The sequence below is a fragment of the Scyliorhinus torazame genome, chromosome 9 (genome assembly GCF_047496885.1).
Source record: "Scyliorhinus torazame isolate Kashiwa2021f chromosome 9, sScyTor2.1, whole genome shotgun sequence".
NCBI classification, from domain to species: domain Eukaryota; kingdom Metazoa; phylum Chordata; class Chondrichthyes; order Carcharhiniformes; family Scyliorhinidae; genus Scyliorhinus; species Scyliorhinus torazame.
Window position 1 is genome coordinate 243,860,363 of NC_092715.1, and position 144,179 is coordinate 244,004,541.

The 144,179-nt window shown below is 48.6% G+C and overlaps 1 long non-coding RNA gene across 3 annotated transcripts; it reads right to left on the minus strand.

Moving 5' to 3' along the window:
• Nucleotides 1-29,009: 29,009 nt before the first annotated feature.
• Nucleotides 29,010-119,259, minus strand: LOC140429777 (uncharacterized). 3 transcript variants are annotated; one of them, XR_011949192.1, is made up of 3 exons: nucleotides 118,985-119,259; nucleotides 38,712-38,917; nucleotides 29,010-36,101 (listed from the first exon to the last, which is right to left on the minus strand). It is a non-coding gene; the product is annotated as an uncharacterized lncRNA (long non-coding RNA). The 3 variants fall into 3 exon arrangements; XR_011949190.1 differs by having other exon boundaries at nucleotides 29,010-36,149; XR_011949191.1 differs by having other exon boundaries at nucleotides 29,010-36,149; nucleotides 118,892-119,259.
• Nucleotides 119,260-144,179: the final 24,920 nt, after the last annotated feature.

The window sequence follows — 144,179 nt, forward strand, 5'->3', positions numbered from 1 at the left end:
ATGTGGGACTGATGGCGGATGAGGGAGTGTGTGCAAGAGTGCGGGGGTGTATTGAGAGATACCTGGAGGTCAATGACGACGGCGAGGTCCCTGTGGGAGTGGTCTGGGAAGCACTAAAAGCGGTGGTCAGAGGAGAGCTGATTTCTATTGGGGCCTACAAAAGGAAAACAGAGGCCAAGGAAAGGGATAGACTACTGGGGGAGATTTTAAGGGTGGACAGGGAATTTGCAGAGACCCCGGAGGAGGAGCTGTACAGGGAGAGGAGACGACTCCAGACCGAGTTTGACCTTCTGACCACCAGAAAGGCGGAGGTACTGTGGAGGAAGGCACAGGGGAGGAGGTATGAATATGGGGAAAAGGCTAGTCGCCTGTTGGCGCACCAACTGCGAAAGAGGGCAGCAGCGAGGGAGATAGGAGGAATTAGGGATGAAAGGGGAGACACTGAGCGAAGGGCAGGAAAGATAAACGAGGTGTTTAAGACCTTTTATGAGGAACTGTATAGGTCTCAGCCCCCAGAGGGAGAGGAGGGGATGCGGCAGTTCCTGGACCAATTGAGGTTCCCGAAAGTGGAGGAGCAGGAGGTGGAAGGCCTGGGGGCACCGATTGAGGTGGATGACGTTATTAAGGGACTGGGAAGCATGCAAGCAGGGAAGGCCCCGGGGCCGGACGGGTTCCCGGTGGAATACTACAGAAAATATGTGGACTTGTTGGCCCCGTTGTTGGCGAGGACGTTCAATGAGGCCAGGGAAGGGGGGACTCTACCCCCGACGATGTCGGAGGCGACGATATCGCTAATTTTGAAGAGGGACAAAGATCCGTTGCAGTGCGGGTCCTATCGACCTATTTCATGATTGAACGTGGACGCCAAATTGCTGGCAAAGATGCTGGCATTGAGGATAGAGGACTGTGTCCCAGGGGTGATGCGTGAAGACCAGACTGGGTTTGTAAAAGGGAGACAACTGAATGTTAACGTGCGACGACTATTAGGGGTGATAATGATGCCCTCAGTGGAGGGGGAGGCAGAGATAGTGGCGGCAATGGATGCAGAGAAGGCATTTGATAGGGTGGAGTGGGAGTATTTATGGGAAGTGTTAAGGAGGTTTGGGTTTGGGAACGGGTTTATTTGCTGGGTTAGGCTACTTTATGGGGCACCAACGGCAAGCGTAGTTACAGGTCGACATAGATCGGAGTATTTCCGATTATATAGGGGAACAAGACAGGGATGCCCGCTGTCTCCGTTGTTGTTTGCGTTGGCAATTGAACCTCTGGCCATGGCGTTGAGAGACTCCAGGAAATGGAGAGGGGTGACTAGAGGGGGAGAAGAACACCGAGTCTCGTTATACGCGGATGACCTATTGTTATACGTGTCGGACCCAGCTGCCCGGATGATAGAGGTTATGCGAATTCTGAGGAGGTTCGGGGAATTTTCGGGGTATAGGTTAAACATGGGGAAGAGTGAATTATATGTGATACATCCAGGGGACCAGAGTAGAGAGATTGAAGGCTTACCGCTGAGGAAAGTGGAAAGAAACTTCCGATACCTGGGGATTCAGATCGCTAGGAGCTGGGGAACCTTGCACAGACTTAATCTGACACGGCTGGTAGAACAAATGGAGGAGGACTTCAAGAGGTGGGACATGCAGTCTTTATCGCTGGCGGGCAGGGTGCAAGCAATTAAGATGATGGTCCTCCCGAGGTTCTTATTTGTATTCCAATGTCTCCCTATTTTAATCACCAGGACCTTTTTTAATAAAATAGACAGGAGCATTACGAGCTTTGTGTGGGCAGGGAAAGTTCCGAGAGTAAGGAGAGGGTTCCTTCAGCGCAGTAGGGACAGAGGAGGACTGGCACTACCGAACTTGGGAGATTATTATTGGGCCGCCAATGTGGCAATGATACGTAGATGGATGATGGAGGGTAAGGGAGCGGCGTGGAAAAGGCTGGAGAGAAGGCCCTGTAAAGGGACGAGTCTAGAGGCGCTGGTGACGGCACCGCTACCGCTCTCACCTAAAAGGTACACCACGAACCCGGTGGTGGCGGCAACACTGAACATGTGGGGACAGTGGAGGCAACAGAGAGGGGTGCGGGGAGCCCTGGTGGGATCCCCTATCAGGAACAACCATAGGTTCGCCCCAGGAAGAATGGATGGAGGATTTCAGAGTTGGTACCAGTTGGGAATTAGGAAGGTGGGAGATTTATTCATAGATGGGACTTTTGCGAGTTTGGGAGCATTGGAGGAAAAGTATAAGTTACCCCGGGGGAATTTCTTGAGATATATGCAGGTGAGGGCGTTTACTAGACAACAGGTGAGGGAATTTCCGCGGCTCCCGACACAGGGGATACAGGACAGGGTGCTTTCAGGGGTGTGGGTCGGAGAGGGCAAGGTGTCAGAGATTTACAGAGAGATGAGGGAAGAGGGGGAGGAGTCGGTGGGCGAACTAAAAGGAAAGTGGGAAGAAGAATTAGGGGAGGAGATAGAGGAAGGTATGTGGGCTGATGCCCTAAGCAGGGTAAACTCCTCTTCCTCATGCGCCAGGCTTAGCCTGATTCAATTTAAGGTGCTACATAGAGCACACATAACGGGGGCAAGATTGAGCAGGTTTTTTGGAGTGGAGAACAGATGTGGGAGGTGTGGCGGGAGCCCGGCAAACCACGCACATATGTTTTGGGCGTGCCCGGCACTGGAAGGATACTGGAAGGGAGTGACGGGAGTGATCTCGCAGGTGGTGAATGCCCGGGTCAAACCTAGCTGGGGGGTTAGCTATATTTGGAGTTGCGGAAGAGCCGGGAGTGCAGGAGGCGAAAGAGGCCGATGTCGTGGCCTTTGCGTCCCTCGTAGCCCGGCGCAGGATCCTACTCATGTGGAAGGAGGCGAAACCCCCCGGACTGGAGGCCTGGGTAAACGATATGGCGGGGTTTATTAAACTGGAGCAGATAAAGTTTGCCCTGAGAGGATCGGCTCAAGGGTTCACCAGGCGGTGGCAGCCATTTCTCGACTACCTAGGGGAACGTTAGAGGGAAGTCAGATGACCAGCAGCAGCAACCCAGGGGGAGGTGGGGGGGAGGGGGGGGAGGAGGTTTAGTTGAATATAGGTCAATTGAGAATGAGGTTTTGTTACTTGTGTATTATTATTATTATTGTTAAAAAGTTAAAATTTCTGTTTTGTTATTGTTATCGTTTCGTTTGTTTTGTAAGCGGGAAAAATGTTGCTCCGGGAAAAAAAATTTCAATAAAATATATTTTTTTAAAAAATAGTATCAGATGTGTGGCCTCCCACAGCAGCTGGCGAAATGGCTGCGAGCTGGAGGCCACGCATATTTATACCCCGCCTCCTGGACGGAACTAGCATGCAGGGGCCACAGGTGAACCTGTAGTGCAGGTTCTACCGTACAACCTCTAATATCAGAGCACAGTGGTTTACCACAGTCACTGAAAGAGGTTATCTGGTCCTAATCATTTGTGTGATCTTGCTGTGCACAAATTGGATGCTGCATTTCCACCTGTACGGTGGCTACAAAAGTAATCCAATGACTTTAATGTGCTTTGCTATGCTCTCGAACTACATTAATGCAAGTTCTTTGATCATCTGACAAGCTAATCAGATTGATAATCTGGGAGGCACTAGAAGATGTCACACCTGAAATGGTCAGCTTTCTTACCTGGGAGGGGAGGGACTTAAGAATCAACAGCACTATTACCTGTCCCTCTATTTAAGTCCTGAAGCCACAGAACGCCTAGCTTTCAGATAGCGAAATCATCATTTGGAAGAAAAGTTACGAAACAAATAACTCTAAGCGGTAACGTTAGTGGGCCTATAAAGGCCTTTGATCAAATTGAAGGAATCATAGAATTTACAGTGCAGAAGGAAGCCATTCGGCCCATCGAGTCTGCTCTAGCCCCTTGGACTTATGCCCATGCCTCCACCCTTTCCCCGTAAACCCAGTAACCCGACCTAACCTTTTGGACACGAAGGGGCAATTTAGCGTGGCCAATCCACCTAACCTGCAAATCTTTGAACCGTGGGAGGAAATCGGAGCTCCCGGAGGAAACCCACGCAGACACGGGGAGAAAGTGCAAACTCCACACAGACAATCACTCGAGGTTGGAATTGAACCCACGTCCCTGGAGCTGTGAGGCAGCAGTTCTAACCACTATGCCGCCCCTCCCTCCTTACTACCTGGCTGCATTCCTTTCACAGAGGTGGCCTTGTAGGATTCCTTTGGCAATTATACTACTGCTGGAAGGTCAGTTACAATTCAGGAGTGATGGTTTGCATTGTACTTTAGTGTAAGATAAGTGCCTCTGCCTTAAATGTGCATTTACATAAAATAAAATAGACCTGGCTGGTGATTAGGTTTTCATTTTGAACCTAAATTGCTAGCACGGTGTAATACTTGAACCGTGACTGACTCAAAATTTTATGCAGATAGGTGATAGCACTTCTTTCCTAAGCTAGTCGAGGAACGTGACAATACTGTAAATTTAAGAACCAGTGAGGTACAGAACATGTTGTCACCCGAGTCATTTGATATTCCGTCTCTTTTAACTTGACTGAAATACAGAATAATATTAAGCTGAAATCCAGTACGGTGCTCAAGAGGAAGTGTTGGTCCTGACAACACAGCATTTCATTCCTGCATACCCTCCAGCAATTCTGTGCGTCTTATTTTCTGTTTCTAAATAGAAAGGTAGGACGCAAGCACATTTTCATGACAGATGTACCCTTTTACAGTTGAACCTCTCCCTCTGCTTACATTTCCCCGTGTTATTTCAACATGTGGCTGAAAGATCTTGGTGGCACAGAATACGAGGACAGGGGTCACCTTCGCTGGCGTTGTGGGGAAATAGGCAGTGTGAATCTGACACTGCAAATCCTTCTCAGAGGCCACGCAGCAGCATTTGCCCTCATTAAATCGATAGCTCCAGAAACAATGGGCGCCTCACAGTCAATAAATCAAATGCGGTGCCTTTATTTCCTGAGGCTTATTTCAAGCTTACTTGCAGCGAGTAATGGATGTCATCCATTTTGAAAAGCAAAGCCTCAGCCATCTTATAGCTGTGCCTCATAACTCCTCCAGTGCAGAATAATGGAGAAGTACAGCTGAAAGCAGTGGCTTTACAGATTTATTTTGATGCAGGTAAAATATCCACTAACATGTCTCAAAATATCTAATTTGTATGTGGATGCAAAAGGCATTGAATAAGGAAAATATGAATAAGGAGACTAACACTCAAAGGCCATTGGATGGAGTCTCTATTTCTGAGACTAAGTGTTGACGTCACGCAGGATTTGTCGACTTTCATGACAGCAAACCCGGTGCTGTATCTAGACCAGTTCAGCGACTGTGGCAGGGCAAGCACCAGCGCCATATGGAACACAATCAATTCCAATGAAAAACGGTGCGGGATTCGCCGGGTCCATGATTGACACTCGGGAGGCTGATAAGCTGCAGCCGCACATACACATTACAATCCCCACAGACACCACCCCAGCCAACAAGATGGCACTCGGCCCATCGGAGGCAGAGCAGCGCGGAGAATACCGGAGAATGACTGGTCAGGCCCGCGAATGATATGCAAATGGTGCTTACTGTATGACCGCCTTTACGCCACTGTCGAGGTGACGCAGAAATGCGATTTGACGTCAAATCGGCAGCTGACAGGATTTTGGCGTCGGAAACTATTTTCCGCCCAATTGCATTCCACGATTTTGCCGTCGGCCAACGAAGAATCCCACCGCTTAGATTTCAGCATAAGATATAAAAGGCTTTGACTTGGAATTTAAACTGTGAAAGCATTTCTAAAGATTCAGAGCTGGTGAAGCAATTACTTTTCCCATATCAGGATGAGAACATTTCAAAAGATTTGTTGATTGAAAGGTAGCCTGATAATTTGGTAATTTGTAAATGCTGAGTATTAACCACTTGTCAAACTTGAGAATCAAAATGCCCCGTTGTAAGGGAACCTATGGGAGGGTGGGTGGGGGGGGGGGGGGGGGGGGTGCAGCGGAGGACTAAAGCCATGAAGGATGTGAACATTAGTCTGTGCATTGGGGAGGGAGGGAAGGCATCATATTTCACACACATTGATTGGGTTGGAGAGGAAGTGGTCACAGCAAAACAAGGACAATGTTATCGAGCAGCGAGGTTTGAAGGGATCCTGAATATGTTGTTTAAACTAAGCCGTCAGCGTCAAAGGAAGGCAATCCTCAGTTTGCCTGTGAGACGTCCTCTGATAGTAGAATAGCCTTAAGCGTTGCTGCTGAGTGGTAAACAGGTTACTGCTTTAGCTGTTAACTAGCGACAAGAACAATTGATCGATAATTTCAAGCAGCATTACTGATGCACTAAGCGTCAAGAACCACAAACACATGTGAGACTTTAACCAAGGCTTTAATACACTACATAGGAAGCTTACCCGACACAGACGACCCCAGGCAAAATGGGTCAGGTCTCAGAAGCTGGGTCTTATACCTAACTCCCGTGGGAGTGGCCAAGGCGGAGCTCTCCGTGGCCAGGTCAGGTTACATACAGGTGACCGAACCTCTACAGAGCTACAGTACAATACACAGTACAATACACAGGATTACAGGGCCACGTTGCACGCAACTATTATATAACTATGTACAATGCTAGGGAAGTACAGTGGTGTATCACCACATTCACCCCTTGTTTAGAAGGAAGTCCGGGGTGAAAATATGGAGTAGCAAACACAGTGAACAAACAGGGAGTAACGAACAGAGTCCATCAGGAGGTTCCGTGTCGTCAGAGGTCAAGACGAACTATGGGTTTGGTCGATCTCTTTGAACGTCGGAGCTGCGGCGCTGAGGTAGTGTCCGGCGGTATCCGTGCGGTCGGTGGTGCTGGGTCGCGAGGCGGCATGACATCCCCCACCGCTTCGGCTGGCTCGAGGCGAAACTGCGGGATGACAGCGGCTGGCACGGAGTAGTAACAGGCCGAGGGATCGACGGGAGCAGAGAGGGAGCGGGGTGGAGGTTGCGGGGCGGGGGCGGAAGGGGCCCCAGAGGGGGCCAGGTCCTTGATGGAGATGGTCTCCTCACGCCCGTCAGGGTACGCTATGTATGCGTACTGTGGGTTGGCATGGAGGAGACGGACTCTCTCCACCAGGGGCTCCGCCTTAGAGGGCCGCACGTGCTTGCGGAGCAGGACGTCTCCCAGGGACAGGAGCCAGGACGGAAGCGATGTCACGGATGCCGATCTCCTGGAGAAGAGAAACATCCGCTCATGAGGGGTAGCATTCGTTGCAGTACACAAAAGAGACCGGATGGAGTGGAGTGCGGCCGGGAGGGCCTCCTGCCAACGGGAGACTGGTAGGCCTTTGGACTTGAGGGCTAGCAGCACAGCCTTCCAAACTGTCGCGGTCTCCCTCTCCACCTGTCCGTTCCCCTGGGGGTTGTAACTGGTCGTCCTGCTCAAGGCAACGCCCCTGGCGAGCAGGTACCGACGCAGCTCCTCACTCATGAAGGAGGAGCCCCGGTCACTGTGAATGTAATTGGGATAACCGAACAGCATGAAGAGGTCGTGCAACGCTTTGATGACGGTGGCGGAGGTCGTGTCGGGGCAGGGAATGGCGAAGGGGAACCGCGAGTACTCGTCGATGACATTGAGGAAGTACGTGTTGTGGTTGTGGGTGGGCAGGGGCCCTTTGAAGTCAATGCTGAGACGTTCAAAGGGGCGGGTGGCCTTGATTAGGTGCGCCTTGTCTGGCTTGTAGAATTGCGGCTTGCACTCCGCACAGACTTGGCAGTCCCTAGTCATGGCCTTGACCTCCTCGACTGAGAAGGGCAGGTTGTGGCCCTTGGTGTAGTGGTAGAACCGCCTGACGCCCGGGTGACAGAGGTCATTATGTAGTGCCCGCAGTCGGTCATCCTGTGCGTTGGCACAAGTACTACGGGACAGGGCATCAGGAGGATCATTGAGCTTACCTGGCCGGTATAAGATACTATAATTGTAGGTGGAGAGTTCGATCCTCCACCGTAATATCTTATCATTTTTGATTTTACCTCGTTGTTTGTTGTCGAACATGAACGCAACTGATCGTTGGTCAGTAACGAGGGTAAATGGTTTTCCGGCCAGGTAGTGCCTCCAGTGCCGGATGGCTTCCACTATGGCCTGTGCCTCCTTCTCAACAGAGGAGTGGCTGATCTCGGGGCCTTGGAGTGTGCGGGAAAAGAAGGCGATGGGCCTGCCCACCTGGTTGAGGGTGGCACCCAGGGCAAAGTCGGAGGCATCGCTCTCGACTTGGAATGGTGCAGACTCGTCTACCGCATGCATGGCGGCTTTGGCGATAGCGGTTTTTAGGAGGTGGAAGGCCTGGCAGGCCTCGGGCAGGAGGGGGAATGAGGGGGAACGGAGGAGGGGTCGGGCCTTGTCAGCGTACTCGGGCACCCACTGGGCATAGTAGGCAAAGAACCCGAGGCATCGCCTCAGTTCTTTGGGGCAGGTGGGAATGGGGAGTTCGAGAAGGGGGCACAGATGGTCGGGATCGGGGCCGAGGACACCGTTCTCCACCACGTAGCCGAGTATGGCGAGGCGGGTGGTGCCGAAAACACATTTTGCCTCGTTGTACGTCAGATTGAAGTGTTTGGCAGTTTGGAGGAATTTAGTGAGGTTGATGTCATGGTCCTGCTGGTTGTCGCCGCAGATGGTGACGTTGTCCAGATACGGGAAGGTAGCCCGCAGTCTGTTCTGGTCCACCATTCGGTCCATCTCCCGTTGGAAGACCGAGACTCCAATGGTGACGCCAAAGGGTACCCTAAGAAAGTGGTAGAGGCGGCCGTCCGCCTCGAAGGCCGTGAAGTTACGGTCCTCCGGGCGGATAGGGAGCTGGTGGTAGGCGGATTTCAAGTCTATGGTGGAGAACACCCGGTATTGTGCAATCCGGTTGACCATGTCAGATATGCGGGGGAGGGGATACGCATCAAGCAGCGTGTACCGGTTGATGGTCTGACTGTCGTCAATGACCATGCGGTGTTTCTCGCTAGACTTGAGTACCACCACTTGGGCTCGCCAAGAAAAAGCAGCGCTGAACCTTGAGGAACACCAATGTCTACCATTGATGTTGCCAGAAGAAAATATAAATAGCTGTACAAACAGCGGTTGATACTAATTAGCCATTGGGGGTCCTGATATAGGCAGGCTTACCTCTTAGGCTAAAATTTCTGCACTGTTGGCCGATATAAACCGTTTGCAATATTCATACCTGCCCAGCATTGGTAAAGCTGTAACCGTGACTTTTGAGCAACTCTTTTGCTTTGTCCATTGGAGATATGCAGAGATGACACATCTGTTTCTAAGGGCAGGATTTTCCGTCCCGTCAACTGCAAGCATCGCCGCGGGCAGAACGCTGAATGTACTCCACATTTTCCTGTTCCACCCACGATGGTGCCCGTCATGGGTGGTGCAGCAAATTCCCGGCCCATGTCTAATGAAGAGCATTATTTACCTTATTTTAAATGTCTGCACTCTCATGCCCACAGCACCTTATTTGTAGAATGGGCACAGCTATGGGGAGAAGGCAAGGAAGTACCACTGGCTAAATGCTCCTTCAGAGAACTGTGGCAGACAGATTGGGCCAAATGGCCTCATTCTGTGCTGTAACGATTCTGTGATTCAGTTTAGTCCCTGTGTTGCTCTTTTTAATGAGTGGAATACTATCCCACCAGCGTCACCAATAATGTTGCCAATCGGCACCGGAGACGCCAATAATGTTGCCATGTCTGGTGTATCTACTTTAGTCAGATATTCGTCTGACCGTTATTAATGAGGATATTGCTTTCAAAGTTGCCAGGTATCAAATGATACCACCACAAGGTTCAACCGGATAGCGATCAACAACCAGTCAGTTAGTTCAAGTTCAATAATAGTTTATTTACACACATGATTAACTCACACATGCAACATAAAAACACTACAAGCTAAATTGTATCTAACACTACAACAACCTGTACTTAACTTCAGGCACCCGGCTTCGGCAGAGGAACAAGGCCTTTGTTCGGATCTGGAGTGGCTGGGTCCGGAGACGTAACTTAGTTTCTGCTGGGCTCATCCGTCTGGTAGCGATCGTTGATCTTGAACTTGCTTCTGGTCGTGATGCTGCAGTTGTCTTTAGGTATAGGCCGGGCCGAAGAGTGCCGGTGTGCCAGGGCCAAAAGAGAGCGAGCACATGGCAGTGTCTCTCATGGCTGATCTTTTGTGGACTCAGCTCCACTTTCCGGCCCGAACACCATAACCCTTAATCCCTTTATTCTTCAAAAAACGATCTTTATCTTAAAAACATTTAATGAAGGAGCCTCTACTGCTTCACTGGGCAAGGAATTCCATAGATTCACAACCCTTTGGGTGAAGAAGTTCCTCCTAAACTCAATCCTAAATCTACTTCCCCTTATTTTGAGGCTATGCCCCCTAGTTCTGCTTTCACCCGCCAGTGGAAACAACCTGCCCGCATCTATCCTATCTATTCCCTTCATAATCTTATATGTTTCTATATGATCCCCCCTCATCCTTCTAAAATTCCAATGAGTACAGTCCCAGTCTACTCAACCTCTCCTCGTAATCCAACCCCTTCAGCTCTGGGATTAACCTAGTGAATCTCCTCTGCACACCCTCCAGTGCCAGTACGTCCTCTCTCAAGTAAGGAGACCAAAACAGAACACAATACTCCAGGTGTGGCCTCACTAACACCTTATACAATTGCAGCAGAACCTCCCTAGTCTTAAACTCCATCCCTCTAGCAATGAAGGAAAAAATTCCATTTGCCTTCTTAATCACCTGTTGCACCTGAAAACCAACTTTTTGTGACTCATGCACTAGCACACCCAGGTCTCTCTGCACAGCAGCATGTTTTAATATTTTATCATTTAAATAATAATCCCTTTTGCTGTTATTCCTACCAAAATGGATAACCTCACATTTGTCAACATTGTATTCCATCTGCCAGACCGTAGCCCATTCACTTAGCCTATCCAAATCCCTTTGCAGACTTCCAGTATCCTCTGCACTTTTTGCTTTACCTCCGCATCAGCCGCTGTATGATCCTGCTTTTGCTAGGGCGTCTGCTTTTACGTTACCGGGTGGGGATGAACCAAATTAAAAAATGAAAATGAAAATCGCTTATTGTCACAAGTAGGCTTCAAATTAAGTTACTGTGAAAAGCCCCTAGTCGCCACATTCCGGCACCTGTTCGGGGAGGCTGGTACGGGAATTGAACCGTGCTGTTGGCCTGCCTTGGTCTGCTTTCAAAGCCAGCAATTTAGCCCTGTGCTAAACAGCCCCGATGATGATGGCTTCTGACTTTTATTATGCCATATGTGCGGTCTTTAGCTGTTTCAAGAATGTGCTTCAGTAATGGCGCTGAGGGTAGGGGTTTACCGTCGGCAGATATAAATCCTCTAGATTCCCACAGGGGCAGGAATTCTGTCAAAATGTTACAGACATATAAACTGTCCGAATATATATCTGCGGGGGTCAGGAAAGAATCTGGGTGCTGCACTAATTGCTGCTAATTCGGCTGCCTGCGATCCAAATGGCCTGGTAATTTTAGCGATATCTCCTCTAATACGCGTCTTCCACATATATACCACGTTCTGTAATCCTTTTTCCATTATCAATGGTGGAGGAGCCACCTACATAAATTTTTAAAGAGTTATCCGCGGTCGGGGGATTCTGTGCTTTACTACCTACATGTGGTTGTAGCGATTTTGGAATAAGTGCCTGGCTGCAATGAGCTGGCACTCGTGGGGTTCCTTCATACTGCAAATTATCTGCTAAAAATGTGTGTGTCTTTGTCCTTTTTACTGTGATGTTCCTTCCTTGTAAGAGTAGGGTCCAGCGCGCTGCTCTAATCTGGCTAACTGAACCATCTTTTAACCTACCATCTAATAGTAGCTGTGTTGGGGTGTACTCGGTTAAAATCGTTACGGGGTTGAGGCCTGTAATGTATGCGAAGTACTGAATAGCCCAAAAAACTGCGAGCAAGTGCCTTTAGGAGGCTGAAAATCCTTGCTCCACTGGGTCCAAAACTCGTGAGGCATAGGCTATGGGTCCTAAACGATCATGCCTTTCTTGGAGTAGTACGACTGATAGGGTTCGGTCGGTGGTCACTACTTCTATGGCGTATGGGGAGTGTGGGTCTGGTACCTGCAACGCGGGAGCTGTACCTAGGGCGTGTTTTAATGCACCAATGGCATCCGTATGCTGTGGATGCCATTCCCAAGGGGCGTCCTTTTTTAGGAGCTCTGAAAGTGCCTTGGTGGCGAAACCATCTATATGGTTCCTACAGTAACCAACCAGTCCTAAAAATGACCGGAGTGCAGTGACATTATGGGGCAAGGGCAATTTAACAATCGAATCAATCCATTTTTACTCTATCTCTCTTTTTCCGTGTGTGATGACTGTGCCTAAATAAAAGACCATGGGCGGGATTCTCTGACCCCGCCGGCTGCCGAATTCTCCGGCACCGGAGATTTGGCGGGGGCGGAAATCGCGCCACGCTGGTCGGCAGCCGCTGGCAGCGCCCTCCCCAGCGATTCTCCGGCCCACGATGGGCTGAGTGGCCGCCCATTCTTTGCCGGTCCTGCCGGCGTAAATTGGAGTAGATTGGTGGGACCTGGCGGCGCGGGCAGCCTCGGGGTCCTCTGGGGGGCGCGGGGGGATCTGGCCCCGGGAGGTGCCCCCACGGTGGCCTGGTCCGCGATCGGTGCCCACCGATCCGCGGGTGGGCCTGCGCCGTGGGGGCACTCTATTCCTCCACGTCGGCTGCTATTCCTCTGCGATGGCCGACGCGGAGATGAACCCCCCCTCCTGCACATGCGATGGGATGACGCCAGCACACGATGGCGTTCCGCACATGCGCCAACTCGCGCCGGTTGGCAGAGATCCTTTGCTGCCGGTTGGCATGGCGCCAAGCCCCTTCCCCGCCAGCCGGCATGGCGCCAACCACTCTGGGACCGGCCTCTGAAGGTGCACCCTGGGGCGGCCCGACTCCGGGGTGGTTCAGGCCACTCCTTCCCACCGGAGTTGCCCGCCCCGCCGATTCCTGCAGAATCCCGCCCCTTTTCTTTTAGGATTTGGGCCTTTTTTGGGTTAACTTTACATCCAAGTGAGTGTAGGAGACCTAATAATTCGGAAAGAAGGAAAATGTGCTCGTCCTTGGTATCAGTTTGTAGGAGCAAGTTGTCCACATACTGAATGAGGCATTCGGGTCGGGAAAATTTGGATAATCCATTTGCCAATTGTCAGTGGAAAATGGAGGGTGAGTTGTGGAAACCTTGCGGAAGGCATGTCCACGTATATTGCCGTCCTTGGAACGTGAAGGCGAATTTGTATTGGCAATTCCTATCTAATGGAATGGACCAGAAGCCATTGCTAATGTCCAGTACCGTAAAATATCTTGACTGTAGTCCCTGCACAGCATTGTCTCAGGACTCGTGGTAATCGTGGGGTCTGCTAATGGAGTTAATTTATTGAGTTCTCTGTAATCGATGGTCTGTCTCCATGAACCGTCTGGTTTCCTTACGGGCCAAATTGGGGCATTGTTTGTTGAGGCTGGGGGCCGAATTACACTTTGGTCTAGCAAACTTTGAATTACTTTTGCAATTTCTCCCTCGGCTTGCTGTGGGAAGCCGTATTGTTTCTGGGGCTTGGGACCGGGAATGGTGACTATGCCTGGAATTTTTCCACAATCATGCTTGTGCTGGGCGAAGGATGCTTTGCGTTTTCCTAGGACCTCTCTTACCGTCCTATCTGTACTAATGGCTTCCGGATCAAACCAATAGTCACCGACTGAGCAGATTCTATGTTCGTAGTCCCCTACTGTGAGCGTGGCGGGGGCTCTCGCTGTTCTAGCCATTTTCCAAACACACTTATTCACGGGGTCAAAGGAAAGGTTGTGTGAACTCATGAAGTCGATCCATAAAATGTGTTCAGCTGTTCGGGGCAAATGTACTAAAACAACAGGGTGCTTGGTATTAACGTTTCCGATTTAAATATCTACGGGGGCCATAATATATCCCTGCTCGATATGTCCTGTGAATCCGCTCAGAGTGATAGTGTCTGTAGTGGGCCATTTATCTCACTGAAACATTGTGGAGGAGTTTAAAGTGGTGCGGGACCCTCCTGTGTCCCAAATGAACTCTACGGGGTGTCCCCGGACTGTGCCTGTGATAACTGGTCTACCTGACTTGTCCCAGAGTGTGTCGCAGACCCAAGTTGGGGAGTCCAAACACCGTCAATCTGTGCTATTTATGGCAGAATTGCCCAGGCGAGTGCTAACACTGTGGATAGGCCTGGCATTGTTCCTATGTGGGGCGTTCGCTTGCTGATTCTGTTGCAGGTTCGGGGGGGCATTGCATTCGCGGGCGTAATGTCCCTTTTTGTCCACAATTATAGCATCCCTATGCTCTGTGGTGCTGTCCATCATGTCTGCCTTCGTTTACCCATGCGGGGTCCTGATGTGTCCTTACTGGATTCATATTTGCGTCTGCCTTCTCCTGGGCCTGCGCCGTGGGGGCACTCTATTCCTCCACGTCGGCTGCTATTCCTCTGCGATGGCCGACGCGGAGATGAACCCCCCCTCCTGCGCATGCGATGGGATGACGCCAGCACACGATGGCGTTCCGCACATGCACCAACTCGCGCCGGTTGGCAGAGATCCTTTGCCGCCGGTTGGCATGGCGCCAAGCCCCTTCCCCGCCAGCCGGCGTGGCGCAAACTTTTTATGTAGGGATTGTTCCCAAGCTCTAGAAAGTCTCTTCAGAATCCACACTTCATTATGTGTGTCGTCTGAGGGGTCATAATTCGCACAGGCTTTTTGACCTGCATCTGTGACGTGGGAGACTAAAATACGGGTCCATTTGGTTGTGTTTTCGACATTTACGTGTGCGCGGACTAAATCTCCAAATACTGCTTTAAAGTGTATCGAAAGACGTCCTGCAAATGCAGTCGGATGCTCTCCCTTCTTTTGTCTGCAACGATTTAGACCTTCTGTGGGATCTCCTCTGTTATAACCAATTGCATTGAAAATAGCTGCCTTCATAGAACATAGAACATTACAGCGCAGTACAGGCCCTTCGACCCTCGATGTTGCGCCGACCTGTGAAATCACCCTAAAGCCCATCTACACTATTCCCTTATCGTCCATGTGGTGTTGGGTGCTCTGGTGCACAGATGAGCCAACACAGTTGTATGTGGTACAACTCTATTTTATTTTAACTCTTGTATACAGTTTGTTCTGGATACTCTGCACGTGCTGTCTCCCTGAGTGTGTCGTGTAGCAGGTCTGTCCTGGTCCTCGTCTCCAGCTAATACTGACCACCAGGTGTCGTGTTTGTGCTTTTATATCTTTCTGTGATTGGTTGTGGTGTTGTGTGTTCTGATTTGTCTGTTGGTGTGTCTATCATGATGTGTGTGTTTGAATATCATGACATCCTCCCTTTTTACAAAGATATGTGCCTACGTGGTTATAAGTATAATCGTGTCGTGAGTGCATCTAAGAGTGTGTGTGTGTGTTGTGTACAGCGTGTGTATATGACGTAACTATTTACATGGGGCGATGTCGGGTGCGTCACACTAACAAGGTAGTACCATAACAAAACATGAATGCGAGAAAAAAACCAACTTGAACAGTGGTCCGGTCAGACGATATCTGGAACGATAAACAACAACAGGTTATAATACAGAAGTGTTTGACCTTTTTGAACGTATGAACAGCGTTATAAGTCCAGTCTAATGGGTGACCGCCTCAAGAATAGGCTGGTCCTCAAGCCAGTTCAGCTGTGGAGATTTGGGGTCACACTGGTTCACCTTGGACTGTTGGAGGTGATGCTGTTGCCGAAGTCTCTACTTTTCCATTTGTTGTACTTCGTGCAGTGCTTGGTTTTTCATTCGTGCAAATATAACATTCAACATCTTTGTTAGTGTTGCCTTGGCTGTGGTTTGGTTCTGGTGGCGATGGAAGGGGCATGATCCATGGCATCTCCACGAAGTCATCCTTGGGAACCAGTGGAGGATCCGGCGTGTGCGTACGGTTCAGTTGCGAGCGTGGAAGGCGGCGCAAAGCTCGCTGATTGCGCCTACGCACCAATCCATCTGCCCTGCATGCCAGGAACAAGGTGGAGTCTTTTTTCTTTTTATGTTTGTGGTGGACGGCATCTTGTAGCCGATGGGTCGTTGCCATCGAAGAAGCACCATCACTAATATCATGCAAGGCGATGACTGTGCCAGATGTGGAAGCTGGCCGAGACCGTGCACGCTGGTTCCGGCCACCTGCTGTGCCGGAAGGGCGACTCCGCAGAGAAACGTCGAAGCATGTCGCCTTGGAGAGAGAATTGTTGCTCGCGTCAACGTCTGCCGATGGCGCGAATTGGTGTGTCTGTCTTGGACCGCCGATGCTGGTCGCCACTGCCGACCCAGTGGGACTGCCACGTGATCCATTCCCTGTCGCCGTGGCATCCGCCGTCACCCTGAGCGTGCCATCACCGAGGCCGCGACACCGCCCGTCCGGAGCAAGGTCTGGCGTGCGCGAATCAGAGTCGGCGCTTGGCTGCTCCCCAGCTGGAGTCCGGTCTGCCTTCCGTCGATGCTCCCCGTCCGGAGTCCCAACAGGTTCACTGGAGGCAGCCGAGATTCCCTGAAGCTGCACTTCTGGAGTCGGAACATGCAGGAATGCACCGACCAGTGGAGAGGCTCGAGCCATCGAGGGTGGAAGCGGTGCGCCGCCACCGCAGTCGTCAGTGGTCCCACCGTGATCGTCGAGTGCCTCGGTACGCACTAGGCGAGGTCTGTCACCTTGCATCTTTTGCATGGGAAGTGGGATGCTGTCGTCACTCGTCTCACATCCCGTGGATAGATCCTCATTAGCAGCTTGCTGTTCACTAGGGTTGGGTAAATTGTCAGAGTTTTCATCTGGTGGTGCACACCATGTCGGTGGACTGTCATTGTCTTGCCGTTGTCCTTCATTTGGGCTTTTCTTCTTTGGAATTTTAAATCTTCCCCCAGACATTGCAGAACCTTGTTTATTACCCCCAAATTCTCCCATATGTATGGTCTTGAATATAGGATCCAATGTTTCTATCGACATTGTCCTATTTTCCAAAGAACATTCCGTTTCACTTTTCTTCTCAGGTACCTCATATGTATCTTTGTCTAATGTACATGCCTTCATGGTCTCTGGGTCTGATTTTGCTGGGACTGGCATGGTCACAGTCTCTCTTTTACTGTTCTCAATTGCCCACATTATACTCCCCATACATAACTGCTTAATCACTGGGGTTAGTGTGGTACAATGGATAATCGGGTCGACCTTATCTGCATCTTCACCATTAGTGGAAAGCACACTTGGTTCACTTGAAACTGCTGCGGGTTTTAAATTCGTTATCTGGCTACTCGATGTCGGTGTCCTCAGGATTCTTGCTCCAATGTTCTGCTCATTTATCAGTGGAGTGTGTATAGGTTCAATGCAATTAATGTTCCCCTCAAGGTTTGAAGAGTCATTACTGACTAACTGCTGGTCTCTGAAGTTAGGACTTTGCGGCGTTGTGTTGAATGGAGACATTTGTCCCTGCTGTAGATATAATTCAGGTTGTGTTATTACCATTACCTGAGGATCAATGTCTTGTCCATTTTTTCGATCCGTACTAAAACACTAGCAATTCTCAGTCTGCTCCTTGCAAGTTAAACATTCAATTAATTTCTTTAGCAAATCCTCAGCATCCTTCTGTGACCGTGCAGCATTATTAATCTCTGTTCGGCTATAATGATCCTGAAGGTCAGCGCATAAACCTTTTTTCTTCGGGCTTGGAAGAGGCGATTCCTTTGGCTTGTCTTCAGTTGGGCTGGAACAGTCTTCAGCGCTGTGCCCTTCATTGTAGCATGAGAGACCGTCATGGTCATGCTGCTGTGTAGTGGAGCATGGTAGGCTGTTATAGCCTTCTTGCTGTTCACGTGAGCATGGCAGACTTGCATCGTCTGCCGCTGGTTGGTCAGGAGAGGTTGCTAGACCTTCATGGTCTTGTTCCTGCAAGGACCGCACATTGGAGTCTTGCGTTGCTTCTATCGTGGAGGCTGTCCACGAGCTCTCTGTGGAGGCTTGTGACACTGGAGTCACTTCTTGTTCGTGCAAGGACTGCGCTCTGGAGTCTTGCGTTGCTTCTATCGTGGAGGCTGTCCACGAGCTCTCTGTGGAGGCTTGTGACACTGGAGTCACTTCTTGTTCGTGCAAGGACTGTGCTCTGGAGTCTTGCGTTTCTGCAATTGTGGAGTCTGTCCACGAGCTCTGTGTGGAGGCTTGTGACTCTGGAGTCACTTCTGGTTCATGCGAGGACTGCGCTCTGGAGTCTTGCATGTCTTCTTTCATAGAGTCGGGAACGTTGAGCGGGACGTGGACCACGCTCTGTGTGGCAGCAGGGCGCTCTCCGTGTGCTTGCACCGCTCCCTGTCTGTAAATGTCAGGCTGCAGCATCATCCGGTACTGATAAGTTGGGACGTCATATCTGCTGGGTTGAAGATCCTCAAATCCGAAAAATGAATCCGCATCTGCGTCGGATTCAATGTGGGGGCCGCCAATGTGCAACACGAAAGGTTCGTCCGAGTCATAGTCGTATAGGACCACGGAGCTATCATTGGGCTCGCGAGGTCCGGAAACACTGTAAAGATCGTCATCGAAGTATTCGAGGTCGGAATCATCGGCTTGTGCGTAGGTAACTGCTTGTCAGAGGGTTCTTCGGAGGTCAAATTCATCTCCTGGGTCAATTTGCGGCAATGTGCTGTCATTCCAGGTGAGGGAAGGTTGTTTTACAGCTTTAACAGATTTTTGTTTTTTTGATTTGGGATGTTTCCCTTTTAAATTGGATTTGGGACGTTTCCCCTTTAAATTGGTGCGGTCTGGGGCCTCTGACATCCTGACGCTCGGTATGTAGCACGTAGGAAGCGACTGCGCATGCTCAGATCGCTGTTCCTTTACCGATGGCCGTTTTCTTGACTGCGCATGCGCAGCATCTCGCGCATGCGCAAACAAAACTTCCGGTTCTGCGCACTGCTCGCGCAACTGTGCTAGCGGGATACCTTTAGCAAGATGGCCGCCGACCTCGACCCAGCCCTCTCTCAGGCCCGGGATTTCGGCCTCTGGGAATTCGGGCTCCAGGATCCCGGCCACGAGGTGAGTACTGCAGCTTTTCTTACCTTTACTTGCCGATTGGAGTGCGTTTTCTTCACTGTACTTGGAGAATTTGTCCAGGACTGCCTGGTAATCGTACCTTTGCTGCCTCCTGAAGAACCTGAACCTTGTGAATATTTCTCTTGCCCTTGCACCGGCGATGGTGAGGAGAAATTCAATTTTTTCGCTATCATCCAGGTCTTGGAGTTCAGCTGCCACCAGGAACAATTCGAACACTTGCCGGAATCGCCGCCAGTTTTCGCGGAGATCGCCGTGGCACTGGAGCGGCTGCGGAACCGGGAGCTCTATCATTTTGCCTGGGCACTGCTGGTTGTCTGTGTACACTGAGGTATGCCGGCAGGTATCGATCCACTCCTGTACCATGTGGTGTTGGGTGCTCTGGTGCACAGATGAGCCAACACAGTTGTATGTGGTACAACTCTATTTTATTTTAACTCTTGTATACAGTTCGTTCTGGATACTCTGCACGTGCTGTCTCCCTGAGTGTGTCGTGTAGCAGGTCTGTCCTTGTCCTTGTCTCCAGCTAATACTGACCACCAGGTGTCGTGTTTGTGCTTTTATATCTTTCTGTGATTGGTTGTGGTGTTGTGTGTTCTGATTTGTCTGTTGGTGTGTCTATCATGATGTGTGTGTTTGAATATCATGACAGTCCATATGTCTATTCAATTACCATTTGAATGCCCTTAGTGTTGGCGAGTCCACTACTGTTGCAGGCAGAGCATTCCTCGCCTTTACTACTCTCCGAGTAGAGAACCTACGTCTGACATCTGTCCTATATCTATCTCCCCTCAATTTAAAGCTATGTCCCCTCATGCTAGACATCACCATCCGTGGAAAAAGGCTCTCACTGTCCACCCTATCCAATCCTCTGATCATCTTTTATGCCTCAATTAAGTCACCTCTCAACCTTCTTCTCTCTAACGAAAACAGCCTCAAGTCCCTCAGCCTTCTCTCATAAGATCTTCCCTCCATACCAGGCAACATTCTGGTAAATCTCCTCTGCACCCTTTCCAATGCTTCCACATCCTTCCTATAATGCGGCGACCAGAATTGCACGCAATACTCCAAATGCGGCCGCACCAGAGTTTTGTACAGCTGCACCATGACCTCATGGCTCCGAAACTCAATCCCTCTACCAATAAAAGCTAACACGCCGTACGCCTTCTTAACAACCCTCTCAACCTGGGTGGCAACTTTCAGGGATCTATGCTCATGGACACCGAGATCCCTCTGATCATCCACACTACCAAGAATCTTACCATTAACCCAGTACTCTGTCTTCCTGTTATTCCTTCCAAAATGAATCACCTCACACTTTTCTGCATTAAACTCCATTTGCCACCTCTCAGCCCAGCTCTGCAGCTTATCTATGTCCCTCTGTAACTTGGAATATCCTTCTGCACTGTCCACAACTCCACCGACTTTAGTGTCATCTGCAAATTTACTCACCCATCCTTCTATGCCCTCCTCCAGGTCATTTATAAAAATGACAAACAGCAGTGGCCCCAAAACAGACCCTTGTGGTACACCACTAGTAACTGGACTCCAGTCTGAACATTTCCCATCCACCACCACGCTTTGTCTTCTTCCAGCTAGCCAATTTCTGATCCAAACTGCTAAATCATCCTGAATCCCATGTCCTGGAGGCTTCCTCCTCCTACATTCTGTGGATCGGGTAATGCTGAACTAACGGATGGGTCAAGGCTCATCACTATAAGCTTCACTTCCTCCGGTTCGTCCAGACCGTACATAACTGTCTGTTGTCTTACTCGCTCAAAGAAATGGTGTGGGTCTGCTGTGGGTTGGAATGGTTCAAATTTGGCGCAGGCATCTCTCAATTGTGTGATGGTTAGTGGGGTGGTGTACACAAAATCGGGCTCATCGTCAATTGGTGACTTGCGCTGCGTGGTGACTGGATTCATGGGGTTGTGTGCTGCCTGTGCAGTCGGTGATGCGGGTGCTTTCCTTTTCGGGGCCTGGGGGGCTCCATTCTGATTCTCAGTGTCTTCTACATATCTGTAGGCAGTTTCATGGAGTTCCTGCCAATCGGGGCCATTTTCCTGGTCTAAATTTGGTCCAAAGGTGTCTCTGAAACCATTTTGCACTGAAAGCAGTGACTGTAACCTTGAAATTTGCTGCCTGCATTTGGCGTGGTCGACTGAACTCTGCCTTTGTTCCGTGGTGGAACCGTGGAGTGCCCGTAAAGCTGCCTTCAAATCTGCGCATCGCTTCTTTAACTGTTCTACTTGTTGTTCCGTCTCTTCTCTTACCAAGACTGCGCGTTGTGTATCTTGATAGGCCTTATCGTATTGTGTCTGAAAGCTGCTTCGGTGAACTGAACAAGATTGGTGTGCCCGTTTGACATCAGCCATCTCCTTGTCTTTTGCTGCTAGCTGCTCTCGGAGTTGCTCATTAACGTTCTTACATTCACTAACATTTCACTCACTCTTCGCCTCTTTCTCTTTTTAAAAAAAAATATATATTTTATTGAAATTTTTTTTCCCTGGGCAACATTTTTCCCGCTTACAAAACAAGCGAAACGATAACACTAACAAAACAGAATTTTAAAAAACGTTTTAACAATAATAATAATAATAATAATATACAAGTAACAAAACCTCGTACTCTATTGACCTATACTCAACTAAGCCTCCTCCCCCCCTCCCCCCCCTCCCCCCTGGGTTGCTGCTGTCTTCCCTCTAACGTCTTCCCTCTAACGTTCTGTCTTCCCTCTAACGTTCCCCTAGGTAGTCGAGAAATGGCTGCCACCGCCTGGTGAACCCTTGAGCCGATCCTTTCAGGGCAAACTTTATCTGCTCCAGTTTAATAAACCCCGCCATATCGTTTACCCAGGCCTCCAGTCCGGGGGGTTTCGCCTCCTTCCACATGAGTAGGATCCTGCGCCGGGCTACGAGGGACGCAAAGGCCACGACATCGGCCTCTTTCGCCTCCTGCACTCCCGGCTCTTCCGCAACTCCAAATAGAGCTAACCCCCAGCCTGGTTTGACCCGGGCCTTCCCCACCTGCGAAATCACTCCCGTCACTCCCTTCCAATACCCTTCCAGTGCCGGGCACGCCCAAAACATATGTGCGTGGTTTGCCGGGCTCCCGCCACACCTCCCACATTTGTCCTCCACTCCAAGGAACCTGCTCAATCTTGCCCCCGTTATGTGTGCTCTATGTAGCACCTTAAATTGAATCAGGCTAAGCCTGGCGCATGAGGAAGAGGAATTTACCCTGCTTAGGGTATCAGCCCACATACCCTCCTCTATCTCCTCCCCTAATTCTTCTTCCCACTTTCTTTTTAGTTCGCCCACCGACTCCTCCCCCTCTTCCCTCATCTCTCTGTAAATCTCTGACACCTTGCCCTCTCCGACCCACACCCCTGAAAGCACCCTGTCCTGTATCCCCTGTGTCGGGAGCAACGGAAATTCCCTCACCTGTTGTCTAGTAAACGCCCTCACCTGCATATATCTCAAGAAATTCCCCCGGGGTAATTTATACTTTTCCTCCAGTGCTCCCAAGCTCGCAAAAGTCCCATCTATGAATAAATCTCCCACTTTCCTAATTCCCAACTGGTACCAGCTCTGAAATCCTCCATCCATTCTTCCTGGGGCGAACCTATGGTTGTTCCTGATAGGGGACGCCACCAGGGCTCCCCGCACCCCTCTCTGTCGCCTCCACTGTCCCCATATGTTCAGTGTTGCCGCCACCGCCGGGTTCGTGGTGTACTTTTTCAGTGAGAACGGTAGCGGCGCCGTCACCAGCGCCTCTAGACTCGTCCCTTTACAGGACCTTCTCTCCAGCCTTTTCCACGCCACTCCCTCACCCTCCATCATCCATCTACGTATCATTGCCACATTGGCGGGCCAATAATAATCTCCCAGATTCGGTAGTGCCAGTCCTCCTCTGTCCCTACTGCGCTAAAGGAACCCCCTCCTTACTCTCGGAACTTTCCCTGCCCACACAAAGCTCGTAATGCTCCTATCTATTTTATTAAAAAAGGTCCTGGTGATTAAAATAGGGAGACATTGAAATACAAATAAGAACCTCGGGAGGACCATCATCTTAATTGCTTGCACCCTGCCCGCCAGCGATAAAGGCTGCATGTCCCACCTCTTAAAGTCCTCCTCCATTTGTTCTACCAGCCGTGTCAGATTAAGTCTATGCAAGGCTCCCCAGCTCCTAGCGATCTGAATCCCCAAGTATCGGAAGTTTCTTTACACTTTCCTTAGCGGTAAGCCTTCTATCTCTCTACTCTGGTCCCCTGGATGTATCACATATAATTCACTCTTCCCCATGTTTAACCTATACCCCGAGAATTCCCCGAACCTCCTCAAGATTCGCATAACCTCTATCATCCCCCCCGCTGGGTCCGACACGTATAGCAATAGGTCATCCGCGTATAACGAGACTCGGTGTTCTTCTCCCCCTCTAGTCACCCCTCTCCATTTCCTGGAGTCTCTCAGCGCCATGGCCAGAGGTTCAATTGCCAGCGCAAACAACAATGGAGACAGCGGGCATCCCTGTCTTGTTCCCCTATATAATCGGAAATACTCCGATCTATGTCGACCTGTAACTACGCTTGCCGTTGGTGCCCCATAAAGTAGTCTAACCCAGCGAATAAATCCGTTTCCAAACACAAACCTCCTTAACACTTCCCATAAATACTCCCACTCCACCCTATCAAATGCTTTCTCTGCGTCCATTGCCGCCACTATCTCTGCCTCCCCCTCCACTGAGGGCATCATTATCACCCCTAATAGCCGTCACACATTAACATTCAATTGTCTCCCTTTTACGAACCCTGTCTGGTCTTCGTGCACCACCCCTGGGACACAGTCCTCTATCCTCGATGCCAGCACCTTTGCTAGTAGTTTGGCGTCCACGTTCAATAGTGAAATAGGTCTATAGGACCCACACTGCATCGGATCTTTGTCCCTCTTCAAAATTAGCGATATCGTCGCCTCCAACATTGTCGGGGGTACTGTCCCCCCTTCCCTGGCCTCATTGAACGTCCTCGCCAACAACGGGGCCAACAAGTCCACATATTTTCTGTAGAATTCCACCGGGAATCCGTCCGGCCCTGGGGCCTTCCCTGCTTGCATGCTTCCCAGTCCCTTAATAACCTCGTCCACCTCAATCGGCGCCCCCAGGCCTGCCACCGCCTGCTCCTCCACTTTCGGGAACCTCAACTGGTCCAGGAACTGCCGCATCCCCTCCTCTCCCTCTGGGGGCTAGACCTATACAGTTCTTCATAAAAGGTCTTAAACACCTTATTTATCTTTCCTGCCCTTCGCACAGTGTCTCCCCTTTCATCCCTAATTCCTCCTATCTCCCTCGCTGCTGCCCTCTTTCGCAGTTGGTGCGCCAACAGGCGACTAGCCTTTTCCCCATATTCATACCTCCTCCCCTGTGCCTTCCTCCACAGTACCTCCGCCTTTCTGGTGGTCAGAAGGTCAAACTCGGTCTGGAGTTGTCTCCTCTCCCTGTACAGCTCCTCCTCCCGGGTCTCTGCAAATTCCCTGTCCACCCTTAAAATCTCCCCCAGTAATCTATCCCTTTCCTTGGCCTCTGTTTTCCTTTTGTGGGCCCCAATAGAAATCAGCTCTCCTCTGACCACCGCTTTTAGTGCTTCCCAGACCACTCCCACAGGGACCTCGCCGTCGTCATTGACCTCCAGGTATCTCTCAATACACCCCCTCACTCTTGCACACACTCCCTCATCCGCCATCAGTCCCACATCTAATCGCCAGAGTGTTCTCTGCTCCCTGTCCTCTCCTACTTCCAGGTCCACCCAATGTGGGGCATGATCCGAAACCGCTATGGCTGAGTATTCAGCTTCTTCCACCCTAGAGATCAACGACCTTCCTAAAACAAAAAAATCTATCCGGGAGTACACTTTATGGACGTGGGAGAAGAAGGAATACTCCCTAGCCCTGGGTCTAAGAAATCGCCATGGATCCACTCCCCCCATTTGGTCCATAAACCCCTTAAGTACGTTGGCCGCTGCCGGCCTTCTGCCAGTCCTTGAGCTGGATCTATCTAGCCCCGGGTCCAGCACCGTATTGAAGTCCCCTCCTAAAATCAAATTTCCTGCCTCCAGGTCCGGAATACGCCCCAGCATCCGTCTCATGAACCCCGCATCGTCCCAATTTGGGGCATTCACATTAACCAACACGACCTCCATTCCCTCCAGCCTACCACTCACCATTACATATCTACCTCCACTATCTGCTACGATGTTCTTTGCTTCAAATGCTACCCGTTTCCCCACCAAAATGGCCACCCCTCTGTTCTTTGCGTCCAGTCCTGAGTGGAACACCTGTCCCACCCATCCTTTCCTTAGCCTAACTTGGTCCGCCACCTTTAGGTGCGTCTCTTGGAGCATAACCACGTCTGCCCTTAGTCCTTTCAAATGCGCGAGCGCTCGGGCCCTTTTTATCGGTCCATTCAGGCCTCTCACGTTCCACGTGATCAGCCTCACTGGGGGGCTACCTGCCCCCCTCCCGTGTCGACTAGCCATTACCTTCTCTAGGCCAGTCCCATATCCCGCCTCCGCGCTCCCGCTCGCTCCCCCAGTGTCGCATTCCGCCCCCGACCACCCTCTCTTTAGCCATTTCCTTTTGGATTTCCGCAGCAGCAACCCAGTTGTCCCCCCCCCCCCCCCCTCGCTAGATCCCTATCTAGCTTGATTGCTCCCCCCATATCACTTCCGTAAGTCAGCTGACTTCAACTGACCCCGGCTACTCTTGCTCGCTCCTCGACCCCCCCGGTGTGAGGGAACTCCCATCCGCCTTGCGCCTGTTTTCCCGCCTTATTCTTTCTGGCGCGGGAACATCCCTTTACCTGACCCTCCTCTTATGGCGCAGCTCCCTTTCCCCTCCTCCTCTCCTTCCCCATTCTCCGACTATGTCCCGCCTCTCCCCCCTCACCGGCGCCCACATTTCCCCAGTGTTCCCCCCCCTTCCCTGTTTACTTCTCGATTAACTTTCACCATCCCATTTACAAAAACAATAATAACAAAAATAACAGTTCCCTGCAGCATCAGTCCCTCAGTTCCGGTCCAGTTTCTCTTCATTGATGAAGGACCATGCTTCCTCCGCCGTCTCGAAATAATAGTGTCTCTCCTGATGCGTGACCCATAGTCTTGCCGGCTGCAGCATCCCAAACTTCACCTTCCTTTTGTGCAAAATCTCTTTGGCTCGGTTAAAGCTCGCCCTCCTTCTCGCCACCTCCGCACTCCTTACCACCGCATTCTCCCATCTGCTACTCCGCACCTTTTTAGCCCATCTCAGGACCTCTTCTCTGTCCTTAAGGCGGTAGAATCACACGATTATCGCCCTCGGTGGTTCTCCCGCTTTTGGTCTTCTTGCCGGGATCCGATTTGCCCACTCCACCTCCATGGGGCCCGCAGGGGCCTCAGCACCCATCAGTGAGCTCAGCATCTTACTTGCGTACGCTCCACAGTCCACTCCTTCCACACCCTCCGGGAGACCTAGTATCCTAAGGTTCTTCCTTCGTGCTCCATTTTCAAGGGCCTCAATCCTGTCAGCACACTTTTTATGAAGTGCCTCGTGCGTCTGAGTCTTGACCGCTAGGCCCAGGACCTCGTCCTCAATACCTGACACCTTCTGCTCCACCACGCGAAGTTCCGTCTCCTGGGTCTTTAAAGTCTCCTTAAGCCCCTCAATTGCCTGTAACAACGGGGTCATTACCTCCTTCTTCAGCAGGTCCACGCACCGTCTCACCACCTCGTCCTGCTCAGGCCCCCATGTCACCTGTGGTTTCTCCGCCGCCATTTTCTTCCACTCCCTCTGACCTTCTGGTTGCAGATTCTTCGGGCTGCAGCCGCCGCCGCCGGTTTTTCCCTCCGTCGTTTGGGGGGGGGACTCACTTCCCTCGCGCCTCGCACCGGGTTTTTCGGCCGTCCAAGTCCCCATTGGGGCTCTTAAAAGAGCCCGAAGTTCCGTCGGAGCTGGAGCCGCCGAAACGTGCGGCTAGCTCATCCCTGCCGCAATCGGAAGTCACTCTTCGCCTCTTTCTCTACAAGTTGCCTGCGGAATGTCCTCACGACCTCCTCTGTGCCTCGCAATTGTGCCAGACGTGACACGATTGGCATCGGCTTACAAACTTTTCCTAAACTCTTCTTGTGTATCTCGGTTAGGTTGTCCCATCAAGTTTGTCCTATACTACCAGGACCTGACTCTTCATTCGAACAAAACTCAGACCAAAGGGGCCATCCTTTCCCCTTTAAGTATTTCCTTAGTTCCTCTTCTCATATGGGGCACTGCTCTGCTCTACTGGTCGCTGCGACCTCGGGTTTCTGCGGGTTCATAAGGCTTTCAACCGCTCAGGACACGCCCAGCCAGCCTTTGCTGCCATTTCTACGAGTATCTCTTTTCTGTATCTTAAATTTGGGACGGGGGGAATAGGGCGGTGATGCAAACAGCGGGTATGGCCGAAGCTATTTTCTGGTTCACAAAACACACGATAGTTTTTACGCAACAAAATCTAACGGGTTTACCTTATATCCCTGTTAGTACGCTTGCAAATTACTACACACTTCCGAATCTTGGAGGTTTGATCAATACGGGTCTTACACTTGTGGTTTCTTTCACTTTTCCAATTGGGTTTCTAATTCAACATTTTGTGGGTTCTCTTGGAGTGAAAAAATCACTTCTAGGACGAGTCCCGTCAGAGATCACCAATAATGTTGCCCTTTTTAATGAATGGGATACTCTTCCACCAGTGTCACCAATAATGTTGCCAATCGGCACTGGAGACGCCAATAATGTTGCCAAGTCTGGGGTATCTAGTCAGATATTAATCTGACTGTTATTAATGAGGATATTGCTTTCAGAGTCGGCAGGTATCAAATGATACCACCACAAGGTTCAACTGGATATCGATTAAAGACCCAACAACCAGTCAGTTAGTTCAAGTTCAATAGTAGTTTATTTACATACAAGATTAACTCACACATACAACATAAAAATACTACAAGCTAAATTGTATCTAACACTACAACAACCTGTACTTAACTTCAGGCACCCGGCTTCGGCGGAGGAACAAGGCCTTTGTTCGGATCTGGAGTGGCTGGGTCTGCAGAAGTAACTTTGATTCTGCTGGGCTCATCCGTCTGGTAGCGATCGTTGATCTTGAACTTGCTTCTGGTCGTGGTGCTGCAGTTGTCTTTAGGTATAGGCCGGGCCGAAGAGTGCCGGTGTGCCAGGGCCAAAAGAGATCGAGCACATGGCAGTGTCTCTCTTTATCCTTTGGGGGTTTTGCGCTCTTTTGGGCAGTCCTTAGCTTTGGACCCAATAATGCGGCAGGCTTTGATTACTGCCTTTGATTTTAGTCAATAAAGGGGCGGGTGCCTTGATGGCTGGGCGTGTCCTGAGCGGTCATTGACTGTGGCTGTTTGGGCTTCCTGGGTGAAGGGAGTGGCGCTGCTGTGTCTGGAATTGTATCTGATACCTGAGTACCAGTCCTTTGTCCTGGGGAAATGGGCCATTAGAATGCAAATCGGCTGGGGGTTTCGATACTGCCTGGTTCACTGTTAGCAAAGATACATTTAGGCTCTCAGTTTGCCTGAATCCTGTATTGGCCATATTTCCCTTGAGTCTTTGCAAGTGTCCATGCTTTCTTTATAAGTTGCCACCCCAGATGGCTACACCTGTTTCTCAGTGTTGCTAACATTTGGTTGGTTTAATTGGTTCTGTTTTATAACCTTTGCTCTAGAGTCGCCAGGTATCGTTATGATACTGCCACGAGGTTCAAGTTCAAGTAATGATCAATAACTCAACACACCAATTAGTAAGATTCAAATCAAAGCACATTTATTATACACAGTAAATCACTACTCATACATAAACTCTACTTGCTAAGCTATTTCTATCACTAACAGGCCTACACTTAGCTTTGGACTGGCCCACCAGGTCAGGGGAACAAATAGCCTTTCGTTCAGGTCCTGAGTCTGCGGGATTCAAAAGCTGGTATGGACTGGTAGCTAGGAGCGTGTCGTGGAAATCATAATAAAGACAAATTCCTCGAGGTTCGATTTAAGGAAATTTATTTACACAAATATACTTGTGGAGAGAGAGTGTTTCAGCTGCAAAGCCAAGGCACTGCACTCTGAGTTATGCAGTCAAAAACCATTATATTTATAGGTTGAAATAAACAACTTTGAAGAGATAATGCTTGGGAACATACGCAAGAGGAAATAGAAATATTTTGCCCTTGGTTTAAAAACAATTTGAGTACGCATTTCGTTGTCCTTCGGAAGAACAACTTATTATCATAATAAGGCCAGCACCACATACTAAGTAGTATTTGGTTTACATTACTTGACCTCCTTATTTTCGCTCAAAAGCAGTGTTAAAATATAGTTAATATTCCCAGCATGCTTCTAAATTGGTAACTCAATAACTTCCCTTCCACAAATCCCTCCTTGTTGATCTTTTGATCAACACCTTTTAGTAAATTATCGTGTCCTCCATAGAAAAGGATTGTTTATAATGTAAGGGGAATGGACGTATGACAGTTCCCTGCGTGTTATGAGCTGGTAGGAAGGAGGCAAGGTGGCTAGGGCTGTTCTCTTGTGTTAGTACAATAAAAATATCTTGCGCAATATTAAACAGTAACCAGACGACAATCAAGATTACAATGGCGATTATGATCCAGAACACAATCCTCTGTTCTGACGATCCTACCATCCAAAGCCAAAGTCCCAGCCCTCATTTTCGTGTAATCTTGTCACCTCTCTACGAATGTGATCCACCAGATTATCAATTTTTCTGATTTATCAGGGATGTATGTGCAGCAGTCACTGCCAATCAGGGCACAAGTACCTCCCTTTTCAGCTAACAAGAAATCAAGGGCTATTCTATTCTGCAGGGCAACCGCTCTTATAGCAACCATCTCAGTTTCTATTTGGTTAACAGCTTCTGCAGTGTCATTAGCTACCTGCTCAAGGATGTCTCGTAGTTCGCGTAGTTCGTATGCATTAGTGGCTATTCCTAATGGTGGTATCATTATTCCCGGCATTTGTGCCCATGTCATAACACTTTGTGTCGTCCTGTGATGGGGATGGTCCTGCAATTGCTGAATGCGATGCACATAAGGGACTACGTATCCAAAATAGCAGGAGCCTTCCCAATTTTCTGGTGTGGCCACAGATAAAATACGTGCCGTTATATGCGGTCAGGTTTCCTTTACTATCAGTCATCATTAGTCTAATCGATCCCCTTCCCAGGAGCCTCCACTAGTTTGATTTTCAACTCCTGACCAGTCAAAGATGAATAATCCTTTAGCTGTAAGGTGGAACATAGGGGGTTGCCAATTCAAGGTCTGATCACACTGACTTGTGCCGTCTGGGTAGGTCCCATATGTTTTATGTTTCCTAAAGCATATACTTCCTTTTGGGACTCCAGTATACTTGGGAAGGATCAAACAGGGCGTTTGACGTGTTACATTAAACCTAGGCCCTCACCATTCCTTAAAACTATTCATATTGTATCCAGCTAATCTCCAATCGAACATATTCTGTGTATCTTCTCCACGTCCTGTACTATTTTGTCTCAGAGCCCATTCTGCTATCTCTTTACTGGCGAATGGGATAGGTCGCACAGGGAAGCCCTCCTCCAAGCATCTGGGAATTTGTGTACAAACCCAACAACTGAATTTATTTACCCTCTCTGCGTATGAGTGAGACATGTATATTAAGGTGTTAGTGTGCAATTTACCCTCTACGTGATGTTGGATTAATATGATAATATAAAAACATCAACGCCGTCATTCTCTTCAGGTTAGGGTCTCACTAGTACTCTCAAAGTTCCGTATGATGTAGTTGACACGAGTTGTGTGGATCCCACCTGGCTTTTCTTTTACTTTAACGGCTGTTCGGGTTGTTAGCAGCACTTGGTAGGGTCCATTCCACCTAGGAGAAAAATAATCTTTGTTTAGTGCTTTCACATACGCTTGATCTCCAGGTTTAAAGGGTGTGTATTTCCCTCTTTTGGATGCATCTGAGCCTGTCGCACCTTTGCATGTTTTTGGTTTTTTTTCATTTTTTTTCAGCGGTTTCACACATGGCCTGGGCATACTTTAGTGATGCCTCATCTGCCCATACTATGGCTTCTGCCGCTGGAGTCATTGGGGGTTTAGTTACAGTTGTCACGGGACGTTCCAATTATTTTCTCATACGGGGTTAAACCCGTATTACGATTTCTCTGATTTCTCAGGGCATACATTACTATGGGTATGGCATCTGGCCATAGCAGCCCATTTTGTTGACACACTTTTGTAACTGCAGTTTTAATTATTCCATCTGCCCTTTCTACCATTCCTGAGGATTGTGACTGATATGGGATATGCAATTTCCAATCAAATCCCATAGCTTCTGCTAGGGCTTTGGTCAATTTGCTAGTGAAATGAGTTCCCTGTCACTGTTAATACCCATTGGTATCACAATCCCAGGATATTCGTCCTTCAACACTTCAGTTGTCTGATTTTCCACTGGCTTATCAACCACAGTAGGCATCACTCCCACCTGCGATCCAGCTATATCATTACGCAAGATAAACTGTATTCCTGGACAAGATAATTTCTCTCTTACTCCTACTACCACTTCACCACTCTTCACTGGACTTTCCAACCTTACCTTATATAATGGAACACTACTCCTCTCACTCTGAATTCCACATATTGCCACCTTTTCTGGCAACATCCTTCCCAGATTACATAACTCCTCATCTCCTACCATCAAAGATTGACTCGCTCCCGTATCTCTTAAAATTGTGACTTCTTTACCTGTTCCTCCTGATGCACATGAGTAAACTTTACCCACACAAGTAAATTATTTCAAAAGATCTGGCACCTTCTTATCAATCACCTTTTGATCAGGCTGTACAATCTTTTGCACTTCCTTCGCTTCACCTGGGTTTTCCTTTACCACTTTAACAAACCCCACATCAGCCTTCCCAGTGCTTTTCTTCAACCACCAACACGGTGACTTTACATGGCCTAGTTCATTACAGTGAAAACATTTGAAACTTTTGACACTCTCCTTATTATCCCCCATCAGATCACCTTTACCTTTACCACTTGAGTATTTCTCATGTCCCCAGTTTCTATCCCTCACAGGCGGAAACTGATGTCGGAAACCAAGCTTTGATTTATGAACTAATTCATAATCATCTGCCATTTCTGCAGTTTTAACCCTCTTTCTTCCACATGAGTTCTCACTACATCGGGAATTGAATTTTTAAACTCCTCCAAAAGTATAATTTCTCTGAGAGCTTCATACGTTTGATTTATTTTCAAAGCCCTTATCCACCTATCAAAATTGTCTTGATCACAACCTGCTTTTAGCCAAGAGCGATGCTCCTGTAGAGAGGCTTGCTCCTGTGCCTGTTTTAACTTTGGTTCTGTTATGGTGGACGGAAGTTCAACTGCAGAAGCTTGTAGTTGTGGCTACTGTTTGAGAGCCACTTTTTTGCTATTTTATCAGCAAATCTATTGCCGCATGAAACTTCATTGTCTGCAGTAGTATGCACTTCACACTTTAAAACGGCTATCTTACTGGGCTGAACAGCATCTAGTAAATCTATAACAAACTTAGCATGTTTAATAGGTTGGCCGGAGGAAGTTATGACTCCCCTGTTTTTCCATAACTGGCCAAAATCATGTACTACCCCAAAAGCAGGTCGGGAATCATATAAATATTGACTGTTTTATTTTTAGCTAGAATACAATAGTAAGGGCAAACTATTCGGCCGCTTGAGCAAATGTTCCCGAAAGCAGAGCAAAAGCTTCCACTATCTTGAATTGATTTACTATTGCATCGCCGGCCAGGAGGATTATATCATTTGGTTGGTTTGCTGACCCATTGGTGAGAAAGATGATGTCTCGATTTTCTCGTGGGTGACTCGTGTGGTGGCTTCAACCAATAGTAAACAGTCATGATCATCCATATGTTCTGTTTCCGAGGGCGTGGGTAAGAGTGTAGCAGGGTTGACAGCTGACGATCGCTTGTAGGTAAAGTTGGTTTAAGAGAGGATCACTTCGTACTTCGTACCCAGTGTGTCAAGCCGCAGTAAAATGCTGCATTGCGGATGAACTAAGCAGCAGCAAAACTGATGATTTTTTCGACTATAGCCGCTGTGGCTGCTACTGCTCTTAAGCAATTTGGCATACCCTTTACACAGCACATAGGGCCACTGAGTAATAGGCAAGGGGTCTTTTCCCTCCTCAATGCTCGTGTACCAGGACCCCTGTTGCAAATCCCCCTGCTTCATTCAAATAAAGAGTAAAGGGTTTGCTGAAATTAGGAAGTCCCAAGGCAGGGGCGCTAATCATGGCTTATTTCAAATTACGAAATGCTTGCTCCCTCTCTGGGACCCAGGTAACAACTGAAGGGGCATCCTGTAGAGTAGCCTTTCGCAATACTGTGTCCATCTCTCTATAGTCCGGAATCCACTGCCTGCAATAGCCCACCATGCCGAGAAAGGTAAGGGTTTCCTTTTTCGTACGTGGAGTTGGAATCCTTGCTACAGACTGTACGCTTTCAGACCCAAACATCCGCTGTCCTTGCTGCAGCTGAAATTCCAAATACTGAACTGTCTCCTGACAGAATTGCAGCTTGTCCATTGAGACCCGATGCCCTCTTTCTGCCAGATGTGATAATAACAAAAGGGTATTTTGTTGACAAACTAGCCCTCCCTCTGAGGCTATCAGTAAATCGTCATCATATTGAGGGACTGTTGAGCCTGCAGACAACTGGCACTCGTCCAAGTCTCTTTTAATACTGTTAATTCCGATATGTAAAGCAAATAGATGTTGACTTTCCGGGTGCAATGGTATGGAGAAAAAGGCTGAGAAAGTATCCGTTGTTGGTGGTATAGAAGACGAAATGACATTTGTGTCCGGCACCAATGGAGCAATAGTGATAACAGTTTTATTGATGGCTCAAAGATCTTGCACAAACCACCACTCGTTGGGTCTTCCTGTCTTTGGAATGGGGAGTATAGGGGTGTTACGGGGGCTTTGTGTTCTCTTCAGCACCCCTTGCTGTAATAGTGCATTGATCACTCCCTCTATCCCTTTTTCTGCTTCCGGTGCCAACCAGTATAGTTTTAAGCAGGACAGGGCAAAGTTCTTCTGTAACTGCACCCTATGCGCTGGGGCAGAATGTACTTTTCCAACATGATTTTTATGTTGGGCCCATAGATGTGCCAGTGCCTGGGCCAGGATTGAAGGGAGTAAATGATGGCTCTCTCGGGGAGGTTGTTGTCTTTCAAATGTAGCGGGCCATTGCCCCTCTTTCCACCAACTCTGCCCTCCTGTTTGCCATAAAATTCTATCAGACAATCTCGTCCGTCCATTTCAATATAAATCCCATGTATTACTTTTTTCCTTTGGCCTCTTTTATCACTTCTCCTATTTGCTTTGCCTTAGCGGGATGTCTTGCGGCCAATGTTAAATGGGGTTCTGAAGTTAAACCCACCCTAAAAAGATCCCTCTGACTCTGGGTCAACAGTACTAACATTCCTAATCCCACAACACCGAAAAATAAAAAGGAGTGACATGCAATGACGTCTGCTGTCCTAAGTGACTTTGCGTTTATAAGTTGTATGCGTGCTCATCCTCACGAGCATACCAAGCCGTGCAATGGGTCACTATATTCTCTCATCTGGACTCTATCAGGTGTTTTAATAGCTGTGCCCAAGGGTCATTAATCTTTTGTAAGACTTCCTGCAGCTTAAATTTTTTTTTTTAACAGTGGTACTGTAAGGGTTAAAGTTCAGCTTCCAGCAAAGAACACAGACATAGAGCGATCGGGCGCAGTCTCAGAAGTTATTAAATTTTTCAGCTGGTGAGCTCGTATTTGAGACAGTTCTATAAGCATTCCATTATCAATGCGATGTATTACCATTCCTAATTTGCAGAGTGTCTGCCTGCCTAGTAGGGTCAGGTGTTGCTAGTTGCGGTACATCCTTCCTGGGGGTTAAATGCTCCTTGGCCCCTTGCATGATAGCCTCTTTCCCTCTATTTGCTAACCAGTGTTCAAGGGACTCATTTCCTTCATTCAAATGATTATCATTATTGGGAACCCATCCCCCATTTATGCCGGTGGGACTGCAATTCAAAGCTTCAAAGCTGACAAAGATACATCATAACAGTATCTTAGAAGCAGCAAAACAGCTCCTGGGAGGGGGCTATGAATAGCACACTTTTAAGTCAATTTCCAATGATTGATTTTATAGGCATTAGCTATTCTTAGACACGTATATTTTTTCTTTGTCAATTCAGAAAAGATCCACTGTCTGCTGAAATGGTTAATGTTTCCTGCAGAATCTAAGGGGCGGAGAACTTGGCATGATGCCATTTATGTTTTTTCACGTAATCTAAAAACTTATTCATATTCAATTACTTTTATTCGTAAAGGCACTTTCTTTCTTTTAAACTGATCGTAATTTCCAATGTTTCTGTTCATTAGAGAAATCGCAACAAAAATCACTTAAATTATAATCTCTGACTCACAAAGACAGACGATAAAAAATACAACCCACTTCATGCTTTGACTAAAATTAATTGGTTAAGCAAAACACACAGATTCTCACAGCTCACAAATATCACAGTTAACCGTTAGCCTTATCTCACGGCTACAGACAAATCTCGCTTTTACCTTAATCTTCTATTTACTTTTACTCCCCTGTTTTTTTCCCGAGAGGGGGTCAGCTTCATTAGATTCCTATGCGGGACATATAGGTTTTCCTACCTCATTCCGTTGCTTTACGATTGTTTCTTTTCATTTTTTTACTCATTTTGACTCACTTATCTGTCCTCTTCAAGGAATTCACCTTCTTTCTTGCTCCGCATATCTTTACCGAGGCTTCGGGACGACCTGTGAGGGGACGGCGAGTTTAGTGCTCATCGTTCCTTCTGCAAAATACTTTAGAACATATATATAACAATGACAACGACCGCGAAAATCATTTACAAATACTACAGGGAGCGCACACCGGTGTTTATCCTTTCCACGAACCTCAAAGTCTTTTTTCTTTAATTTTAGTCTCTAAGGCACCTTTTTCTTCCCATGCAGCTATCATCAATTTATTAATTAAGATAACTCTACTAGCATGAGTTACTGGCGAATAATTAAGGCTGCCGAGCCGCAGACCCCCCTTTCAGCTGGGGCCCGCGCTATGGCTCTCTCCCTTTAAGCTGAGAGAGTCCTGTTTAGAGATTCGTTTCGGGGTTCACGTCCCGTTAAATTAGGGAAACTGCAACGACTACGCCAATTTGTTGTGGAAATCATAATAAAGACAAATTCCTCGAGGTTCGATTTCAGGAAATTTATTTACACAAATATACTTGTGGAGAGAGAGTGTTTCAGCTGCAAAGCCAAGGCACTGCACTCTGAGTTATGCAGTCAAAAACCATTATATTTATAGGTTGAAATAAACAACTTTGAAGAGATAAAGCTTGGGAACATACGCAAGAGGAAATATAAATATTTTGCCCTTGGTTTAAAAACAATTTGAATACGCATTTCGTTGTCCTTCGGAAGAACAACTTATTATCATAATAAGGCCAGCACCACATACTAAGCAGTATTTGGTTTACATTACTTGACCTCCTTATTTTCGCTCAAAAGCAGTGTTAAAATATAGTTAATATTCCCAGCATGCTTCTAAATTGGCAACTCATTAACTTCCCTTCCACAGAGCGCCTATCTCATAGCGAGTGTTGACTTGAGACTTACTTTCTTGGAGGCCGCTGGACAGTTCACTCTCAGGGGTTGCTTCGCGTTGCTGAGTGACCCTGTCAAGAAGGACAATTGAACTTGGGGGCTTTATTTTATAGTCCCCAGGGGCTTCTTGCCCTTCGGGGCGGGCCCCGTACCTGGTTTCATGTGATTGGACTTTGTTCCAATCGCTTGGTTCGATTTCTCCAATACTGGAGCTGTTCCCTGATCGTTGGGCGGTCTTTAAGTGTCCGTTAACGTTTTTTGTGTTGGCTCCTGTAGCTGCCAAGGAGTCTGGATTGGCCTTGTTTACCTCAAAATGTTTCGATTGTTCCCGGGGATCGCTCATTACTATGTAGATGGTTGCTACATTACTATGCAGATGGCTGCTTGTATCGATGCTGTCTGGGTTTCTGCAGAGTCTAATACACAGTAAACGTGCACCTGCTAGTTTTTGCCTGTGTTGGCTGAATTTCCCTTCAGCCTTTGCGGTTCTCCATTTTAAGTCGGGAAGTGGCCAACTCAGGTGGCTACATCAGTAACCGCATCCAGGCATGTTTAACAGTAAACAGAACAGAGAAGAGTAGACAGACAAACATAATCATACATAACAAAAACACCAAACAATTGTATATGCACAGTATAAATGTAGCAGATTCAGAACAAATTCAAACCAATGTGTTTTATTGAAGTGCTTCCAATAAAATAAAGCCCGGGAAACTTAATTCTCAAATCTATTTATGCTTAGTTTATATCTTTATTTAACACGTTTCAATTTAGTCACTACATTTGCAGATCAGAAAAATCATATTTCATGACAAAAATCAATATTAACCCAAAACTTTGTTTGCCTATTCCGGTAGATTTAAAAGATTCCTCGACTTCTTCCAGTTTCTTGGCCAACTTAAGTCCTTCATTCATAAAATTGAGCTTGCCATTTGTTCAGCTGATGTTTGAAAGATTTATTTTACACAGAATTGTTGGCCCATTTACCGAACCACCAAATTTATATGAAGCAAATGTCCAAACATGGGCTGTTAAAAGGCGAGGCTTCTCGCTGAGAACAGGAGGTTGGAATATCCGGCTGCTGGCGGGATCCTCCAGTCAATTTGCACCGCTCGCAAGTACCCGATGGCAGGGATCGACTGCAGTCAGCGGGACTGGAAGATCCCGCTGCCAGGAAGGGCTGGATTTACTCACCTTGGTCTAATGAAAACAAGGCCAATTATATCACCACCGCCCCTCCCCCGCCTTTCATTCTACTTGAGATTAGTTAACTCAACAAAGATGAGGGATTAAATGTCCGACCTTTCATGGCCTGAATGATTCAATACCAATCCTATCAGCACACTAGAGCTATCAAGGGGTCCAGGACTGTACTCTTTATGAAGTCATTATAGCTTCATTCACCATTTACTCCTTCCTTGTTGTCTTGAAGGAGTTGGCATCTCCTCTCAGATTGATTGACTGTTTATGACTTAAATTGAAATAAAATTTGGACAATCAGCATAAAGGTCAACCAGTTCAGTGTCATCCATTTTGCAAACCTGTCAAGGTTGAATTTCGCATTTACCTGATACATTTTGCTGCGATAGTAACAGGATTTCTCCCATATTAATTTTACATATATTTATATCAACAATCACTGTGCGTGGACGTTCACCCAGTGGGGCTGAAACAAAAGTGTTTACTATTCAAAAATCAGCTTGGTTATTCCACCCCCAAAAATTTCAAATCGAACATTTATAATTATCATCAGTCACCCACCTAGTCGAGCCTCCATTTGCTGTCACTACCTCGGTTCGTTCCTTTGGAGGAATTGCTCCACCGTGGGACCCCAGTCCCAATTGTAGTACCGTCAAATGAACTTCAAGGCCTCACTTCCTTTTTTCTCCTCAGTTTTTCATTTTCCTGGTCAATCTTTCGCTCCCGCTTTTTATTTTAGAGTTTAGTCTGTTTGAAGGAGTGCAGTCCTGTAGATGACAGATAACTCAACTAAGTGAACATTGATGACTGAGGGTATTCCTGTCTTTAACAATACAAATGCAAATCCATCCAACCGTCGAGGATCATGATGAGGAGTGGGATTCTCAACTGATTGACCTGCGCTAGTCCAGGGAACCAATTGTAACACTACCACTATCTGGGCTGAGATCAGGCAGCTGAATTCAGGCCACTAAACATTCCGACCCATTGGGACATTTTTCTTGGTCTCTAACTAAACACTGCCCTCAAATTTTTATATTCATTCTTGGGAGTTGGGCATTGCTCGTAAGGCAAGCATTTATTGTCTACCCATAATTGCCATCGAGAAAGTGGTGGAGAAGTGCATTTTAATGTTGTTGCAGTCCATCTGGTGTAGGTAGACCTACAGTGCTGTTAGACAGGGAGTTCAGGATTTTAATCCAGCAACAGGGAAGGAATGGTGATGAATTTCCATTCAGGATGATTTGTGTCTTGGAGGGGAACTTGAAGGTGGTAGTGTTCCCAATCATCAGAAGCACTTCTCCCTCTAGGTGGCAGAGGTTGCAGGCTTGGAAGGTGCTGACAAAAGCCTTGGTGAGATGCTGCAGTGCATCTTGTAGATGGTAGACATCTAAATCACTGTGGTGGAGGCTGGGAATGTTTAGATTGAAACATGGGAGCTGCTTGTTCTGGATAATGGCGAACCTCTTGAGCGTTGTTGGAGCGGCACTCATCTAGGTAAACGGGGAGTATTCCATCAAACTCTTGACTTGTGCCTTGTAGATGGTGGAAAGGTTTTAGGGAATCAGGAGGTGGGTCCCTTGCCACCCATGACCCAGCCTCTGACCTCTGTCTGCAGCCACAGTATTTAAACGGCTGGTCTACTTGAGCTTCTAGCCAGTGCTAACCCACAATGGTGAGCTCACTTTAAGATTACAGTCCCTTTTTAACAATGGCCTTGATCCTGATGCCTAACCTCAGGGTTTGTTTTAGTTTAGTTTCCTGACATAGGAATGATATCTGCACTTGATACAATTATTTTTTACTTGACGATAACATTTTCCCCTGTGTGTGTAATGATGCTTCTATTATCAGCACAATAGAGGGAACTCCCTGATGGGACAATGGAAACTGAAAGGTAATTGAGAATTGCTGTAGTTTTTTTCGTCTTACAAATATAGCATAGGAATGCTCTCGGAATTCAGAGATAACTCTGAAATTTTTTTTTGTGATTCCCTCAGTCCAGTCCCACAACTTCAGCAACGATTTGGTATCAATTCTGGCTACAGAACGTAAATAGGCTTTCTGGGAAGTTACAGTCGGAGAGCAAATGAAGTCCTGAGCAAGCTCAACCCTCTGAGAAAGGAGTTGAATTACAAATAACAACAGGAGACATTTTGTAGTTTTGACATGGGTATTCTGCGAGAATTCTGGCAGAGAATGGGGGATTCTAGCCATCGATTGCATCCCCTACTCTAGTCACTGTCCGAGACTGAACTGGACTACTCCCAGTCTCGGCATCTTATCTGAGCCCGGGTTGAGTTTCCAATTCCACACCCCCTCCAATACCAAGGTCGCCTACTTCCATCTCAGTAACTGTCTCTGCTCTTACCTCTGCCAATCTCCTGCTGAAACTTATATTCATGCGTTTGTCACCTCCAGACACTACTATTCCAGTGCCCCCCCCCCCCCCATAGCCAGCCTCTTATCATCCACCCTCCCTAAACTTTGGCCCAATCTAACCTCTGCTGTCCATATGCTGTTTCCAAATCTTTTCTGATTAAAGAACGTCAACCTGAAACGTTAACTTTCTCCCCACAGGTGCTGGACCTGCTGAGTATTTCCAGCAAAATCTTATCCTCTTGTCAACATCCAGGGAACTGCTCCATCTTTATCTAGGAAACCTCCTCTGGAAATGCTCTGGAAACTCTGTATTCCTACAGTTCTAGCCTATTGTGCACCCCCAGTTTCCTTTGGTTGCTATGCCTTCAGTTCTTTGGGTTATAATCTCTGAAATTTACCCTTTAACATCTCCACCTCTCGCTCCTCACTTAAGATACTCTTACCTGTATGGTAGCACAGGGGCAGCACGGTAGCACAGTGGTTAGCACCGTTGCTTCACAGCTCCAGGGTCCCAGGTTCGATTCCCGGCTTGGGTCACTGTCTGTGCAGAGTCTGCACATTCTCCCCATGTTTCCATTTCCTCTGGGTGCTCCGGTCTCCTCCCACAGACCAAAAATGTGCAGGTTAGGTGGATTGGCCCCGCTAATTTGCACTTGGTGTCCAGAAAGGTTAGTTGGGGTTACTGGGTTGGGGGGATAGGTTGGAGGTTACTGGGTTGGGGGTATAGGCTGGAGGTATGGGCTTGAGTAGGGTGCTCTTTCCAAGGGTCAGTGCAGACCCGATGGACCCAATGGCCTCCTTCTGCACTGTAAATTCTATGATTCTATGATACTTCAGTGACCAAGATTTTGGTCAGCTGTTTAATATCGCCTTGTGTGGTTCAGTACTAAATTTCAACTGATATTGCTCACCTTTGGGTGTTCAACTATGTTAATGATGCTGCACAAGCAAATTGTGGTATATGTTTCATAGAATTTACAGTGCAGAAGGAGGCCATTCGGCCCATCGAGTCTGCACCGGCTCTTGGAAAGAGCACCCTACCCAAGGTCAACACCTCCACCCCATCCCCATAACCCAGTAACCCCACCCAACACTAAGGGCAATTTAGCATGGCCAATCCACCTAACCTGCACATCTTTGGACTGTGGGAGGAAACCGGAGCACCCGGAGGAAACCCACGCACACACGGGGAGGATGTGCAGACTCCGCACAGACAGTGACCCAAGCCGGAATCGAACCTGGGACCCTGGAGCTGTGAAGCAATTGTGCTATCCACAATGCTACCGTGCTGCCCTTGCACATATATAATTGCAGTAAAGTTCCACCTAGTTCAGTCATCAGCCAAGGCACTTTAAGACCCAACAAAATAGAATGAAAAGTGCTCGCAGATGGAAACTTACATACATAAAATGAGATATTTTTAAACAGTGCCCCTACACAACCTAAAATAGATACAGTAATTTCACAATCTATCAACCCCCTATAGAAATGCACAAAATTGCCATATGGTCTGCAATGGTTATATGGAATCTTTTGTCTTTCATACAGCTATGCTGATGTTAGCCAGAATTCCTACCGCTCCACATGACTCAGTTCTCATCTGCTTTCATTTCAATGGTAAACGTTGGCCGTACCCTAATTAGACCCGAGGATAATTGCAAGCATTATAGCTTCCAGAATATCTCTGCAAGTGCATGCTGTTTGGGCAGGCCGTGCCCTGGCACTGCTGGTGCCACCTGGACAGCCTGGCAGTGCCACCTGGGTACCAACCTGGCTCTGTCAAGGTGCCCAGGTGGTGCTGGCAGGGGCACTGCCAGGGTGCCAAGCCAATATTTTTCACATGGTGATGATTGAGCCAGGGGTGCCCTGTGTGGGTGTTGGAGGGGAGCTGGGGACCCTCCCATAGTGCCTTGGGGGGGGGGGGGTGGAATCAGATGTTGGGTTGAGGGCTTTGGAGATCAAGACACCATTTACAAACGGCGCCCCGATCTCTCCCTACACTGGGGAGTTGCAGCGAGCGGAGATCCTCAGTGCACAAAATGGGGCTATGGGCAGCCTCGGCCGCACGTTCCCCATGAGGCCCCTTATCTGACGCGAGTGGCGTTTATAATGTTGTGTTTCTCGGTGCTGCGAGTGCTAGGAAACATGCTGCTAAATGCGCTCGCTATGGGACTTTGTTCCCATCGGTTTGGGATGCAAAACGTTTATATGATGCACTTTTGCTGATGGCTGAAGAGCGAGAGGCCGGTTCTGCCACAAGTATTGCACACAAGGTGATTATCCAGAGTCGCTTTGGTTTGTTTTTGGCATTGGCGCCTGTTGCCAAGCTGCTCCTGCCATTGATCATCATCTTGGCATGTGCCATTCCAAAGGTGCTGTTGCTATTTCTATCTGTCATTGGCTAGCGCCTCTGGGTGTGAAAAGCGATGTTTAGGGGCTGGATGTCAAGCTGACATGTGTGTTTGAAGCAAACATGCCCGAACCAACAAAGTGGCCTTTGCCTGATGAGCGTCAGCATACTTGGAAGATTTGTGTTTGACAGAACAGTCGCATGAGTGATTTTGTCCTCCCGTGAGATGCCCAGAGTGCGCTGCAAAAAAACGAGGTGAAAGTTGTTGAGCTTCCTTCTCATGGTAACTGTAAGTCATCCAAGGATTCAGTCATACAGTAAGGTGCACCCCGGTGTTTAGAGACAGCTTCATAATTTTTCCATGCATGATATTTGGGTCGGCCAATGGGGATATCTGCTTACTGTGTGCATCAAGAGGCAGATTTTCTGTCACCATGGACACAAGCTGGCAAAATTTGCTCACCATTTCCAGCAGAGAGTGTTGTTTAGTGTGACACCCTGCCCTATAGTCAGGGATGCCTTGATGCTTATAGCAATGGAGAAGAAGTTACAGGCATGGAGAGACAATCCATGGGTACTTTGCAGCTGAATTTCCATGTCAGTGACCAGCTCAGGAGTTTATCGATCAAGGTTGTTTTGTTTTCATTTCATTCTGGACATATTGGAGAGCTTACTGTCCGGCCCAGTATGCAGCTAAACTCCTTCAGAGGAAGAAAAGACCAGGAACCTGGAGAAGAAGATACCAAACAGAGTGGGGGCCAGGACAGTTTCTTCAGATTGAAACCGGCAGAGGTGGTGCCTCTAAACTGCAGAGTGCAGTGGATGTTGGCATGAAAGGAACGGATATGACTTGGGAACTTTGGTGAACAACCAATTTTCGCCTGTTCTGTCCTGCTGATGTGTCAAATACTTTAGTGAGACCCACTAAAGCAAGGTCCCTACACCTCGCTTGTAGCTGGCATATGGAGAAGATCATGTAGACTCGATGGGCCGAGTGGCCTCCTTCTGAACTATAGTGATTCTACGATTCTATGATTCACTGTAGATCCACCAGCGTGGAATCCACTGTATTTCTGGACACACTTGGTTAGCAAGTAGCTGGAGTCTTTTAACCAGGTCCCTAGTGAAGGGCTTCCCAGGGATGCTAAGGAGTGAAATGCTCCTGTAGTTGTTGCAATTTCCTCTCTCACCTTGGTTTTTGCATAACAGAATGAATTTTGTGCCGCCCATGTCCAGCCCTCTAACAGAGAAGGTGGAGGTCATGAAGGTGCGGCAGTAGATGGGATTGATGTGTTTCGGAAGTTCAGCTGGAATTTCATCCTTACTGTATGCCTTTCAGATTTCTAAACAATTCGTGGCCGTCTCGAGATGAAGTGATGATGGCCTTTCGTCGAACTCATCTGTGACAGAAAGCTGCAGGAGAGCATCAAATGCAGACTGAGAGTTGTCCGTCTCCCGGGAGTGCAGCTCACAGCAGTTCCCAAAGCCAGGGGAATATGTTGATGAAGTTTGGAAGTCGCTGAGTTCAATCATTTCTGACACAGCAAAAATTTGGTAAGGGAACAAAGAGTGGTTTGAGACCCACTCAGCAGAAATGACGGGAGTGATTTAACGCCCTCTTCGCGCCCGACTTGGTGTCAGGACGAGGTCGTTGACTCTTGCAAGAGGCCTCTCGTGAGATTTGTGAGACTCATAACGCCTCGAGATTTAATGAAACCTTGCAAGAAGTTGCGATCTGGGTCTCGCCCTCATTGGCCGTAATCCAGATCTACATATTTAAATGATCCATTCGTCTCATTTAAATATGCATTCCACCGGCAGCTGGAACCTGACAGCCACGCAAGGAAGGCCACGCCAGGGTGTCGTTTAGTACTGGTTTCCACAAACATGGACCAGGACACTGGGTAATCTGGGACAGAGCAGGGTGATACCCTGGCACTCCCTCTGGCCCCTGGGCACTGTGGCACTGTGGTAGTGACACCCTGGCACTGACAGGGTTCCAGGGTGGCACTGTCAGCTTGGCAGGGCACTGCCAGGGTGCCAGGTTGGCATTGCCAGGGATCAGGTCCCGGAGGGCCTTACTGGGGGGAAGAGAGATGAGGGGTTGTTCCTGGTGGCCTCCCAGAGGTCGGGGGGTGGGGGGGGGGGGGAGGAGCGGGGTCAAAAATAGGGTGGGGGGGACTGAAAGGGGGGGGGAGGGGTTGAGGCAGCCAAACAAAATGGCGCCCGACCTGCGAGGGGCCTTTCCTGCTGGGCTCACCAGCAGGAAATGACTCAAGTGTGGTCCCGGTGGAGAGAAACTTCCCAAGGCCAAAAACAAAGCAAAGTGCTGTTGAATAGTCAGGTGTTCCTTGGCACTGCTGCCACCGAGAAACACCCCGCTAAACACGCCCAAAACCGGACACAGATTATTTTCCGTTGAATCGCGCCTGACATCTGTCTTGAAAGCAAAAAGCAAAGGCTACCTGACGCACAACCATAAACCCAACAGCTAGAACACCGCAGAACTTGAAAGTATCCAAGAGAGTCATGTAAAAGACAGGGAGGTACTACTGGACCCAAAAGAAACAGTGAGGAACTTTTAAACGTTGTGAGAAGACTCTGGATCTTTTCACTGGGCCGTTGAGTCGCCTAACGTTCCAGGTGACTATTCTGGTGGAGTTTTATGTTCCCCCGCTCCTGTGGGATTAACCATATTTTTTTTTTTTTAATTTCGAGTACCCAATTCATTTTTTTCAATTAAGGGGCAATTTAGTGTGGCCAATCCACCTACCCTGCACATCTTTGGGGGCAAAACCCACACAAACACGGGGAGAATGTGTAAACTTCACACGGACAGTGACCCAGGGCCAGGGTCGAACCTGGGACCTCAGCGCTGTGAGGCAGCAATGCTAACCACTGCACCACTGTGGTGCCCTGGGATTAACCATACTTACCTGACTTCCAGTTGCGGCGATGACCAGCTGAGTCGCACGTTTCGGCACCTCCCGTTTTAGCGGACTTTTGGGCTCTTATCGGGAGCCCCAACGGAAATTTTTCACGGCCAAACTCAGTGTGAGGCAATAAAGGAAGGAGTCCCCCCGGGTGTGGATGGAAAGAAGCGATAGTAGTGGCCAGATTGCGGAGGATCCTCTGGAGCAGCGGCAGAGAAGAGAAGGGAGTAGCAAGATAGCGGCTGAGGGAGCCCAGATGGTATGGGGCCCGGAACAGCAGGAGTTCCTCCGGCGATGTGTGGAGGAGCTCAAGAAGGAGGTGCTGGCGCCGATGTTGCTGGTGATTGAGGGATTGAAGGAGACGCAAAAGACCCAGGAGATGGAGCTCCGTGGAGTGAAGGCAAAGGCAACCGAGAATGAAGACGAGATACAGGGCTTGGTGGTGAAGACGGAGACGCACGAGGCACTACATAAGAGGTGCATAGAAAGGCTGGAAGCCCTGGAAAATAGCTTGAGGAGGAAGAATTTAAGGATTTTGGGTCTTCCCGAAGGGGCAGAGGGAGCGGATGTTGGGGCGTATGTGAGTACGATGCTCCATACTTTAATGGGAGCTGAGGCCCCGACGGGCCCCCTGGAAGTGGAGGGAGCGTATCGAGTCCTCGTGAGAAGACCGAAGGCAGGGGAAATACCGCGAGCAATAGTGATGAGGTTCCACCGCTACAAAGATAGAGAGATGGTCCTGAGATGGGCTAAGAAGACACGGAGTAGCATTTGGGAGAACGCAGTGATCCGCGTGTATCAAGATTGGAGTGCGGAAATGGCGAGAAGGAGGGCGAGTTTCAACCGGGCCAAGGCGGTGCTCCACAGGAAAAAAAGTGAAATTTGGAATATTGCAGCCGGCAAGACTGTGGTTTACACACCAGGGCAAACACCACTACTTCAAGACGGCGGAGGAGGCGTGGGCATTTATTCAAGAAGAGAAGTTGGACTAGATTTGAGGAATGGATGTTTGGAAAGAAGTAGCGAGGTGGTGGCAAGGAATTGTAAAGGGGGGAGAGGGGGAGGGCTTATCTGTAAAAGTGTTGGACGGGAGATTTTTTCTCCCCCACCCCCAGAAGGGGGGACACGAAGAAATGTGGGCGCCGGTGGGGAAGGGGACAGGGAAGGGGAGAGGGAACTGCGCCATTAGGGGCGGTGCCGAGAGGGAAGCACAGGCTTTTCTCCCGCGCTACGGAAATTGTGGCGGGAAAAGTAGGGCGGGGGGGGGATTAACTGGGTTGCTGCTGCTGAGGGTCAGGGGGAGCTGATATGGGATGGGATGGTCGGGATGGGAGGGCGCCGTCTGGGGGACAAACGGGTGCGTGGGACCCGGGTGAGGAGCTGGTTTAAAAAAGGGGATGGCTAGTCGACGATGGGGGGGGGGTAAAGGGCCCCCCAACCCGGTTGATCACGTGGAACGTGAGAGGGTTGAACGGGCCGATTAAGAGGGCAAGGGTATTTGCGCACCTAAAGAGGCTGAAGGCAGATGTGGTTATGCTTCAAGAGACGCACCTGAAAGTGGCGGATCAGGTCATATTAAGGAGAGGATGGGTGGGACAGGTTTTCCACTCAGGATTAGATGCGAAAAATAGAGGGGTGGCAATACTGGTGGGGAAACGGGTACTGTTTGAGGCTAAGACCATAGTGGCGGACAGTGGGGGCAGGTACGTGATGGTGAGTGGCAGATTGCAAGGTGAGGCGGTGGTGCTGGTGAATGTATATGCCCCGAACTGGGATGAGGCGGGTTTTATGAAGCGTATGTTGGGGCGCATCCCGGACCTAGAGATGGGAAATTTGGTATTGGGGGGGGACTTCAACACGGTGCTGGACCCAGGGCTGGACCGGTCCAGATCTAGGACCGGGAGGAGGCCGGCAGCGGCCAAGGTGCTTAAGGGGTTTATGAAGCAGATGGGAGGAGTAGATCCCTGGAGATTTGCTAGACCGAGGAGTAAGGAGTTTTCCATCTTCTCCCACGTCCATAAAGCATACACCCGGATAGACTTTTTTGTCCTGGGAAGGGCGCTGATCCCGAAAGTGGCAGGAACGGAATATTCGGCTATAGCCGTTTCAGATCATGCCCTACACTGGGTGGATCTGGATCTAGGAGAGGAGAAGGAGCAGCGCCGACTTTGGAGATTAGACATGGGACTGTTGGCGGACGAGGGGGTATGTGGAAGGGTGAGGGGATGCATTGAAAGATACCTAGAGGTCAACGATGATGGAGAGGTCCAGGTGGGAGTAGTGTGGGAGGCGCTGAAAGCGGTGGTTAGGGGGGAGCTGATTTCCATAAGAGCCCACAAGGGGAAAGAAGAGGGTAAAGAAAGTGAGAGACTGATCAGGGAGATTCTGAGGGTGGATAGGCAATATGCAGACGCCCCGGATGAAGGGTTATACAGGGAAAGACGGAGACTACAGACGGAATTTGACCTGCTGACCACTGGTAAGGAGGAGACGCAGTGGAGGAAGGCACAGGGAGTACAGTATGAATACGGAGAGAAAGCGAGCCGACTGCTGGCCCAAAAACTTAGGAAGAGGGGGGCAGCGAGAGAGATCGGAGGAATTAGGGACGGGGAGGGAAGGATGGAACAGAGGGCGGAGAGGGTGAACGGGGTGTTTAAGTCATTCTATGAGAGGCTGTATAAGTCCCAATCCCCGGAGGGGAAAGAGGGACTGATGCACTTCTTGGACCAGTTGGAGTTCCCGAGGGTTGAGGAGCAGGAGGTGACAGGTCTGGGAGCGCAGATTGAGGTGGAAGAGGTGGTAAAAGGAATTGGGAACATGCAGGCAGGAAAGGCCCCGGGACCAGATGGGTTCCCAGTGGAATTTTACAGGAAATATGTGGACCTACTGGCCCCACTCCTGGCGAGAACCTTCAATGAGGCTAAGGAAAGGGGGACACTACCCCCGACGATGTCGGAGGCGACGATATCGTTGATCCTGAAACGAGACAAAGACCCGCTGCAGTGCGGGTCATACAGGCCCATCTCCCTCCTAAATGTAGATGCCAAGTTACTGGCCAAGGTGATGGCGACTAGGATAGAGGACTGTGTCCCAGGGGTGGTACATGACGACCAGACAGGGTTTGTTAAAGGGGAGGGGGAGGCGGAGATAGTGGTGGCGATGGATGCAAAGAAGGCATTTGATAGAGTGGAGTGGGACTACCTGTGGGAGGTACTGAAGAGATTTGGATTTGGAGAGGGGTTCATCAGATGGGTTCAGCTCCTGTACGGGGCCCCGGTGGCAAGCGTGGTTACAAACAGGCAACGATCCGACTATTTCCGATTACATAGGGGCACAAGACAGGGGTGTCCCTTGTCCCCGTTACTGTTCGCGTTGGCAATCGAGCCATTGGCCATAGCGCTGAGGGGCTCTAAAAAGTGGAGAGGGGTGCTTAGAGGAGGAGAGGAACATCGGGTGTCATTATATGCGGATGATCTGCTGCTATATGTAGCGGACCCAGTGGAGGGGTTGCCTGAGATAATGCAGACACTCAGGGAGTTTGGAGAGTTCTCGAAATACAAATTGAACATGGGAAAGAGTGAACTATTTGTGATGCACCCGGGAAACAGGAATAGACGATCTGCCGCTGAGGAGAGTAGCAAAGGACTTTCGATATCTAGGGATCCAGGTGGCTAGGAACTGGGGAACCTTGCATAAACTTAACTTGACACGACAGGTAGAGCGGATGGGGGAGGACTTTAAAAGGTGGGACATGGTGCCCCTGTCATTGGCGGGTAGGGTACAGGCGGTCAAAATGGTGGTCCTCCCGAGGTTTCTTTTCGTGTTTCAGTGCCTCCCCATACTGATTACAAAGGCCTTCTTCAAGAAAGTGGATAGGAGTATTATGAGCTTTGTGTGGGCTGGAAAGACCCCAAGGGTAAAGAGGGGGTTCCTGCAGCGTAGGAGGGATTGAGCGGGACTGGCACTGCCGAGCCTGAGTGATTACTATTGGGCCGCCAACGTGTCTATGATATGTAAGTGGATGAGGGAAGAAGAAGGAGCGGCGTGGAAAAGGCTGGAGATGGCGTCCTGTAGGGGAACAAGTTTAAAAGCACTGGCGACGGCGCCGTTACCGTTTTCCCCCCCAAAATACACCACAAACCCAGTGGTGGTGGTGACTTTGAAGATTTGGGGGCAGTGGAGACGACATAGGGGGGTGACGGGTGCCTCGGTGTGGTCCCCGATAAGGAACAACCACAGGTTCGTCCCGGGAAGGATAGATGGGGGATTCCAATCTTGGCAACGAGCAGGAATTGTGAAATTGAAGGACTTGTTCTTGGACGGGACGTTCGCGGGTCTGGGAGCACTGGTAGAAAAATACGAGTTGCCACCTAGGAATGCCTTCCGATATATGCAAGTGAGGGCATTTGCAAGGCAACAGGTGAGGGAATTTCCGCAGCTCCCGGCGCAGGGGATCCAGGACAGAGTGATCTCGGGGGCATGGGTCGGTGATGGTAAAGTGTCCGATATATACAGGGAAATGAGAGACGAGGGGGAGACGATGGTAAAGGAGCTAAAGGGTAAATGGGAGGAGGAGCTGGGGGAAGAGATTGAGGAGGGGCTGTGGGCAGATGCCCTAAGTAGGGTAAATTCCTCGTCCTCGTGTGCCAGGTTCAGCCTGATCCAATTCAAGGTTCTACACAGGGCGCATATGACGGGAGCAAGGCTGAGTAGATTTTTTGGAGTGGAGGATAGGTGCGGGAGGTGCGCGAGAAGCCCGGCGAACCACACCCACATGTTTTGGTCATGTCCGGTATTGCATGGGTTCTGGGTGGGTGTGGCAAGAGTGATCTCAAAGGTGGTGGGGGTCCGGGTCGAACCAAGCTGGGGGTTGGCTATATTTGGGGTTGCAGAAGAGCCGGGAGTGCAGGAGGCGAGAGAGGCCGATGTTTTGGCCTTTGCGTCCCTAGTAGCCCGGCGAAGGATTCTACTTATGTGGAAAGAAGCTAAACCCCCGGGCGTGGAGGCCTGGATAAACGATATGGCAGGGTTTATAAAATTGGAGCGAATAAAGTACGCACTCAGAGGTTCAGCTCAAGGGTTCACCAGGCGGTGGCAACCGTTCCTTGACTATCTCGCAGAGCGATAAGGGAAAACAGGAAAGACAGCAGCAGCAACCCAGGGGGGTGGGGGGGGGGGGGGGTACATGTGGGTCCTTGGTTTTTTTTTGTTCTTTTCCATGCTAGTTGTTTATAATTATATTTATTTTTTCAATGTTACTATTTCTTTTTCTGCACTTGTTGTTAGTTAACATATTGTTTAAATAACAGTCAATGTACATTTTGTTACGAAGTTGTAAAAATGGAAAATTCTTTTTGATCGAAAAACTTTAATAAAATATATATTTTTTAAAAAACATACTTACCTGGTGGACGCACCCCTGCACTCTGGGGTTTCCCTTTGTTAATGGGCCATCCAAGATGGCCACGGTGACTGTTCTCACCGTGAGGCTGGGCCCTGGGGTTTCCCTTTGTCCAGGATTTGATCCCAGTCTTGGTACCAGTGCATCTCAGCGATTATCACCCTCAACTGTTCCCCGGCTCTGGGCTTTGGGCAAAGTGACTGGTGTGCTTTGTCCATTTCCGATGTGTTGGGGAAGCTGTCTCTTCCTAACAGGTTAGCCAGCATTTGGGCCACATAATCTGTTTGTTCCCCTCCGGCAACCCCACAACCCGCATGTTCTGGTGCCTTGATTCGTTTCCCTGGTCGTCAATTTTTCCCTTCAGACTCCCCTGTGTCCTGACCAACCCTGCTCCTTTTACCAGGACGGTGATCCGGTCACCCCGGTCTGTTGCGGCCTTCTCCAGCTCTTTGATGGTGCTTTCCTGGGCTTCCAGGCGCCTCTGGACGTGGAGAGAATGTTTCCACTTGTGGGAAAAACTGGAACTAGAGGACACCATCTCAGACTAAAGGGATGATCCTTTAAAACAGAGATGAGGAGGAATTTCTTTCGCAGAGGGTGGTGAATCTGTGGAACCCTTTTGCCGCAGAAGGCTGTGGAGTCCAAATCACTGAGTGTCTTTAAGACAGAGATAGATAGGTCCTTGATTAATAAGGGGATCAGGGGATATGGGGAGAAGGCAGGAGAATGAGGATGAGAAAAATATCAGCCATGATTGAATGGCGGAGCAGACTCGATGGGCCGAGTGGAGTAATTCTGCTCCTGATGCACTATCAATTATGACGAGACGAGAGTAGAATGTAATCGAGGCTTTATTACACAGAGATGTGTGGCCTCCTACAGCAGCTTACAAAATGGCTGCTGTTCGGAGAGCACACACATTTATACTCCGCCTCCTGGGCGGAGCCAGCAGGCAGGGTTCTACCCCCGTACCTGTAGTACAGGGGCCTTACCGTAATACCTATATATACAATATAATACAACAGTGGTGACTACCACAGCTCCTATGTCTTATGGTCTCTCCGCCTTGTCTAGGGCCACCTGCATGGTTGCCAGAGCATCCGCGACCGCGCCCCCAGCCCGCAGCCTGGATGCCGGTTTTCGTCTATTCCCTGTGTTATCTCAGTTCTTTGAGAGAAACATCCTCCACCCATTCTCTGGTGTGGGGGGTGGGGGTTGTGGAGGGGGGGAGGGTTCCTTGTGCGGCAGGTCGGCCCTTCTCGTTCTGGCGAATCCCGCCTTTCACCGCCTCGTGCCACCGCCGGCTCAGCCATTTGCTTATCCTGGTGTTTTCCACTCTTAGTTTCCACGCGGCCTCTGGAGTAGCTGTGGTTCAGCATTTCCCTTCGCGTTGCTGTTGGTTGAGGTGTGGGAATGTTTTTACTTTGTTTTAGCGGGCCATTAGGGCAGCACGGTAGCATAGTGGTTAGCACAATTGCTTCACAGCTACAGGGTCCCAGGTTCAATTCCGGCTTGGGTCACTGCCTGTGCAGAGGCTGCACGTTCTCCCCATGTCTGTGTGGGTTTCCTCCGGCTGCTCCGGTTTCCTCCCACAGTCCAAAGATGTGCAGGTTAGGTGCATGGGCCATGCTAAATTGCCCTTAGTGTCCAAAATTGCCCTTTAGTGTTGGGTGGGGTTACTGAAATGAAATGAAAATCGCATATTGTCACAAGTAGGCTTCAATGAAGTTACTGTGAAAAGCCCCTAGTCGCCACATTCCGGCGCCTGTTCGGGGAGGCTGGTACGGGAATTGAACCGTGTTGCTGGCCTGCCTTGGTCTGCTTTCAAAGCCAGCGATTTAGCCCAGTGTGCTAAACTAGCCCCTTACTGGGTCATGGGGATAGGGTGAAGGTGTTGACCTTAGGTAGGCTGCTCTTTCCAAGAGCTGGTGCAGACTCGATGGGCCGAATGGCCTCCTTCTGCACTGTGAATTCTATGTTAATCTCTTTGATTTCCGGTGAAAGACCCTGGGCTGGCTTCACCATTTCAGTGTCTAAGTGCCGGGTCCCGTGCCGAAAACGGCCAGATAATGGCTGGTTCTCTGGCCGCGCACGCGCATGGCTGACGACCTGCAGCAGTCGCGCCGTACAACATGACGCCGGCTGTGGGAAAACGTGACCTGCCATCCGCAACCTCACAGGCCACCCCCACCAGGGCCCCAGCCTTTGCGGAAGACCCCCCCCCCCCCCCCGGCCAGTGGCACAGATCCCAGCCAAGTGTGGCGGCTCTGGACACAGTCTGCCGGGTTCCCGACCGTTGAGACCACACGTGTCCCGTGCAGTTGGGAACTCAGCCCATCGGGGATGGTGCATCGCGGGTGGGCCGGCCGGTGACGAGCAAACGCCTTTGCAACGGCGCACAGCATGCGACCGATTACGCCATTTCCGAGGGGGCGGAGCATGTCTGACCGGCGTCAAACTGGCGCCTGCCCCGATTTGGGCGTCGGAGTCGATTCTCCGCCCGAACACTGATTAGGATATGGGTGTCGGGCAGCGGAGAATCACCCCCTCTATTTCCGTGTTTCTGGGCGGAGAGCCACCTGATCTGCGACTTCGCAGCACATCCCCATCACCAGAAGTCGCCAAATCCACTTTATCCTATCCAAATATGCTTTGATTCCCTTTAGACTCCCAAAATCTACCAATCTCAGCCTTGTAGATGCTCAATCATTCAGTATCCATGCACTCTGAAGCGAAGAATTCCAAATATTCACAACCCTGGGATTTCTCCTCCTCTCGGCTGGCATGCCCGAACCCTTTGACGATACCTCCTTGCACTAACTCCACAGTTAGTGGATGCATTCTCTTCGCATCTATCCTGCCAAACCCTCTCCCAATCTTACATGTTTCAATGAGATCGCCTCTCATCCTTTTAAACTCCAGCAAGTTTAGGCCTATTCTCCTCAACAAGTGTGACAACAGGATTGGACATGGCTGCCTGAGCCTCCCCTCCCCCAACATCAGATGGCTTTCCACCGCACTGTCTGAGCTCACCGATGCGCAGTGTGATGGATATTATGTCGTGCAGATTATTCTATGTAAATCCGGCAAGGAGCAGTAAGTTACAGGAGACATGAAAGGGCTCTGTGATTGCTGAAGAGTAGAATGTCCAGTGAGATTGGACACATTAATCATGAAGCCAAAGGCTGAGTGAGTTATTTAGGCCCACAAACTGTTGGTGATTTTTCCGCAACCATACTCCGTCCACACAACTCATTACTCGATTGTACCTGCCTATTTTCTGAAGATGCAAACAGTGCAGCTGTATTGTATGGTGACTTACCGCAGTGGAAATGGCTGCATGCACCATGATAGAGGGTTGAAGGTTGAACACACTGTGATGTGGTGAGATGGCAGTTGGTGAGCTCAGCCTGGCTGTGGGTTGTCAAGAGGCCCCTGTCGAAGTGTGGAAGAAAACAGCAGTAATTCTCATGCTGCAATCTTCAGTACGTACATATTGTTGGAGGAACCGTCTTATTGCAATCGGCAGAAAGTGTTGTGGGGGGATGGGTTAAACGGCAACCGGAACAGACTTCACGCCATCAACACACTTCAGGCTATATTTTAAAAGAGTTCTCAACTGTAACCCAAAGGGTAAGTGACACCCTTGATCATCATTGGAATCATAGAATCCCTGCAGAGCAGAAGGAGGCCATTCGACCCATCAAGTCTACGCTGAGCCTCTGAAAGAGCACCTCACCTAGGCCCACTCCCCCATCCTAACCCGGTAACCCCATAACCCCACCTAACCTTTTGGACACTAAGGGACAATGTAACCTGGCCAATCCACCTAACCCGCACATGTTTGGACTGTGGGAGGAAACCGGAGTACCCGGAGGAAACCCACGCAGACACGGGGAGAACGAGCAAACTCCACACAGTCACCCAAGATCGGAATCAAAGCTGGGACCCTGGAGCTGACATTTTGACATCAAGACAGGCAGTTTATAAATGCGTGTTATTTCTTTTGTTTCTGACACACCTGCTGTATCAATTCCACTGGCCCCTTCTCCGAGCAACCAGAGATTGGCATGACGCATTTTAAAGGTAGAATTGGCAGCAATAGCTGAAGCTCCGACTACTCTATCGGCCTCGCTCCCGCCGGCCTCACAGAGCAACACTGTTCCTGCTCCATGACACAGCCATGAGGCGGCGGGTTAGTTGTGAGGAAGGAAAATGCGAGCGCTTAAAAACCACACAAGAAATGATAAGTGAAGTAGAAGCAAAGCAATAAAAGGAAAAGGTAGTTGAGACCTTGTGCTTTAAAACACAATGACAGCAAGGGTGAAGGAAAGAAAGGGAAGGGATGGGAGGAGAGAATTCCTGATGGAATAACAGAGAAGTTGGGCTCTCACCACAACATGCCTGCAGTTCTTCGAGGTTTTGATTCTCTGGCGTGGCTGCGACAGAATGATGCTGCACCCTGCAAGTGCATCCAGACTGCCAGAGCAAAGGCTGAGACTGGCAAGATCACGGAAGCCCAGAACTGCTTTGCCTCCAACACCCTCCCGGCAGTCGCAGGACCTGTCAGCAGCGTCTGTCAGTCTACAGTCCGCGTTTGCAGGGACGGGTGACTGACGGCACCAAACGTGTGAATCACCTTCACCCCACGGACATTGCGAAGCAACGGGCTTTCCCCCAAGTTCAGGGTCTTACTAACCACACCCACGCCACCTCGTGGGCTCCTTCACACAATCCCACCGTTTTGGTGAATCGCAAGGGTTGTCAGTCCATTAAAGTGCAAATCGATGTGTGACGGACAGTAGTGCACCTCGCAGGTCACTGTCAGCTTTCTTAACAGCTGCCCTCCCTGATGCTTTCATACCATAGAATTCCTACAGTGCAGAAGGAGGCCGTTTGGCCCATCAAATCTGCACCGGCCCTCCGAAAGAACATCCTACCTCGGCCCACTCCCTCGCAAATCTGTAACCCCCAACTACCCTTTGGACACTAAGAGGCAAATTATCAAGGCCAATCCACCTAACCTGCACATCTTTGGACTGTGGGATGAAACCGGAGCACAGACATGGGGAGAAATTGCAAACACCACTAGACACCCAAGGCTGGAATTGAACCCAGGTGCGTGCTGCTGTGAGGCACCGTACCGCCCCCTCACATATAGTGAGAATCTTCTATCATCCCATTCATCTCAGTAAGTGGGAGGTTGGCTGCTTTTGAACAAAAGCGACCTGTTGCACACCTGGCTCATGGCTTCTCTCAGGAACCCAGGCTTAGTGGTTGATGTGCACGACCACTCTGTCTCAACCACAGGCCTTATCGGGGAGGCTATTACAGCACTCTGGCGAGATAAAACTGCCTGGATACGTCTGGTATTCCAGGGTGAGTATTCTGCAGGGTTGTGGCTTGCTGTACATAGGCTGTCAGGGAAGGACACAAGTGAAATGTGGAACTTGTTCAAGGAACAGGTACTACGTGTCCTTGATATGTATGTCCCTGTCAGGCAGGGAAGAGATGGTCGAGTGATGGAACTATGGTAGACAAGAGAGGTTGAATGTCTTGTTAAGAGGAAGAAGGAGACTTATGTAAGGCTGAGGAAACAAAGTTCAGACAGGGCGCTGGAGGGATACAAGATAGCCAGGAGGGAACTGAAGAAAGGGATTAGGAGAGCTAAGAGAGGGCATGAACAATCTTTGGCGGTAGAATCAAGGAAAACCCCAAGGCCTTTTACACATATGAGAGAAATATGAGAATGACTAGAGCGAGGGTAGGTCCGATCAAGGACAGTAGCGGGAGATTGTGTATTGAGCCTGAAGAGAGAGGAGAGGTCTTGAACGAGTACTTTTCTTCAGTATTTACAAATGAGAGGGGCCATATTGTTGGAGAGGACAGTGTGAAACAGACTGGTAAGCTCGAGGAAATACTTGTTAGGAAGAAAAATGTGTTGGGCATTTTGAAAAACTTGAGGATAGACAAGTCCCCCGGGCCTGACGGGATATATCCAAGGATTCTATGGGAAGCAAGAGATGAAATTGCAGAGCCATTGGCAATGATCTTTTCGTCCTCACTGTCAACAGGGGTGGTACCAGGGGATTGGAGAGTGGCGAATGTTGTGCCCCTGTTCAAAAAAGGGAATAGGGATAACCCTGGGAATTACAGGCCAGTTAGTCTTACTTCGGTGGTAGGCAAAGTAATGGAGAGGATACTGAGGGATAGGATTTCTGAGTATCTGGAAAGACACTGCTTGATTAGGGATAGTCAGCACGGATTTGTGAGGGGTATGTCTTGCCTTACAAGTCTTATTAAATTCTTTGAGGAGGTGACCAAGCATGTGGATGAAGGTAAAGCAGTGGATGTAGTGTACATGGATTTTAGTAAGGCATTTGATAAGGTTCCCCATGGTAGGCTTATGCAGAAAGTAAGGAGGCATGGGATAGTGGGAAATTTGGCCAGTTGGATAACGAACTGGCTAACAGATAGAAGTCAGAGAGTGGTGGTGGATGGCAAATATTCAGCCTGGATCCCAGTTACCAGTGGCGTACCGCAGGGATCAGTTCTGGGTCCTCTGCTGTTTGTGGTTTTCATTAATGACTTGGATGAGGGAGTTGAAGGGTGGGTCAGTAAATTTGCAGACGATATGAAGATTGGTGGAGTTGTGGATCGTGAGGAGGGCTGTTGTCGGCTGCAACGAGACATAGTTAGGATGCAGAGCTGGGCTGAGAAGTGGCAGGTGGAGTTTAACCCTGAAAAGTGTGAGGTTGTCCATTTTGGAAGGACAAATATGAATGCGGAATACAGGGTTAACGGTCGGGTTCTTGGCATTGTGGAGGAGCAGAGAGATCTTGGGGTCTATGTTCATACATCTTTGAAAGTTGCCACTCAAGTGGATAGAGCTGTGAAGAAGGTCTATGGTGTGCTAGCGTTCATTAACAGAGGGATTGAATTTAAGAGCCGTGAGGTGATGCTGCAGCTGTACAAAACTTTGGTAAGGCCACATTTGGAGTACTGTGTACAGTTCTGGTCGCCTCATTTTAGGAAGGATGTGGAAGCTTTGGAAAAGGTGCAAAGGAGATTTACCAGGATGTTGCCTGGAATGGAGAGTAGGTCTTACGAGGAAAGGTTGAGGGTGCTAGGCCTTTGCTTATTAGAACGGAGAAGGATGAGGGGTGACTTGATAGAGGTTTATAAGATGATCAGGGGAATAGATAGAGTAGGCAGTCAGAGACTTTTTTCCCCAGGTGGAGCAAATCATTACAAGGGGACATAAATTTAAGGTGAATGGTGGAAGATATAGGGGAGATGTCAGAGGTAGGTTCTTTACCCAGAGAGGAGTGGGGGCATGGAATGCACTGCCTGTGGAAGTAGTTGAGTCGGAAACATGAGGGACCGTCAAGCAGCTATTGGATAGGTACATGGATTACGGTAGAATGATATAGTGTAGATTAATTTGTTCTTAAGGGCAGCACGGTCGCATTGTGGATAGCACAATTGCTTCACAGCTCCAGGGTCCCAGGTTCGATTCCGGCTTGGGTCACTGTCTGTGCAGAGTCTGCACATCCTCCCCGTGTGTGCATGGGTTTCCTCCGGGTGCTCCGGTTTCCTCCCACAGTCCAAAGATGTGCAAGTTAGGTGGATTGGCCATGATAAATTGGCCTTAGTGTCCAAAATTGCCCTTAGTGTTGGGTGGGGTTCCTGGGTTATGGAGATAGGGTGGAGGTGTTGACCTTGGGTCGTGTGCTCTTTCCAAGAGCCGGTGCAGACTCGATGGGCCGAAGGGCTTCCTTCTGCACTGTAAATTCTATGATCTATGATTAATCTAGGACAAAGGTTTGGCACAACATCATGGGCCGAAGGGCCTGTTCTGTGCTGTATTTTTCTATGTTCCATGTTCTATGTACACTGCATAACTTAACTCTACAATGGGCATTACACATTGAAGCCTGCTGGAGGAGGCCTTTCAGCAAGCTGATGGAGAGGACACTGAGGGAATACAGGATAGTATTCCCTGTATTCCGGGAGCCGGGACCTTAGAAACAGCGCGGGAATTTGAAAAAGCGCGGGAGCTGCGAGGCAGAGGGGACCGTTTAAAAGGTCGCTGCCTGGGTGAGGTAAGTACTGATTAACTACTTACTTACCTTGCTGGTCAGCTGTTTAGTTCGGGAGAGAGAGCCGGGACCTTAGAAACAGCGCGGGAATTTGAAAAAGAGCGGGAGCTGCGAGGCAGAGGGGACCGTTTAAAAGGTCGCTGCCTGGGTGAGGTAAGTATTGATTAACTACTTACTTACCTTGCAGGTCAGCTGTTTAGTTCGGGAGTGAGAGAGAGCCGGGACCTTAGAAACAGCGCGGGAATTTGAAAAAGCGCGGGAGCTGCGAGGCAGAGGGGACCGTTTAAAAGGTCGCTGCCTGGGTGAGGTAAGTACTGATTAACAACTTACTTACCTTGCAGGTCAGCTGTTTAGTTCGGGAGAGAGAGCCGGGACCTTAGAAACAGCGCAGGAATTTGACAAAGCGCGGGAGCTGCGAGGCAGAGGGGACCGTTTAAAAGGTCGCTGCCTGGGTGAGGTAAGTACTGATTAACTACTTACTTACCTTGCAGGCCCAGTCGATTTCAGCAGGAGCGGAGCAGGCTAGTCCATTTCAGCGGGGGCAGTGCGGAAGTGATTTCTGGGAGGTAAGTCTCTCCTTTAAATTTTAAAAAAAATTTTAGTGTTTAAGGTGGGAACAGGAAGTCGACCCGCGGACTTCTGGGAAGACCCTCACCAATAAATTCTGGTGGAGAGGAAACCTGAGACACTACACGTGTAGTGTCTCCCACCCGCCCTCCTCCTCTAACCTAATAATAAAACCCATTGGTGTGAGGTAAGTACCATATTTTATTATTGTTATTAATATTTTTTTTGTTTTTAAAATGTAATTTAGTTGTTAGCCAGATCTTGGTAGAAAGTTAGAGGGATGGCAGGGAAGGGAGTGCAATGTTCCTCCTGCAGGATGTTTGAGGTGAGGGATTCCGTTAGTGTCCCTGCTGATTTTACCTGCAGGAAGTGCTGCCATCTCCAGCTCCTCCAAGACCGAGTTAGGGAACTGGAGCTGGAGTTGGAAGAACTTCGGATCATTCGGGAGGCAGAGGGGGTCATAGATAGCAGCTTCAGGGAATTAGTTACACCAAAGATTGGAGATAGATGGGTAACTGTAAGAGGGACTGGGAAAAAGCAGTCAGTGCAGGGATCCCCTGCGGTCGTTCCCCTGAGAAACAAGTATACCGCTTTGGATACTTGTGGGGGGGATGACTTACCAGGGGTAAGCCATGGGGTACGGGCCTCTGGCACGGAGTCTGTCCCTGTTGCTCAGAAGGGAAGGGGGGAGAGGAGCAGAGCATTAGTAATTGGGGACTCGATAGTCAGGGGCACAGATAGGAGATTTTGTGGGAGCGTGAGAGACTCGCGTTTGGTATGTTGCCTCCCAGGTGCAAGGGTACGTGATGCCTCGGATCGTGTTTTCCGGGTCCTTAAGGGGGAGGGGGAGCAGTCCCAAGTCGTGGTCCACATTGGCACTAACGACATAGGTAGGAAAGGGGATAAGGATGTCAGGCAGGCTTTCAGGGAGCTAGGATGGAAGCTCAGAACTAGAACAAACAGAGTTGTTATCTCTGGGTTGTTGCCCGTGCCACGTGATAGTGAGATGAGGAATAGGGAGAGAGAGCAATTAAACACGTGGCTACAGGGATGGTGCAGGCGGGAGGGATTCAGATTTCTGGATAACTGGGGCTCTTTCTGGGGAAGGTGGGACCTCTACAGACAGGTTGGTCTACATCTGAACCTGAGGGGCACAAATATCCTGGGGGGGAGATTTGTTAGTGCTCTTTGGGGGGGTTTAAACTAATGCAGCAGGGGCATGGGAACCTGGATTGTAGTTTTAGGGTAAGGGAGAATGAGAGTATAGAGGTCAGGAGCTCAGATTTGACGTCGCAGGAGGGGGCCAGTGTTCAGGTAGGTGGTTTGAAGTGTGTCTACTTCAATGCCAGGAGTATACGAAATAAGGTAGGGGAACTGGCAGCATGGGTTGGTACCTGGGACTTCGATGTTGTGGCCATTTCGGAGACATGGATAGAGCAGGGACAGGAATGGATGTTGCAGGTTCCAGGGTTTAGGTGTTTTAGTAAGCTCAGAGAAGGAGGCAAAAGAGGGGGAGGTGTGGCGCTGCTAGTCAAGAGCAGTATTACGGTGGCGGAGAGGATGCTAGATGGGGACTCATCTTCCGAGGTAGTATGGGCTGAGGTTAGAAACATGAAAGGAGAGGTCACACTGTTGGGAGTCTTCTATAGGCCTCCAAATAGTTCTAGGGATGTAGAGGAAAGGATGGCGAGGATGATCCTGGATAAGAGCGAAAGTAACAGGGTAGTTATTATGGGAGACTTTAACTTTCCAAATATTGACTGGAAAAGATATAGTTCGAGTACATTAGATGGGTCGTTTTTTGTACAGTGTGTGCAGGAGGGTTTCCTGACACAGTTTGTTGACAGGCCAACAAGAGGCGAGGCCACATTGGATTTGGTTTTGGGTAATGAACCAGGCCAGGTGTTGGATTTGGAGGTAGGTGAGCACTTTGGGGACAGTGACCACAATTCGGTGACGTTTACGTTAAGGATGGAAAGGGATAAGTATACACCGCAGGGCAAGAGTTATAGCTGGGGGAAAGGAAATTATGATGCCATTAGACGTGACTTGGGGGGGATAAGGTGGAGAAGTAGGCTGCAAGTGTTGGACACACTGGATAAGTGGAGCTTGTTCAAGGATCAGCTACTGCGTGTTCTTGATAAGTATGTACCGGTCAGGCAGGGAGGAAGGTGCCGAGCGAGGGAACCGTGGTTTACCAAAGAAGTGGAATCTCTTGTTAAGAGGAAGAAGGAGGCCTATGTGAAGATGAGGTGTGAATTTTCAGTTGGGGCGATGGATAGTTACAAGGTAGCGAGGAAGGATCTAAAGAGAGAGCTAAGACGAGCAAGGAGGGGACATGAGAAGTATTTGGCAGGAAGGATCAAGGAAAACCCAAAAGCTTTCTATAGGTATGTCAGGAATAAGCGAATGACGAGGGAAAGAGTAGGACCAGTCAAGGACAGGAATGGGAAGTTGTGTGTAGAGTCTGAAGAGATAGGCGAGATACTAAATGAATATTTTTCGTCAGTATTCACTCAGGAAAAAGACAATGTTGCGGAGGAGAATGCTGAGCTCCAGGTAAATAGATTAGATGGCATTGAGGTACGTAGGGAAGAGGTGTTGGCAATTCTGGACAGGCTGAAAATAGATAAGTCCCCGGGACCTGATGGGATTTATCCTAGGATTCTCTGGGAGGCCAGGGAAGAGATTGCTGGACCATTGGCTTTGATTTTTATGTCATCATTGGCTACAGGAATAGTACCAGAGGACTGGAGGATAGCAAATGTGGTCCCTTTGTTCAAAAAGGGGAGCAGAGACAACCCCGGCAACTATAGACCGGTGAGCCTCACGTCTGTAGTGGGTAAAGTCTTGGAGGGGATTATAAGAGACAAGATTTATAATCATCTAGATAGGAATAATATGATCAGGGATAGTCAGCATGGCTTTGTGAAGGGTAGGTCATGCCTCACAAACCTTATCGAGTTCTTTAAGAAGGTGACTGAACAGGTAGACGAGGGTAGAGCAGTTGATGTGGTGTATATGGATTTCAGCAAAGCATTTGATAAGGTTCCCCACGGTAGGCTATTGCAGAAAATACGGAGGCTGGGGATTGAGGGTGATTTAGAGATGTGGATCAGAAATTGGCTAGCTGAAAGAAGACAGAGGGTGGTGGTTGATGGGAAATGTTCAGAATGGAGTTCAGTCACAAGTGGAGTACCACAAGGATCTGTTCTGGGGCCGTTGCTGTTTGTCATTTTTATTAATGACCTAGAGGAAGGCGCAGAAGGGTGGGTGAGTAAATTTGCAGACGATACTAAAGTCGGTGGTGTTGTCGATAGTGTGGAAGGATGTAGCAGGTTACAGAGGGATATAGATAAGCTGCAGAGCTGGGCTGAGAGGTGGCAAATGGAGTTTAATGTAGAGAAGTGTGAGGTGATTCACTTTGGAAGGAATAACAGGAATGTGGAATATTTGGCTAATGGTAAAGTTCTTGAAAGTGTGGATGAGCAGAGGGATCTAGGTGTCCATGTACATAGATCCCTGAAAGTTGCCACCCAGGTTGATAGGGTTGTGAAGAAGGCCTATGGAGTGTTGGCCTTTATTGGTAGAGGGATTGAGTTCCGGAGTCAGGAGGTCATGTTGCAGCTGTACAGAACTCTGGTACGGCCGCATTTGGAGTATTGCGTACAGTTCTGGTCACCGCATTATAGGAAGGACGTGGAGGCTTTGGAGCGGGTGCAGAGGAGATTTACCAGGATGTTGCCTGGTATGGAGGGAAAATCTTATGAGGAAAGGCTGATGGACTTGAGGTTGTTTTCGTTGGAGAGAAGAAGGTTAAGAGGAGACTTAATAGAGGCATACAAAATGATCAGGGGGTTGGATAGGGTGGACAGTGAGAGCCTTCTCCCGCGGATGGAAATGGCTGGCACGAGGGGACATAGCTTTAAACTGAGGGGTAATAGATATAGGACAGAGGTCAGAGGTAGGTTCTTTACGCAAAGAGTAGTGAGGCCGTGGAATGCCCTACCTGCTACAGTAGTGAACTCGCCAACATTGAGGGCATTTAAAAGTTTATTGGATAAACATATGGATGATAATGGTATAGTGTAGGTTAGATGGCTTTTGTTTCGGTGCAACATCGTGGGCCGAAGGGCCTGTACTGCGCTGTATTGTTCTATGTTCTATATAGTGAGGAAGTGCAAATCTGCAGACAGCTCTTTGAAGGCAACTCACTGAACAGCAAAAGAAAATGACTGAATGATGGAAATATGAAACTAGGGCAAATACTGATGGAGATACTAGATTAGACAGGATCTGTAGGGTGACAAATGTAATCGGCCTGAAACATTAACTCTTTCTCTTTCTCCATATATGTTGCGTCATCTGCATTTTCTCCCGTTATCATTGAAAAACAGTCCCTGAATCCCTACACAACCATGTGGAATATGTTTCCAAGCCATTTTAGCCTCAAAGAAACGGAATCTCAAGGTGGACATTGATATGCCTGTGAACTGCCTCTGGAGGGTCCCCGGCAAACACAGGAACAGTCCCAACACACAAAGATTTCAAAAAGCATTTTGATTTCCCTTGCCCACAGGAATGCATCCCCACTAATTGTCACCCTGCTGTTAGCCCCTCGTGCCTATCCTGAGCATAACTTTACCTAATCTAGTCCTTTGTGAGGCGTGCGAACGGTAGCTGCAACATGGCTGGTGTGAGAGCTGCATGCGGATCATTCAAGCGATGCTTGAGGTTGGTGAGCTCTAATACTTGGGCCACTAGCCAGCAGCAACTCGACTTTGCTGGATCTCTCTCCCTCTCTTTCTGTCTCCCTCTCCTGCTATTCCCAGCTTCTCCTGCAAGAACCGTAGAACGGTTACGGTTCAGAAGGAGGCCATTTGGTCCTTCGTTCCCAAGCTGGCCCTCCGGAAGAACAACTCGCCTAGATCTACACCCGTGCCGTTTCCGCCAATGACCTGCAAACATTTTTTGCTTCAGACCATGATCCAATTCTCTTTTGAAGGCCTCGATTGAATCAGTTTCCATCACACTCTCAGGCCAGATCCTAACCACGTGCTGTGAAAAAACATTCCTCCTCATGGCGCCATTCCGCCAGAGTGGAAACGCGTTTCCCGTGGTCCTGGCAACAGCTTTCAGCAAATTTGAGGCAGCTCTGGTAAGTCCTGGGCCCAACTGCAATTCGCCTTGGCTTCTCCTTCACAGTATTGGAGGCCCTGGAGTCTCGAGGAATTAATGATTCTCTTGGACACAAACGTGAGCAACCGAGGGAAAAGTCATGGCAACGTTAAAAACTTTTATTTTAAAAATGTCCCGTGAACAATCACTCATTGTTTTTAAAGATGAACTTTTAGTGATTTGCTATAAAATAGAACTAAATATAATGAGGGAACGGGATGCTTGATCAACAGTCAAGCATCATCCAATTGGATAATAAAATCTATTTGCTTTCAAATTGAGTGACCAATGGCAGGGGTTTAAGGGGGAGGAGTGGATGCGGGAGGTTATACTATCAGGAATACATCCCCACTCTGACCTGGGAAATGGTGTCTTGTTAATTGCATTGCTGGGGTTTGTTACTGCCAAGGGTACGGTAGCACAGTGGTTAGCACTGTCGCTTCACAGTGCCAGGGCCCCAGGTCCGATTTCCGGCTTGGGTCACTGACTGTGCGGAGTCTGCACTTTCTCCCCGTGTCTGCGTGGGTTTCCTCCGGGTGCTCCGGTTTCCTCCCACAGTCCAAAGATGTGCAGGTTAGGTGGGTTGGCCATGCTAAATTGCCCTTAGTGCCCAAAATAAAAGGCTAGATGGGGTTACTGGGTTACGGGGATAGGGTGGAGGCGTGGGCTTAGGCAGGGTGCTCTTTCCGAGGGTGCAGACTCGATGGGCCGGGATGACCTCCTTCTGCACTGTAAATTCTGTGATTCTATGAAATGCATTGTTAAGGTTAAGGGAAACAGGTGATGGATAGTTAAATGGTATAACTCGGGGATTGCTGGGACACTGGATTGAGTGGGAGGAGAGCTGTGAGACCGAGCAAGTCAATAGTCTCTCTCAATAAAGAAAAGCCCGGTGTCCTGGTTTCGGCTTCGCCAACCTGCTTGGATCCAATTAACAGAGGCCCCTACATCGCAGTCATGTTTCTATCTCTTTGCTCCCATCACATGCACTTCCCCTTAAAGATGCAGGTGGAGATTCTTTAAGTAGCCTCACTACATGTCTTCCCACCTCCTATTTGGCGAGCTACCTATTTAGAGCTCACGTCAGGCTGGAAGTTCACCAAAAGCTATGAAAATCACACTGGTGCCGTATCAACCTCTCTGGACAGCTGCTGCATGCTCTCAACAGACTGCCTACCTTGTTCCCATTCCCAGGCAAAACACACCCGCCCTAATGTCTTATTTCTTTTTAGGAGCGGTGGTTTCAGAACTAATCCAGTGCAAGTAAACCATGAACATGATCTCGAGTGTCTGATGTAATCTATTTTCCTCTGTCTTCAGCAGAAGGCCCAGATTAATTTGCGCAGAGCCTGCTATATATCTGGCCTGGTGAAAAGCTGTTCAGAGAAGGTTGTTAGCAGCTTGAAGCACAGGCGGCGAGAGTGCTTGCCTTCCAATCAGACAGCTGTAGGTCAAGGTCCATTTTCCTTATCTGATTGCAGACTGTTTACCAATGCTGGCAATGATGTTCTCCCGTGTACGGTGCAGAGAGGGTTGATAGCTAATGAGAACAAATTAAACTGGCCAGGCATTTCCAAAATGTATGCCAATTCTTCCCTGCAGGGAGATAACACCCCCAAAAAAAAACAACTGCTGAAGATACCCTAAATCGCTCACCAGTGTTTCGTTAAGCATTTGGTTCTTAGAATTATTACAGATCTACATTTTCCCCAAGCACAGATATTCCCATGGCTATTGTGGACTGCATCCATAATTCGGAAATATGCACCGAGTAAATCTGCATCTGCTTTTGCAGTCTGCACTTGCTATGTGCACCCCTGCTGTGCCTTTACAGATATGTAATCCGGCAGCGCGTTACTGATGCACGACCAATTGCACAAAGACTAACGTTGGGTACAACTGTGGCTTTATTACAGTCAGATGCGTGGCCCCCTGCTGCAGCTGGCGAAATGGCAGGGCACTGGAGGTCATGCATATTGATACAGTTCTCCCTGGGCGGAGCCCGCCGGCAGGGGCTACCGGCGAACCTGTAGTGCAGGTCCTACCTTACATCTCCTATTACAGTTACTAAATACAGAAAGAATTATTTTGATGTTCTTTAATAACAGTTGTGAACTAAGTAGCCCCAGACCTGATCTGTGTACACTGGAAGTGAGGAATAGCAACTGATGGCACCCTGCTTTGTTGTCCTGCTCGGGAGTAGAGGGTTCGGATGCAGGTTTGGTGACTGGAAGTCCACACACAATGAATTTCTAATTCCCGATTTTTATATGATGTGCAGAACTGAGATGAGTGACTAATTGAAAGATAAGCTGGTTCCTTACAGGAGACTGTGTCAGCCTGGGCTACACCTGAACGGCTCCTGGCACCCTGCTCGAGCGGAGAGCTCTGAGAACTATTTGACGGGCTGGCATCTTATTTCAGGATTACAGCTCAGGGTTAGAGGATTTAAAGGGGCGGGAAAAGATGTGAAAATTGAACCCCCACCTCTGTGTCACTGAAACTAACCTTTCCGTCCCCTTTGTTTCCAATTCCTAGATTGTAACATGTTTGTGCGGCAAGAAAGACTTGCATTTATACAGTGCCTTCCGCAGTCACCGGATGTCTCAAGATGCTGTACAGCCAACGAAATATGTTTGAAGTGCGGTCAATGCTGTGGGGAGCTGGTTAGCTTAGATGGTTGGCAGTGTTACAGGTAAATGCCAACTGCATGGGGTTCGATTCCTGTTCCTGCTCTGGTCGATTTGGTGTCTGCCTCCTCATCGTACCATCAACTAAGGGGAACAGCTGCTCCCTATCCACCCTGCCCATGCCCCTCATAACCTTGTGCACTTTGCCTCCCAAATCTCTGTCCACCTTTCCCAGAACTCCAGGTTTGAATTCCTCCAATCAGGTTTTTGCCCTGCCACAGTACTGAAATGGTTCATATCAAAGTCACAAATGACATCCTACGTGACTGTAACAAAGGCACACTTTCCCCCCTTGTCCTTCTTGACGGAGCTGCTGCCTTTGACCCCACACTACCTCCGACTACCTCACCATTGGCCCACCAGCTGGGTGGGACCTGCTCTCACATGGTCCCATTCTTATCTATGTAATCATAGCCAGAGAACCTCTTCTTGCTCCTACACCATTATCTCTGGTGTTCTCCAAGGATCAATCCTTGGCCCCCCTCCTATTTCTAATTGACATGTTGCCCCTCGGGAGATCATCCAAACACATGGGGTTAGTTTTCACATGTATATTGCCGACACCCAGCTCCACCTCCCCACTATCTCTCAACTCTTCCAATTTTGTTAAATTGTCAGACTGCTTGTCATTACTGGATGAGCAGAAATGTCCTCCAATTAAATATTGGAAAGGCAGAAACCTTTATTTTTGGACCCTACTCCGAACTCTGCTCCCCAGTTACTGAATTCATCCCTCCCCCTGGCAATGGTCCAACATTAAGGCATTAAAGCCACTCTAATCACAACCTTGTTGTCATATTTGATCCTGAGATGAGCTTCTGACATCATGGGTGAGATTCTCCGCTCTGCCAGCCGTGTGTTCCTCGGTGGCATGCCCTCGCCGTCAGCGGGATTCCCCGTTCCCACCACCGGTCAATGGGATTTCCCATTGTGGCCACCCCACGTCGCTGGGAAACCCAAGGGCGCGAGTGCGCTGCCGGCGGAACGGAGAATCCTGCCCCATATTCGTACCATCCCTCACGCCGCCTATTTGCACCTCTATTTGTAACATTGCTTGATTTTGCCCATCTCAGCTCAAATGCTGTTGCATCCCTTAACGGCACCTTTGCTACCTCTACACTCAACTATTACACTGCACTCTTGACTGGCCTCCCATATTCCACCCTCCTTAAACTCGAGGTCATCCAAAGCTCTGCTGCCTGTGTCTTAACTTGCAGTAAACTGTATTCCCCCATTACCCCTTTGCTCTTTGGCCTACGTTGGCTGAGGATGAGGGCGGCATGTAGCGCAGTGGATAGCACTGGGACTGCAGCGCTGAGGACCCAGGTTCAAATCCCAGCCCTGGGTCACTGTCCATGTCGAGTTTGCACGTTCTCCCCATGTCTGCGTGGCTTTCACCCCCACAACCCAAAGATGTGCAGGTTAGATGGATTGGCTTCACTAAATTGCCCCTTAATTGGAAAAAATATATAATTGGGTACACTAAATTTATTTAAATTTTTTAAAAAAATACTTTGGCTGCGGGTTAAGTTTTAAAATTCTCATCCTTGTTTTCAAATCCCTCCATAGCCTTGCCCCCATCCCTCTCTCTGTAATTTCCTCCAACACCACAAGTCTCTGAGATATCCGCATTCCTCTAATTTGGGTCTCTTGTGCAGTCCCAAAAATAATTGCTCCGCCATCTTTGCCTCGGCCCAAAGCCCTGTAAGTCCCTCTCCGCACTTCTCCACCTCTTTTGCCTCCATGAAGTCATTTCTCTAAACCTCCCTCTTTGACCTAGCCTCTGGTCATTGGGCCTAACATCTCCTCATGTGGCTCGGTGTCGGGCGTTGTTTCGTAAATGACCGTGTGAAGTACTTTGGGATGTTTCATTATGTTAAAGGTTCGATAGAAAGGTAAGTTGTTGTTGTGTTGTCCTGCCAAGTTGTTACCAAGGAAACGGAACAGACCTAGGTACGGGTACTTACTGCAGCAATCCCGTGCAATCAGGAAGAACAATTGGTGAAAATGGTGAGGAGACACCAGACTGTAAAGTGAAGGTGCAGCAGTGAGTGGGACTGATCAGAATTTTGAGCTTTTGGGGAAATGATTGGAATAATGAAAAATAGGTGGGCAGACAGTCAGGAGGGTCACTAACACTTGCAATGTATTAAGGGTTCACAACTGCAGCCGAACTCTGAAATTTGAGACTTAATGAGAGTCTTTTTAGAGCCTGTCTTCGAAGGTTACAATGAACAGCGCCTGGAGGTGTCTGAAGATTGTCAATGGAAATGTTACATTCACGAGCTATTGGTGAGCATAATGCTGCATAGTTCAAAGGTACCTCATTTCTCTCAGCGCTGGAGTGGATTGACAAAAGAATAAGCATCAAAGAGGAGCCTGTGGAACATTCCTCTCTTTGCTGCCTTTCCAACCTCTGCACTGCCGCTTTCTCCTCTTCAGTCATTTTGAACTTCGAATTAATTACGATGAATGCTTTGAGGGGAAAAAATTCTGAGCGCCTACACGTTCGTTTTGTATCAATGGTTTGCAGTGGCAAAGTGAGTCTTGATCTTCACACAGAATGTACTATACAGGAACATGCCACTCTGATCAACTGATTTATGTCAGTGTTTATACAGTGGGTTGTCAGCGACGTGTGCAGCTACATGGCTGCCTTGCCGGCTGCGGCAATGGTGTTCCGTGCCCGTCCACACTGACCCCAAAGCCCACCTCCTGGCCAACCCCCGCTACTCCCCCCTGTCGTGTTGGGTGTTCCGCTATACAAACGAACCAACACGGTTGTAGATGGTAGAACTCTGTGTTATTATTCTTGATAACATCTACTGTATACTTCTGGCTGTGGTTCGCACTTTACCCGTTAACCTGTGGACCCAGCCGTTGCACTATCTTAGAGAGGCACTCAGCACACGGTGTATGTCTGAGTGGCACCTGTGAGCTCTGTGCTCTGAGCTATCTCCTGCTGGAATGAGCGGGAACTGTGGTGTTCCCCGTTTTATAGTGCGTGTGCTCTCACTGGTGATTGGCTGTGATGTTGCGTGTGTGTTGATTGGTCCGTTGATCTGTCCCCCCGGCCCTGGCAGGAGCATCCCAGCCAGCAGCACAACTGTCAGCAAACTATGGTGATGTTGGTCACTTTTCGTACCCCCTCTCTCTCCCTCAGCAGCCTCAGCACCTGTTTAACTATTTTTAAAAGCACAAGTGAACCTCGCCGTCGAGAATTTGGCCCATTGGAGGCGGAAAATCACGGAGGCCCCGGAGAATTCCGGGTGGGGCCTGTTAATGATGTGCCAAAGGCATTTACTGTATGTGTATTCTGGAACGCAGTGACGCTGCTGTCGAGACGATGGAGAATTGCGATTTGGTGTGAAATCGGTGCCTGCCGCGGTTTCGGCGCCAGAACCGATTCTCCGCCCAATCGCTTTTCCCGACTCCAGGGTCGGCCGACAGACAATCCCTGATGTCCATGTCTTAACTTGTAACGAGCCCTGTTCTCCCAATTACCCCCTGAGCTCACTGATCTACATTGGGCAAGCAACATCTTGAGTTAAAATTCTCATCCTAGTTTCCAAATCATTACACGATCTTGCCCCTTCGTAACCTTTAATCTCCTCCAGCCCGGGAACCCTCTGGAGTATCTGTGTTCCTGCAATTCAGCACGCTTTTGTATCTTCAACTTGAATTGCTCCAGCATTGGGGGCCCTGCCTTCGGGAGCTTTGGCCCAAACTCTGGAATCCCCTCTCCAAACTGTTTCTCTGCCTCACTCCCCTCCTTCAAGACATTCCTTAACACTTGCCTCTTTGACCAAACTTTTAGTCGCCTGACCTCAAATCTCCTTATGTGGCTCAGAGTCGCACTTTGATTTATATTCCTGTGGAGCACATTTGGACATTTTATTATGTTAAAGATGTTTTATATATACATTGTAATTCTTATTGTCACCATTGTCGAGTAAAAAGCCCCAACCCGTCCAGTCTTTCTTGGCCATGGCAGGATTCTGACAACCCAACTATTCACTAACTGCAAATAAAAGTAGGCAAAGAACAGAGAATTCAACCCTGTCTGAATTGTAGTAAATTGTGACTTTGTTATCAAGGACAGTGCAAACATTTGGCAAAGAAGGTTGGAAGAATGAGAGGTGATCACATTCAAACATACAAAGTTCTTCCAGGGTAGATGCAGGAAGGACGGTTCCCCCTGGCCGGTGGGATCCAGAAACCGGGGACACAGTCTCAGAATAAGGTGATTTGGAACTGAGATGAGGAGGGATTTCTTCACTCACAGAATGCTTGGAATTCTCGGCCCCCGAGGACTGTGGAGGTTCAGTCAGTGAGCATGTTCATGACTGAGGTCAATAGATTTCTACATATTAAAGATATCAAGGGGTATAAGCATAGTGCTTTGAGGCGGATGATCAGTAATGATCCAGTTGAATGGCAGAATAGGCTCAAGGGGCCGAATGGCCTAGTTGCACTCCTGTGCTCCTATAAATCGTCAATCTGCATCAGTATAAATGCTTTTATGACAAACAAACGTGAACAGAAATGAAAAATGCGGAAAAACTTTGAATAAAATGGACCATCATCAATTTCAAACAGTAAAATTAGGGTCAATTCTCGTATTCTAATGGCACTGATTTGTAGGGGCCTCAATTATCCTCATTCCCATCATCCACCTTTTAACTTTCCATTGAAATGTGTACGGAAATTGGAATTTATTTTGTTCAATCTAGCTGAAGTGCAATTGGGTGTGTCCCATCGCGTTTTCACACGTCCTTGTGCAGCATAAATAGTAGCGATGCAGAATTTGGTATCAATGGCATTCTGATGCTTGTATATTTAGGTCAAACGATCGCTGCGATTGACGGGGACGGGAGGATCTTCAGCAGGAGCGGAATGTTTTCTCCCAGTAAATCTCCATTTAGAAATGGAAAAAAAGCACGCCAAGGTCGGAATCAGATGGCATTAATAGACTAGTTGTAGAAGTTAACAACTCATTGCAATATGAGAGGGGAATTCTCATTAATCCGCTACCTTTACCTATTCAACAGGTTATAATGGATTCCTCCATTGTGGGCATCACTGGCTCACAGTTGCTAGAGATGGTCACCATGGTCCGAACAAAATGACGGGCAACACCGATGAGCGCTTAAGTAGAATGTGCTGCCCTCCTAATCTTGCTTGACCACCCTTTTTTGTGGTATGCAGCATGTAAACTCCATTAAAAGTACGAAATGTGCTAATGTTCGGAACAAAACAGTTTTCTGGCCGTGATTCCTGCTCCATGGATCTCAAGTGCTTCTGACTGATCAGGACCTCCGCCCACTGCAAAAGAGTCAAGTTGCGGCTTCCAAATGTACTTATGTGTCGGAGTCGGGTCCAAGGTCTCTTCCCTGGATTGGTGGCAGCGGAGGGAGGGTGGGAGATACTGGGGGGTTGGGGGAGGCCCAAATTCAGCTGCTGGAAGCCACTTGGCAAGGGGTGAGCAGGTGGGGTGGGGGGGGGGGGGGGACAGGATGGAGAGCTGACATGGTGTATGCAGCCAGCTCCATATTGTTTGTTAAAAATGGTCAAAAGTATAAGAAACTAATTTTTGTTTTCCTCACTGACCTGGGCAATCCATTCTTCTGTGGTCAATTGCACGCCCTGGCAGTAATTAATATTTTTGGGGCACTTATCACTGCCATAGCAATGCTGGATGCTAGGCACTAATTGACATCCTTGGCATCCAGTGTTAGAAGGACACAAATGGCAGGGTATACATCGGAGGATTTTGTCCTGGATTGTATCTTCTTGAACTATGGCCCAAGGACTAGTAGGGTTTGGGCATTCACTCTTCCTGAAGTAATTAATGAAGGATATACTCCTTCATGGTCTTGTGGTTCAGTAGGTAGCGTCTCCACCTCTAAACCAGAAGCTCCGGGTGCGAATCCCACCCTCGGACTTGATGGTTAAGGAAGTTACGTTCATAATGTGGTCAAACAGGTTGATTGTGTCAACCTGCAAACCCTTCCAAACACGCCAATGACAGGTATGAAGAGTGGAAGAGACTCCTGGGTCAGCCAGGTCTGATATGGTGTAGCGCCCTTCAAGATATAAGCCACAGCGACAGACTAGTGACCTGTTCTGGGAATTACTAGCAATGGAAGCAGATGGAAGTCTCTCCTAGTGCACCACTACGTACGGGAAGAGAATTGGAATAGTACATAGAACATACAGTGCAGAAGGAGGCCATTCGGCCCATCGAGTCTGCACCGACCTACTTAAGCCCTCACTTCCACCCTGTCCCCATAACCCAATAACCCCTCCCAACCACTAAGGACAATTTATCATGGCCAATCCACCCAACCTGCATGTCTCTGGACCGTGGGAGGAAACCAGAGCACCCGGAGGAAACCCACGCAGACACGGGGAGAACGTGCAGACTCCGCACAGACACTGACCCAGCGGGGAATCGAACCTGAGACCCTGGCGCTGTGAAGCCACAGTGCTATCCACTTGTGCTACCATGCTGCCCGTGCAGTCTCGTTCAATTCCTGCCAATCGGCGCCGTTTTCCTGGTCTAATTGTGGTCCAAATGTGCTTTGAAACCCATTTTGAACGGAAAGCAGAGATTGCAATTCTGCAATTTGCTTCCGGCACTTTGCGTGGTCTACTGAGCTCTGCCTTTGTTCCGTCGTGGAAGTATGGAGTGCCCGTAGGGCTGCTTTCAGATCATTGCACTGTTTCTGCAATTTCTCAACTTGCTGTTCTGTCTCTTGTCTTACCAAGACCGCACATTGCGTGTCCTGGTAGGCCTTATCGTATTGCGTTTGGAAACTACTCAAATGCGCAAGACGAGACTGGTGTGCCCGCTTGGCATCATCCACCTCCCTGTCCCTTGCTGCTAACTGCTCTTTTAAATCTCTACTCTCCTTCTCTAATTCACTCACGTCTACCTCACTACATATGTCTCTCTCCTCTATCTCTCTACGGAGCATCCTAACGACCTCCTCTGTGCCTCACAATTGTGCAAACAGGACACGATTGCCATCGGCTTGCGAGCTTTCCCTAAGCTCTTCTTGTGCATCTCTGACAGGTTCTCCCACCAAGCATGTCCTATACTCCCGGGACCTGTTTCCTCATTATAGCAGAATTCACTCCAAAGGGGCCATCCTTTCCCTTTGAGATATTTCCTGATCTCATCTTCCCAAACGGGACACTGTCCTACTCTACTGGTCTCTGCGACCTCGAATTCCTGGGGGTTCATAAGGCGTTCCATTGCTTTCATTGCCTTTTTCTCTATCTAGGTTCTCTTAGAAACACTGCCTCATTGGGTAGCTTAAAACAAAATTGCTCCTTGAAGAACTACTGCAATTTTCGCTGTGCTGACAGGACTTTTAGTTTTGCAGTTGTTCATTCAGCAGCTTAAGAGTTAAGGTAGAATTTCTGGTGTGCGGTAGATCAGTCGTCACGTGCAAACGAGAATAATCAAGAGCAGGAATTTCTCAATTGAGCTTGAAATTAACCCTGGGCCATCCGAGCGAGACCGTGGAACTTTGCCGTGACAATGGTTTCTCCAGAATATGCTTCCATGGTGGGGCTATGTTACTGCATTGTGCTCATCTATGCTTTCTTGTTGCAGATTTGTAATTACTGGCACAAGCATGTAAATGTCGGATGGCCAATGTTATAGCTGTAGTGACACCTCGTCTGTCGGTCCTTATCTTTACTAACAGGACAATTTCCATAATGGGGCGCCTATTAAATGATAAGAAATTCTGTTGCGTTTTTTCTTAAGTTAAAACAGTCTTTGACATTTATACACTCAGGTGGTTAATCTAATCACCTGAGTCATATATTCTACCGTGTGGAGACCTGCACACCCCACCACTCCCCACCACCCCCCACTCTTTGCCACCATCCCCCACCCCACACCGCCACAACCCAAAATGAAACCATCAAATTGTGATTGTGTTTTACGGTGTGAGTAGGTGAAAACGCTGAATTCAAAACTGTGTGGGGGATGCAGCCCTTGCTGAACAGAAAGCCCCGTCAGCCATGAATAATTCACAATGTTCATCCACCATCCCTGCTCACGTTCCTGCTTGTGGTGTCGAGTGCAGAGCGCGGCTCCAGATCTGCAAAGTAATGAGTAGAAAAGTGACAACAGAGAGCTTGGGGGATTTGACAAGGAGATGAACGCCACTGCGGTGAAACGTGTCTGTAATGACCCCTTGGGGACTTAACTTCAATTCGCCTTCTGCGTAAAGCAGCCTAATAAAGTTCAAATTTGTTTTGCTGGCTCACATGATCTAGATTGCTGATACCGGGTCAGTGTACACAGACATTCTTGCCTTTCTGCTCGTATTCAAACAACTGTGTTCCTTTTCGTCCTTAATAAGTCTTTCTTAAACTGTTTATTTTAACAATTGTACACTTGTAACCCAATGCTAAGTTTCTCCGTATAGAGACAGTGCCATCTAGTAATTGAAAGGCTTTAGTACAGTGAAAATATTACCAAATAGGATCCCATTGTTCTGGTCACTATGCAGTCTGTACTTCATAATTTTATCATTTTTGCACTAAAAAGGTTAATTTAATCAGCAATTCAAATTAACCTCATATTAAAACAAAAACTGCAGATGCTAGAAATCTGAAATAAAAACAGAACAGGTGGAAAATATTCAACAGGTCGGGCAGCATCTGTGGCGAGGAATAGTGGATGGGATTCTCCGGTCGTCGACGTCGAAGTCGCGTTCGGCGATTGGCCGGCGAATACCCAATTCCGAGCAAATCAGGGGCGGTGCAGCTTTCGGCATGCTCCGCCCCCTCCAAAGCGGCGCACCCTGAGGCCCGCCCACTGATGCCCCGCCCCCGACCGGCCGAATTCCCAATGGCGTCGGTCGTGTGTGGTCTCACCCATTGGAAACTCGGGCTGGGGGCATTGTGGGGGGGGGTCCGGGGAGCGGGAGCCGGCCGAAAAGGGGGACTAATTCACGGGCCGGGTCCGCGAGCGGCCTCCGCCATGTAGCACTGCGCGGCCGCTGCATGCGCGGCCACAAACCCGGCAATTCACCAGGGCATATCGGCAGCTAGAGCCAGGTACTCTACATTGCCGTCCTGCTAGCCCCCAGCAAAGCGAGGAATCGGTGGGCGTTTTGTGCCATTTGTTCTGGCGTAAAACGCCACTGTTCCCACGCCGGCTTGGGGACATTGCCCCAGAATAGGAGAATCCTGCCCTTGTTCTTTTCTTATATTTTTATTGAGTTTTCACATTTTGTATCCAACAATATACAAAACGACGTGATACCAACACATATATTCAAAACAGAGGAGCATTCCGACAATGATTGTGGATGTGGCCTCTCCTTAAGCAGGCGTACTTTTCTTCCATCTTTGATATTCTTCAAAATGGCCAAGACACATATTTACAGACTTATGTAAAGTTTGTTTCTCAGGTCGTTTTATTTTTTCTATAAATGTTTAGTACCCAATTATTTTTTTTCCAATTAAGGGGCAATTTAGTGTGGCCAATCCACCTAACCAGCACATCTTTGGGCTGTGGGGGTGAAACCCATGCAGACACGGGGAGAATGTGCAAACTCCACACGGACAGTGACGCAGGGCCAGGATTTGAACCTGGGTCCTCAGTGCTGTCGTCCCAGTGCTAACCACTGCGCCACCGTGCTGCTCCCAGGTCGTTTTCTCTCGGGTGCTGGAAGTTCTCTGTGACTGCCCCCAGGTCACGACTCTATCGTCCGTGTACATGTCCTTAAGCATCGAGGGGATGGGGCGGGAGTGCGGTTGTGGCCCGCGCTCGGAGGGACGTCCCTGCAGAGGAACCCTCCTCCATCCTTACCCACTCCACTCTGGTTTCATGAACCATCCCCTCACTCTTTCTGCTGTGGCCACCCAATGATAGAACTGTGGGTTCAGGAGGGTTAAGCCTCCCACATTTCTCCTCCTCTGTAGGCCCTTTGTTTGGTAACTTGGGTTCTTTCCTCCACCTCATGCCCCCTCCACCCCCCACACACACAAATGCCACGATTAACCTTGAAAAGGGGCCTTGGGGATGTAGATGACGTGGGAGCTGAAAAGGAAGAGGAACCTGGGCAGCATGTTCATTTTGATCGTCTGCACTCCTCTCCCTGCTAGCCAGAGTGGGAGTGAGCCCACCGCTGCAGGTCCTTTTTGATTTCCTCCGCCAGTCTTGTCAGGATCCATTTGTGGAAATGTGTCCAGCCGTGGGCTATTTGGATTCCCAGGTACAGGAATTAAGTCTGGGCCTGTTTGAACAGCAGTCGCCCATGCTCTATCCCTCGAATTCGGGGTTTGAGACATAGCGGAGCAGGTCATCTGCACAGAGTGAGACTCTATGCTCCTTGTCTCCCCTTTGGATACCTCTCCACCCTTTCGCCCACTCTGAGGGCGATCGCCAGTGGCTCGATTGCCTATGGAGGCTGGTGGGGTGGGAGGTGAGGGTGAGGGGAAACCATTCATGGCCCTGGGAGGGAGGGTTAAGGGTGAGAAATTTGTGAAATGAATTGGACATAATTTAATTTTATTCAAATTAACATACTTTGTTTAATAAAGGTATACTGTATTTGTGATTTTTTTTTTGAAGTTCAGATAATATCTACATAAACTATAATGAAACACAAACATTATAGAATTTGAACAAGAAATGCTCACATGATGACATCCGACAACATTCATGTCACTTATTAGGTATCAGGAGTGAGGCATTCAGCCCCTTAAAATATTTTACTATGCTATTAGATGATGGCTGATCTGTATCTGGACTCCATTTATCAGCCTTTGCTCCATATTCCTTGTGTTACCTTCCCAGCAATGTTACAGGAAGGTCCCAGAATGGGAGCCTGGCTCAATGGACCATAATTTTTATTTTTTATTTTTTATTCAGAAACGGGATGAACAGAGTTACAGGACTGCCAATTGGCTTTTTACAAATGATTCAAACATTTATTAAACATGAAAGGATTGACTATAACACAATACTCCTTCATCCCACCTATATCTTCACAAACGTACACAGATTTCAAGGATAACATAGTATACAAAATATATCTTATATATGTTCTCGGCAAGTACACAGTCCCTGCAAACCAACAGGCCAATTGTGGTCAGACTCACCACACTCTGAAACCAAGTGGCAGATGCCACCCAAATCAACTTCTGTGGATTTCTTATCCAGTCCCCCCAGATGTTTATAATGCTATAAGCCAACTGGTCTCACTGGAACTTCAATTTGCACACAAATATTTCCAAACCCCATTCTTGACAAAACATGCCTTCAATTTCCTCTCCCAAACAAAGCTTTCTCTCAGATGCTTCACCACGGATCCACTTCCAGAATTTCAATCTCTCCTTTCAGTATTCCTCTGCCTTGGATTTCCATGTGCATTAAAGCTTCCACACAATCTCTCAGGTACCCCGTCCTGCCAACAGAACACTACAGCTTCACTGGCTGTATCAAATTATCACCAACCTTAGGATCACTTGAGACCTCGGACTTCTCACTAGTCAACTTCACCCGGTCCACACCTTGGTAACTGGGAGCCTCTCTCCTCTGCCCCTTTCTTTAACTTCAGTGACCAGTCCCCTTTTCAATTTACAGTTCCTTTGACTTCAGTCTTCCTGCAACTTCTCTTTCATTCCATGGCTTCTAAAACTCTCTGTTCTTTAGCTTCTGGGACTTGCTTCCTTGCCCTTACTCCATTGTTCTGCCTCTCTGCTCCTGGCAGTTTCTGTGAGAGCTGCTTCCGCTCAGGTTCCTGGCTCTGACTGATATTGGGTCTAGTTTAAAAGTAAACTCAAAATGTCTTTCCAAATTTAAGTGGCCCCTGCATGATAAGCAACAACCTAGTCTTTTGTTACATTTGTTTTTTTCACGTTGCAAACTCTCTAATCAAAATGGAGGCATAGTTTGAAATGTAACTAAATCCCCCATTCATGCCAGTGCCATTGTTTAACATGAATCTAATTAAAGTTTTAACCTTCTCTTACACAGAAACAAGCAATTAAACTCACATAAACCTATACCTTGTTTCTAATGCCCAAAAATACAAATATGGATCACTTAAATCTACCTCGGTTTCCTGACACGAGGTAATGGCAATAATCAATTGGGTGGCCTGTCATCAAAGTTTCGCAAAGCAAGAGCTTTGTCGGCCTCTTGATTGAAATTAATGGAGAAAGATAAGGGGGAGAAAAAAAGTTAAAACTAAAGGACAAAAATCATTCAATACACACCTTAATTACACCGATTGGTTTGCCCTGACAGATTGTCCCTTCAATGTTTAGTCAATGTTGTGCAATATGTCAGCCATGAGTCACAGGACGGCTAACTGAGCCTTCAGATGTGGCTAATTGCAGTTCTGCTTCGTAACTAAAGTGAGTTCGAGACCTATCTCTCGGTTTGTGATCTCAATCTCCTTTTTGCACAGCATATGCCTGTGTTCTTTAATATTTCCACTTGTTTGTTGGTGAAATGTTAAGATGAAAAGTTTGTAACTGATTCTTAATTTCTCAATTATTCTGGGCGCTTTACTTCCTTTGTTATTCAATGGCCACAGATGTTTGTTGAGTAAATGTTCATCTGCGACTACTCAGCAATTTCTATTGACCCAACACTGTCATATGTACAACAGAATCCTGAGGGAGAGTTTGAAATGATGCGTTGACTTTCCATCACTTCATCAGGAAATACCTCAGGGGAGTAAAGATGAAGATTGAAGTTACCGAGGGAAGAGGAATGGTTTTGTGAAAAGGCTGAGGGAAAGAAAGTTGGAAGTTATCTGAAGATGGGAAACCCAGGTAGGCCTTGGTGAGGGACAATGCAATGAGGAAAGAAGTAAGAGGGATGAAACTGTTTGAAGCTGGGGAAGGTACCAGCGGAATGGAAAGAGATGAAGATGCAATTTGTGAATTTACATTTCCAGTAAAGTAAGAGCCTTTGTGTTGTACCTTATCATCCTCTGCATGTCTCTAAACATGCTTCACAGTCAATTAATTACCGTTGAAATCTAATAGGGAAACACAGCAGGCGGGTTGTTCACAGCCAGATGACACAAATGGCTAACTGGATCAATTAAATCTGTCTTTGATGCTATTGATTGAAGAAGAACTGTTGGCCAAATCAGCAGGAGGGATCATAACTGGGCAGAATTCTCCCATTTTGATACTAAGTGCCGTGGCGGGGTCAGGAACGTGGATTATTTTCCGCGGCGGAGGTTGGCGAGTAAACACACCGAAGCATCCGGTCCTGACAATACTCATTATGCACCCGGGTGTTTTGTGCTGTATTCAATGGCGGACAGGCCTTAATCTGTCATCATATCCATGAACCGTATTGAAAAGACGCCCAACATCGCTGTTCCACTATTGAAGAAAAATGATGGTCCTCCTGAGAATGAGGATGGATCTCTGGGAGCAGGCTGAGGCCAGAAGATGGACCTCCTGAGAACATTGAGGTTGGAAGAGACACCTACTCTGGGAGGTCCACCTGTAATGCTCCCCCAACCCACTGCTGTGGTGTTCCAGGGTGTACGGTTGCGTGCGGGCAGCCTCCAATCTGAACTCCGGATGCAACCCTGGGCATTATTCAGATGAGTCCCAACATCTGCCTGCCAAGTTGTTCCAAACATGATTCATGCCTTGTGTTTTCCTGCCGGGGAAATCTGGGGAATCTGGCGGGGGCGGGGTGGAAGCCGGGTCTTCATCTGCATTCCTTTTTGGGATGCAAATTAGGTTCAAGCCGGCCTCTGGCGGGTTTCCTGAGCTGCCATGACGGGCACCAGAGGAAGATCCTGCTGCAAATGTACGCAGGCGCGAAACCGATTTCTGGGCTTCCTGCCATATTCTCCCACCATGCCTGCCATCAGACATGGGGAGAATTCTGCCCAGTGTTTCTAAAGCCTGGCATCCTGGTGTTTATATTGCAGCCTAAAGGATATGGTAAAGGACTGGTAACCCTGAAGTGCGATGTTTATAATCTGACCAGGGAAGTTGTTTCCATTAGCAGGGGAGAGACTAGGACCCGGGGGCACAGCCTTAGAATAAAAGGGAGTCACTTTAGAACTGAGATGAGGAGAAATTTCTTCAGCCAGAGAATGGTGGGTCTGTGGAATTCATTGCCACAGAGGGCGGTGAAGGCCGGGACGTTGAATGTCTTTAAGACAGAAGTTGATAAAGTCTTGATTTCTCATGGAATTAAGGGCTATGGAGAGAGAGCGGGTAAATGGAGTTGAAATCAGCCATGATTGAATGGTGGAGTGGACTCGATGGGCCGAATGGCCTTACTTCCGCTCCTATGTCTTATGGTCTTATGGTCTTATGGACCACAGGAAGTTGTGAAATTTAATAAATAATTAGATAAAATAGTTGTGTAACGCTTCTAGTCGTTGTAAAAGGAAATCTGCATCACTCATGTATTTCAGAGCAGAACATCTCATCCTACCTGCCTACTGAAGGAGTTCTTCAGCTTTACGTTTATTTATCAGTGAAGTAAATACCTCCGGTAATTGTTTTGATGCACAGTTCTGTATCTTCAATGATACATGTTTTGCAGTACCTGCAGCAATATGACACAAGGTTAAGTGCCCCAAAACCGACAACCTCAGAACTGAGGCTAGATTTTGGATCTTGCTGGATTTCAGGCCAGGTGGTTTGGCCCATGTTATATTACGTGATTGTAATACGCCGTTACTCTTTTGCTTACTTCCAGAATGGTCTGATGGTTGTAGTTCAGAAAAACTATCAGTCTTCAAATTAAGCAAATAACATTTATTGAATAACGAATATAAATATCTATGAGTTTGTTCACTCTTCTACAACTAGATGATTAAGTAAATAAGGAGTATAAATAATGTTTAACTACACGTCTAACACTCTGCTCACTAGTCACAACTGACACGAAGAGGCGGGAATCTCCTCTGAGTGCAGTTTATATACATGGATCTGGTGCTGCCATCGCATGGTTGTCTAGCACTATAATGTAGACATTAACCCTTTACATACTAGCAGATATACAGATCACTACAGGCCAAGTGTCGTTCGAAGCGTGAGACTACATCAGCGACGAGTGGCTAAGCGGATAAGCAGCCTGGTGCCACACCGCACAGATGAAGTCCCCCAGTAAGTTCAATTTTTTTAGTTTACCCTACTAAAATTTGAAAAGGTCCAGTTTTTGGTAAACTCCGGTTTTTGGACAGCTGGGTTTGAGACTGTACATCCATGGGTTCATGAAGGGAACCAATTAGGGTTGGCCAGATTCCCTCCCTGCAGGACAAGAGTGAGCAAGTTGTGTTTTTACAAAAGTTCATCAGCTTTCATGGTTTGATGGTGATTTTCTTTCCCCTGGTGCCAGCCCATGGATGTCTTGAATTCAATTTTGCAACTTGCTGTGGTGAGATTTGAACTCACTAACTCTGACTTGCTAGTTGAATATCCCAGAGAGAGTACATCTCGCAGTAATGTACAGTTTCCTGCATCACTGGCCCTTTTTTTCTCTCCTCAATGGAATGAGCACAATAGTGTAAAAACAGAGCTGCGACAATAGCAATTCCTCTGTGGTGGTTTTCCTTCGAGAGCGTTTTGTCATGAAGTAAGTTGCTGTATAAAAGCTTAACTTTATGTACCTCAATGTGTACCTGGCCCAAAGTATAATGGAATCACTGCAGTGCAAAAGGAGGCCAATCCAGTCTGCACCGACCCTCCGAAAGTGCACTCGACCCATGTTGATTCCCCAGGTCCACCCCGCAACCCGGGAGCCTAACCTGCATCTCCTGGGTCACTCAGGGAAAATTTATCATGGCCATAGGGCAGCACGGTAGCACAAGTGGATAGCACTGTGGCTTCACAGCGCCAGGATCCCAGGTTCGATTCCCCGCTGGGTCACTGTCTGTGCGGAGTCTGCACGTTCTCCCCGTGTCTGTGTGGGTTTCCTCCGGTTTCCTCTCACAGTCCAAAGACGTGCAGGTTAGGTGGATTGGCCATGCTAAATTGCTCTTAGTGTCCAAAAAGGTAAGGAGGGGTTATTGGGTTATGGGGATAAGGTGGAAGTGAGGGCTTAAGTGGGTCGGTGCAGACTCGATGGGTCGAATGGCCTCCTTCTGCACTGTATGTTCTATGTTCAATTCACCCAACCTGCAACATCTTTTGGAATGTGGGAGGAAACCAGACTGCCTGGAGGAAATCCACTCAGACATGAGGAGAAAGTGCAAACTCCACATAGACAGTCACCCGAGGTCGGAATCAAACCCAGGTTTCTGGCGCTGTGAGGCAGCAGCGCTAACCACTGTGACTCCATGTATCATTGTATAAAATCAGTACTGGAATCAAACAAAAGTTCTGGCAGGCAATGTAATGGTGATGCAACATGGCTGCCACAACGTGACACAGAATTCAACCAGTTTGCCACCACTGAAGTTGTATTTATCTCCAAATATATTGAATAGGCAGCATAAAGGTAGATTTCTGTCATGTTGATGGCTTACTGTCTTCTATAAAATAGTATTTCGCAAGCAGATATTGTTTTTTTAAAAATTCAATCCAACAAGACCTTAATTCACAAAATAAATATCAGACCTTCAGTGGTTACAGAGATTGGGAAACAACGTCATGATAAGCAGAACTGAGGGTCGTTCAGGAAGTCGTGAAAGGGTTAATGCTGGTTTGAAAGGTAAAGTGAGACAATCTGGTGATTATGCAAAAATAATGTGTGCAATTTTCTGTGTGGAGAACTGTGTAAAATGCGTCGGATATTGGGGCATTGTTGCAATGTTAGAAATTTGGAATGAATATATCTGTACTCGTTTTCACTGATAACATACTGAAGCTGTTTAATTTTTAAACCTCTGCATTTCCCCCTGCCTGCCCACACCTCCCCCACTGCACCATCCCCCCCCTCCCCCATCCCTGCCCACATCTCCACTCCCCCATCCCCCCTCCACTAACCTCAAAGCTACGATGTCAATTAAAAAGAGCAGCCTCGCAGACCTTGGCAAGATGCAATCTTAAAATACTGGGAGCACCTTGCCCATGAGGCATACATTCTAGACAGGGTTGAAGAACTACACTGCATAGCAGCAACTGTGCCAGAATGTTTAACAAATTACATATCTGCGGCCATGCAATTCACAGACACTGAAAGCATTCAAACTACACTTATACAATAAAGAGTACAGGAATATTTGTTTTCTTGGAAAGTGGATTTCGCAGCTCTAGATCATTCAGCAAGGCTACGGTTTCTATGTGTTAGTCACACAACATCAAAAACACTGGAAAATGTATTTTGATCATTATGTCCAACTAAATGATTAGTACATACTGTTAGTATACGGATATCAATTCACTAGGGATGGTCAATATAAATAACCATTCTCGCTAAATTTCTGAATCACTAGCTCATGCCAGGGATCAGAGGAGATAGCTAATGCCCCATACCCTTGTGAAGTATGCTAAAGACATCTTCTTGCTACTGCCATGACGATGGAGGGGGAGAAATACGGAATTAGGCATGAAATATGGAACTTTTAAAAAAAGACCTGTGTTTTATTGTGTCAGAAAATGAACACAAACCCAAAGGTGGCTGATAATGTCCAGTCAGCCACTGACTGAATTGCTGCAGGGTGATCCTCCAAGAGACAATGGAACCCAGGTCAGGGACTTCCAAAACATCCAGGATATGATTACCATCTCTGGTAAAGACAAAGGGAGATAATGGCCATCTCATCACAAGAGATCCTGCGAGTAATGCTGAGACGGAATCGTGGATTCACCTTCCCATTTGGAATATACAAATAATGGGTTATAAACATCAGCTGGAAAGCTGCCCAGGTGGTCTGTTTTGTGTACTCTGGGAGAAGTGCTGGAAGCTTTTAGCAGAAGAAAAAATCAGCACACGCACAGTGCCCCTGCAAAATTATCATTTTTACAGGTATATCTTGACTCTCTCTCTCTCTCTGACTGTGGAATTCAGTCAAGTCAAAAGGCCACCGCTAAAAAGAGAACGGAGAAGCCTCTCTGCCAAACCACAGAACACTAGAATTGAAAAACAATTGTTCGCATGCGGAAGTCAACTCGACTGGAATCTCGAATCTTAATGACTGCTACGCTTCATTATCCATTCTTCGCAAGTCAAGGACTGTTCTGAATACCATTTTAAAAATCTATTTGCTTACTTTGAACTCAATTGTCGCATCTAATCTGTATGAATGCATACGCATGTGTTTTACCATTTTTTCTTGGCCTGTTAGTAGTTTTTTCTTTTAAATTTAGAGTACCCAATTCATTTTTTCCAATTAAGGGGCAATTTAGCGTGGCCAATCCACCTACCCGGCACATCATTGGGTTGTGGGGGCGAAACCCATGGAAACACGGGGAGAATGTGCAAACTCCACACGGACAGTGACCCAGAGCCAGGATCGAACCTGGGACCTCGGCGCCGTGAGACTGCAGCGCTAACCACTGCGCCACCGTGCTGCCCTGGCCTGTTAGTAGTTAATAAACTCATTCTATCTTCCAGTCAAAAAAGCCTGGTTAAATTGACTCCTTTTAAAATATAAATATTAGGCCTGGGGAAAGAAATCCGCGAAAAGGGATCGTTTTTAGATTAAATCTTGTTGCTACCAACAGAGGGGATTGAATAAAGACCAGGGAGCCAGTATACCTCTCCTCACCTGGGTTTGTAGCAATTTGGGTGTATCCCAGCTGGACGTTGACAAATCGAGGAGTCGCGCCCAGATCAATAAATTTGGGGAACCTCACCCGAGGTGTTAGTAACACAACAATATGTACTCCCATTATGGGGGCGATTCACCGATATTGAGGCCAAGTGAACGCCGTCGCGTTTCACAACGGCGCAAACAGGGCCTAGATACGACCTATTCTGGCCCCCACAAGGGGCCAGCACGGCGCTGGAGCGGTTCACGTCATTCCAGCATCCTTACCGCCGCGCCAACCCGCGCATGCGCAGTTGGGGCAGCCCAATCCTGCGCATGCGCGGGGAATGTCTTACACACGCCGGCCCCTCACCAACATGGCGCAGGTGTTCTGGGGCCGCGCGTGGAAGGAGGTAGGCCCGGAGGGGGAGAGGCCGGCCCGCCGATCGATGGGCCCCGATCGCGGGCCAGACCCCATCAGGAGGCCACCCCGGTGAAGGAGCCCCCCCCCCCCCCCACAGGCCGCCCCCCCCCCCCCCCCAGCGTTCCTGCAGAGTTCCCGCCGGCAGCACGACGTCTGTTTGCACTCCCACGACGGTATGTACTGGTCGGGAAGTGGCCTGTGACTGGGGTGGGTACAGTGAGAGGAAGCCAGGCCAGGTTTCTCGGAATACTGATTAATCGAGGCCAGTCAAGAGGGCTGACATTTGTGAACACTGGAAGAAACCTACATTCATCACTTTGTGTCGACACTCTCTGGAATCCAGGAAGTCAGAGCTTTTGGTGAGAACGGAGCAGGAGGTGACTTGGATGTTTGGATAGTGCAATGCAGTGGAACCAGTAAGAAATAGTGTGACATTGTGTTTGTTTGACAAGTCATCTCCTCTAAAGTCTTCGTTTGTAAAGTAAAAACAAGTTTGTACTTTTTTTATAATTGGTTAAATTTCTAAAGAAATGGGAACATATTTAAAACAAAGTTTGTGTATAAATGTAAGGCTGCACATGTTCAACTGAAGTTAATTTAATTTTTAGCAGTAAAAAGTCATAAATTTGGAAAAATTAAGTATTAGAAATAAAGTTTCAAAGTAGAAAAAACAATGCCGGCCGTGAGCAGCCATTAAATATGAACGATGAATCTTTCCACCAGAGGCAGCGGCAGAGAGAAGGTCATGCACCTGGCACGTCAATGCTTTGGGCGCAGAATCATAGAGGTGAGATTACTCCATTTTGTAGCTGCCAGTAAGCAAGCAAACGACTGCGTGAAGAAGTGAAGATGGGTCATTTTGTAATAAGGTAGTGAGGGCCAGAGACACAAACAGACCTGGATCTCACAACAAAATCTGCTGGAGAGAGCTTCCCAGGAGAGTCCACGGTAGGACAAGGCAGTGCTGGTGTGAGCTGTATCCCGAGCCCCGGGCCTCTGGTGAACAAAGAATTCAGAAGAAACTGAAATCGGGAACACAGCAGTGTAAAGATGATTTCTTGAGGTATGGGGCTAACTGTGCCAATGCAAATCAGGATGCAAAGCCCATGTGTGTTATCTGCAGGGAAGTGCTGACAAATGACGTTTAAAATCCTCAAATCTTCTTTAAAAAAAAAAATATATTTATTAAAGTTTTTTAACACAATTTTTCTCCCTTACAAACAATAACCCCCCCCCCCCCCCCACCTCGTAACAAAACAAAAACGAGAAATCGCGCAGAGCAAGATATATACATGGCAAAATGATATATTTACACAGCTTTGTACACTGGCCCTCACCCGTACGTGCCAGTTTCCCCAACCCTTCATGTTATCTCTTGCTCATCCACCCTCCCAGGCAGTCCCCCCTTTCCCCCCCCCTCCCAGGACGTCCACAGCCCCCCCTCCCCCCCCCAAGGTTGCTGCTGCTGCTGACCGATCTTCCTCTAACGCTCCACGAGATAGTCTAGGAACGGTTGCCACCGCCTGTAGAACCCCTGCGCAGACCCTCTCAAGGCGAACTTAATCCTCTCCAACTTTATGAACCCAGCCATATCATTTATCCAGGCCTCCAGGCTGGGGGGCTTCGCCTCCTTCCACATTAGCAAGATCCTTCGCCGGGCTACTAGGGACGCAAAGGCCAGAATGCCGGCCTCTTTCGCCTCCTGCACTCCCGGTTCGTCCACTACTCCAGAAAACCCTCAAATCTTCAAAGGCATTCGAAGACTAAGCATGGAGAGTACGAGGACAAACCTCTTGATTTGTTTTCAAAGCATGCAGCAAGATCTTAGATCGACAGCTGAAGTCCTCAGCTGAAATGTATCATTGAATGACGAGCAAGATATAGCGTGAGGACCAAGCAGGCCCACCTGCCACATTAAAGGTAAGCAATAATGGTATGTCACGAAGGTCGTTTTCTGTGTTTGTCAAACAGTGAGGAGTTGCAAATGGAACAGAACACTGTACAATCACATTGCCTTCTTTATAGAGTCAGAGAGTTTTGCAGCACAAGAAAAGAGGCTCTTTGGCCCATCATATCGCTGCCGTCCATCAAGCATCTATCTATTCTATTCCTATTTTCCAACACTTGGCCCTAGCCTTGTATGCTGTGGTGTTTCAAGGCTAAATGCTTCTTAAATGTTGTGAGGATTTCCGCCTCTATCACCCTTCCAAGCAGTGAGCTCCAGATTCCCACCACCTTCTGGCTGAAAATGTTTTTCCTCACATCCCCTCTAAATCTCCTGCCCCTTACTTTAAATCGATGTCCCCTTGGTTATTGACCCCTTCTTGATCTCTTCCATTTTCAAGGATAAACCTGTGTTAGGAGTGCTTTGACACAAAACCCCAGATAGAAAGAAACATTGCCAAAGGAAAAAAAAAAATCATTAATTTTGCCTCCGTAATGATACTCTTTCACATACTGTGCAAGATTAATTGGTGGGAACAGGATTCAAGGGGGGGAAAATGCAGTGTGCAGTTGGAGTTTGTGCATTCAGGAGGAAATAATTTTTGGTTTCCCCTTCCAAGATTGTTCTCAACAATCAGAGGCTTATGTCTCTCGAGACCTCCCCGTGTGCGCGTGGGTTTCCTCCGGGTGCTCCGGTTTCCTCCCACAGTCCAAAGATGTGCAGGTTAGGTGGATTGGCCATGATAAATTGCCCTTAGTGTCCAAAATTGCCCTTAGTGTTGGGTGGGGTTACTGGGTTATGGGGATAGGGTGGAGATGTTGACCTTGGGTAAGGTGCTCTTTCCAAGAGCCGGTGCAGACTTGATGGGCCGAATGGCCTCCTTCTGCACTGTAAATTGTATGAAACTAAATGTGGCAATTCTCCTCGAGATCGATTTTATGACACAAACTGATGAGTATCTTTTGGTGAACATTCCTTTCATTTGGAGATCTGAGAAAATTACTTTATATCAAAAATACTTTCTCTTCAGTATTGGTCCCTTCTAAAAAATAAATAGCATTGTGACAGAGTTCAGGGTACGTTTACATGCAAAATGGTTGCATTGAGTCATATTGATGCAGTACTGCCAAAGGGAAAGAATAGAAGGATATCCTGCAGCCCAGTGATCTCAGGTTGCATGCTTTGATTTGACATTCTTCCATGATTCTTATTTGTGTTTCAGTGAATCTGAAAGTGAAGAGAGGAAGACTATGGAGTTATTTTCTCTAGAACGTTCCATTTTGGTTTGTGTGCACTGACTGTTACTTTATCAAATAAGGCTCTGATATGGCCATTTGTTGATCATTGGTTCTGCATTATTTCCAGTTCATCACACAACTTCTACCAATTAAATTTATTTCCCAGGTCAAAGCGCAGAAGAGCAATAGTAATAGGGGACTCTATAGTCAGGGGCACAGATAGGCGCTTCTGTGGACGTGAAAGAGACTCTAGGATGGTATGTTGCCTCCCTGGTGCCAGGGTCCAGGATGTCTCCGAACGGGTAGAGGGCATCCTGAAGGGGGAGGGCAAACAGGCAGAGGTCGTTGTACATATTGGTACTAACGACATAGGCAGGAAGGGGCATGAGGTCCTGCAGCAGGAGTTCAGGGAGCTAGGCAGAAAGTTAAAAGACAGGACCTCGAGGGTTGTAATCTCGGGATTACTCCCTGTGCCACGTGCCAGTGAGGCTAGAAATAGGAAGATAGAGCAGCTAAACACATGGCTAAACAGATGGTGTATGAGGGAGGGTTTCCGTTATCTGGACCACTGGGAGCTCTTCCGGGGCAGGTGTGACCTATATAAGAAGGATGGGTTGCATCTAAACTGGAGAGGCATAAATATCCTGGCCGCGAGGTTTGCTAGTGTCACACGGGAGGGTTTAAACTAGTATGGCAGGGGGGTGGGCACGGGAGCAAGAGGTCAGAAGGTGAGAGCATTGAGGGAGAACTAGGGAATAGGGATAGTGGGGCTCTGAGGCAGAGCAGACAGGGAGAAGTTGCTGAACACAGCGGGTCTGGCGGCCTGAAGTGCATATGTTTTAATGCAAGGAGCATTACGGATAAGGCAGATGAACGTAGAGCTTGGATTAGTACTTGGAACTATGATGTTGTTGCCATTACAGAGACCTGGTTGAGGGAAGGGCAGGATTGGCAGCTAAACATTCCGGGATTTAGATGTTTCAGGGGGGATGTAAAAGGGGTTGGCGGAGTTGCGCTACTGGTTAGGGAGAATATCACAGCTGTACTGCGGGAGGACACCTCAGAGGGCAGTGAGGCTATATGGGTAGAGATCAGGAATAAGAAGGGTGCAGTCACAATGTTGGGGGTTTACTACAGGCCTCCCAACAGCCAGCGGGAGATAGAGGAGCAGATAGGTAGACAGATTTTGGAAAAGAGTAAAAACAACAGGGTTGTGGTGATGGGAGACTTCAACTTCCCCAATATTGACTGGGACTCACTTAGTGCCAGGGGCTTAGATGGGGCGGAGTTTGTAAGGAGCATCCAGGAGGGCTTCTTAAAACAATATGTGGACAGTCCAACTAGGGAAGGGGCGGTACTGGACCTGGTATTGGGGAATGAGCCCGGCTAGGTGGTAGATGTTTCAGTAGGGGAGCATTTCGGGAACAGTGACCACAATTCAGTAAGTTTTAAAGTGCTGGTGGACAAGGATAAGAGTGGTCCTAGGATGAATGTGCTATATTGGGGGAAGGCTAATTATAACAATATTAGGTGGGAACTGAAGAACATAGATTGGGGGCGGATGTTTGAGGGCAAATCAACATCTGACATGTGGGAGGCTTTCAAGTGTCAGTTGAAAGGAATTCAGGACCGGCATGTTCCTGTCAGGAAGAAAGATAAATACGGCAATTTTCGGGAACCTTGGATAACGAGAGATAGTGTAGGCCTCGTCAAAAAGAAAAAGGAGGCATTTGTCAGGGCTAAAAGGCTGGGAACAGACGAAGCCTGCGTGGAATATAAGGAAAGTAGGAAGGAACTTAAGCAAGGAGTCAGGAGGGCTAGAAGGGGTCACAAAAAGCCATTGGCAAATAGGGTTAAGGAAAATCCCAAGGCTTTTTACACGTACCTAAAAAGCAAGAGGGTAGCCAGGGAAAGGGTTGGCCCACTGAAGGATAGGCAAGGGAATCTATGTGTGGAGCCAGAGGAAATGGGCGAGGTACTAAATGAATACTTTGCATCAGTATTCACCAAAGAGAAGAAATTGGTAGATGTTGAGTCTGGAGAAGGGTGTGTAGATAGCCTGGGCCACATTGAGATCCAAAAAGACGAGGTGTTGGGTGTCTTAAAAAATATTAAGGTAGATAAGTCCCCAGGGCCTGATGGGATTAACCCCAGAAAACTGAAGGAGGCTGGAGAGGAAATTGCTGAGGCCTTGACAGAAATCTTTGGATCCTCACTGTCTTCAGGTGATGTCCTGGAGGACTGGAGAATAGCCAATGTTGTTCCTCTGTTTAAGAAGGGTAGCAAGGATAATCCAGGGAACTACAGGCCGGTGAGCCTTACTTCAGTGGTAGGGAAATTACTGGAGAGAATTCTTTGAGACAGGATCTACTCCCATTTGGAAGCAAATGGACGTATTAGTGAGAGGCAGCATGGTTTTGTGAAGGGGAGGTCGTGTCTCACTAACTTGATAGAGTTTTTCGAGGCGGTCACTGAGATGATTGATGCAGGTAGGGCAGTGGATGTTGTCTATATGGACTTCAGTAAAGCCTTTGACAAGGTCCCTCATGGTAGACTAGTACAAAAGGTGAAGTCACACAGGATCAGGGGTGAGCTGGAAAGGTGGATACAGAACTGGCTAGGTCATAGAAGGCAGAGAGTAGCAATGGAAGGATGATTTTCTAATTGGAGGGCTGTGACCAGTGGTGTTCCACAGGGATCAGTGCTGGGACCTTTGCTGTTTGTAGTATATATAAATGATTTGGAGGAAAATGTAACTGGTCTGATTAGTAAGTTTGTAGACGACACAAAGGTTGGTGGAATTGCGGATAGCGATGAGGACTGTCAGAGGATACAGCAGGATTTAGATTGTTTGGAGACTTGGGCGGAGAGATGGCAGATGGAGTTTAATCCGGACAAATGTGAGGTAATGCATTTTGGAAGGTCTAATGCAGGTAGGGAATATACAGTGAATGGTAGAACCCTCAAGAGTATTGAAAGTCAAAGAGATCTAGGAGTACAGGTCCACAGGTCACTGAAAGGGGCAACACAGGTGGAGAAGGTAGTCAAGAAGGCATACGGCATGCTTGCCTTCATTGGCCGGGGCATTGAGTATAATAATTGGCAAGTCATGTTGCAGCTGTATAGAACCTTAGTTAGGCCACACTTGGAGTATAGTGTTCAATTCTGGTCGCCACACTACCAGAAGGATGTGGAGGCTTTAGAGAGGGTGCAGAAGAGATTTACCAGAATGTTGCCTGGTATGGAGGGCATTAGCTATGAGGAGCAGTTGAATAAACTCAGTTTGTTCTCACTGGAACGAAGGAGGTTGAGGGCCAACCTGATAGAGGTCTACAAAATTATGAGGGGCATAGACAGAGTGGATAGTCAGAGGCTTTTCCCCGGGGTAGAGGGGTCAATTACTAGGGGGCATAGGTTTAAGGTGAGAGGGGCAAGGTTTAGAGTAGATGTACGAGGCAAGTTTTTTATGCAGAGGGTAGTGGGTGCCTGGAACTCGCTACCGGAGGAGGTGGTGGAAGCAGGGACGATAGTGGCATTTAAGGGGCATCTTGACAAATACATGAATAGGATGGGAATAGAGGGATACGGACCCAGGAAGTGTAGAAGATTGTAGTTTAGTCGGGCAGCATGGTCGGCACGGGCTTGGAGGGCCGAAGGGCCTGTTCCTGTGCTGTACATTTCTTTGTTCTTTGTACAGTTCTTCACTCTGTTTCCTGTTGTTTTTTTGGGCTTCCCCCTGGAATATGGAAAATTGCTGAGTCTTCACTGCCAACTGGTTCTTCAGTTTGTTCAGTGATGTTCAATTCATTTTGCTTCCCTTTGTAATTTTCCAGAGGAATAAACATTGACCTGAGGGGATTTTTGTAGCCTGTGAAGGTTCTTCAACAGGTTTCCCTTTTCTTTGCTACCCCTCGAGTTTTCCTGTTGTTCAGCAAAGTCTCCTTGAGTTTCTTCTGTGCTTCCATTTTGCCATTTCAGGCAGCCTTTGTGCCTTTGTGTTGCGGAATGGTCATGCATTCCTTTCGCATTTGATCCTGAAGGACAATCAACTCGTCTTTCAACTGTTTATTTTCTTGTTGATCTCTTGCCGACTGATTCTGGGTTTCAGGGCGTCACCGTGTTGACTCAGCTCGCCTCCAACGCAAACATTTTCATAGGACAGCTTCATTTGTCTTTCACACATTTTTCTCCCTTTGAATTACCTCGGATAGCTTTCCTTCAATCACAGCCGCCTGCTTACTCCACAATTCCACCTGCTGTTGCAGTTTGGATAATGTGTCAGCACTTTCAAGAAATTCGATGTCTGAGCCCTTCAGCTGCTTCTCAACCATTTCTTTCTTCTGCAAGAAACTCTTCGCTTCGAGCATTTCATTGCATTGGCATGGTCAGTGGCCATCTTTTGGTTTACACTGAGATTGTCTCCCTCACTCTGGGGGTCTTCTCTCTCCCTTGCTCCTGGGTTTATTTGGCTCTCTTGCTCTGTGGTGTTTCGCTGTTCTCTCCTTGGGGGCTCCTGTTGCCCTTGGTGCTTTACTGGGTGTGTTACTAGGCCATGCTTGTGCTTATCCAAAATGTTTTAGGCTCTTTTAATGATCTGTCCATGGCTGTTTCTTTTCTTGTAGTTACCACTTTAAATGTCGTTTTCCCGTTCCAGGCCGTCAGTGCAGTAACCGTTTTTTTTTTTGTTGCTCAGCCTGTCTGCTGCTGTCAGTTTTCCTTTGTTGTGTTTCCTGCACGTTTACAATTTCTGCTGGACTCACTGGCAATAGACCGCTGCATTTCTAGTCGGCTTTTTAAACTTTCAAACAGCAGCAATCCTTTTCAGGGCGATTGTGTTTTAAATGTCCCTTGCTTTGAATGTTTTTGTGGGCTTGCACTTTATTCTTCTGTTTCCTTTCTATAACTCTGTCAGCCAGAGCTAATTTCTTCTGGTTTCTTTTTACTTCAGCGCAGCGTGGCCGCCACTGCTGCCAGCTGCTGAGCCCTTGGGACCGCCACTCATTCTATAACGTAAGTACAGCTTATTTATTGTGGGTATGGTTTACTGTCTCATCAACTGACACTGCGTCACTCAGGGTTGCAATTTTGTTTTGTATATTTGCACATCTGTCTTGGTGATGTGACCAGGTTTTCTTTTCTCATTATGTGTCACTTGGGAGTCTTGCAATGGATGTCCACTCACTCTCGTGTATTCCTCAACTTCCAGGTCTGTAGAGAAGCTTCTTCCATTGTTCCTTAAATTTTTCTTCTGAGGCACGCATCTCTCTATTCCTGTTTCAGCTGCATTTTGATTTTCATATACTGGATCCTGTTCCGTGTTCAACGTTTAAAATGCCACCTTTCTTGTCACCTGCTGGTGCTCACCATATTGTTTTCCACCGCTGATGTGATATCTTTTAGGAGCTCCCACCGCTGCCAACCATGTTATAAAATGGTATTGCTGCTGACAACCATGTTGTGTTATGCGTTCATCTGTAGTGCCTCTGTTCTGCAGAGACCTGTATGTTTAAACATGAATTATTTACTGTTAATCTTTATCTATTTACAGATATTGTCATGGGTGGAGCTTATTCTTCATGCAGGCTGCCTCCAGAGTATTCTCTCTAAGTCCATTACCATGTGACTCTGTACTGTTGGGAAAACAAAGATAGATTTAAGGGATTTATATTTGAATTGGCAAACATTAGAAATAAAGTGGAATTTTAAGTGTGTTTAATTTAATGTTTCTGTGCCTAGTAGAGTAAAACCTCTCGTTTGATTCATTTAAAAAAAAAAAATTTAGAGTACCTAATTAATTTTTTCCAATTAAGGGGCAATTTAGCGTGGCCAATCCACCTACCCTGCACATCTTTGGGTTGTGGAGGCGAAACCCACACAAACACAGGGAGAATGTGCAAACTCCACATGGACAGTGACCCAGAGCCAGGATTGAACTTGGGACCTCGGCGCCGTGAGGCAGTAATGCTAACCGCTGTGCCACCGTGCTGCCCTCTCTCGTTTGATTCATGCTGGACAAAGGTGTTTGTATTTTTAAAAATATTTTTCTTCTTTTTTACATTTTCTCCCAAATTTACACCCACCAACAATAAACAATCATCAGTAACGAATGCAATGTCAATCCCCATATCAATAAACAATCCCATCCTCCCACCAAACCCCCATACAGCATCCCGCATGTTAACATCAACAAATAACCAAAAGGAAACAGGAATCACCCATAGTCACCATTAATACATACAGTCCCCCTCCCCCCCAACCCTCCCAGCCCCCAACCCCCCTAATGTTCGATGTAATCCAATTCTCGAAAGTGCATAATGAATAATGCCCATGAATTGTAGAACCCCTCCATCCTTCCCCTCAGTTCAAATTTGACCTTCTCAAGAGTCAAGAATTCCAGCAGGTCCCCCCTCCATGCCAGGACACAGGATGGAGAGTTGTGTATGCTGGTGTCGGGCAAGGGGGAAGACCTCCTTTGGGGGCTCCTCGGCCCATTGGAAGTACCTCTCAAGATCATTCCTTCCACCCCTCCCCACCCCCTCCCGCAACCTGGCACCCCACCACTGCAACTGCGATCAGCAAGTCCCCTGGTCCTGAACTACCCAGTGATCTTCAGCATGCTGGGACTGCGAGAGAACAGAGAGGGCGGGCAAAAAGTGGGACGGGTGGCAGAGAATACTGCCTGGATGAAAGGAAGCCTGCAGATAGAGGAGAAGGAGCAGGGATGGAGGCCATTCGCAGGAGGGGATATGGATCCACCGCCCACGATCCCCCCCCCCCACCCCTCCTCCGAGACCCCGAAGGGAGAATCGGCTCTCCCTCCCCAGCAAAATTAATGTAAGGATATTTATAAGTTATGAACAATGTCAAGAGCCTTGGCAATAGTTGTAAGTACTTATGTAAAGATGTGTGTAACCCATATAACTAAATGTTAAGGGCCCCAATAAGAATACTTCTAAAAAAACTCACCTTTGTAAATAAAGTAAGGAAAGGATAGAATGGTGGCCACTGTCATGGATGTGGGGACTGCCTGTGATGCCTGTGCTGCTATTGTCACTATGTTGATTATTATGGTTGCTTCTGTATAATTCTGCAGAAAGCAGGTGGAGAATCGAGACCACAGGAAAAGATTACTGGACCCAAACGGTCTACGCTGGCATCTACGCTCCACATAAGCACCCAAACCCAACCGAACTCTGTCAAATACTTCTATTCCTTTCTCCCCTGTATGTTTATCCAGCTTCTCCTTAAATGCCACCACTTGCCTCAATCATTCCTTACGGTAAGGAGCTCAATTTTAATTTTCCTAAATCATGATAAAGAGAGTCAACTTTGAAGGCGATGCCAAATTAATGGAACCAGTCCAGATGATTTTCCTCAATTTATTTTCCCAGTGCTGCTCCCCTAGCCGTAAGGATGTGCAAATAGCCTCTCAACCCCAGTCTGCAAGTTGGTGTTGAATCGCCTTTCCCTCCCGCCTATAGATAAAGAACAGCTAATGCTTCCCCCAGGCGTTAGACACCGGCACACTCTTTGTGAGCAACCAGGGAGTGCGTGATACAAGGATGTTCAAGATTAAAAAGCAGCAAGGCAAAGATGAATAAAGGAGAATATTCGTCAGGTTTAGAATGCTGATATTGCTCAACATTCTGGCAGCAAGATACAGTCAATGTACAATCTGTTGAGCTGTTGTTTTGCAAACTGGCCAAGCTCCTGCGTAGGGAGGAAGTGGAGGGGGTTGGGGAAAGGGGAAGAGGTTGGGGGGAGGGGAGGGGATGTACAAGCTTTCAGCAGGGACACAATGACTGCGGAGGTGTCTGGGACACAGGTCAGAATATAACCGCATTAGTCAGAATGAGCGCTGGATACATCCAACTATTTTTCCTTGGTCCCAATTATATTTTTTGAACAAATACCATTTTTTACAGAGACAATGTGACGCTGCCATATTTGGGAAAAGATTGGAAAATCACAGCTGCAACATCACAGACTGAAAATCCCAGCTGTGATTAAGTTTACCGACAGAAACAATTCTGTTTGTTCGGAGTGAAACTTCTTTTTGCTAAAATTGTCGTCAGTAGGGATATCGAACCTCTGAGGCAGAAAACCAGACTGCTCTAACATGCAGCCTTTTATTGTTTCAGAGTAGTGTGACACAGAGCTGTACCATGGTTATTTTTCAATCTTTTCTTTCAGGTTTCTGCAGATATGGCAACCACTCCCACCCCAAGCAGCTTTTCCTTGATACTGCCCGACACATTGCACTTCCCTGCATCATACTGCATTCTCCTCCATCATGGGTGGCACGGTGGCACAGTGGTTAGCACTGCTGCCTCACAGCGCCAGGCACTCGGGTTCGATTCCGGCCTCGGGTGACTGTGTGGAGTCTGCACGTTCTCCCCGTGTCTGCGTGGATTTCCTCCGGGTGCTCCGGTTTCCTCCCACAGTCCAAAGATGTGTAGGTTAGGTGGATTGGCTATGCTAAATTGTCCCTTAGTGTCCAAAGGTTAGGTGGGGTTGCGGGGATAGGGCAGAGTGGTGGGCCGAGGTAGGGTGCGCTTTCAGAGGGTCAGTACATATGCGATGGGCTGAATGGCCTCCTTTTATACTGTAGGGATTCTATGGAATCTGGAGATTGTGCTTAACACTTTGTTGCCCCACATTCTCCACTCTCCCAGACACTCTTCTACATTTCACGCCACTTCCTTGCACATAGTTTTGCATGTCCTCCACACACTACCAGCTCCTGCACACTACTTTCACATTCTGCTGTTCTGCCAACACTAAAGCCCTTCACACTCGACACTCCTGCATAGTGCCTTATGACTTGGATGAAGGGACTGGGTGTATGGTAGCTAAATTTGCTGATGACACAAAGGCAGGTAAGAAAGCAAGCTGTGAAGAGGGAGCAGAAGTGTCTGCAAAGGGATATAGACAGGCCAAATGAGTAGGAAAAACACTGGCAAATGAAATATAATCTGGCAAATGTGAGCTTGTCCGCTTTGCCAGGAAGAATAACAAAAAAGCAGAATATTTTTTTTAAATAAAGAGACTGCAGAAATTGTACAGAGGGATCTGGGTGGCCTGGTACATTAATCACAAAAAGCTAGCACGCAGGTCCAAGTGATTGGGAAGACAAATGGAACGATGGCCTTTATTGCAAGGGGATAAATGTGTTGCTACAACTGTGCAGGGCTTTCATGAGGTTACATCTAGAGTACTGTGTACAGATTTGGTCTCCGTCCTTAAAGAGCAATTGGATAATTGCATTGGAAGCAGTTCATAGAAAGTTCACTCCTCTGACAACTGGAATGAAGGGGGTTGGATGATGAGGAAGCGGTGACCATGTTAGGTCTACACTCATTGGAGTTTAGACGAATCCGAGGCAATCTTAGTGAAATATATACGGTTGTGAGTTGAGAGGGTGAATGTTGCTGGGATGATTTCCCTCGTGGCGAAGTCTAGAAGTAGGGGCAGAGTTTAAAAATAAGGGGTCTCCCATATAGGATGGAGATGAGGAGGAATTTCCCCACTCAAAGGATCATTAGTGTTTGGAATTCTCTTCAATCCCCAGAGAGCAATGGAGGCTGGTCAAGAATATATTCAGGATTACGTTAGACAGATTTTTGATCTATGAGAGAGTCAGCAAAGTTGGGTTAAAGCCACAATCAGATCAGCCTATTCCATTTCTTACGATCCTAACCTCCTAAGCAGTTATGTACATGATTTATCTACCATTTTGGCTGCCACACCGTCCTCCATAATCTACATCCAACACGTGCCATTGTTCTGCAAAGGCCAGATTTTTATACGCACCCAGGAATGGGTTGGCGGGTAAGGGTTTTTAAAATTGGGTGCCATGGCACTGGTGCCATGCGTGTCACTTACCTGCCAGCCCCCTACAGTTATTATAGCAGCAGCAGTATAGGTGGTGGGAGGCTTGCTTGCCCGTGGGCCAATTAAGACGTGTACGTGACCAGTTAATGTGCACTCTTTCTCTAAAGCAGGGGAAACCAGCACCAAGGGTCCAGGCCACCAGGTGAAACCTGGCATCATGGGTGGACTAGGCTGGACTAGTTCAACTCCCTCAATTTATTCCTCACACCTGCGTTTCTCCTCCCCACCCAACATTTCGATCACCGCTCTTCACGCTGGTGGGATATTACAGACCCACTGATGGCGCACCCCACTGCGAATTTTGCGGCAGCTGCAGGATATCATGGTTGTGTTGTAATTCACCGACTGACCCCTAGGTGTCTTATTAGCATAAAATGAAGTGTTAGAGTCAAGTGACCTCAGACTGACTGGAGAGCTGGAAGAGAGAGGTTGATTGTGCATGATCATACTGTTAACCATCTGTTGTTTTGTCTATAGTTTACCCACGGTTAATGCTAATAAATTGTTTATAGCTTTAGCTACAAGTGTCCTTGTCATATAAATCAGGCCATCCGACAAGAACATTACAGCAACAAAGGGTGTGTTCAACAAGAAATCATTGACAAAGGCGGGACCCGGTCACTGGTCAGCTGCCCTCTGCTGCTGCAGAACATGTTGCAGAGGAGGAGGAATATCCAGTCGAATATCTCTTCCATGACCCTGAGAGTCCCTCCATGTCCCTTATATACCCCATGCCATGCCACAGATCCCTATGTCCTCATGCATCCCCATAGATGCAGTTTAAGCAAAAACTGAGATACGTTTTGCTGTTGTCATACTTGTGGTTATATTTTTGATAAGTGTCTTGTTCTAAAACCTATCTGCCTTTTTTAAATTGAAGTGGCCTTTGATTTCTGCTCTGTTAATTGAGATAAGAAATAATATTCAACATTTCTTTTGCAAATTATGTCAGTGGCAAGCACTTTCAGGTCACATAAGCAAAGACCATTGGTATTTAAAGCTTTGTTTATTCCATCATAAGGACAGGGAGAAGATTTCTCTCCATTTGTTTGTTGTAAATTGGAATTGTAAAGGTTCTTTAAGTACCCATGACCATCAATCGTGGGAGCATTTTCCACAATGGAATCTTATATGCACCTGAACCCCACTGAGCAACCCATGAACTTTAATGCAGTGTAGGCTTATTTTAATATGTTTATGGAGTTCCTCAATGCTGAATGGGCCATGGGCAGGAGGATGGGGGGTGGGGGGGGGGGGAGGGGGTGACAAGGAGCAGAGCCGCATTATAACACACCAACAGCCTTTGAAGTGATGCCATTTCTGTCTAATAATAAGATTTTGCAGCACAGGAACCGCTTTCAAAGGAAGTGATTGCATTATCATAGGTACAGTGAGAAGTCTTACAACACCAGGTTAAAGTCCAACATTGAGTCCGTGCATTCAAAGAATCATCTTGCATCATTGTCTTTGTCTATATACGTGTTTCTGGAACCCACCTCTCCATTCACCTGAGGAAGGAGCTGCGCTCTGAAAGCTAGCGATTCGAAACAAACCTGTTGGACTTTAACCTGGCATTGTTAGACTTCTTACTGTGCTCACCCCAGTCCAACACCGGCATCTCCACATCATTATAATAGGTGGCCTTGTTCAAAAGAGAGGCCTATTCAGGAAGATGGTCCTTGAATCACCCATTTCAATTAGCATGCGCTGAACACCTGGATTCTTTCCTTGACATTCCAGCGACAAATTGAAATGAAGCTGGGCCCATTACAAGCCAAGCACATGATGCCGGTTTTGACTCTTGAGGACCACAGGCACTGCAGGAGCTGTGCTCTGGTTGTGTAGACAAATGGGATCCTGAGCAGGGTCCAGCCATCAGTGCCATGCACCCACTGTGGGGAACTGCCTCCCAAGGCACAGTGACACAATGGGTGCTGAACATTACATTATAGGAAGCATTGAATCCCTCAGATAAGATATCTAACCAAGGTCCCATCTGTACCCCCCCCCCCCCCCCCCCCCCGGTGGATGTAAATGATCCCATGGCACTACAAAGAGATGGAAACCTGGCCATAACCCTCAACCTCGGTGATTAAAATCGATGACCTCACTGCTGTTTGTGGTACCTTGCTGTGATCAGATCGGCTGGTTGCCTTCCCTACTGTGAACACACTTCAAAAACATTTCACTGGCTGTGAGATATTCAGGTCATAAAATACATGGCGTCATTATTTGCTCTGATCGAGAATTTACTGATCTCTGCCGTTAATTAGACTTGCCCTGGCATGTTCACGCTTTTAAAGTTTTTGGGCAGCAAGTTGGTGAAAGTAGGCGTTGATGACACCAGAGTGAGGGAAACAGGGCACGTAATAATTAATTTGGGTTCACCAGGCCCTCCAGTGCTGTACCCGGAAAACTGGCCACTGTTCCCCTCACTGTGATGTCCTTTCGTGCTGCTTTTCTTCCGGGAAATGCATTCCATACTTTCCCTGAAAGTGGGTGAGTGCAAACTACAGATGTAGCATGATCTGCTTCGGGTCTCATCCTCGGCCCATTTCTCCATACTTCACCGCCTTGCGCTTTCTTTTTCAGTCTCTTGTGAGAGCCTCCCATTTTCATCTTGAATGAGCAATGAGCTACGTGATGAGGAAAAGGAATTCTTGAGATGGTTTCCCATGGCTTGTTATGATATGCAGACATGCAGATAATGATATACAGACAGGCAGCTAATGAACACAGAGAACAGGACATGACCAATGAGCAGGCAGGATACTCAGTGGTGGTATCTCACTATAAAAGGCACAAGGCACTCACACTCCACTAGTCTGGTTCAGTTAGACAGCGTGAGCACACTTAGGTTTGCAGAGAGTCGAACTCATAGAGAACTGTGCTAACTGTGTTCCTGGTTCAATAAATCAGATTGAACGTCTGGAGTATCTTTTAGTTAAAGCTGCATCCAGTTGCAGCCTGTGTTATCCCAGACTACATAACACAACATGGCTTTCCTCATTTGCTTGAAGTAAACACAAGTTCTCTTCCCAAAGGATCCTCTTCCTCCTGCAAGCAGCCATTGTCCCCCGAGGTTGCAGCTCCTCTGTCATCACCACCAAACCTGCTCTGGTTCCGCCCCCGGCCATGACTCGTAACTCTGAGCATGGACTCCTTCCCTGGGCCTGGGGCGGCTCACAAAAGGGCAGGGGCGGCTGCTTCCTGAGGACTCAAACGACTCTGCTGCCCTAAATTACACATACAGCTCCAATAATATTGCGCTGAATCGATGATTCAGCCTTCAGTTGTCACCTTTAGTTCCTCCGGGCGCATTCAAATCACGACGATAATCAATTAGCCCAAACGATTGTGTGCTAAATCCACACCTTCAAACAGGCATTTCTTATCAGCATTTGCTTTCATCCTATGGCCCAAAGAATCCCTATGCATCTACACCACACTAAGGTTGTAGGAAACACAAAGTGTAGCTGCATTTTCCTCAAGCTGCTAAGATTGAAGGGGACGGGTGGGCAGTATAACAGAACTACAGTTTAATTCAGTTTAAATGGAAAAGGTGGTATTCGTATATCGGTGGAATGTTAGCAACGAAATTGCATATTAAAATTTCTACCACAGTGTAATTGATAAATAAAGTAAATAAAAATAAAATAATCTTTATTGACACAAGTAGACTTTCTTTAACACTGCAATGAAGTTACTGTGAAAAGCCCCTAGATGGTAGCTTTCTCACAGAACATGCATGTTCAATAACCACAATCGTCAGAAAAGTGACAATAGCATGGGTAAAGTTCATACAATTAAAAAGTAGTTCAACTGTTATAACCCTACAGGAGGCCCAGGGATTTGCAACCTCAGAGTCCCTGAGGCCTCACCAGGAATACGATTTACCCAGATGAGAGGGGCAGGGTTACCCCCACCCCCTTTCCTAGGACTGCTGGGACATAAATACCGCGGCCCGGGTGTGGGCCGGGTGCGGGAGACCCTTCGGGGAGCAGGACGTGTAAATTGTAAGGAGAATAAATCAAAGGGGGGGGGGCACGGTAGCACGGTGGTTAGCACAGTTGCTTCACAGCTCCAGGGTCCCAGGTTGGATTCCCGGTTTGGGTCACTGTGTGGAGTTTGCACTTTCTCCTCCCCGTGTCTACGTGGGTTTCCTCCGGGTGCTCCGGTTTCCTCCCACAGTCCAAAGATGTGCAGGTTAGGTGGAATGGCCATGCTAAATTACCCTTAAGTGTCCAAAAAAGGTAAGGTGGGGTTACTGGGTTACCGGGATAGGGTGGAGCTGGAGGCTTAGGTAGGGTGCTCTTTCCAAGGGCCGGTGCAGACTCGATGGGCCGAATGGCCTCCTTCTGCACTGAAAAATTCTATGAAAACCTTTCTACAGTCTTCTTTTCTGAGTGGTCGCTTGTCTGAGACTTAACAGCAACATAATCAAATCCACTACAACAGCTCAAATCACATAGGCTATGATATTCTATACCTTCTTGAGCTGGCGTTGGGTGTAACAACATTGATAAGTACAGAGTTTAGGGCAGAATCAGGCTACACCCAGTTTCCTCCCAATAGGCACAGCCATGGCAAATGTTAAGAGGGAGGAAAGGGATTCTTCCGCCCTTGACCACCTGCTGGTCCTGCCTTCATCCTGGGAACCTATTTGGAACTGGATTTTACCAGCCCTCTGGGATGATCCGGCAGACAGAGTGGCTGGTGAATTGGGAAGGGCTGGAAGGGATGGGGTGCCCCTGGTCTTCCTGCTCCCATGCCATTTTTTTTAGGGAAGATGGTCCTCCTGCCCAGAGATTATCTGAGCCTTCAGGGCTAATTCCGGGCCCCTGTTATGTTACTCTATGTCCCTGACCCGTCCTTCTTGCTCTGCCCAGTTTGTCCTATCTGTCTCTTTGTTTGAACCAAAATGATGTTTACCCAGATGTGTTCTGGAGCTGACAGGTTTCCTGCCATAATTGATCACTTGGTTATATTTTTTATTCCTCACCGTCTCTTCCTAGTGTCAGGCAGTGTGAGATCTGGTTAAAGAGAACTGGTTTTGCTGCCCGTCCTTCATGTTTTCATAGCTGAATCACTCTTTACTTGTCCTCAGGAAGATACATTAAAGATGGGGTGCTTGACATCTGCAATGAGCTAACGGTCAGCACGGTGGCACAGTGGTTAGCACTGCTGCTTCACAGCGCCAGAGACCCGAGGTCGATTCTGACCTTGAGTGACTGTCTGTCCGGAGTCACCCCGTGTCTGCGTGGGTTTCCTCCGGGTGCTCTGGTTTCCTCCCACAATCCAAAGATGTTCAGGTTAGGTGGATTGGCCATGCTAAATTGCCCCTAAGTGTCCCAAGATGTGCAGGTTAGGTGGGGTTGCGGGGTAGGGCAGCGAAGTGGGCCTCGGTGGATTGCTCTTTCAGAGGTTTGGTGCGGACTCAATGGGCTGAATAGACGCCCCTACAGTGCAGAAGGAGGCTATGATAAATGTTTCTCTTAAGACAAGGGACGGGATTCTCCGTTAGCCGATGCCAAAATCGGAAAAGGCGATTGGGCGGAGAATCGGCTCCGACCCCAAATTAGCGGCGGGTGCCGATTTGATGCCAAATCACAATTCTCCGTCACCTCAACAGCGGCGTCAATGCGGACTGGAATGCACATTCAGTAATTTGCATATCATTAGCGGGCACGATCTGGTATTCTCCGGGGCCTCCGCGATTCTCCATCTCCAATGAGCCGAATTCCCGATGGCGAGGCTCACTTGTGCTTTTAGAAATCGTGAAACCGGCATGGCGGCTGCTGAGGGAGAGAGAGGGCGTACGGAAAGTGTCCAACATCGGCATAGTTTTCGGTCAGTTGTGCTGTTGGCCGAGGGCCTTCTGCCAGGGCGTGGGCTGTGGGGTCAGGGTGGACGGGCACGGAACACCATTACCGCAGTCGGCAAGGCAGCCATACAGCTGCGCACGCCGCGAACAGCCCACTTTGAACTTAGTGCCACAGGTCGTTTGGGTGTCCCCCCCCAGGGCACCCCCCTCGGGGCCCTCTGGCCCCAGCCGATCCATCAGCTGTATGGGCGCGCTCCAGCACAACCAGTGCCACCTTATTGGCTGGGGTGAGTATGTGCGGCTGCAGCTTGTCAGCTTCCTGAGAGTCAACCACAGACCCTGCGAATCCCGCACCATTTCTCATCGGAATCGATTGTGTTCCGCGGGGTGCTAATGCCAGCCCCTCAATAGTAGTGGAATCCATCCAGGTGCGCCGCCAGGTTTTCTGTTGTGAAAGTCCACAAATTCTGCGTTGGCGTCAAATTAGTCTCAGAAGCAGAGAATCCCGCCCAAGGTATTTAAAAAATACTGGTGAGTGAATTTGAGAGTGTGAGAGTTCACAAAGTTGATTTTCCTCTGTCTTTCACTCAGTGAGTTCTCACTTCCTTGTCGAGTGAAGATAAGGAGGTTGAGTGCCTACGGCCAGTTTGTTGTCTTGGCATTGCCATAGTTCACTGGGAGGGAGGAGGGTAGTGTGTTTCCAAGTCAGAGCGAAGCCTCACTTTATGCTGCATCAGCTTGTTATCTACAGCAGCGACCTCACCTCAAAAGTACTTAATTAGCTGTAAGGTATTTGGGAACATCCTGTGGCCGTGAAGGATGCTATATAAATGCAAACCTTTCTTCCCTTCATCAAAGTGTCAGCGTGGCTCAATGGTAACACTCTCCTCTCTGCGTTAGATGGCTGTGAGTTCAAGTGCCACCCCAGAAACTTTGAACAGGTAATCCAAGCTGACAGCTCAGAGCTAGCTTGCCTGTGGTGAATTTTCACTCGCAGCATTAAACTGATCTCCTGACTGTTTGCCCCAGTGGGCATAAAAATTCCATTGCAACCATTCAAAAAGCAGAGTATCTCCCAGCAACCGGACTAACATTTATCCTCAACCAACACCAACAGAACCGATTCTGGGGCGGGATTCTCTTAGCCCGGAGCTGGGCTGGAGAATCCCCGTGACCGGCGCGAATCACACCACGCCGCTCCGACGCCACCACGTGATTCTCCGCAGAGCAGAGAATCGGCGCCATTGGCGCCGAGGTGGTTGGCACGGCGACGGTCGGGGGCCGCTCTACGCGGCACCCCCCCGCCGATTCTCGGCCCGGGATGTGGCGTCGTAAAAAAGCCAAGTTGGCGCCGTCCACACCTGCTCTCAGCCGGCGGGAACTCGGCGCGGAAGGGACGGGGGGGGCGGCCAGTGGGCGGGGGGGGGGGCCTCCGATGTGACCTGGCCCGCGATCGGGGCCCACCGATCGGCGGGTCGGCCTCTCTGGCTGGGGGCCTCCTTTCTTCCGCGCCGGCCCCTGTAGCCCTGCTGTGTCGGAGCCGGAGCGTTGAAGGGAGCCACTGCGCATGCGCTCGTTGGCGCCGGTGCCACTGTGCATGCGCGGACCTCGCCGCGCCCAGCTGACACCGGGATCAGCAGCTGGAGCAGTGTGAACTGCTCCAGTGCCGTGTTGGCCCCCTGTCGGGGCCAGAATTGTTGATCCTGAGGCCGTGTTGACGCCGTCGAGAAACGCGACGGTGTTTCTGACGGCGTCAACACTTAGCCTCAGGATCAGAGAATCCCGTCCCTGGTCTTTTATCCACTGCCCTGCGGGGGGTCGGAGAATCTCGCCCCACGTTACTGATTTTTTTTTTTAAATTCCAATTAAGGGGCAATTTAGGTGGCCAATCCACCTACCCAGCACATCGTTTTGGGTTGTGGGGGTGAGACCCGTGCAGACACGGGGAGAATGTGCAAACTCCACACGGATAGAAGAGACCCATGGCCGGGATCGATCCTGGGTCCTCAGTGTCATGAGGCAGCAGCGCTAATCACTGCGTCACCATGCCACCTCCTGGTTACTGACGGTTACACAACCCCAATCTCTGGTACTTCCCTTGTTGACCGGCTGTTGTCTGTCCTTGTATTTGCTGCTCACTTCTTGTTCTCAAAATGTATTGGTCACAGTCTGTGTTCTCTGATTGCATTCTAGCACAGCCAGTCATTGTACCTGAAATTAAATCGAAACCCAAACATTTATAGTCAATGTGTAGTGTCATGTGAGAGTACCTTTAAGAAATGGGTGTTTAAGAAATGTACCTTTAAGAAATGGGTGTTTATCAGTGATGTGAGAGTGTGGGTGGAGCTGGGCTGTCTGTCAGCTTTTTACTTTTGTTTTAGGCTGTTTGCTGCAGGGTGTGTTTTAGTTTCGTTTTGAGAGCTGGATAGCTGCAGTCACAGCCAGAAGGTGTATGGGTCTCTCTCTGTAATCTAAAAAACTGTAAATTGCTCCTTTGGTGATTAAAACTAATAACTGCTCTCAGTAGTGATTTTAATCTGATGTGCATCTGTTAAAAGTTCTTTTTTAAGTCTTATGGATGTTAAAAGGACAGCTTAAGGATTACGTAGTGTTGTATTCTTTGGGGGTTGTATTTGAATTAATGATTGCTGAGATGTTCACTATGTTTTGAAAAGGTTAACTTGAGTTCACAGAATAAACATTGTTTTGCTTTAAAAAATACTTTTCCATTTCTGCTGTACCACACCTGTAGAGTGGGCCGTTTGCTCCCCATACCACAATCTATTGAAAGTTGTGGGTCAGGTGAACTCCATGATACACTTTGGGGTTCTCTGAACCCTGGTCCATAACAGTGGCCCCTTTAACTGAGGGGTCAAACCGTAATATGACAGGGCAAATCTTATCCCCACAATGTCCATCGCAGTGAGACCAGGCATCACAATCGATTTGTAAACTTGTTAAATTTGAGGCAGGAGGCCTCAGTGAAGGAAATGAAACTGCAATGACCGTTACTCTCTTGAAGATCTATCTAGGAGTAAATGGCGAGGTCTGAACAAGTTTACTTTTTGAAGGAAGCATGAACAATGGTAACGCCATCAGCCGATACATTGAATGGACGGTTGTGGACATTGAAAGGTTTGTCTCAGCATAGTTGCCTTGGACTGTTATTTATTGCATACATAATTGCATACTGCTGCAGAGTAGGGTAGAATAGTTAAATCTGTTGTCACAAGTAAATCTTCCATGTCATTGTTCATAGGTAGTGGGTCCCTGAAGGCTGGTGTTTGATGGTTAACCAGCTCCATGCTCAGGTTCCTCCTCGGAACCTTGACTGACTGTCTAACTGTCAGACTGGGAGTTTGCACATGACCAATTCTGTAATTATATTCAGAAGATTGCCATCCTTGGTAGATCTCTCATAGTATTGTTCAGAATATTCTAGAAGTTGAGCCAAAAATTATCAATGTTTTCTAGACCACTCATAAGTTCCCATGTAAACATTTACCTACAGAATATAATTTAATAAAACTGGTTCAGTACAACCTTTCTCTGGACCAAGGGCTTGTTGAAAGGTCTCGGCTCCAGCAACACATAGAGCCCCGGCAAGAATGAGATTCAGCTCCATCTAAGACCCTCATCGGCACCGATTGCCTCCCCGGCTTCTGGCCCCAAGCCAGCATCAGGGGATTCTGATCAATGGCATCCGGCACCACCAATGATCTGGAGTGTCAGGCTCAACACTGCTCCCATCGCAAGATACACAATTCACTGTTTCAAAGGACATTGAAGCTTTGGACTCATCCTTAACCAAGAAAAGAACAATCAGAGAAGGCCAACAATCCAATTACCATTGCCTACTCCCATGTTCGCTAGGTTGCAACCACATGGTCTTCATATTCTTGCTAATTCAGTCCAAATTTGATGTCCAAAGGACTTTTAATCAATTTAATCAAAGTACGGTTGCTTTAACTGAGGGGTCAGAGTGAGACATCACAGGGCAGCTCTCACCCTCACACTGAGCATCAGGGTGAGATTGATTATCACCACGGCCTATAACTTCCTAGCTCCCCAGCATCGCATTTAGGAAGTACTCCAATGATGCACTGGAAATCCCTCTAGGTGGCCCCGATGTAAGGGTTTACCCAACAATTGCCCAGAAGTGCTAACTTCCTCTGGACAACTGCACTGGGCTGGGAACCATCCGATAGAAGTGATTAAAATCGCTAACTTCAGATCGTTCATTCAATTTTACCCTGATAGTTAATCAGAAAGAGCTAGAGGGGCAAAACCACATCTAACTCAGAGTAACCATTTAAAAATCCCAGACCCAGCCTCCCACAGCACCCCCCCCACACATAGGAGACACCCCAGGAGACGGGCTTCGGAATTCCAGCGTGTGGGTATGTCCGTCGAGAGTGCCAATCTGCCCGCGGTTGACACTTGAATGATTCTGACTATTTCTTATTGGTAAAAAGGCTAATTAATGATCCTTTGATTATAGATTTAAAAAGCTCAGTTCAAAAGTCATTTTAAAATGGATTCCATCATGACACTGCAAATCTGTACAAATTTAACATCAGTTTAGAAAATATATAGCTTGCAGGAATAAGTCAAGGCAAGACACAGCATTTGCAACAGTTTGCAATCGAGCTAAGCAAATGCAACATTTCTACTGAAGGTCAGGTTGACATTAGTGATCATATGAGCCTTCCATTGTCCGAAAGAAGGAATTATAGAATAAAGCGCATACCAGTCCATGACAAGAATGGATTTCGCATACCAATACTTACTAAAGAATTCACAGAAGCAACATGGCTGATAATTCTAAGTTAATGTTGCATATTGAAGAATGACAACCCAATTATCGAATCAAATGTATTGAAGACTCATCCAAACCAATCAACATGTTACAGGGGTAGGAATAGATTGGCTTAGACCGATAACAAATTCCTTAAAGGTAATAGTTTTAGGCTGTTATTTCATTCTAGAATCATCCTATACTTTTTGCCTGGAAGCTATCTTCTATCTAATATCTAGCGCCCTACTTTCTACGATCTACTTTAGCCTACGCAGCTGTCTTGCTTCATGCAAAGAAACCATTACTGTTACAGTATTTTGAATCAAGTCATCTGTAAGTTACTAAGGATAATCTGATTCTCAACAGTTTTTTGCAGGAAAGGGCTGAACTGAGAACCTTGTCAATTCTGTAACAAGAATTTCTTTTATAATCGATCAATAGAGATCAAATAAAATTACTTTGCACCGAAAAATATAGTCAAAGATTCTACATTGTTAGTTGCATGGTGTGGCATCACAGAAATATATGTGCAATAACAGAAAGTGTAGATCTATCAATTTGGCGTAGTTGGCAGAGTGGGGACAAGGCAATTGCCGAGCCAGCCAAGAAGACTGAAGAAAGGCCAGAAGAAATCGGAAGGCCGAACATCGGCGACTGGGTAAGAAACCACCTTTTACCTCATTAAAAGTCTTAAAACCACAACTGCTCATGAAATGTCCCCCTCCTAAAAGAACTTATAAGGAGGACTATTAATTCGGGTACACCGGCGCACAACATATAATCAACAGACATGTTGTTCGGTGTGATTTGGAATAGGGCACGACGTATCAGCGTTGAATTTGGTTGGGCGATTCGTCGATATCTGAGTTCCGGTTATGACCACCTGTTTGCGACCCAAATTCGAAGTTTCTCGGAAGAGTTATGGCAGATGAATGTCCAAAAAAAGCCCCTCCCTCATCTAAGGATACATCAAAGCTTCCTACAACCTCAAATGGAGGCCGAGCTGTACCAGAGGTATCTATTGACAAAACTTTGGGAGATCTTAGATCTTTTATTAATAGACATTTTGGATTGTCCAAAGTAGCTACGAAAATTGAATCTAAAACAACATTCCTAAGGGACAATGGTCCATTGATGACATAAAAAGAGTCTTGGGAAAAACTACACGATTGACCGATAAAAGACGTATGAAATGGTCTTTTATAGTAATGGGACAGCTCCATAAGCGACAAGAAACAATCACAAACACAAAACACAATTGCGAACTTAAATCTGCCAAAGAAAAACTCGTGGCCAATTGCGAGCTGCAAAATCTAAGCTCGAAAACCTGATCAACCTGAAATACTATTGGCAGACTGCAACTGAAGAACTCAGCAATTACTATTCTCAAATTGGTGAACTCCAAAAGAGAAATACTGACTCAGAACCCACAGTTCAACAGTTAAAATCACAAAATGACGGGCTAAAAACCGAAAACAGCCATTTACTTAAAGAAAAGTGTACTTTGGAGAATGAAATGAACACCATGAAATGTCACAACAAATTGCTTACAGAAAATTTAACAGCTCAAAAGTCGACAAATCTGGGGCGTCATTCTCCGACCCCCCGCCGGGTCGGAGAATGGCCGTTGGCCGCCGTGAATCCCGCCCCCGCCCCCGCCGAAGTCTCCGAAGGGAGAAAAGTCGGCGGGGCGTTAATGGCGCCGCTGCCGCGGAGAATGTCACGGGTCTGCGCAAGGCAGCCGATTTTCGGCCTGCCGATATTCTCCCTTCCGGATGGGCCGAAGTCCCGTCGACGTGATGACCGTTCACGTCGACGTGAATCAAACCTCCTTTTCATCGGCGTGACCCGGTGCTCCAGGCTCACGCCGACCAGCGAGGAGGTGAGTGACGGCCTGGGGGGTTGGCTCTGGGCAGGAAATGGCGTGGCCGCAGACTGATTGCGTGAGGAGAGGTGTGTCTCGGCTTGTGTGTGTGTGTGTGCGGCGGGGGAGGGGGGGTGGTTAGAGTAGGCTGGGCTCCGGGGGAGTGCCGGGAGGGGGTCCGTGCCGGGGTGGAGGTTGGGGGGGGGTCCGTGCTGGGGTGGAGTTTGGGGAGGGGGTCCGTGCTGGGGTGGAGGTTGGGGGGGGGGGTCCGTGCTGGGGTGGAGGTTGGGGGTTGGGGAGGGGGTCCGTGCCGGGGTGGAGGTTGGGGGGGGGGTCCGTGCCGGGGTGGAGGTTGGGGGGGGGGGGTCCGTGCTGGGGTGGAGGTTGGGGGTTGGGGAGGGGGTCCGTGACGGGGTGGAGGTTGGGGGGGGGTCCGTGCTGGGGTGGAGGTTGGGGGTTGGGGAGGGGGTCCGTGCCGGGGTGGAGGTTGGGGGGGGGGGGTCCGTGCTGGGGTGGAGGTTGGGGAGGGGGTCCGTGCCGGGGTGGAGGTTGGGGGGGGGGGTCCGTGCTGGGGTGGAGGTTGGGGGTTGGGGAGGTGGTCCGTGCCGGGGTGGGTGATGGGAGGGCAAATGAGTTGGTCCACCTGGCCAGGTGCCAGCCTCCAACAGTTGGACCCATGCGGTCCATGCCACCTGGCTGGGGGGAGGAGGGGATATGGGCAATGATGACATGTCGTCGTTCCCCTCCCCCCCACCAGGCCGTCATGTTTTCAGACCATCCAGCGATGTTGGCCGCCGTGGTGGCAGCCGCTCATGTCTATGTTGCCCTGGATGAGGAGGAGGAGGAGGAGCGTGCCAGAGAGGCGGCGCAGGCTGCCGCAGAGGGGCAGGCGGCAGCCGCCCAGGCTGGAGGGACACCTGACCGACAGGACGAGGAGGGGGAGGAGGACGTCGTGGCCCCACGGCAACGGAGGCACCCGAGGGCGCCCCGTGTGTACCGGCCCCGGCAGTCATACCAGGACCTCACGGACCGGGAATGCAGGAGGAGACTCCGGATGAGCCGGGAAACCGTGGCACACATCTGCCACCTGCTGGCACACCTGTCACCGCGTGGCACTGGTGGGGGACACCCTCTCCCCGTGTCCGTCAAGGTTACGGTGGCCCTGAACTTTTATGCAACGGGGTCATTCCAGGCACCGAGTGGGGACCTGTCCGGCATATCGCAGACATCGGTGCATCGGTGCATCCGGGCAGTGACAGATGCCCTTTATGCCATGGCGCACCGCTACATCCGCTTCCCCGTGGACCGGGCCAGCCAAGATGCCCGGGCCGTGGGCTTCTCTGCCGTTGCCGGGTTCCCCATGGTCCAGGGCGCGATCGATGGGATGCACGTCGCCGTGCGGCCACCTGCAGAGAACAGGGCCGTGTTCACTAATAGGAAGGGGACCTATTCAATGAACGTACAGGTGGTCTGCGACCACCGCATGATGATCCTGCACGTCTGCGCCCGTCACCCAGGCAGTGTACACGACTCATTCGTGTTGTCGCGGTCATCCATCCCCGGCATGTACGAGGGACGCCATCCCCGGCTGAGGGGCTGGTTGCTGGGCGACAGGGGCTACCCATTGCGATCGTGGCTGATGACGCCTATACGGAGGCCACGCAATGAGGCGGAGAACCGCTACAATGATGCCCATGTAGCGACAAGGGGAGTGATCGAGAGGTGCTTTGGCGTGCTGAAGATGCGTTTCAGGTGCCTGGACCTCTCTGGGGGCGCCCTCCAGTATCGGTCAGATAGGGTCGGCCGCATCATTGTGGTGTGCTGCGTCCTGCACAACATAGCCCAGCAGAGGGGCGATGTGCCGCAGGCAGAGGAGGGCGGAGTGGAGGAGCAGCAGGAAGAGGCCCAGTCCTCCCCAGATGAGGGGGATGGGGGCAATGGTCAGGGCAGACGGGGTAGACACAGGCGGGTGGCTGTCCACCGTTACCGGCTGGCCCAGCGGGCACGGGACAGACTGATAGACGCCCGCTTCACTGACTAGATGGGCGTGGGAATCGGGTAGTATGGCCACAGACCGCACACCATGACAACAGCCGACCACCCACACCCCCCACCCATCCACCCACCCAGCACCCTCACCCCCCTCCCCAACCCCACACACCCCACCCGCATGCACACCACCCCCCCACCCCCAATTGCCGATCCACCGGCGGCACAACGGGCCGGGCTCACCCAGTTGCGGGTGGACGCGTGTCTATCGCAGGCCATGGAGGATGATGACAACCCGCCTCCGATGAGCTCCTGGCTCTACATCGTTGGACTATGTCTGACCCATGGCCACAGTACCACCATCCACCCGGACCATCCCTGCATGCGGCTGTGACACTGCAGCGCACGGTCCCGTCCTCTGCCCGGGGGATGTTGATGACGGCCCAGGGGGAAGGGGGCAGACTCACCTGGGGCTGAGGTAAGACCACCTGTCACACACACACTTGCGCTCAACGTACATGACACGCCCGCACACTTTGGACAGAGCACAAAGGCAGCTTCGGTAGGTTTAACATTGACTTTAATAACCAAAGGAGTTCATGCACGTGCCCTAGCCCCTAAAACTCATCTGTGCCCTGCACCCGTGCCAACTTACTCAGTGTCTAATTGTTTGGCCTTACGGGCCCTTTGACTACGTCTACGTGGTTCCCCAGACGGTACAGCAGAACTGGAGGTGGACTCCTGTGATTCCTGCCCTCCGACACCGGATCCCTTTGGCAGCCGTTTCCTGGGGCGTCCTGGCCAAGATGGGCCAGGCTGCGGCCCGGGCGACTGGGATGGCGAGCTGCCAGCCTGTCCTGCCCGCCACCCGATGCACCTGGGACGGAAGGGGGGGAGTCCGAGGTGTCGCGGTGTACCGGGACCTCCCCTACAGAGGGAGCCGGGACGGACCACACCACCTCCTCCTCCCTCGGGGTGCCCGATGGCCCCCAGGCCTCTACATGGGTGGGGGATGCGAACGGACTGGCCATCCGACGCGCCCCCGACATCTGGCGCTGCCAGTCCTGGAGGCCCGTGCTGGTATCGACAGGGGTCTGCAGGTTTGCAGCCATGGAGCCCAGGGGGTTGTCGAACCCTGTCTGCGACAGTGCGACGCCAGCTCGCACATGGCCACTGGCGCCGATGCCCTCAGCGATGGCCTGCTGAGACTGGGCCATGGCCTGCAGAGACTGGGCCATGGCCTGCTGAGACTGGGCCATGGCCTGCAGAGACTGGGCCATGGCCTGCAGAGACTGGGCTATGGCCTGCTGAGACTGGGCCATGGCCTGCTGAGACTGGGCCATGGCCTGCTGAGACTGGGCTATGGCGTTGAGCGCCTCTGCCATCTGGCACTGGCTCATGGCCTCCTGTGAGAGGGCAGCCATTTCCTGGGCCACAGACGCCGCCTGCACGGAAGGCCCCAGGCCTCGCAAACCGTTCCCCATGTCTGACACCGTCGCACCCATTGCCTCCACCGCGGACGCCACCCGTGCGGTGTCAGCCTGGGTGGCACGCATGACCGGGACCACTCCCAGCTCCTGGACGCGGGTGGACTCCTCCACCTGCGACCGCAGCCGCCGCAAGCCACCCGTCACCCTATTCGCTCGTCTCCGTGTCGGTGGTTGCATCGGATCTATGTGTGGGTGTGGTAACTGCAGGAACCCGGGATCCATCTGGGCGGCAGATGTTCGCTTGGCCTGGGCTGCCCTCCGACCGCCCGGTCCCTCTGCTGCTCCTACCTCCACCTGCTGTACCGGGACGGCTGTGTTGTGCGCACCAGTGAGTGTACCAGACGCCTCATCACTAAAGTGCCCAACCGTGGTGAGTGTTTCTGCGATGGTGGAGGGTGTTGGTGACAGCAGTGGCGTTGTGTCGTGCTCTTCGTCCCACTCTGAGTCCATGGCACTTTGGGGTGGGGGTTCGTCTCCACCCATCCACTCTGAGTCACTGTCCGGTATTTCGTCTTCCCGGGTAGGGGTGTCCTGGGTAGTGGTGTCCCGGGTAGGGGTGTCCTGGGTAGTGGTGTCCCGGGTAGGGGTGTCCTGGATAGTGGTGTCCTGGTTAGTGGTGTCCTGGCTCGGATGTGACGGGGGCCTGTGGCTGCCCCCCTCATCGCTGGGTGGTCGCTCCCGCACGTGACGGGGGTGTCGTCTCCCTGTTGCTCCAGGTCTCTCCGTCTCCCGTGGTGTGCGAGGGGCATCCTGCGGGCGTCGCATGCTGGAGGGTGCGGGTCTCTCCGTCTCCCGTGGTCTCCGAGGGGCATCCTGCGGGCGTCGCATGCTGGAGGGTGCGGGTCTCTCCGTCTCCTGTGGTCTCCGAGGGGCATCCTGCGGGCGTCGCATGCTGGAGGGTGCGGGTCTCTCCGTCTCCCGTGGTCTCCGAGGGGCATCCTGCGGGCGTCGCATGCTGGAGGGTGCGGGTCTCTCCGTCTCCCGTGGTCTCCGAGGGGCATCCTGCGGGCGTCGCATGCTGGAGGGTGCGGGTCTCTCCGTCTCCCGTGGTCTCCGAGGGGCATCCTGCGGGCGGTCTGCATCTGCGGGGATGGGTGCCTGGACGTTTGGTCCTGCGATACACAATGAAGCATGCATGGTTAGACATCAGGCAGTGATCAGGTGATACGGGGGAGGGGGATATAGGGGAGGGGGGATATGGGGACGGGCTGTTGGTGGCTCACTTGCTCGTGGGGCCCCGACCTCTGCATCAGCAACCTCCCGGTCCTCAGGTCCGCCAGCCAGTTCCAGGGCCCTTTCCTCGTGTACGGTCAGTGGCCTCTCATCAGCGGGCCCTCCTCCAGTCCTCACATGCTCCCTATTGTTGTGTGCGCGCTTCTCCTGTGGGGGGGGGGGGTGGTGGCAGGGGTAAAAGGCAACAGTGTTAGGCAGGTATATGAATGCACGCCATCGGTTGCGCGTGCATTGCAGAGGTTAAGGTTAGGGCTGGATTCACTTGGGGATATGGGGGATATGGGGGAGGGGGGATATGGGGGAGGGGGGGATATGGGGGAGGGGGGATATGGGGGAGGGGGGGATATGGGGAGGGGGGATATGGGGGAGGGGGGATATGGGGGAGGGGGGATATGGGGAGGGGGGATATGGGGAGGGGGGGATATGGGGGAGGGGGATATGGGGGAGGGGGGGATATGGGGGAGGGGGGATATGGGGGATATGGAGGAGGGGGATATGGGGGAGGGGGAATATGGGGGATATGGGGGAGGGGGGATATGGGGGAGGGGGGATATGGGGGATATGGGGAGGGGGGATATGGGGGAGGGGGGATATGGGGGAGGGGGGATATGGGGGATATGGGGAGGGGGGATATGGGGAGGCTCACCCTGCCTGCTCTGACGAGGTCGTTCACCTTCTTGTGGCACTGGGTGCCTGTCCGTGGTGTTAGGGCCACAGCGGTGACGGCCTCTGCCACCTCCCTCCACAGACGCCGGCTGTGGCGTGGGGCAACTCTGCGGCCGTGCCCGGGATACAGGGCGTCCCTCCTCTGCTCCACCGCGTCCAGGAGCGCCTCCACATCGCGTGACTCGAACCTCGGGGCTGAGCGACGGCCAGCCATCAAGTCGGGTGTTGCGGTCGGGTGTTCCGGTCGGGTGGGGGGGAGCTGCGCGGCCTTATGAGCCGTCACGCCGTGCAGCGCGTATGACGCTGCACGGCGTGAACCACTGCGCAAGCGCGGATCCCGTTACGTCGCTGCTAGCCCATTTCGGGCCGCAGACTATCGGCCCATTTTTATGACGTGACGCAAGTGGGATTTGCGCCGTTTTTTGCGCCGATCGGCGGAGTTTCCGCCGATAACGGAGAATTTCGCCCCTGGTTTTAAAACATCAGCTATATCTCAATTCTCCAAAGCAAACAGCACCGCCACAGGCAGCTGCAGAAATGATTTTAACTAAAACTGTACCAGTGCCAGCTCCGGCACTGTTGCAGGCCGCTAGTGACATGAAAACTATGAATACCCTGATAGGAACTCCACAAGGGGTGTCTGGCCAAATAGACTATCTGTCCGTTCGCGGCTCAAGGACTCTTGTCCCCGAAAACAAACTGTTGTCTCACTCTAAGACCGACCAAGACATGCTGCTGGCCCTGATTCAAAAGCCTCTCATGGCAGCTTTAACAGACTCCGAGATTGTTAAACAAAGGAAGCCTGTTAAATTGAACAATGATAATTACGAAAAAGATGAACCTAGTGGCAGACAAAGTGTAAAACTTAACCCATTAAGCACCAAACAGCTTAAAGTTGAAGTGACAAAAACAACAGCCTGTGTTCAAAACCATTTAAAAGATCTCACAGATTATGATGAAGTGTTTGAAACAGTTTGGAAGGAGTTTTCTGGAATGGAATTCCAGGGAGAATACAGGATTTGGGATACAAGTAATTCAGGACCATTTAAAACAGCTTTTGTCACTGGTTGAAGACCAGAACTGTCTACAGATTTAAACTTGGTCCTACCTGACTGGGAGCTAGAGGGTACTACCTTCAGGACTTTCATAGAACAATGCATTAAACTGGACTGTAGCTTGCAAGTTAAAAACCGTAACAGACCTCAGCCCCAGTCCGAAATAGCAGCTGCTAAAAATAGCACAGCAATCGAAGCAGAAATTACTACTTTTCCTCCTCCGGTAACACTAACTCCGACCCCTGTTTTTACTCCGATAAAGAATTCCAGAAAAGATAAAGAATGCCTTTTCTGTGGTGAAAACGGGCATTTTGCGAATTCTCGCACTTTCAGATTACATGACTACAAAATGGATTCCTACGACCAAGACCCACCCCCAGACTACAGAGATACGCCCCAAGTCACGTGTCACCAAAAAGGCTATAGCTACCCAACACAATAGTTCATTGCCACGAACCATTGACTTGAGAAGGGCAAACTGTCTTTTGATGAATGATACTTTATTAATTGTTGTAAAAAAATTAACAAGTCTTGTTAGTTATGCTTATCAACAGATTATGCATGGCAAGATTAATAACTTCGAGCCTGGCGAATCCACCTACAGAAAACCATGTCCATTCAGAGCAAGATTGATTCAGTCATATATTCAACAAGTTATTGTGTTTGGTATTTTAAAATAATGTTTAAAATTAAGTTAGGATATTAAATTAAACTTTATGCAATGTAAGGCTCTGATTTAAAAAAATTTTTTTTAAAAAGCAATCCATGTTGAGGACAGACTGTCCCCAATACAAAGATAAGGACGGGTTTGGCAGCAATCCAATTTTAACTCGCCAGTCCATTCCAAGTTATCTGCCCCTTTTTGGCTCTGTACAGGAATTAACCAGTTCAGCGGGCTTTTACTATTAAATTATTTTGCTGGTAGGGACAGCTGGTTTTCAAACAGTCGTGCCAGATTGGCTTCAGCAGTCACAGGATGTGGAATTTGTTCTAAAAAATATTTTGAGAGTCAGTTAGCAATTCATTGCTCAGTTTTAATAAGCCTACAGAATCTCACTAGTAATCAGACATTTATGGACCGATGGTAAATAGAGGAAATTGCCCAATATTCTTCTTATAACGGAACTTATTTTATCTGTAACTATCATAAGACCATAAGACCATAAGCCACTCTATCCAGGTCTTGCAGTATCCTGTCCCCCCTCATCCTTCTAAACTCCAACGAGTACAGACCCAGAGTCCTCAACCGCTCCTCATACGACAAGCTCTTCATTCCTATGATCATTCTTGTGAACCTCCTCTGGACCCTTGCCAAGGCCAGCACATCCTTCCTTAGATACGGGGCCCCAAACTCAAAATGGGGTCTGATCAGAGCCTTATACAACCTCATAAGTACATCCCTGGTCTTGTCCCTCTTGACATGAATGCCAACACTGCATTTGCCTTCTTAACTGCCGACTGAACCTGCACATTAATCTTAACAAGGATTCCCAAGTCCCTTTGTGCTTCTGATTTCCTAAGCATGTTGTAGCCACCTGGGTTGGCCAACTCCCGACGTAAAATGGAGAACAGCAAAGGCTGCAGGGAAATTCCGCCAACAGAGGCAAAAACTAGCAGGTGCAAGTTACTGTGTATTAAACTCTGCAAAAGCCCAGACAGCATCGATACAAGCAGCCGTCTGCATAATAATGTAGCAGCCATCTAAATACTAATGCCCGATCCCCGGGAACAATCAAAACATTTGGGATAAACAGAGCCAAGCCAGACTCCTCGGCGCCAACAGGAGCCAACAAAAAAGAGGTTAACGGACACCTCAAGGCCGCCCATCGATCAGGGAACTGCTCCAGTATTGGAGAAATCGAACCAAGTGATTGGAACGAAGTCCAATCACTTGGAACCAGGTACAGGGTCCGCCCCGAAAGGCGGACAGCCCCTGGGGACTATAAAGTTAAGCCCCCAAGTTCAAATCGTCCTTCTTGACCGGGTCACTCATCAGCGCGAACCAAACCTTGACAGTGACCAGTTCAACTGCCGCCGATATCCAGTAAGTCTTAAGTCAACGCTCGCTACGAGATAGGCACTCCTAGCTACCAATCTGTACCAACTTCGAATCCCGCAGACTCAGAACCCGAACGAAAGGCCATTTGTTCCCCTGACCTGGTGGGCCAGTCCGAAGCTAAGTATAGGCCTGTTAGTTGTAGAAGTAGCTTAGAAGTAGAATTTATGCATGAGTAGCGATTACTGTGTATAATAAATGTGCTTTGATTTGAATCTTACTAATCGGTGTATTGAGTTATTGATCATTACTTGAACTTGAACCTCGTGGCGGTATCATAAAGATACCTGGCGACTCGAGAGCAAATGTTATAAAACAGAGCCAATTGAACCAACCAAAAGTTAGCAACATATTACTGGCGACATCCTGACGGGACCCGATCTAGAAGTGGCTTAACCACTCAGGTAGAATCCAAAAATTTGAATTGGAAATCCAATTGGGAACAGAAAAAACCACAAGTGTTCAAGCAGTTCTGATCAACCCTCATAATTCGGAAGTGTGTGTATGCATGCGTAACTAACAGGGCGATAAGGTAATACTGATAGATTTTTTTTTGTTGCGACAAAACTGTCGGGAGTTTGTATTTCGGAAATTAGCGAAAGCTGTACCCGTAATTACAGCACCGCCTTATTCCCCCCTGTTCCAAATTTAAAGAAGCATTCAGATAGGAAAGATGGCAATGCAGGCAATGCAACACCTCATGAACCCAGAAGAATTTGCGGTCGCAGCAACCAGCAGCAGTAGAGTAGGACAATGTCCCATATGGGAAGAAGAAATCAGGAAGTACCTCCAAGGGAAAGGATGGCCCCCTTTGGAGCAAATTCTGTAACAATGAGGAAACAGTCCCGGGAGTATAGGACATACTTGGTGGGAGAACCTGAGCGAGATTCACAAGAAGAGCTTAGGAAAAGCTCACAAGCCTATGGCAATCGTGTCCTGCTTGGCACAATTGCGAGGCACAGAGGAGGTCGTTAGGATGCTCCGGAAAGAGATAGAAGGCATACATTGAATGAGCAAGGTCAATGTCAGTGAGGTAGAAAGAGAGAACTTAGAGTTGAGGAGGAAGTTGGCAGCAAAAGTCGGAGAGGTGGATGATGCCAAGTTGGCACACCAGTCTTGTCTGGCGCACTTAAGCAGCTAGCAGTACCAGTATGAAAAGGCCTATCAGGAAACGCAACGTGCAGTCCTGGTACGAGAGGAAACCGAGAAGCAGGTAGAAGCATTGCAGAGGCAGTGTAGTGACCTGAAGGCAGCGTTAAGAGCACTCCATGCTGCCACCACGGAGCAAAGACAAAGCTCACTAGATCACGCAAAGTGCCGGAAGCAGATTGCAGAGCTGCAATCTCTGCTTTCAGTTCAAAAAGGATTCCAGGAAACCTTTGAAGCAAAGTTAGATGAGGAAGACGGCCCTGATTGGGAAGAATTAAATGAGACAGCGCAGAGATATATTCAGGGAACATGTGCGCAGGGAAAGCCCCAAAAGAGGAAAGCGCCCCAACCCCCCACAGAGCAGATAGTTCAGGCTCCAATGAACCCTGTAGCCACCCACCGTACAGCCACATTGGACGATACGGAATTTCTGTACACCACCCCCTTAACAGTGACCCAATTACGGGACGCGGGAGAGAAAATCACACCATTCCTCCCCACCTCAGACCCCCACCACTTCTTTGCCAGAGTAAAGCAGCAGGCGACCATGTACGGCCTGGATGAGCGAGAGCACGTAATGCTCACAGTTTTGAGTTTAGACCCTTCGGTCGTAGCAGCCCTTCCCGACCCACAGAATGTAGGAGGAGGCACCCTTGCAGAAATTCATACCGCGATCCTAGACGCGATCGGGTATAACAGGGGTGACCCAGTAGATGGCCTCAATAAGTGCAGGCAAAAGAAAACCGAGCATCCCACAGGGTTTGCTGGACGCCTGTGGATCCATTTCGCCGCAGTTTTCGGAGACTTCGGTCGCGCCCATTTGTCCCCAGACAACATGGCCAAATGGACCCATGCCACAGAAACAGGACAGAAAGCTTGTGCGAATTATGATCCCTCAGAGGAAGCTCATAATGAGAAATGAGCCGTAAAAAGATTGTCCCGCACCTGGGAGCAGTCTGTACAAAACAAACCCGCAGGTAAAAATCCCGAAGAAAAACAGGCAGAAGCAGACATACACACAGTTAAGGCACACCAGAACCCCGCATGGGTAAATGAAGGAAAGAACAGCCCCCCACAAAAGCCACAGGAGTGTTACAACTATGGACAGTTGGGACACTTTGCAAGAGAATGCAATGCCCCACGAAAGCCACAGAGAGCCCAGCAGACGGGCACTCTAAGTAAGAATAAGACAGAGCCCATACATAGCGTTAGCACCCGTTCAGATCAGACGGACCTGACCGGAACGGACTGATGGTGTTCGGGCTCCCCCAGTTGGGTCAGCGACACCCTTGGGATAGGTCCGGACGACCGGTAGCTGCAGCAAAAATTCGGCAACAGCCCATCGAATTTCTCTGGGACACAGCAGGGTCCCGCACCACAATAAATTCCTCCACCATGTCTCAAAAGGACACGTGGCCCACTACAGCCACCATCACCCTCAGCGGCTTTACAGGCCACTCACAGCAGGGACACATCACAGCCCCTGTACCCATTCAAATCAGCAACATCACCATCAAGCACCCCGTAGTCTTAATCGATCTGCCCCACACAGCAGAACACATTTTCGGCATAGATTTTATGAATTCCCACAACCTGTCCTTTGATCCAGTCAACCACTGTGTCTGGAAAATGGCAAAATCTGCAAGAGCCCCCGCAACACTCACAATAGGTGAATACGCCAACAAAATTAGCGCAGTAGGCGAATTTTGGTTTAACCCGACCACGCCTAGCACGGACAAGCAGGTTAGGGCAGTTTTACAAAAGAACAGGACAGCATTTGCGACCCACAAACACGACTGTGGCCGGATGACTGGTTCAGTACAAATCACAGGACCTGACCCTCGACCCCAAAAGCAATATGGATTTCCCCAAGAGGCAGAGGGAGAAATCGCAAAAGTAATCGACAGCTTATTAGAGCAGGGCGTACTTAGATCAGTAGCCTCCACTAATAATGCCCCGATTTGGCCAGTAAGAAAGCCCGATGGATCATGGCGACTGACCATCGATTACCGGGAACTCACAAAATCACCCCCGCAGCAGCCCCCACGGTAGCCACAAGTCCCGAGACCATGCTCAAGCAGGGACTCAATTCCCGCTACTTCACGGTTTCGGATATCAGTAATGGATTCTGGTCCATTCCATTGGCAAAGGCGTGCCAGTACAAATTTGCCTTCATCTTTAAAAACCAACAGTACACGTGGACATGCCTTCCACAAGGATTTCACAACTCCCCCTCCATTTTCCACCAACAGCTATCAAATGGTTTTGCCAAATTCTCTCACCCCGAATGTCTGGTCCAGTACGTAGACGACCTACTACTGCAGACAGACACCAAGGAAGAGCACATCGAGCTTCTGTCCGAACTCCTGGAACTTTTACGTTCAAATGGTTGTAAAGTTAACCCCAAAAAGGCCCAGATTTTGGGACACAAGGTGATATATTTGGGAACAATTATCACGCACGGTAAACGCGAGAAAGAGCATAAAAGGATTGACTCGATTGCTAAATTGCCCCTTCCCCAGAACGTTTCAGCCCTCCGGTCACTTTTAGGACTGGTTGGCTATTGCCGAAACCACATTGACGGTTTCGTCAGCAAGGCAGCACCCCTCTCAGACCTCCTAAAGAAAGGAGCCCCCTGGGAATGGCTTCCGCAGCATACGGATGCTGTGGACTCTTTGAAACAAGCACTCATAGCAGCCCCCGCACTACAGGTTCCAGACCCGCTTTCCCCTTACGCTATAGAGGTAGCAAGTACAGACCGTACCCTTTCGGCCGTGCTCCTCCAGGAACGGCACGAACAGTTAAGGCCCGTGGCTTATGTCTCCAGATTTTTAGATGCTGTGGAGCAGGGATTTTCGGCCTGTGAGAGGCACCTGCTCGCAGTTTTTTGGGTAGTACAGTATTTTTCTTACATTAGCGGACTGAACCCAATCACAATCCTCACAGAACACACCCCCATCCAACTTTTACTGGACAGACGACTCAAGGACGGTACAGTTAGCCAGATAAGAGCAGCTAGATGGACCCTTCTTTTGCAGGGACGGGACATCACTGATAAAAGGACAAAGACCCACACCTTTTTAGCCAACAACCTACAGTACACCGGAACCCCCCATGAATGTGAAATTATCTCTCCACACCACAACACAGGCCCCTTTATTGCTAAAAAAAACCCCAGAAAGATAGGTAGTTCAACCCAGAGCCCCAAGCACACAGACACGTGCGAACCCATTAGAATGTATGTGGATGGATCTTCCACAATATTAGAAGGGAAGCGCATAAGAGGATGCGGCATTTATGTCAAGGACGCGCCCTAGAAGAAATTGCAATAAAACTTCCAGGACACTTAGGCGCGCAGGCAGCAGAACTTGCGGCCATCGCATACATAGTGGAACACCCAGATTCCTTCCCCAGCCCAGCAGACATATACTCGGACAGCCTCTATGTCTGCAACAGCCTTACGGAATTCCTACCCCTCTGGAAAGCAAGAGGATTTGTTTCCGCGGACGGAAAACCCCTCCCTTCAGCCCCATTGCTCCGTCACATTTTAGAGAGAGCACAGAACAGGACTTTTGGGATAGTCAAAGTTCGAAGTCACCATCGTTCCTTCCCCCCTGGAAATGTAAAAGCTGACGCACTGGCTAAAGCAAGTTCCAGGCACGGATATTTTTGGACACCCCCCAAAAGCGCACCAGTGAATGCAGTTCAGGTCTCGCAGACTAATAGCGAGGATTTAGTGCAGGCCCAGAAGCAGGACAGCAATCTCAGGGAGATTTTGAAAGGAAGATTCCCAGCACTTTTTGATAGGTTTAAGAATACACTGACCACACATGACGGTGTGGTGTTAAAAGACACCCTTTATGTGGTTCATGAACAGGACAGGAATCAACTGATTTGTTTGTTCCATGACGGTCATGGACATCAGGGAATCGATCCCACTACAGCCCACCTCAGGCAGCTCTGCTGGTGGCCGAGTTTAAAAGAAGATGTTACTCACTACGTTGAGAATTGTCTTATCTGTGCCCAGAATAATCCGGACAGATATGCCAAACAGGCTCAACTCAGTCACACCCGACCCGTTAATGGCCCCTGGACTAACCTCCAGATTGATTATATTGGACCATTGCCCCCTTGCAGGAATGGTTATAAATATGTACTCGTGGTGATAGACATGTTTACAAAATGGGTGGAAGCATTCCCATCCAGAACTAACACGGCAAAGACCACAGCCAAGATTTTGACCCACCACATCTTTACAAGATGGGGACTCCCCCCGCAGCATTGAATCCGACCAAGGTTCCCATTTTACGGGACGATTCATGAAGAACGTTCTCACGATATTTGGCATTACCCAAAAATTCCACATTGTATACCACCCACAGTCAAGTGGTATCGTGGAGCGCATGAATCGGACCCTAAAATCAACCCTCAGAAAAATGGTCCAGCAAAACAACACCACTTGGGACTCAGTCCTCCCTTTTGCGCTGATGTTTTTGCGAAATACAGTTTCAACTTCTACAGGTTACACCCCACACACCCTCATGACCGGACGCCCCATGAAAGGCACAGAATTTTTATTCAGTTTAGATATGACCAGCCCCGAAGTGACGGCCCTCACACATGAGGAAGCAGTGGAACAATTAGTGGCGAATGTTAAAACTGCTCAGCTAGCCGCCGCAGTGAAATTGGGCACAAGAAAGAAACAGAGCAAGGCCTGTTTCGATAAGACAGTGCATGTGACTGAGTTCAGTGTAGGACAGCAAGTCATGCTCTCCGTATACAACCCCAGCACATTCCTGTCACCTAAGTATTCGGTTCCGTACTCCATTGTGGACAAAGTAAGCCCTTCCGTCTACAAAGTAAAGTACCCCAATGGAAAGACTGCGTGGTTCCATATCAACCAGATGAAGGCATATGGAACACAGTCTAACCACACACACCACGTCATGCTCGACGCAGCATACCATACCCCGCCCACAGCCAACGTAACCCTACCCTCCCCCAACACGTCCAGCCCAGCCACGGACTCAACCTTGACTCCACCCCCGAAATATACACTCCGCCCCGGAACGTCCACAGACTGCAGCAGCAGAGACAGCGACTGTGACTTGGACGATAGCCACAGCACGCCTCCCTACTATCCCCATGCAACAGGACCCACACCCAGCGAATCTGACCACGATTCGAGTGATCCCTTCATGATCACTTTCCTAAACAAACCCCACCACCGACCTACAATGATGACCCCGATTCCGTCCCCACAGAACTAGACACCACCTATTGGCACCGAGATAATTCGTACAGACTCGTCCGGAATGACGAGAGCGATCCCAAATCACACTTTGCAGCCCTATCAGCCCTGATACACTCGGGAGTTTGGCATCCGGGAGAAGATGACGACTTTGAGTCTGTCTCCCAAAACGAGAACCCCTTTGCGACCCTGTTCGTAACCGATAACTGAGGTGACCAGATGATGTTTTAAAAAGAACTGCTTGGGAGAAACGGTGTCCTTTCTGATGGAACCTGCAGCATGTTTTATGTTGTTTGTACTTGTTCTGTTAAATGTTGTATGTTAGACCGTAAAATCTTTTTCCACGGCCCCACGCCACCACCCTTCTGACGCCCACCGGCAGTCAGAGAAACTAGTTTGGCCAGACGCTAGTTCAGAGGAACTAGTTTGTCTGCAAAGACTTGTTAATGTCCCAGACGCCAGTTCAGAGGAACTCGTCTGTCGACAGAACCACAAACCCCCGTTCGTAACTGCCCTTCTGGTTCGAAGGACGAACCAATACGGCAACCCCCCACGATGACTAAATTTCTTGCCCGTTCTTGTCGGTTGCTCAGGCAGTGGAGAAACGGCATTGGGACCCGCCCTGCCTGGGAACCCCCCTCTGGTCAGCTACGCTCGGGTAGAGCACACACGGCATTGGTCGCCGTCCTACCCGGGGACTCCATCCAAATCGTACCCGTCGCGGCCCATACGCACCTCATTTCGGCACTTTTCATTCAAAAAGTTTTGTTTTGTTTTCAGGTAACCCTTAGGTCGCCAACCCTCTGTTTTTTACATCCTCAAACATTTGGATGGTAAACCGCACGGTCTGCGAGACGGCTCGCACTGGTTCATTATTTGTTAAGTGTGTCTTGTCCTGAAATTCGTTTTTTGGAAAAAAAATGAGGGAGTCACACATAGTGACCAATTATAAAGGGAGTAATTGGCACTAAAGGACAGACAGGCTATCATATGAGATATTGAACCAAGATAGTAACAGACACTATGCTTGATTCCACAGAACTCCAGAAACTCCAGGACCAGAGACGAGAAGAGAAAAGAAAAGAAAGAAGAACCACGAGGACATCCTCCGCGTGGCTCATAACCCTAATGGACATTTGGTTGCGCGCGAACGCGAACCCCCTGACCTCAATCCCCCCCAGCTGTTAATTATTCACTTCCCCACAGTACCCAGAGCCCAGTCACAAGTGACACCATATCATCTTGGTGTGACAGGTTTATAACCTGGTACTCCCTATCCTACTTATTAGAATCCCTATTGGTATTGGCGATACTCTGCTGCATCGTGCAGACTATTCATCTGAGAAAATGGAGAAGGAGAGCCTACCGTGCTCACACCCCGGTATATAGGATCAGATCCCCTATTTTCGGATATGACCAGCCCCCCGACCCCTGCGATCTATAATAAAGAACAGTCATTTGCGTTTTTGTTGTGAATAAAGAAATGTTTCATGAGCAATTGTACAATCCTGAGCTTGACTGCCAAGCCAGAAAAATGTGTATAATACTGCTATGATTTTGTTTGTATGGTTTAGGAAGTTAGTGTGATGAAATGTCGCTGTTTAGCACAGGGCTAAATCACTGGCTTTGAAAGCAAACCAAGGCAGGCCAGCAGCACGGTTCAATTCCCGTACCAGCCTCCCTGAACAGGCGACGGAATGTGGCGACTAAGGGCTTTTCACAGTAACTTCATTTGAAACCTACTTGCGACAATAAGTGATTTTCATTTTCATTTTCATTTCAAATGTTTGAGTGAGTAGTTTATTAAGGGTAGTTAGAAATTCCGATTTTCTTGTTTTGTAATGCATGTCCCTGTTTGACAAAGCGCCCCTCAGAATTGTCAGTAAAATTTTTTTTGCATAGTTATGGTCAGTGTAGAGGACATAGAAGAGTGCTCGCCGGGTCAGGGAATGAAAAACAACGCAGTTATGTGATCCTTCACGCTTCGCGTTGAGGATCACAAGGAGGGAGTGTAGCCATCTGGGATGGCCACGTCCCGATTACAAAATGGACACTTGCAATTGGACAAAATGGACACTGGAGTAGTACCGGATGATTGGAGGGAGGCGAATGTTGTTCCCCTGTTCAAGAAAGGGAATAGGGAAATCCCTGGGAATTACAGACCCATCAGTCTTACATCTGTGGTAAGCAAAATATTGGAAAGGATTCTGAGAGATAGGATTTATGATTATTTAGAAAAACATAGATTGATTAAACATAGTCAGCATGGCTTTGTGAGTGGCAGGTCATGCCTCACAAGCCTCATTGAATTCTTTGAGGATGTGACGAGACACATTGATGAAGGTCGGGCAGGTGTATATGGATTTCAGTAAGGCATTTGATAAGGTTCCCCATGGTAGGCTTATTCAGAAGGTTAGGGGGCATGGGATACAGGGAAATCTGGCTGTCTGAATACAGAATTGGCTGACCGAAAGAAGACAGCGAGTGGTAGTGGATGGAAAGTATTCCACCTGGAGGTCGGTGACCCGTGGTGTCCCGCAAGGATCTGCTCTGGGACCTCTGCTCTTTGTGGTTTTTATAAATGACTTGGATGAGGAAGTGGAAGGGTGGGTTAGTAAGTTTGGCGATGACACGAAGGTTGGGGCAGTTGTAGATAGTGTTGAGGATTGTTGCAGGTTACAGCAGGTTACAGCCCATGCAGAGCTGGGCTGAGAAGTGGCAGATGGAGTTCAACCTTGATAAATGTGAAGTGATTCATGTTGGGAGGTCAAATGTGAATGCTGAATAGAGGGTTAAAGGCAGGATTCTTGGAGGTGTGGAGGAACAGAGGGATCTTGGGGTCCACGTACATAGATCCCTCAAAGTTCCACCCAGTTTAATAGGGTTGTTAAGAAAGTGTATGAGGTGTTGGCTTTCATTAACAGTTCCTGCCGCTTCAGCCTCACTTCCTGGCGCTCACTGGGGGCGGCGCCAACCCACGCATGCGTGGTGGCCTTACGGAACGCGGCGGCAACATGGCGCGGGGGTTCTGGGACCGGACGTGCAACAAAGTAGGCCCGGGGGTGGAGAGGCCGGCCCGCCAATGGGCCAGACCCCATCGGAGGCCCCCCCCCCCCCCCGGGACGCCCCCCCCCCCCCCCCCCACAGGCCACCCCCTGACCCTTCACGCAGAGTTCCCGCCGGCAGCGACCAGGTGTGGACGGCGCCGGCGGGACTCTGCTTTTTCCGCACGGACGCTCGGAGAATCGGCGGCCCCACCTCGTTAAGCGGCCCGCAACCAGCGCCGTACCAAACGCGCCGGCGCAAATGGCGCTGATTCTCCGCACCTTGGAGAATTGCGTGCCGTCGTTGTGGCGGAGTGGCGCGGTTGCGGCGATTCTCCAGCCTGGCGCGGGGCTGGGAGAATCGCGCCCTCATGTGTCCAGTTCTGGTCGCCTCATTATAGGAAGCATGTGGATGCTTTGGAGAGGGTGCAGAGGAGATTTACCAGGATGCTGCCTGGACTGGAGGGTGTGTCTTATGAAGAAAGGTAGAGAGAGCTAGGGCTTTTCTCACTGGAGCGAAGAAGGCAGGGAGGTGACTTGATAGAGGCGTACAAGGTGATGAGAGGCATGGATAGAGTGGACAGCCAGAGACTTTTCCCCAGGGCAGAAATGGCTGTCACGAAGGGACATAATTTTAAGGTAATTGGAGGAAGGTATAGGGGAGATATCAGAGGTAGGTTCTTTACACAGAGAGTAGTGGGTGTGTGGAATGCACTGCCAGCAGAGGTGGTGGAGTCAGAGTCATTAGGGACATTTAAGCGACTCTTAGACAAGCACATGGACAGCAGTAAATTGAAGGGGTGTAGGTTAGGTTGATCTTAGATTCGGATAAATGGTCGGCACAACATTGTGGGCTGATGGGCCTGTACTGTGCTATACTGTTCTATGTTCTATGTTCTATGTTCTAAATGCAACCTTTCTACTGAAGGTCAGGTTGATATTAGAGTTCATATGAGGCTTCCATTATCTGAAAGAAGGAATTATAGAATAAAGCGCATACCAGTTGAATGATAAGAATGGATTTCGCATACCAATACTCACTAAATAATTTACAGATACAACATGGCTGATAATTCTAAACTAATGACAACCCAATCATCAAACCAACTGTATTGAAGACCTATCCAAACAAATCAACATGTTACAGGGGTAGGAATAGATTGACTTAGACCGGTAACAAATTCCTTAAAGGTAATAGTTTTAGGCTGTTATTTCATTCTAGAATCATCCTATACTTTTTGCCTGGAAGCTATCTTCTATCTAATATCTAGCAGTCTACTTTCTACGATCTATTTTAGCCTACGCAGCTGTCTTGCTTCATGCAAAGAAACCATTACTGTTACAGTATTTTGAATCAAGTCATCTGTAAGTTACTAAGGATAATCTGATTCTCAACAGTTTTTTGCAGGAAAGGGCTGAACTGAGAACCTTGTCAATTCTGGAACAAGAATTTCTGTTATAATCGATCAATAGAGACCAAATAAATTACTTTGCACCAAAACGTATAGTCAAAGATTCTGCATTGTTAGTTGCATGGTGTGGCGTCACAGAAATATATGCAACAACAGAAATTGTAGATCTATCACCTGATTGGGCAGGAGACTGCAGACATTGAATGGTTTGTCTCAACATGGATACCTTGTATTGTAATTTGTAAACTGGGTAAATTTGTGGCAGGAAGCTACACAATCTGTTTGAGTGATGGAAATCACGCTGACTGACTCTTATTCTCTGATTACTTTACGAGTGAATGCGGATGTGCAGAAGCTCTGAACAGCTTTGCTTTGTGAAGGGAGATTGGACAATGGAAATATTGGCAGTCAGCTGACATTCAGAAGGTTGCTGCGGTAAAAGGTTTTTTAAATACTTGTAGCTGAGTCTTCCATTTGACACAACTGATTGGGGAGCCTGTTTACAGGCAAGGGGACAGCTGGTACGTGGGAGTCTTTCAAAAGGGTGTTAATTAGGGTTCAGGGTGAGCACATTCCGCTTAGAGTAAAGGCTAAGGCTGGTAGAAGTAGGGAACTCTGGATGACTCAGGATATTGAGGCCATGGTCAAAAGGAAGAAGGAGGCATATGACATGCATAGGCATCTGGGATCAACTGGATCCCTTGAGTATAGGGCTTGTCAGAGTAGGATTAAGAGAAGAATCAGGAGGGAAAAAAGGGGACATGAGATTGTCTTGGCAGATAAGGCAAAGGAAAATGCAAAGAGCTTTTACAGATACATAACGGACAAAAGAGTGACTCGGGAAAGGGTAGGGCCTCTTAAGGATAAACAAGGTCACCTATGTGCAGATCAACAAGGGATGGGAGAGGTCCTAATTGAATATTTATCATCAGAATATACTGTTGAGAAAAGCACGAATGTTGGGGAAATTGGAGAAATAAAAAGTGATGTCTTGAGGAAGGTACATATAACAGAGAAGGAGGTGCTGGAGATATTAAAGCAGATCAAGATAGATAAATTCCCGGGACTTGATGGAATATATCCCAGGACGTGGTGGAAGACTAGGGAGGAAATTGCCGGCCCCCTAGCTGAGATATTTGCATCATTGACAGCCAGAGGAGAGGTGCCTGAAGTTTGGAGGCAAGCAAATGTTGTGCCCTTGTTTAAGGATAAGCCTAGGAACTACAGACCGGTGAGCCTTACTTCTGTAGTGGGTAAGTTATTAGAAAGTATTCTGAGGGACAGGATCTACAGGCATTTAGGCAGGCAAGGGCTAATTAGGGAAAGTCAGCATGGCTTTGTAAGGGGAAAGTCATGTCTCACAAATTTGATTGAGTTTTTTGAAGGGATAACCAAGAAGGTGGATGAGGGAAGTGCAGTCGACGCTGTCTACATGGACTTTAGCAAGGCCTTGGACAAGGTACCGCATGGTAGGTTGTTACAAATGGTTAAATCTCACGAAATCCAGGGCGAGGTAGCCAACTGGATACAAAATTGGCTTGGCGACCAAAGCCAAAGGTTGTGGAGGGTTGATTTTCAAACTGGAGGCCTGTGACCAGCGGTGTGCCTCAGGGATTGGTGCAGGGTCCACTGTTAGAGATCTAGGAGTACAGGTTCATAGCTCCTTGAAGGTGGAGTTGCAGGTGGACAGGGTGGTGAAGAAGGCATTCAGCATGCTAGGTTTTATTGGTCAGAATATTGAATACAGGAGTTGGGACGTCTTGTTGAAGTTGTACAAGACATTGGTAAGACCACACATGGAATACTGTGTTCAGTTCTGGCCACCCTATTATAGGAAGGATATTGTTAAACTAGAAAGAGTGCAGAAGAGATTTACTAGGATGCTACCAGGACTTGATGATCTGAGTTATAAGGAGAGGCTGGATAGGCTGGGATTTGTTCCCTGGAGCGTAGAAGGCTTGGGGGGATATTATAGAGGTCTATAAAATAATGAGGAGCATCGATAAGGTAGATAGTCAACATCTTTTTCCAAAGGTGGAGGAGTTTAGAACTAGAGGGCATAGGTTTAAGGTGAGAGGGGAGAGATACAAAAGAGACCAGAGGGGAAATTTCTTCACACAGAGGGTGATGAGCATCTGGAACGAGCTGCCAGAGGCAGTGGTAGAGGTAGATACGGTTTTGTCTTTTAAAAAGCAGTTAAACAGTTACATGGGCAGGGTGGGTATAGAGGGATATGGGCCAAATGCGGGCAAGTGAGACTAGCTTAGTGATAGAAACTGGGCGTCATGGACAAGCTGGGCCGAAGGGCCTGTTTCCATGCTGCAAACATCTATGACTTTATGACTGGTGACGAGTGCAGCTTTGGGATAGAATGAAGGTCTAAATAAGGGCAGAGCTGAGAGGGGGAGTGAGTGAACAAGTGAACAAATCAGTTTCTCAAATGAGCCACCAGAACAGGGCTCAGGGTTCAAACCTTTGAAGAATGAGGGGTGGAAAGTTGAAGAAATAATGGCTGGAAACTAGTGGGTATTGAGCAGAAGCTGCAAAATGGTTCAAATAAGTTGTCAGTTGTCCAACTCCATAAACGATAAAATCTAAGTTGTCATCAGTAACATTACAAGAAATGAAACAAGCCAATCAGTTTTGCATCCAGAATCTGGATTTGGTATTTACGGGTTAAATGGTTTTCTGTGTCGAATTCTTTCTTCTGCCGCAGGTACACAAATGGTGTCAGGATGAGCGTGAGGAAATGGGTTTTTTATCAAACTACTGGCAGACCCGTCTTGAGAAGTAAAATAACAAAAGCCAGTGAATCTAATACAAGAAACAGCAAATCCCCGATTACAAACCAATCGATTGCAGGAGAGATACCGCAAAGGAGGAAGCAATGCCACTGAAAATCTCTTCACGCCATCCCTCTGTGGCCCACCCATTTCTCAGTGCCAGCTCTACACCCTCTAATTTATTTTTCAATTGAAAGTCAAAATATACCCTCTCAAAGAACTTTCCAAATACTTTGTCACAGCGAATAGTTAAGGCAAAGACCATTGCATCTTTTAACGGAAAGCTTGATAATTATAGAAGTCGTGGAGTTTGTTGGTCAGATTGTAGGGCTTCGCCGAAGCTGACTTCAATCTTTGGGATGTGTTCTGGACACTAACATTACTGAGATATTCATCTTACCATTCTGCCATGCTTTATTCTGACAGTGGTTTGCATTGTTAATTGTAAACATCACCCATCCATTCCAGGCCTGGCACTTCACATCCAACCCTCATTTCCTGCATTGATATTGGTAACCAACCCTACTCCCAGGTTGGTACTGCATGGTATTAACTGTAATGGTGCAGTTTAGGACCACATCACTAACTGATGTCACTGACTGATGTCAACTGGAGAACCGCCTTGGGACTGGACAGGACAAGCTGAAGGAGAGAGGTGATACAATTATTGCGTTGGTGGTGTTGAGTGAGATGAGTGAGTTAATATGTCTCATTAACCAATCCTTGCAAAACCAGTCCACACCATTGGTTGAGACGCCAACACATATGGATAATCTTTGAGAACTTGTTCATCTCAAGCAGTGAATCTGTCTCGATAGCCCATTGTCAATCAGGGTGAGTGGGTTACTTCCAGTACTTCCAAATAGAATATATAATTTAAGAGGATTTCAGCGAAGGAAGATGTTTTGCAGATGTGAATTGTGAGGCTTGCTAATGCATCAAATGCTAAGTTGGATGGAGGACCAGGAATGATCGTGGCTGTAATGTTTCAGGATTAGGAGACCAGGAACGGGGTGAGTATTACCGCAATTTGTAGCTTGAATTTCCATATTGTTGATTTGACCATCAGAGGAACCATGATTATTGATGTTCTAGCGAGTGACCTCAGAGTAAATGATGGCCACAGTCAGCTTGGTCATGGTGAACTCAACTGATCACCACTGGGGCCTTACCCGGCTGAGATTTTCCGGCCCTGTTGTGGCAGGGCCCTCTGCCGCGGGAGATTCGGCAACCCAGCCAAAAGATCATTTACTTTTGGCAGGACTGGACAATCTGGCGGTGGGCGGGGCTGGAAAACCCTGCCCTCTAGTCAGTAAAGAGTCAACAGGTCACCTTTGACCTTTATTACAGCACCTGAACTGGAACTGATGGTTCTGGAAGCACAGCTTTTTCACGGGTTGGTGCTACTGCCATTGAGCTCTTCAAACTAATGTTTCAATACATGGATGGGAGGATTCATTCAGGTTGAATGTGCTTTGTGGTCAGTTGACCTGGTTGAGTTTCCTCACAATTTCAACAGTTTTGAAAGGTGAACCGTAAAGGAGACATTATTAACTTTCAGTCACTTTCAGGCAAGTGATTGTGTCTGCAGACAAACAATATTAGCAATAATATTGGTGAAATAATTCACCGTCACTGAGTCAAAAACCTGGAACTCCCTTCCTAACTGCATACTGGGTTTACCTACACCAGTTTGACAAAGTGGTTCAAGAAAGTGGCTGACTGCCACCTTCCTGATAACAATTTGGGATGAATAAAAATGCTGGCTTTGCCAACGACATCATATCCACAAAAGAATAAAAAACAAGCTGTGGGATTCTCCGTCAGTGGGATCCTCTGCTTTGCCGGCAGCGCACCCACACCCGCGGGGTGGCCACAATGGGAAACCTCATTGGCCGGCCGTGGGAACGGAAAATCCCGCTGCCAGCAGAGGTGCGCTGTGCCGGATAACGGGGCTGGCGGGGCGGAGAATCCCACCCAGGATGTTTCGCACTCCTGAATCCCTTTGTCAAGATGGCACATTGGGCAGAATTTTATCTGGGCTAGTGGATGATGTTCTTGCTGGAGAAAGTGGTATCAGATCAGGAACCAGACGGGAATTCTGCTATTTCCAGTTTTAATCCGACTGGGTTTGCAGGTGAGCGGGAAACCCACCTGGAGCTGTCAGGTTGAGATTTACTGATCCCAAATAATCACAGCTTTCATCCCCCCCCCCCACCCCCCGTCCCTTCTATCCACCATTACCACTAACTCAGGCCCACCCATCCAGCAGGAACCACACCATCCTCTAATTGCCATCGACCCGCATCCTCCCCTTCCCAATATACCCCAGTCACTTCCTCTTGCAACACCTCACCAAGTAACAATCCCCTCCACCCACTATTCACACCTCCCAGGCCCATCGAAACCTGTCCAGACAGTCCATCGCCTGCGGCCCCTCCCATGGCCACACTCCCGTTCTCTCGCCAACCTGCGTTTGCTAGCGAGGTGACCCCTGCCAGAGCCCCCTCCTCCTCCCAGAAACACAGTCAGCAACCCTATCCCTCCATGCCCCAAACCCTCAAAACTCACCACTCCACACTCCCACCAAAAGTAAACATCAACCCCCCTCCCCACCTGTACACCCAGAGTGGGGAGATTACAACAACAGAAAAATGAAATAGAAAAAAAAACAAAACCAGTGACAAAATCAAGGAAAGAAGATCACAGTGCACACCACCAAAGTCCAAATCCAAACTCATCTCAGTCCCAGTCCTTCAGCCTTCACAAACGCTTTTGCCTCCTTCGCCGTCTCAACATAAAAGTCCTTTGAATTGTGAGTCACTCTCAGCTTCACCGGGTAGACCATTCTAAACCTCACCCCGCTGCTGTTCAGTGCCACCTTCACCTGACCAAAGGCCGTCCATCTTCTCGCCAACTCCACCATAAGATCTTGGTATATACGTTCACGAATGTCTTCCCACTTCACCACTCACTTCTGCTTTGCCCAACTCAAAACCTTCTACTTCACCTGACAGCTGTGGGAGCAGACTATTACAGCCCTCGGTGCCTCATTCATTTTAGATTTCGGCCAGAGCGACCGATGGGCCCTGTCCAACACATAGAGGGAGGAGAGGTCTTCCCCATCCCCCATCAACTTGGTGAACATGTCCGCAAAGTACTCGGTCAGCATCTGGCCCTCCATCCTCTAGGGCAAGTCCATGATCCTCACGTCCTGTCTCTGTGACCTGTTCTCCAGGTCCTCCAATTTGGCTCTTAGCCCTTTATTAATCTCCACCACCTCCTGCCACTCCTCACCCATCGAGGTGACCTGGCCGCTATGTTGTGACAATGCCTCCTCCACGCCCTTCATCTTCTCTCCTTGTTCCTGCACCTCCAATGACGTCTTTGTCAAAGCCACCTTTATCGGGGCAAGCATCTCCCCCCCCTACTCCTTGAGTGAGGTCATTATCTCCCTCCGAGGCACCTCTAAATGTTTGGCGACCAGCCTTTCAAACTCCCCAAATACCACCTCAGAGTTTCAATCATAATGGAGCAGCCCCACCCGGTGAACCATCACCCACCATCTTCCCTCCTGCTGGACGCACAGCAGCACTCGCTCGCACCTTTCTTCCCTGACCTTTCTTCTAGAACTTCAACATTCCACCGATTACTTAGGACGTCCCACCAGATCATCCAAAAAATACCCTGAGACAGGGCATAAAGGCCCAAACATCGAAAACTCTGGCAGGAGCTACCCAAAGTGCGACCTCTACTTACATGCCGCCACCGGAAATGCCCTTGTGTTTCTAGTTAACCATTTACTGGCCCTGCAAACCGTGCTTCTTGCCTACCACGGTATTGCTGCCAGTCTGAACTCAGGGGCACATTGGAGGATTTGAAGAGTAAAGACCAACCCTCCTTTCATATTGAGATCCTTTATTTTCCCAAACACTGTCCAAGTGTGACAAGTAATGATGCAGCTCAGGAAAAAGTATCAACTGAGTGTTATTCACAGGTGATGGATCCAAACAGATTGAATTTCTTGGATCTGGATGTTGCCAGAATCTGATTAATGGCCTGACTGATGAGATGGAAAGTCGACCAGATCATCAGGTGTAATAAGGGCCATGGTGGACACACGACACGTGGCTCAAATACACCAATAACATGGAATGTGTTAAACGTTAACAATGAACAGGTGGCTGCACAGGTTGGGGAAAATGTGGGTTTGTGCTCTAGTGTTTGGACATTTAAGAGAAAAGCACCTTTGGAACTGCAATCATGCCTTAGGCGATTTACCTGTGACACCTTGTGTGTGTCCCTGCCCCTTGAAGACCAACCCCACACTCTGCTCCTTTCAGACAGTCGGTGTTTTGGAGCTGATGTTTGTTCCAGAGACAGCTGCTTCGGTAAAAGTAAATGTCGCTACATTCCCATAGGTGGCTCTCCCCTTTGAGAGCTGATTGGTCGTGATTTAACCCGAGGGTCACCATACCTCATGCGAGGGGCACGGTTGAGAAGGTGGGCCTTCATGAATAACCTCAAGCGGGACAGGAATTGAACGTACGCTGTTGACGTCGCCCCACATCATAAACCAGCCATCCAGCCAACTGGGCTCACTGGATTCCAAATCACTGAAACCAGGACAGCCTCATGGAATGGGATCAGATCCCAGTGAATTAAAGGAATGGGATCAGAACCCATTAATCTTTTGATTTATTTATTCATTCACAGAATGTGATTGTTACTGGCACAGTCGGCATTTATTGGCCATTCCTAGTTTCCCTTTAAAAGGTGGTGTCAGAAAGGGAATTCCAGGATTTTGGACGAGTGCTGATGAAGGCGCAGTGATAGAGTTCCAAGTCGGGATGATGGGTATCTTGAGAACCTGGAGGTTCTGGTGTTCCGCACCTGCTGCTCTTGTCTTATAGGTGGTGTAGTTTGCAGCTTTGGATGTTATTGTCAAAGAAATGCTGCAGTGCCATCTCCTGTCCGATGGTACATACTGCAGGCTGCACCAGTGAGGAATGGTATGAATGTTTAAAATGGTGATCAGGGCACCATTATACTGAATGGTGTTGAGTTTCTTGAGTGTTGTGGGAACTGTACTCATCCAGGGAACTGAGGCGTATTCCGTCACACTCCTGACTTGTAGGTAGTAGCCAGGCAATAAGGAGACAGGAAATGAACCACTCATTACAGAATATCCAATCTCAGATCTGCTGTTTAACAGTATTTTTGTGTTTTGTCCAGTTCAGTCTCTGGTCAATGAAGCCTCAAAGATGTTGGTGATGGGAGGGTGGGGTGGATACTTCACGCCGGGAGTGATTTCTCACACAAATGGGGACATGGTATATTAAAACAAACTTTATTATTAACACAGTATTTTAACAGTATACTAACTTTAGCATCATAAAGACAAATAGCTTAAAATTACCAGTCAAACAATACTTAACAATGACAATGAAACACTCCTAACTGCTAGCTTTCATCTCCACTCATAAAAACCCCTGGGCTGGATTCTACGCACCCCAACGCCAAAATCGCTGCCGTAGAATCCAGTTTAACTCCGTAATTGGGACCGGCGCCGGGTCGGCGATTCTCCGGGCACCGAAAATCGGCGTCACCGGGGAGTGCGCCACGCCGCCGAGGGACCATTGCCAGAGGCCTGCTCCGCGATCCTCCCCCCACCTGACACGGCTGAGTTCCGGACGGCGTGGAACTAACCTGCTATTGCCAGTCGGGATGCTCACGTGGCGGCTGCGAACTCAGTCCGTGGCCCCCCTGGTCGGGGACGGCACGATAGGTGGCCAGGGAATTAATGTGCGGGGTTTGAAGGCCGGGCGCGCGGCTGATCGGGAAGTCTCCTTTGTGGGTCTACCTCCGCGGTCCGAGTCCGTCATGGAGCACGGCGCGGCCGCTGGAGGCCGCCGCCGTGTGCTTGCAAGGCCTCTGACCCGGAGGTGCGGGGCCCGTATCTGCAGCAAAAGCTGAGAGATTCACTCCGGGTCCCTGCTAGCCCCCTGCAGGGCTGTGAGGGGATAAGCTGCAGGGAGAGAAGGTCAAAATCACTGGTTATGGAGGCTTTACTGACAGGGATTAATGTCAGAGTAGAAGGCTCTAACAGATGGATGGATGGTTTAATCTGCAGCCTTTGTGAGTTTCGTGGAATGAATGTGTCCGCTAAGGATAAGGCTAATATGCTAATTTCAGTCTTCACAAATCAGGTGTGCCGCGCCTGCCATTAGACGAAGCCAGTCACGTGATCAGCTTCCTTGATCTTTCCTTGACGAGTCAATTGTCCAAATTAAGCCAGCACAGCAATACATGAGTGCGTCACTGATTGGAGCCAAGATCTTGAACCTCACATTGACCACAAGCCCCGAACCCCACCTCGGGAGCCAGAGCCCCACAGCCCTAGCTGTCTTGCAGAAATACCCTCTGTGCCCTTTCGCATGGCACAGATGGGTTTCCTGCTGCTGGACACCCTTCACTTTCTGGCCCTCGACTGCCACCCAGACACGCCTTGGCGTGCCTTGCTGCTCTCCGTTGGTGGAGGTCCCCACTGCAGGTCCCTCTGCGGAGGAGTCCTCCCCCTTAATCTGGGAGACCTGGAGTGGATGGTGTTGCAGCAGTCCCATACAACTGTAGACTGCATCGGTTCACAGGCTCCCTTGAGGAGTCCGTGGACCATGTGTATATAAGTTGTTTTGGCTGCACCCCCTATTCAGATTTTTGAAAAACCTTTTATTATAGTTCTGTTTGCATTTAATAATAACAATAAGTTATTATTAGTGTCACAAGTAGGCTTACAATAACACTGCAGTGAAGTTTATGGGCCTCACGGTGGCATGGTGGTTGGCACTGTTGTCTCACAGTACCAGGGACCTGGGTTCAATTCCGGCCTTGGGTGACTGACTGTGTGGAGTTTGCACTTTCTCCCCGTGTCTGTGTGGGTTTCCTCCGGGTGCTGCAGTTTCCTCCCACAGTCCAAAGATGTGCAGGTTAGGTGGATTGGCCGTGCTAAATTGTCCTTAATGTCTAAAGATGTGCATGTTAGGTGGATTGGCCATGCTAAATTGTCCTTAATGTCTAAAGATGTTCAGGTTAGGTAGTGTTACAGGTAGGGTAGGGGAGTGGGCTTAGGTAAGGTGCTCTTTCGGAGGGTCAGTACAGACTCGATGGGCCAAATGGCCACCTCCTGCACTATGGGGAATCTATGAATACTGTGAAAAATCCCCTAGTCGCCACATTCTGGCGCCTGTTCGGGTACACTGAGGAATAATTCAGAATGTCTAATTCACCTAACAAGTACGTCTTTCGGGACTTGTGGGAGGAAACCGGAGCACCCGGAGGAAACCCACGCAGACATGGGTAGAACGTGCAGACTCCGACACAGACAGTGACCCAAGCCAGGAATCGAACCTAGGACTCTGATGCTGTGAAGCAAAGTGCTAACCACTGTGCTTCCGTGCCTTCGGCCCCACGCTCCTGATCTATGGGTGCCCGGTGCAGAGAGGGGCGGGGAGCGAGGATGATCTCCTCGTGAACTTGCTCCTGGGTTGGCCAAACTCATCATAAACAGGTACAGGCAGCGGGCGACCGAGAGGGTCATCGAACTCGACTCTCTGCCCCTCATCCTCAGCTACATTCGAGGCCAGGTGTCCCTGGAACATGTGGTGTCCATGGGCACCATCGAAGCCTTCCATGCCTGGTGGGTCCCGCACACTCTTGGGTGCTTCATAGACCGCACTGGAGCTGCGGGTGGACTCACTTTGGAGCATCCACAATGCTGAGGAGGTCGTGGAGAGCACGTTCAGTGAGTTGGTCACACCGCAGGTTAGGTTTGGTGAGGGAGACAGGGAATGGGTGACCAAAAGGCAGAGAAAGAGCAGGAAGGCAGTGCAGGTGTCTCCTACGGTCATCTCCCTCCAAAACAGGTATACAGTTTGGGATACTGTTGGGGGAGATGACTCACCAGGGGAGGGCAGTAGTAGCCAGGCTCATGGCACCGTGGCTGGCACTGCTGCACAGAAGGGCGGGAAAAAGACTGGCAGAGCTATAGTCATAGGGGATTCAATCGTAAGGGGAGTAGATAGGCGTTTCCGTGGTCGAAAACGAGACTCCCGAATGGTATGTTGCCTCCCTGGTGCACGGGTCAGGGATGTCTCAGATCGGCTGCAGGACATACTGAAGGGGGAGGGTGAACAGCCAGTTGTCGTGGTGCATATAGGCACCAACGATATAGGTAAAAAACAGGATGAGGTCCTACAATCAGAATTTAGGGTGTTAGGAGATAAGTTAAAAAGTAGGACCTCAAAGGTAGTAATCTCAGGATTGCTACCAATGCCACGAGACAGTCAGAGTAGAAATTCAAGAATAGTCAGAATGAATACGTGGCTTGAGAGGTGCAGGAGGGAAGGGTTCAGATTTTTGGGACATTGGACCGGTTCTGGGGGCGGTGGGACCATTACAAATCAGATGGTCTACACCTGGGCAGGACTGGAACCAATGTCCATGGGGGTGCTTTTGCTAACATTGTTAGGGAGGTTTTAAACTAATGTGGCAGGGGGATGGGAACCAGATTAGGAAGTTAGAGGTCAGTAAAGAGGCAGCAACTAAAGCCAGTAGGGTACTAGATAATAAACTCAATGTGACTAAGGGGAAGAGTAGACAGGGAAGAGATGATGAACGCAAAGGGACAGGTGGTTTGAGATGCATTTGTTTCAATGCGAGAAGTGTAGCAGGTAAGGCAGATGAACTTAGGGCTTGGATTAGTATCTGGGAATATGATGTTATTGGTATTACTGAGATTTGGTTGAGGGAAGGGCAAGACTGGCAACTAAATATCCCAGGGTATAGATGCTTCAGGAGAGATAGAGAGGGAGGTAATTACTGGTCAGAGATGATACCACAGCTGTGATTAAGGAGGGCACGATGGAGGATTCGAGCACTGAGGCAATATGGGTAGAGCTAAGAAATAGGAAGGGTGCACTAACATTGTTGGGACTTTACTACAGGCCTCCCAAAAGTGAGTGTGAAGTAGAGGTATAAATATGTAGACAGATTATAGAAAAATGTAGGAGCAATAGGGTGGTCGTGATGGGAGATTTTAACTTCCCCAACATTGAATGGGACTCATGTAGTGTTGGAGGCGTAGATGGTGCAGAATTTGTAAGGAGCATCTAGGAGAGGTTTTTTTAGAGCAGTATGTAAATAGTCCAACTCGGGAAGGGGCCATACCGGACCTGGTATTGGGGAATGATCCCGGCCAGGTGGTTGAAGTTTCAGTCGGTAATTACTTTGGGAATAGCGATCACAATTCCTTAAGTTTTAGAATACACATGGACAAAGACGAGAGTGGTCCTAAAGGAAGAGTGCTAAATTGGGGAAAGGCCAAGTATAACAAAATTCAGCAGGAGCTGGGGAATGTGGATTGGGAGCAGCTGTTTAAGGGTAAATCCACATTTGAAATGTGGGAGTCTTTTAAGGAAAGGTTGATTAGAGTGCAAGACAGACATGTCCCTGTGAAAATGAGGGATAGAAATGGCAAGATTAGGGAACCATGGATGACGGGTAGAATTGTGAGACTAGCTAAGATGAAAAAGGAAGCATACATAAGATCAAGGCGACTTAAAACTGATGAAGCTTTGGAGGAATATCG